The sequence below is a fragment of the Pan paniscus genome, chromosome 4 (assembly GCF_029289425.2).
Source record: "Pan paniscus chromosome 4, NHGRI_mPanPan1-v2.0_pri, whole genome shotgun sequence".
NCBI classification, from domain to species: domain Eukaryota; kingdom Metazoa; phylum Chordata; class Mammalia; order Primates; family Hominidae; genus Pan; species Pan paniscus.
In genome coordinates this window covers 131370684-131492579 of record NC_073253.2, presented here as the reverse complement: position 1 = coordinate 131492579, position 121896 = coordinate 131370684, and the positions used below count along the sequence as shown (strand labels likewise).

Here is a 121896-nt window from a genome sequence, read left to right as displayed (position 1 = left end):
CACGAAGTTTCGAGGTGGTATGTTACCCAGTAATAACTAAAATAAAGGGGCTGAGGAAGGATCCAGGAACTTTTCACACCATTTTTAGCTTATCTGCAGGAGAGTAATCAATCCCACCCATTCATCCCAAAAGAATGATTTACTTCTGAATCATAAGGCCTGGTGCCTCAAACAACAGAAGCCTATGAATGCAAATCAGCAGTTGTTTAAGAAGCCACAGTCAGGGTTTCCAACCTCCCCAGGTTGGCTTTGCTCCACTTAAAAAGAAACCCAGTGTCTGGACACCGATGGAACCGCCCCCACCCCCCAAAAGTAGTTCTGGCCATCTTACAGAAGGACGCACGTTTTGTTGTACAAGCTAAATACAGCCAGTCGACTCAGTCATCACCTCAGCTCATGTATCGTAATGTGCGATGAGCTGGAAGGATCCAGTGGACTCCAACTCAGGGGTTTGCAGTTTCACTGAAGAGAAAAGGGACAAGCCTGGGAACAGGTAAGCAGATTTGTGAGATTTTAACAAGAGTGGTGGGCAATACAGAGGCGATGTCACAAGGCAGTTGGTGAATCGTTGCCTGATGGACAATAACATCCCTTTCGATTTCTAATCTTACAGCTATATGATGAGCACTTCCACATCCCTTATTTCACTTATTTAAAACATCAGCCCAGTGATGTGGGTAGGGCAGGATTCAAGATCCCCTTTTCCTAGAAAGAGCTTAAGTAGAGCATGAACTGGAAGTTCAATTCCTGGGGTCCTGGGCCCATAAACTGGACTGAGCATAGAATGAGTGGCAATGAACAGAACTGAGTGGGAGGAATGCACTTAGGCTAGGCAGCAAGTGTAGAGGCACTGTCCCCAGCAGGCAGCCTGGGGAGGAGGGACATTCCCTGTGGGGTATTTCTCAACACAGTCCTGGGACCTCCTCCCTCAGAATCCCTTGACACAGATTGATAATGTAGATTCAACGGTTGAGGGTTGGGCCTAGGAGTCTCTATTTTAAGAGGCCCCCAGGCAACTCTGATGACCAACTATATTTGAACACTTGCCACAGAGTTCCCCTTTCCAGATGGCATGGTTATCAGATCACCTGACTGGTGGGCACTAGAGATGGGACTGGCCCCCAGGCCTGGGCCAGTGCTCTAGCTAGTTATCTGATCTTCCCTAAGGTGGGACTGATCCAGTTTTAGAAGGATATGTAAGATCTGGGGCCAGGTACGGTGGCTCATGCCTGTAGTCCTGGTACTTTGGAAGGCTGAGGCGGGAGGATCATTTGAGTCCAGGAGGATCACTTGAGTTCGAGGCTGCAGTAAGCTATGATCTCGCCTCTGTCCTCCAGCTTGGGTGACAGGGCGAGATCACATCTCTAAAAAAAAATGAATATGATTTGGGCATGCAGAAAGATAAAGGATAAAGCATTGAAGGCACCAAGGAAAAAAGAGGGGTGAATAGCTCAATTCCACCCTTTCCCGTGCTGCATCTCCGTGACTCAACAGCATTGTTATTACGTTAAAAACTAATAGTAAAGGGACAGCCAATGCTAACAAGGCTTTGGGGTAATAACCCCAACTCCAGGGATTGCCCAGTCTTGATTTTGTCTCCTGTTTCTTGGAGGTAAGGAAATGTCATTCTTGAACTGGGGCATGGGCAAGGTCCGCTCCCACTCTGTCCCCAGAACTGAGAACTCACCCGATGTCAGACAGCAGAGCGCTGAGGGGGAAAACCTGCCTAGGACAGCAGGCTTCCAGGGTGCGCTGCCATTAGAGCCCCAGAGTGGGGCGGACAGGGCCTCATCCCACGTCATGCCAGCAGGTTCTGTGGACGAAGGTGGCAGGAAGAAAAGCCCCAGCCAGGCTGAGCAAGTAGGGAGTGTGTGTGTGTGTGTGTGTGTGTGTGTGTGTGTGTGTGTAAAGAGAGAGAAAGACAGACCGTTTATTAATACAGATAATATTAATAGTATTAATATTAATATAGATATTATATATTAATATTTATTAATGTAGATAATAAACAGAGCCAGAGAGAATGAAAGAGGAGGTGGGGGTGGGGGGTCCACTCCTCTTCCCAACCAAACCAACCTGCGGTAAGGGCAGAGGGAGGAAAAGACACAGGGCACTGTGTGTGTGTGTGTTGAGGTGGGGGGTCCCTCACATCTGAGATTTATCTTTTATTTCTCTGTGACTGAAGCTGAGCCACTTCCGATTTGTATCAGGAGGAAATGTGCTGCTTATGCATTCGTAATTAGACCCAGGTAATTCACTCTTTAATAATCAGCAGGCTTCTCCCACCAGCCCACTAAACCTCCCCCTCCTGCCTGCTCGCTTCTATTTTCATCCCTGTCCCCTCCCAGGTGGGGATCCCTTAAAGAGGCCCGGCTGGTTTGTTATCCTTTTCCTTTCTTTCCAAATGGTCCTACTGGGGCCCTCGCGGGCCGGCCTTTCCCTTCGTTGTGATTCAGAGTGAGGTTCTGAACCAGAGCTCTAAGGAACCAGAGAAGCCGATTATGGGAAAGGGCATTGTTTGAGGAGCTCCGACGGCGAGCAAGCCCAGCCCACTCTCCCTCTGGCTCAGCAGAGCCCAGCCGGACCCTCCCACCGCAGGGAGGAGACCATCACCAAGAAGCCAAAAATGACGAGAGGGTTCTCTTCCTCCTGTCTCTCAAGTGGGCACAGGGAGGATAGAAAATTGTCCTTTGAGATGTTATTGCCGCTGTCATTGTGAATAAAGGCTTAGGGCTCCAGGACTCCCAACTGAGTACACTGCCTCGGTCCCCTCCAGCCCCCAGCCCACCTCTCAGCCAGTGCCCAGGCTTCTGCAGAGGGGACTGAAGGAAGCAAGATGGATGAGGCACTTAAGGAATGAGGGCCCAGGAGACAGGGGAGAAAAATTAAAATGCAAATTACTTTTGCTGTTTTGTTTTATACTGTTTCTTTAAAAATATTATTCTCATTACAAAAGTAAACCATGGTCACTGGAGAAATTTCCAAAAACCTCAGCAATCAGAAAAGAAGAAAATGAAAATCACTCTTAATCCAGCCACCTAGAGATAATTACTAGGAGGTATTTGCTTGTGGTTCTCTTTACATAGTTATATAAATCTTAATCCACAAACTCAAGTGGGTAAGAAATGAAAGATTACTAGTCAGTCTCTGTTAGGAGCCCCCTGTCCCTCATTCCTCAGAGGTGGTAGAAATCTCAGCTCAGTTCTGAGTCCCACAGTTCTGAGTCCCACACCCACTTTACTGACCCTGTGATAAATTCTGCAGGCTTAAAGCAGGCAATCATCCCACCCACAGCCCTCTCTGCCTTCACTGACGTCCACCAAACCTCTGTTGTCTATCTGCTTCCTAAACGTCAGTCCTGTGGGTCGCTGCTGCATGGAACCTCATTCCCATCAAAAAGACAGCCTCAGAATGCCTGCTTGCCTCTTTCATGCCCTTCTCAGAGCACTGACTCAGAAGCCCTTCTGTCTCCAAATCATTTTGGAGCTGGAGGCAGCTTGCTGTGGCCCCTCATCACTTCATGTACACTGAGGTGAACTTGCAGGCATGTATGAGGTGAGCTTGCAGGAATGATCTTAGGGCTTCTGCCTCCTTAGGGCTCCCGCCTCCTTAGGGCTCCCTAAGAAAGGTATTTACCATCTCCCTCTGCACCCCAATCCCCTGAACTATCTGGTCTTCTGTCATCTCTCTCAAGGCAGAACACTCCTCTACCCCCTCTCAGAGACCTACTCACATCTACGGTCTCCTTGTGTCCCCATGAACTCTCTTCTCCTCACCTCCTGCTCTACCCTGCCCCAAGATCAGGGATATTCTTTTCTAACTTCAGAGATGGGAAAATGTGCTCTTATGCAGGATTGCCATATAAAGTTGAGCAGTGTGTGCACTGCACAACAGGGAACTTTAACATGCCCAGGGAAATGGCACCTTTTTATAATTTGCCCAAAGGTACCATGTGTGTGAGCCACAATGCTGCCCTTACTCATCATGTCTTGTTCCAAACCTACACCTGGGCCAAGATTTTGAAACTCAAAAGCCAATAATTTGACTCTTTTGTTAGCCGAGTTCTGCAATGTCCTCCCTTTCCTGAAGCAATTAATATTGAGCAGTCTGGCTGCTGTCTGGCTGCAAGGAAGGACCACAGGAGTCAGGAAATGCAGGGGGATGCCTTGGTTAATACTTGACAATAGCATGCCCAAATGTATATGCCCATTTGCAGCTCCAAATGCTAGGTTCAAATCTTTGGGGTTGGTGGGCAAAACTTGAATTTTTAAAAGCATGCCAAGTAATTCTGAAGGGGTTGGGAGAGAATTCCCATGAAAAGAAATCAAGACCAGTCCCTGGAGGACTGCTGTCCCCAGCCCTTCAGCTCCCATTGGGGAGCTGTGGGTGAGGCTGCTTTTCTCGCCTGGATGGGTGAATTCAAGGATGGGAGGGCCAAGGCTGGATGGCGGCTTTTCATATCTTAAAATGCCCTGAGCAACCTCGAGTATCTTCTTGTTTTCCCTGTTTGGTTCCAGCTAAGATGATGAGACCATCCACTTACTAGTGAAGCCCAGCACCACTTCTGGGAGGAGTGTCATCTTAAAGGCTTTCTCCAAGAAGGGGCCAGATGACTCCAAGCCATCCAGTCTACTTCTCCCATCCACAGGCAGCCCAAAAGCAGCCTCCTAGTGGGAGGGGGTGGGAGAAGCCCCTTCCCCAGCAGAACTGGGGTACAGAGAACTCCATATGCCTCCCCAAAGGAAGGCTTCAGGATGGAGACAACCTCATGTCTGACCTGGGAGCCTGAGAGGAGCATGTTGAATTTCTATTGCCTCAGCATAAAATGGCAATGCTAATGTAGTTTCCAATTTAGGTTTTAAAATGCCACTTTAAAGGACAGCTTCAGTTCTCTCACTTAAAACTTTTTAAAAATAATCACATTTCCTCATGAATCAGGACATGTGCATATTCGTCCCTTCTTCCCCATCAAGGACTCACAGAGCATAAGGCATCCTCTTCCACAGACTTTAGATGACCACTGTGCGCCTCTTCTTTGGACAGGGGGCTTTCTCTGCCCCAACCCCACATCCATAGCCCCTTCTGCCTGGGTCCACTGAGCAACCAGTGACACTTCTGCCACACTGCGTGAGAGAAGACTTGCTGTCCAGTGACAGAGCGGGAGGGAGGACTGGGAAAGAAATAAGAGCTGCCCGGGCAGCAGCCAAGGGCAACGTTTGAAGCAGGGGGTGCTTGGTTGTAGCGAGGGACTTATCCAGACAAGAGAATGGAGATCCCTCGTAGTTTTATCAAAAAGAAACCAGGTAGTTGGGTTTTCTTTTAGAACTTTGGGAGGAAAAGAAAACGTAATTTCACACCCTGAAGAAATATGTGCCTGAATTTTGTAAACTTGGATTTTCTTCCTCTTTCTAATTAAGGGTAGAAGTCCTCCCTACCCTTTCAGTGCATGTGGGGGGCAGGGATGGGCATAAAGAGTGAACATTGTCCAAAGGATGTCTCTCCTATCCCAGGCTCCCATTAATCTGGGAAGCAACCTCAGGATTTGTGCCCAGGAAGACAGAGCCCCTCATAGGAAAGAGCTTTCTCTAGAGAACTGGATTTGTAGGGTTGACCTGGTGTTTGGGGAGGGATGGGGTGAGTAGGAGGGGGTGCCTGTCCTTGCAGGGCCAGGAGTAATCCCCTGAGAGGGAAGTCAGGCTTCTAGCTGCCCACCTAGGTCCCCAGCTCAGGAGCAGAATCTACAGGCAAAGAGCTCAAGCCTGCATGACCTGCTGCTGGCTCTCCTAGCCCCAGTCCTTCATGGGCTGGCCCAAACTGCTGACTCCTAAGGATGCAGAGAGCTAAAGCCTGCACCTCCTGCTGCCCGCTCTCCCAGCTTCAGCCCGCCGCAGGCTGGCCCAGACCGCTGACTCCTGAGGATGCAGAGAGAAGGCAGGTTCCCAGTCCTAGAGCTTATTGCTGACTCAGACCAAGTCTTTCTAGCTGGTCCTGCCCTCAGCCATGGGTAGGGGTTACAAGTCAACGGGGCCATTCCCTGACCTCCCAACCGGCCTGCTCCTGAACCCTAGGAAGGTAGATCCCAATGGCCCTTCCCTGTCCTTCCTTTGTGGCCAAAAGCCAATCTGGATAGTTTTGTTTTGTTTTGTTTCATATTTTGAATCTTTGTCAGATTTTTAAACTTTTCAATTCATTTTGATTCCATTTTTCATTCTAAATAAATATTCACTTTAAAACCTAATTATTTGCTCTTTCTCAGAGAGATCCCCCAAGATGTAAAAGTTCCAGATTCCAAAAAACCTAGAACCACCCTTAAGGATGGACCACGAGGTGAGTGAAAGGCAAGAGGCTGCTATAGTCTCAGTGTCCAGCAATGGGGCTCTGAGCCTGGGCAGTAGCCAGCCCTGTGGAAATATTGATGGCAAGGAGAGGGAGAAGGCCCAGCAGAGACGACAGCCCAGGACACACGTGGGCCTGACATTACTGACCACAGACATGAAGCTCTAGCCACAAGGCGGGGGTCTGCTTGACACCCTGGGCTCTGACCTCAGCCCAGACTCAGAGGCCTAACCCCAAGAATGAGGTTCACTCATTCACTCTCACCCTGGGAAGACTGAATATGAAGCACACAGTTAAGACCAACAGTAATCAGGTGGGGACTGCCTGGGTCTCTTCCACTAAAGAGAGGGCAAAAAGGCAGGGTTAGTTGGGACCAAAGGCTGGGAGAGGGGGCTTCCTCGGAGGGCTGAGTCTTGCTGGGACTTCAACCCTGGCACCCGCCCCTTCCTCTAGGATCTGACAGCCTTTTGCAAAGGCTCACCAGCCCCAACCGCAGCAGAGGAAAGACGACTCCATGCTTGGCTAGCAAGGGCAACAGTGCCACCAGCTTCATATGTCCCACCTGGCAGGGGGCTCCTAACAGGTGAGGTTTGCTTAGGAATTCCTTACGGCCTGACTGAGACACTTTCAGCTTGAGGCTCTTCTTACTGAATCCTTTCTTCCCTCTCTCCTCTCAGGGGTCAGAGCAGTACTGTGACCTGAAGCTCTCCCTGCTGCCTCTTCTTCGTGCCCCTTTTTTACCCATCACAGCTTTTTCCCCTAATACATCTTCTGCATGTGCTTCTTGGAGGACCTGAGATGACACTGAGCCAGACTGAATTTTTCTTCTTGCCATAATCAGAATAATTAAATAAGAGTAAAAGACAGAAACTTTGTCGTTGTGTGATTCATGATGTTTAATGCTGTACCCATGCACTACTTAAAGTAATATGGCATCCCACTTGAAGTATTCTTGCCAAATTTTAGAAAATGCAATCCTAGACAAAATCAAACTTTTTCTGAAGGAGTTCTTTTGCCCTGGCCTCACTACCAAGTCCCAGACCTTTTCATGAAGCAGTCCTGCATCAGTGCCACAGATGAGTCGGGGCCTCTGAAGTGACTAAACACACCTGCTCCCTGCCTTGCTACCTGTCTCCATTTCTGGGACTAAGGCACTCCTTCTGGCTCCCAGTCTCTCCATAAGTATAACCACAAAGGCCAGGCCCCCTATCCTGGAAGCCTAGGGACAGGGACGTGAGGATGCTAGCCAGACCACCAGGGGCCCCTGAGCCTGGCAACTGATCCCAAACAACAGTCCTGTTCCCAGTCTTTGACCATATACTGGCTCTATCCCAGCTTTAGCCTCCTTGCCAGTACTTGGCCAGAGTGATGGCTCATCCCTTAGCATGCAGTGACCCCACCGTGACCCCATCCAACACACCTAGTTGAGCCCAGGCAGCAGGAGGAATGTGGTTTCACCACCATGCAAACCTCTGCCTTTCCCAAAGAAAGCAAGATGATTGGGTCCAGGGGGTGACTATCAGTCTATCAATCCCAGGATCCTGCAAGCCTTGGGTCGCCATAACCTGCTTGGCTTGAGGTTATACCACTAAAGGGACCTGGAGAGGCAGATGAGGTCACATGTCATTGGGACCATAGAAAAAAATGTTGAGGTGCTAACCAATGAGTGGTGAGACCTGATTCAAAAATAAATGGCACAACATTCACCAGCCTGGTGAATCTTGAAACTGACTCCATCCCATCATCTGATCTGACCAGAGACCAGCAAGCTGACAGGACCACGGGACAGAACTGGAGACACCCTTTCTGGGATAGGAGACAAAGCCCTTTCAGAGCTCTCTCCTTGCAGAATCCTTTCTCCCTCACACCCCATCGTCTCTCCAGTTACCCTACTCCACTAACCAAACTGCAGCCATTTTGAAAGCTCTGGCAAGACCATTCTCCAAGCCTCCTACAGATTATTCTCATTAGGAAAGCTGCTTCATTCCAGAGTCTGGGCTTGGGCTACTTGCTATTTACTTCTTAAAATGGTTATTGTAGGCTGGGCATGGTGGCTCACACCTGTAATCCTAGCACTTATAGAGGCGGAGGCAGGCGAATCACCTGAGGTCAGGAGTTCAAGACCAGCCTGACAAATATGGTGAAACCCCATCTCTACTAAAAATACAAAAAAATTAGCTGGGTATGGTGGCTGGTGCCTGTAATCCCGGCTACTTGGGAGGCTGAGGCAGGAGAATTGCTTTGAACCCGGGAGGCGAAGGTTGCAGTGAGCCGAGATCGTGCCACTGCACTCTAGCCTGGGCGACAGAGAGGGACTCCATCTCCAAAAAACAAAAAATGGTCATTCTAAAATGTAACCTTAAAGTCACCAACCACTATGGTTGCCAAAGTCATCTAAAACGAACAAACAGAAAGCCACTAACAGGGGCAATGATTTAAAAAACAAACAAAACAGTTTTGCAAGCAAGGGCATCATCAGCATTCACAGAGGAAGTGGCCATTCCATTCTCCAGCAGACTAACACCCACACAGGGAAAACCCACACCAGCCAATCTTCAATTGTCTGAACTCCAATCTTCAGACAGCAATTTTTCACCTTTGATCTTCACCCCCAGCTTCTGCGTGACGCTGAGTAGTTTAATAATAATTCCCTTGGCGTGTGGAAGAAACAGAAATAGCTCCACCAGGCACCACAGGCCTGCGCAGCACAGTTTATGAAATCCTGGGGCTCTAATGCTCCCAGTCTCCTAAGTTTCCATTAAACAGCTGCCAAATGGCTCTCGCTGGCAGGAAAGGCACCCTTGCCTCGCCTCCCTTGGTTTCTCCGCAGACAGGTCAGGAGGGAAGAAACATGTGTCACTCAACAACTACGTAATGGGAAAGAGGTTGCCCTGAGGTCCCCCCCTGTGACCTCTGCCTGTCAAAGCCAACCTCTAAGCCCCTTTTTATAATCTTTTCCAAAGACTTAAATGTATGGGTACACAAAGCTCCCTTAATGGAAGGTCGCTCTGGCTTGTATAAAGAGCTGTGTAAACTTCATCTCTGCATTTACTCAGTACCAGCCTTGTTTAATTTCCTGCCCGGGGATGTGCAGGGAACGTGACTGCCCTCTCAGGGCCCTGAACATCTTTCAGAAAAGAAACAGTACCCTCCCTACTTCAGGGCCCCCCAAAAAGCAAGACACCTCCTCCAACTGTACTAAAAGGGAAGGCAGTTTGACCACATGCTCTCTGTTGAGTTTCTCTTTAGAAAAGGCAGCTTCAGACTGAGTGGACAAGCACAGACCACAGCTGGAGGGTCCCCTGCACCATAACCAACTATGTGATCTTGGCAAGTGACACCACTTCCTGGGGTTCTGGCTTTCTCCTTGAGAAAATGAGGGTGATAGATGTGCCTATCACAGGTTGCTGTGCAGAGAAAGATGAATGCTAAGCCCCCGCCTAGTGCTCAGCTTGTGGTAAGAGGGCCAGGAATGGTAGCTACTAGAATCATTCTGCCATGGCAGAAGGTTCATTATAATGGCTAAGTGCATGGACTCTGGAGCCCCACTTCCCACATCCGAGCTCCAGCTTCTTCATTCACAGGTGGGAGACCTTGCATGTGTCATTTCTATAAAATGCCACATGGGAACAGCAGCAGCTGTGGGGAAGGAATGAGCAGTGTTGGGGACATCAGGTTCAAAGATTTCCCTGCCCACCACCACTACCATCCCTGTTTCACCACCATCCCCGTCCTGCCACCATGACCAGCGAAGCTGCAGAGACCTTCCATCCACACCAAACCCTTTGCAGACACCCTGCTCCACACCATTTCCTGGATAATCACAGCCTGTTTCCAGAGGAGGACCAGAAAACACTTATTTACCATTGCCCCTCATTTTATAGCCCAAAGGGCTGAGGCCTGCCCCAGATTCCACTTAGAGCCTCCCAAATGAGCTGCCTTGTGTCAGTAAGCCCCCCTCCTGGGTTCATACCTGGGGTTATGGTGGACCTGAGAGAAAGTGGGGAAGGTAGGCCATGCCACTTCCCATATAGACCCCAGGAGGAAATTCCAGGCCAAATCCCAAACTGAGCTACCCAAGTCCCGCATTCATGCCTTCCCAGGACCCAGGAAGTTACTGACAGCAGGAACGTCACCTCCGTCCCAACCCCCTCCATCCAACTCATGAGCTGAGTCTCCCCCTGGCTGAAAGTCCTGGTGAGGAGGCCTGTTCTGGCTTCACATAATGTTCTCTAGCATGCTGCTGGCTGAGAAAAATGCTGTCTGAAACAGGTCAGGTCTTCAGAGAAAGGGACTCCCCCCATCTCCTGAGTGGCCCACTGCCACTGCTGCTATATCGCTGATACATGGTGGCTGTCCTGTGCTAACACGGATAAGCCCTGGCCCCTCTCAGAGCCAACTCTGCCATCTGGAAAATGAGGCATTGATGGCAGCCATGTGGAGGGGCTCAGCATCCTGCACCCTGGAAGCAGACCAGGCAGCCCTCTAGGACCAAGGGGGGCTCTGTCTGGGATGGTGATTGGTAGATGGGGCAGTGCTGAATCCTGTCAAGCCCTGCTAAAACCCCCACAGGTCCATCTATGGAACTAAGTGAAAAACACCAAAGAGGGCATTTTTGTACCTCATTTGGCAAACACTGTAGAGTCAGGACTTGGAACCACAGTTTCAACTTCGACAAAGAGCTCACGGAGGTGATTCTGCTGGGCTGAGCAGGGATTTGTGGGTATGAGCTCTGGCCAAGGTCTGCCTTGCATACCCTGATTGTTCTTGTTATGCTGGTGGCCAGGCATGAGGTGCAGTGGGAAGAGAGAATAACTAACTCATCTTTCTACTGGCTCTCTCAGCCAATGCCACCAAGCTCTCCCCATGTATTGCACCCCTGAATGGGAGATGAGGAAAAGAGGAGAAAGACACGGATGTGAACTTGGTTGACCCTTTGAGGGTCTCTGACAAATGAGCAGACAACAGGGCTGGGACTAGGGTGAGGGGTGAGGCATCTAGGGGCAAAACTGAAGGAGACACCTACTCCCAACCCTGCACTTGCAGACTCTGAGAGCGAGTGTCTCATTCAGTATTGTGCTCTAGGCTTCTCACCCACCTCCCCCTAATTCTGGCCCTGAAAGAAAATGACAGGCCAGAGGTGAGGTGTGGGTGCTTGTTGAGAAGTGCAGGGGCTGTGGTGGTCCAGGGTGGTTGTTCCCACTCTAGTCTGGGGGTCCTGGAAGACTTCGCAGAGGAAGTGAGCAGTTCAGACTCCTGGGAAAGGAGACACCTCCCCACTCAATCCAACTGATTGCACACCTCTGTCCTGGCCACCTCGCCTTTCCAGACCTGCCAAGGGCAGGGGGGCAACTGCCAGCGCCATGTCCTCCTTTTGCCCCTCTGTGCCCAGGCAGAATAGGCAAAAGGGAGCTGAACATTCTTGCACACGGTGCGGGATGCACACAGACCGGCAGGACGCAGCCGGAGAGGACACGGGGCCCACAGAATCAGTCCTGGCTTGAACATGCTTGTCTGGGAGCGCGTCTGCACACCCTTGGAGGTGGTGTGCCCGGCCTGCGCTACCCAGCAGCCAGTGGGCACTCGGAACAAACCAGGCCATGCCTGGAGGGAGCCTGTCAAGGAGGATAATGAACGCAGGTGTGCACGCTCGGCTGAGCTTTGTCTCTGAGTTGGTTTGCTTACCTCAACGGTTTGTCCCTGTTTGGCGTGTGGCTCTGTTCATAGGTCTGTAACTGTGTCTTTGCCCGTCAGTCTTCCTGTGACCCTGTGCTTTTCTCTCTTTCTCTCTCTCTCTGTCCCTGTCTCTGTCCCTCTGTCCCTGAGTGATGTGAGGCCGCGCTGGGGGCAGTCGCAGCCGCGTCCTCTCTTGCCCCTCATTGGTTCGCAGCCGCTCCCCCGGGCAGCCGCCGCCAGTCCCGCCCCTCCCCCGAACCCCCGCCCGGGACACGAGCGCGCTCAGAGCCGCCAGAAAGCTCAGTCTCCTGCTCAAAACAGGAGCGCAGCAGCCGGAGGGAGTGGGGACAAGCTCGCTGAACACTGGGCGTCTCGACAGGGACCCGAGGCTGCAGGACTGTTCCGAGACGCTGCGGTGGCGGCGGCGCCGGAGGACGCGGAGGACTCCCTGGCCACCCGCCCTCCGTGCGCTCTGCCACCGGGCGCTCAGCAGAGACCCCGGGCTGCGGCTGCACTTGCTGAGTGCCTCTCCCCGCCGCCGCAGCCCAGAGGCGCCCAGCACCTGGAGCTCACTGGAGCTGAGGGTCCGAGCTGAGCGGGCTGTTGTAAAGCCGAAAGGCGAGTCAGTGACTGGGACCTCTGTCCTGGTGGCGACGGAAACAGTGAGCCCGTGGGGCGCGGGCACAGAACTGTCCAGCTCCGAGAACTGGGGTCCGCCAGCCGGCGGGGAAGGCAGCTGAGCGCGGAGGCGAGTGAGCGGACGCGTCCCGGGGTCTTTGCAGTCCCCGCCGGCCCCAAGGCACCGACTCTCGGTCAGTTGCGCGCGGCAGGGCGGGAGGGGCGCGCCATGGAGGCGCCGGGTCGCGCCAGTATGCTCCAGGCCAAGTGAAGCGGTCCGGCTGGGGTCGGCGGGACCCGCGGGCCATGTACGGCGACATATTCAACGCCACGGGCGGCCCCGAGGCGGCGGTAGGCAGCGCGCTGGCCCCAGGAGCCACGGTCAAGGCAGAAGGCGCTTTGCCGCTGGAGTTGGCCACTGCGCGCGGTATGAGGGACGGCGCGGCCACAAAGCCCGACCTGCCCACCTACCTGCTGCTCTTCTTCCTGCTGCTGCTCTCGGTGGCGCTCGTCGTCCTCTTCATCGGTTGCCAGCTGCGCCATTCGGCCTTCGCCGCGCTGCCCCACGACCGCTCGCTGCGCGACGCCCGCGCGCCCTGGAAGACGCGGCCGGTGTAGCTTGGGACTGAGCCACGGCCGCCGGGCGCCCCGTCCCGACCTAGCCAAGAGCAGCCAGCTTGAGCCTGGTAGGGAGGGCACGACGCCGGGGATCGCTGGCCCCTGGGAACACTGTGCCCTGACCCAAAGACCCTTCCTGAACTAGAGTGGCAACCCGAGAGGAAAGGGAGACCGAGGCGTCGGGAGCCTGTGTAGGGTCTCGATCCCAGTACCTGTAGGTACTGTGATTCTGATACCCTGGCCAAATCTTTCTTCCTCTGGACAGAGGGTCCAGTCGGGAAACCTTCCCGAAAGACGGCGGTCGGGTCGGGAAACCTTCCTGAAGGACGGCGGTCCAGTCGGAAACCTTCCTGAAAGACGGCGCGCCAGCCCCGGGCGCAGGAGGCTTGCTCGCCGCCTGCCGACTTCCTTACTTTGCACACGGAAGGGGCAGGAACCGCGAGCGTGCAACTAGCCTGGAGCTACCTGTCTGGACTCGCAGGCCCTGTGGCTGTTTCCCACAGCTGCTACGGCCTCTCTTGCTCCTTGACACCGAGGAGGACCCCACTAGGATCCGAGCGTCGTGAACTCACCTGAACTTTGGAAGGTTGGCACTGGGGGGGCCGCATCCCCCTGGGAAATGACTGAACGCGGGGTTTCAGTGGGTCCCGCCTGGGTCTAAGGACCCAGTTTCTTCTGTGAGCACGGGCAGTGGGAGGCCGGTGGAAAGGCGCAGGGGCCCACCTACGCGTCTCACATCTTCAGGGGCGCATTTCTACAATAAAAACTCACCCAATTAGACCTAGTGCTGAGAACGTGCTGGTAATTGTTTGCGCCGCTTTGGAAAAGGGGATAAGGGTAGATCGATCCCGAGCAGGAGACCCAAGCGAGAACCACCTCCCCGCCCAGGACATTTTGATGATACTACCTCCTCTTCGGCTTTTTCCCAGGGTCGGTCAATTACTTCCTTGGGGAAGTTTTTTTTTCAGGATGGTCTCCAGGGAAAATTGCTGCCTGACCTGCTGAATAAATTCCCATTAACAGGGCTCCTGGGGACCCTTTCTGCAGGGCAGTTCCTTCCACCTGGCATCTTCCCTTTTGCTCTGAGCTTTCCTGGGCCTGAAACCCCTGAAGAGCCATATCTGGACCAGAACCGTCTGGTGAAGGAAGAGCCTGAAGGTCAGGTGGTGGGGCAGCTGCCCAGCACTTCCTCCCAAAGGAGATGGGGGCCTGCCCTGGAGAACCTGGCAGGAGGGAAATGGATGCATAAACCCAGTTAAGGGGAAATCAACTTCAAAGAACTTGAGAGGGACTAGGAAGGCTTGTAATAACCTTAACCAAAGTTAACCCAATTCTAGGGAGTCTTTTTACGGGGCTTTAAAATAGTTTCAGGAGTCACCTGGCTCAATGGAGCACTAGAGCTTAGAGAAGGTTTGACTGAAAAAGAATTTGACAGACTGTCTAATCCAGTCATTCTAACACATGCTAGGGTCACTTGGGCTTTTGGCAATCTTTAGAAAACTAAGGACTCTTGGCCCTGGCCAAATGCATACAGGCACAAAATTCTGCAACAATTCTATGAGTTCTGACACTGAAACTGGTTCCTGAGACCAGACTGAGGTTGAGGAAGAGAGACTGGCCAGGGCTCCTGAGGCCCGGCCCAGCCCAGCCCAGCCCACCACTTCTCCTCAGTCAGTATCCAAGATTCCCTCCTGGCTTCTATCCCAGGAAGCACTGGAGACGAAGCATAGAAACCAGAAAAGCCTCCCTGGGCTTGATTCTTCACGCCTTCCAGAACTAATACCCACCAGGTCCTAACGATGCCAATTCTATGATCACCTCACACAGCATTTCAGTTTAGTCTTCAGAAAGGTAGCCAAACCTCTGCAGCCTATAATAAAGGTAACCCAAGCTAATCTGCATGAACCTTGGACTAGACGGAAATAAATGTGAGAAATATGAGGGCCCCTGGCTAGCATACAAAATCACATGCTGCTGAAATGGGGGACCCTTCAGCCTTGGTCTGAGGGCTTCTGAGGGGGTAGGGGGACCCTTCAGCCTTGGTCTGAGGGCTTGTGACAGGTAGGAGACTAATGTAGAGGCAGAGTATCCCTCCACCACATGTCCTGATGGCCAGATCTGAAGGTAGTATGCAGAGTGGTCAAACGTACAAGCTCTGGAGTTCAAATGCCTGGCTTTAAATCCCAGCTCCACCTCTCACTAGCTGTATGGCCTTGTGCAAATAACCTATCTGAGCCTATTTCCTCATCTGCAAAATGGGCATTATATCAACTAGCTCTACAAGTTTGAATAATAGAGTATAACCAAAGTTATTATAACCAATAACAACATGCTAGCATAATGCTTGCAGAAAATGAGCGTCCAAACTATAGCTATTTGTAGAACTGAGCTATAGGCGTGAAGCAGCACTGCTGCTGGGAGGAGACCCCACCAACAGGATGTGCTCTCACTACGGCCCACTGTCTCCTGTGACCACAAACAAATGCAAGGACTGGTTCCTTCATGGGAGAACATGAGTAGATGACTGGCTTAGGATTCACCTGTAGTTCCTGGGCCAGAATCAGCTCAAGCCAGAGTAATCCAGGAGGCTTTTGGGCTCTCTCTGATGTCTCTACAGGGTTGCAGTGGCCTCAGCCACTTAAGCCAAAGGCTTGGCCACTTCAAATGAATAGACACTTTGGGAATAAGTTTCTGGGTAATTGAGCCTGCATAGACCTGGAATCTAGAAAGCACACAGGGTCAGTAAAGGTATTATCTGCCAGCACTGTGAACCCGAGTAACTTGGTTCTCTTTTCTAGGATAGTATTAGACTGAGGGGTAATGGGTTCTTCCTCATGTTGAACCCAGCCCCAGACTCTCTTCTGGGAAGCAGGGATGTGGCTGAATTTAGATCTGTCCTCTACAATATTTAGAATAAGTGGACTACAACATGGTGATTGGATATTTAGGTGGTGTTAAAATTGAATGCATATGTCTTCCCAAAATTCATATGTTGAAGCCCTAACCCCCAGAGTGGCTGTATTTAGAGTAAGAAAGTAAAGTTATATGAAATCATAAGGGTGAAGCCCTGTTCTGATAGGATTAGTGTCCTTGTGGGACCACAGATTGCTCTCAACTCTGGCCAGGCGCAGGCACGGAGAAAAGGCCATGTGAGGACACGGTGAGAAGACGGTTATCTGCAAACTAGGAGGAGGGCCCTCACTAGAAACCGACTCAGCCGGAACTCAAATCTTGGAGGACTTCTAGCTTACGGAACTGTGAGAAAATAAATTTCTGTTTAAGCCACCCAGTCTATGGAAGCAGCCCAAACTAAGAGAGATGACTGTCTGGGTGTAGACCTGTGCATACACATCCTCCTGCCCTTTTCCCTCCCACCAGTTCCAAGATGTCTTGAAACCACCTTTGGAGAGCAGGGCATGGCAGGCTAAAAATAGGAATAGGGCCCATGTCACAGGTGTTTGGGTTCCTCTGCTATAACCAGCCACAGTGAGCAGCCAGAAGGGTTGAGGTAAACGCATTTTTGTTGGTGGGGGTTGGGGGAGAGGCTGGAGATCACGGTGGGGAGGTAGCTGCAGATGCTAGGAGTCAAGGAGAGGTAGCATAGTGGTGACCAAGAGTCTGAGTTCTGGAACCAATGACCTGAGCTTGATCATCCACTCCATGCCTTCATCGTTATTTCTGTATTTCTGATAGCCTGTTTCATCATCTGTAGAATAGAGATGACAATACCTTCTTCAAAGGATTTTCAATATGGAGTGAAACATTATCAGTAAAGTGTTCAGCTCATGTTTGCTATGTAGTAAATGCCCTGAATGTGAGCTATCATTATTAACCAGGATGGCCATTTCAGAAGTGCATGCAGTGGTACAAACTACTTTTTGTCAGTGACCTGTCCTTTTTCAGCCATGTGCTATCAGGAAACAGTAAAGAGGTCTGTACTTCCCAACAGGTATGCCCAGAGTTGGAGGACAGCTATTCTGGGTCTTTTCTCACTTTGCACTTTCCCCCTAAACTATCTCATCTGCTCTCATGGCTTCAGTTGCTTTTCAGATGACTCTCTCCACACTATCCCTGAGCCCACTCAACACCTCCATTTGGGTATCTCATGGGAAACTTCGAACTCAACAAGCCTAAAACTCATCTGTCTAAATTAGATCCTCCTTCAGTCTTCATCTGAATAGACTGCACCAGCGTATGGCTGCCCAAAGTAAAAAATGCATGGTGGTCATTCTTGACCCTAAACTCTTCCTCATCCTTCAATATGTAACTCATCACCCCCTAGGCACCACTCTACTCCATCTACTCCTGTCTATGTCCACCATCACAACCCTAACTCAAAGCCCTACTTCCATTTTTGTCTCTCCTCACTCAATAAACACATCTGCCGCCAGCCCCAGCATATACACCAATGGCTTCTCTTTGCTCTCAGGATTAAACACAAAAGCCTAATAAGGACCAGAATCAACTGGTCCCACCAGCCTCGTCTTCTCTCACTCCTCTTACACTCCAGTGGCCTTTCAATCCCTACCTCTGCCTAAGCTGTTTGTTTCTCCTCCTTCCTCTGGCTGATGCCTTCTCATCCTTCAGGTCTCCAGTTAAATGTTTCTTCCTCAAAAAGGACTTGCCTAAATCCTCAGGTAAGATTATATCCTCTCATGACCCCATATTGCCTCCCCAATCATAGCTAATAAATAACTGCATAATTAGTAGCCCAATGCTTCTTCCCACTAGTAACATGTAAGTTGTATGAACAGAGAACAGGGACAACATGTGTCCTGTTCACTGCTGTTTCCCAATGCCTAGCACAGTTTTAAACAGAAAATAGGCAATAAATATTTATTGAATTAAATACAGAGGGAAAACAGAGCTAAAGTAAATTTAAAAGGTGTATTTACATTGGAGCACATATCCTTTGATTTTCCACCTTAAACTAACCTTGTATCAGGTGAAATATTGAGTTGAACACTCCTTTATTGATTGGTCTTCCAAGTGGCTGGTTTCCTAGCGGTGGTAATCCAAAGTTCTTAGCAACTAACGTTTCCCGTCTCCACCTGTGTAACACTTCAGTTATTACTATATCTCCTGCAGAGACTAAAGAACAAGCAATTTAATAAAAGTTTGTACCTTTAGCTATTTCTGCTTGAATTATTCATTTTCTGCAGAAAAGCACAGATCATTGCAGTAACATTCACATGCCTTCTGAATTGCCTTGAATAAGAACTGGTTAAATCACTGCTTCACATAACAACTTCCTCATCTTCCTGGACTTCGATCAAAGATTATTTACTCAGTGAAACCTTCCCTGGCTACTATATCTAAAATTATAATTCCACCTTGTTCCCCAACCCTGGTATATTCCTTTCCTGCTTTATTTTTTTCTCTTTGGAACTTACTAATAAACACACCATATATTTTATTTACCTTGTTTGGTGTCTTCATTAACCAGAATGAAGATCCTTAAGGGAAAGAATTTTTGTTTTAACCACTCTTATTCCTCAGCCTGACATCTAACAAGCCCTCAAATATTAGTCAAATGAATGAACAAGCTCATACGGCTCAGGGCCAGAAAAAATAAAAATATTCAGAAACACAGAAGTAGAGTCTATAGTTTAAAATAACCCTCATTTGTGGGTCCTGCTTCTCCACCCTCCAAAACTGATTAACCTAATGAACTCGGAACTACTCTGTTATAGCTTCACTTTCCATGAGGACAAGAACAATGATTCCAGCCCTACTGCCTACCATAAAGTTGGACCTGTGTTAATCACTCAATTGGCAAGTTAGTATTAATTAGGTTACAGTCCAAGCTGCTATAACAAAGCCATCCGCCACTCAAGTTTCTTTCTCACAGTACTCTTTCAGGGGTAGCACAGTACTCTTTCAGGGGTAGCACAACTGTCATCCTCATCCCTCGGCTTCCATGTCCACTTCAAGGCATCTGTGCTAGATCCTGCCTTCATATCTGCATTCCAGCCACTGAGAAGGGCAAAAGAGCAAGGGGTGCATTCCTCTTCCAGATATAATGCAGAAGTGGTGCCTATCACTTCTGCTAATATCCTACTGGCCAAGCTTAGTCACATGACCATACCTAGCTGAAAAAAAGCTAGGAAATGTGGTATCCAGCTGGACACAGGTGTTCTGCAATGAAAGGGCAAATGGGCATTGGTAAGCTTACAGCAGTTTATTAAACAGACAATAAAAGGAAAGGACCTTCTTTTCATATGAACATCATCTCTCCAGCCTTACTAGTTACACATTACTAGTTTGTGCCTGCATTCTTCACCTTCACTGAATTCACTAACTTGGTCTAAACAATTCTAAGTTAATGAAAACCACATTTCACAGAATTTTATGTAAACAAAAGGCAATTAGGGAAAGTTTACTGTTACACTTCTGAACTAATGTTGGCAAAACTATAAAGTGGACAAAATCTAAAAAACCCTCTAGACCCTGTTGTTTCTTCTTCCTGAACTTCTCCCCCTACATCACCCACACACACTCTTCAGCAAAATTAATCTTTTATTCTGAAGCACAAATATGGTTCATGTATTTGTTTTATCATACGTTCTCTCTCTCAAAGGTATTCCTTGTTCCCACTCCCACCTGAGTGCATGAAAGGCTTGCCCCTTATGTACAACAGTTAGGGAAGGATATTACGGGGTCTAAACCAGGGCACTAAAATCACACTACAAAATTTGTAACACCCCAGCTTCTGTAAGCTGTGTAATTAAAAGTACACTTTTTGGGGTTATTTTCTCTTGTCGAGCGTATCAAGGAAACTATGCCCTTCCTACTTTCTTTGGGAAAATATTAAATGTTAACAGGTTAAAGCTCTAACTTGACTATTAATTTTGCAGGTTCTACAAGCAACAATTCCAAGAATTTGATAACTTTGGAGCAAAAGTCCAAAAGTTCAAAGAGAAAGGATATGAGTGCTTTCTTAGCTGAATTTCCCCTTCTTCTCAATTATACTTTAGCCAGCTCCCACAATACCCCACCCCACATCAAACCACTTCTCAGGCATAAAGAGAGCTAATAAAACATTGAGCTAGAAGCAATTCAACTAAGAAGTAAATATTACATTATTTAAAAGGTAAATTCTAATACTTAAAAAATGCACTTCTTGCTTCAGTACTCTCATGCATTCAACAAATATTGGTATGCTTACTTATAACGTATCAAGAACTGTTCTAGCAGTGGCAACACAGGTCTGTCCTCACAGATCTTACATTCCCATGAGGTAAGACGGTCAATAAACAGGGTAAAGAAATATATATGTTGGATGGTGATAAACGCTATGCAGAATGAAAGGCTTTCTTAGGTACAAAGAACTCAAGAAACACTTTGGAACCAAACCAATTTCTCTGAGAACCCTTTCAAAAAGAGCTAGAGCTCCATCTATAATCAGCAAAGTATGTGTCAAAGAAAGCCAAGGATCAATGTACAGTGACTACCAGAACAGGTTAGAAGGGCACACTCATAAACCTTTGCTACTGGTTTGGGGGTTTCAGTTTTAACTTTTCTGTTAAAATTCTCAGCATTTATCTCAAATGAAAGTATTATTTAAAATGAAATAATGAAGGAGGTTTATTAGATGGGAAGGGGTAACTGATTAAGACAAAGTATAAGGATCTTTTCAAAATCCATCTCTAAACATCAATAAACTGCCTCAGAAAATCTCTCACTAGGAATTATACACACACCCATTTGATATAATATGGATAAGTCTTCACCACCAGTCTAAATCCCTCTTCCCACCTCCCATCCAACATACTTTAACATGGAGATGGTTAAGCAAGCTGCCCATAGCTCTTCTTTGAATTTTCCCTATAGCCCCATTACCCTTTTTTTAAACAGAAAAACTGATTTAGATAGAAAGAACAAGTTTTGTTTTTGCAAAGTTTATGACAGACTTACAAATTCAATGACAAAAATCAGTAATATTTAAAATGTTAAATGGGAAGGGTGTTTTAAAAATGCTTCCTTCTTTCAATCATAAATACTACAGAGCTCTAAATAAATCTTCCTTATAAGCATTGCTGCAGTCTACTGACAATCTTAAAAATGTTTATAAAACGATACCTGCATCAAAACTGCTGTAATACAAAATAGTATTAGCCACTGTCCCAACCCCTCATCACCTGAACTGTTTTGGCTACAGCAACCTGAAAACTAATTATCTTAAACCCAAGAGAAGCCAACATCCTCTTAGTGCTCACTGAACCTTCTTCTGCTAGGACAAGTGTGCTATACACTTCTAAAACAACCAGTGATGTTGCTACAAAATACCTTACAAAATGCCTTTTAAGTAAAAAGACATAGGAAGGAACTGATTCTCAGAAATTGGTAGGAATGTCCAATCTTTTGGCTTCCCAAGGCCACAGTGAAGTATAATTATCTTGGGCCACACATAAAACACACCAACACTAACGATAGCTGATGAGCTAAAAAAAAGAAAAAAAACTCGCAAAACAATCTCATAATGTTTTAAGAAAATTTACCAATTTGTGTTGGGCCGTATTCAAAGCTGTCCTGGACCACATGCAGCCCATGTGTGCAGGCTGGACAAGCTTGAATATAGAGTCTTTTTTATCTAAAAAAAAAAAAAAAAAAAAAAAAGAACAAGTGCTTTTATCTTTATCCTTTAGGGTTAATATGTAGTTTGGGTTTTTCTACATTTCTGGCAAGGGCACATGATTTTTCACCATTCCTTTTTTTTTTTTTTTTTTTTGAGACGCAGTATCGCTTGTTGCCCAGGCTGCAGTACAATGGCATGATCTTGGCTCAGTGCAACCTCCACCTCCTGGGTTCGAGAGATTCTCCTGTCTTCAGCCTCCCAAGTAGCTGGGATTACAGACACGCGCCACCACACCCGGCTAATTTTTGGATTTTTAGTAGAGACGGGGTTTCACCATGTTGGCCAGGCTTCTCTTGAACTCCTGACCTTAGGTGATCCACCTGCCTCAGCCTCCCAAAAAGCTGGGATTACAGGCCTGAGCCACTGTGCCTCGCTCACCATTCCTTTCTAATTAGAATGAGTTTGCATGTCTTGTATATGTAATTCAGAGGTTGGTAAAAGTGTGCAACACAGTGACAATGATGCAAAGTCAGTCTGTGATTTAAAATTTTTTCAAAAAAGAAGACAAAAGGACATAAAAAATTGTAAATTCACAAAGTGGATCATCAAAGGTTGATACACTGAGGTCAAGCAACATAAGAAGTAATTATTCTGAATCAAAGAACTAGTGGAAATGTAAAAGATAGTAACAATTTTAAGATTTGAGTTCTTATGTTCTAAGTACTGTTCTAAATACTGTATTTGTATTACACTTCAATTAATCTTCCCTCAAATCCTTCCTATGAAGTAGACTTTTCCTTTACAGGTCAGGAAAGTGAGGCATAGAGTGGTTAAGCAACTTGTCTAAGCTATGAGGCCCATGACTCAAACGCAGGCAGGCCAACTCCAGAGCCAAAACAAAAAAAGACACATTAAGCAGGTTTTGAGGTTTATTAAAGTAAAGAATTAGCAAACAATATGCAAAAACAAAGTTCTTAAGAGTTATGGCTTTGAAAAGCACAATATAGTAAAACCTAATACATTTTCATAAGTATCAAAATAACAGAATTGAAGCATGTTGCTAGAATTTCAGCTTCTACAACATAAACAGAAGCAAAACAAATACAAATAAGCAGCAGACCTACAGTGCAGCCACTAGCTTGGTCTTCATTATCTGTATATGAAATATCTTTTTAAGAAAATGTGGGCAGGTAGATACAAACATTCTATTTCCATGATTACAATCCTCTTCGATTTTAAAATAAGTGAATTTCAAAATACAACTTACGCCAACCATATTTTTAAAAAAAATCACCTGCCTAACCATTATCTTCTAGAGTTCCTATAGTTAAAATACTTTATGAATAAATCAATGCAACATCATCTTCAATGATATTAGAAGGGAAAATCTGACCCTAAAAGATTTTTTTTTTTTCCACAAAGAACTTGGGATTCTTTGGCCTTACTGGAGTTTTGTTATAGCTAACACCAGTCTGTATTAATTAAGAAGGCACTATTAATGAGGGACGGAAAAATCTACCTGTACACAAAATTCTGTACTTTAACACCATCTTCAAATAAACCTTTAAAGGATAATTGTTTACGATCATTTTAAGAATTTTAAGAACTGAGTTATTTGGACAAGAACCATACAAACCTTTTTCACTCTGCCATGAATGATCGAAGAATCCTGCTCTAGGACTGGATCTTTTCAGAGAAAATAACTTATCACCTGTTTTACTGCAATTGCTACTAGCAATTATTATGTAGCATGTGCTCTTCAAAACAGAAATAAAAATTGATGTGTGAAATCCCTTTCATTGGTTTTGGTAAACCATCCAATTTTGGGCTGTCATTTCAATTATAATACAGTTGTATTTTAAGAGATAAGATAATCCAATATAACAAAGGCTTGATAAATATTGTCACTCTGTAATCAGGACATACTAAACTGTAATTCAGCGAATTCCAAAGAACTTTCCAGGTTTCTGTCCAGCAGGTAGAATTCTTTGTTTATGCAGAAGAAATGCCTTCAATTCTCACATTTGATTCATGCATCTTGTGTGATAAGAAAAGCTCCTAAGAATCTTACTTATATCAATGAGAAAAATGCTGCTGCTCTGGGAGACCTGAGATTACTCCCCAAAAAGCTGCCCTAATAATATCTGATACCACCTATAAACCACCACTTAGGAAAACTCTCTCCATAAAAATCACCAAACACTTCTAAAACCACCAGGCTACCTACTACCCTAAGATACTTGCTCATCTAGCTGAACAATATAACGATGACACACATTTATATTCATACCCAAGAGATTAGGTGAGGATTTAACTAGTAAGACAAAGAAGGGATCTGACATTCTTTAAAGTTAAAATGTAAGTCCAAAATATAAGTCATCACAAAAGGCTGAACTCAGTAATTATCAAAAAATTCTTCCTTCCTCATGAAGTAAAAAGGATATTTATATATTTTAAGTGGCAAAGGTGATAATCATCCAAAGTACTATTAAGCAATTGATTAGAAAAAGTATAAAGAAATAGATCTAAATTGGTACATCAGATGTTCTCTATCACAGAAGTACAGCACTTTGATAGGTACTATCAAACTTTTTAGAGTTTCTCTGCTGTTGGAAGAATTTCATTTTTCGTATAAACTTTCTCTTCCAACAAAATACTACCACACAGGGGAAGAAACTGTTCCCCACAGGTACCCTCAGGTAATATGGAAGGTTTTTAACATGAACCCCAGTTCTAATCTTGACAACAGATTTCAGGTATGAGTACTTAATAATCACTTCACATCCTGAAGGATATCTTACTCTCAAATGTTATGAAAGGTATAAAATAGCTACATCCTCTATCTGTGCCATTAGATGTGGCTTGTTGAACTGTCTAGTACTCTTACTCTGGATTTCACCTCAGAAACCCAACCAATTCTATTATTTTTTTTATATAGCAACAATACAATGTGAAAAATTATTTATATTCTGACACACATATTTGACATTTTGATTGACGTCTTCCTTAAATTTCCTCTTAAAAAAAGGGTTAGTTTTAGCAGATCAATAACATGCCTACTAGTTTACATTTCACGTCAGCCAGGCAATACTGACCAGACCAATACTGACCAGACCATAAATATTATGTAGAGATGTTAAGCAAATTCATCTCTTCTATCTTGCTTTTTGCCAATCAATATCTTTTTGTTGCTTTAATTCATTACTGAGATTTCATTCTATTCTGCTGTTTGCATTACCAAACTGGTTGCAATTTTATTATTCCCAGATTCTGTCTTTTCAGCCAGCATAAATATATTGTACATGCTATGTGATTATTCTAGTGGTGCTAGAATTTTACTATAAAACATTCTGTAGATTAAATTAAAACATATAACCATAATTTGCTAAAATGGTTTCTTTCAGAGGTACTTTCCTTTCACTAGCCAGTTTTTAAAAATCTTACTAGCAAATTTTATCTCCTATACATAGATATATGAAAATCCTTAGGGACTGTAAGAATAGCTGGACTGAATAAAATTTTCATTTAAAGTCCAAGGGTGGGGAGTTGACAACTTTTAGGAGATACAACAGGCTTATAGTTCTCTGTCAAACTCTTAGTTGTTAATAGCTTTAGTACTGTCACTCATGAGACACAACTCCTAAGAGAAAACAAAGAAAAGGCCAATCACGTAAGATCTTAACTCAAGACTGTGGCATAATGACCCCAAATAAAAACAATTTTTAATTAACTCACAGTAGAAAACACCAATAAAACAACTCTCTAATTTCCACTAGTTTACTGCAGCCCAATGAAGTTGATTACATACATCAGTCATTCAATTGGAGTAATTTTTTTCCTACAAATTTGTTCCAGAGATCATGCCATAAGCCTGGTTAAGTAAAAGAATGATGAAAATGCCAAAGTTCTATCAAGTAAGCAAATATTCTCTTTCGTGTGGCAGACAGAACTCTGGAAGAAACAGAATGCATGTCATGTAATACTTACATTTAAGGCTCAGGTGACTGTCAGAAAGTATTTCTTTTACCCAGCAAAGAACTGTGAGCTGAAACACAAATGGCAGTTCATCTGAAAGAACTAAAACCATCCACTGGCTGCACATTGAAAAAGCAATAAATAATGACACAGAAAACAAAAGAAATTGCATAATTCTTTCCTCGAAAATGCTTTTTTTTTCTTCACAAGAGCAGAAAGGACAAAGTGGAAAGTCAAACCAAACTAACATTTTAAACAGAAGAATGATATGACTCCATATACTTTCAAAAGGCACCAGAAAATAAAGCTTTCACTGATAGGTAAATTAGGTCATTTTTTTTTCCAAAATAATTTCTTCATTCTCATGTCATAACTAAGTGTCCATTTGACAGCTCCTGAGAAAAAAACTGGTTCAAAGTTCTTTATCCAAAGCCAAAAACATGATTGATTAAATGGATATTTTGGAGTTCGTTCATGTCTTTTCTCTCTAAAGATTGTGTTTTGGGAGACTAGCTTCCACATAAGTACTTAAAAAATGGAAAAAGAGGATCATCGATAAATGAGAGAAGAGTCTATATTCGTTGATGGGTGAGTGTTTTGTTTTGTTTTGTTTTTTGAGGCAGAGTCTCGCTCTGTCGCCCAGGCTGGAGTGCAGTGGTGCGATCTCGGCTCACCACAACCTCCGCCTCCCAGGTTCAAGTGATTCTTCTGCCTCAGCCTCCCAAGTAGCTGGGACTTCAGGCACGCACCACCATGCCCAGCTAATTTTTGTATTTTTTGTAGAGACAGGGTTTCACCATATTGGCCAGGCTGGTCTCGAACTCCTGACATCATGATCTGCCTGCCTCAGCCTCCCAAAGTGCTGGGATTACAGGTGTGAGCCACTGTGCCCAGTCGAGTGTTTTAAAATCAGCTATCCCTACATCCACTGCTGATTCATTTAGTATCAAATCAGTAGCCTCATCCTTGGGGCCCAACTGAAGAGCCTCCTACGGCTCCAGTGCATAGGTCCTTGCGTAGGGAGGCTGATACAAGTAAGCTGATACTTGTAAGAGCAATGGGATTAACTACATGATTCTCCAGCACTGATAACACCCATAAAACTGTAGGGAATTAAAAAGGCACCTTAAGTTGGAGCTATAGAATAACAGTCTTACAACCTAGGTTGAAAGTAAAACAAAAACCAGAAAAAAGCATAACTTCCTACAAATGTAATCTATAAATTGCAGTGTTTGTTAATACAAAAAAGGTACCAAGGACGTAAGGATAAGCATCTAAGTCCAAGTCACTTGAGTGTATTTTATCAAAGGTTATGCTAAAAACTGTCACCCATAAAAGTGCAAAATAAAAGATTAATGCATGTCAAAAACAGAGTTCTTGCAACATTGTCCAAAAGCAGCAAACATAGTTGAACAAGGCTGTGCATGCACTGTCACTAGCTATAAAGTAATGCTTATGACAGATTTTGAGTAAATGACGTATACTTGAGATCAGTTATTTGCAAAAATTTTTTTAAAAAAGGAAATGTCTTACAAAAGATATATAGCATGAAGTCACATTACACTGAAGAACACTTATCTGTATTAAATGTAAATTTTATGTCATCTAGAAAACTATCATTTTGCTTTTACTGAACACTACCAGTTACAGCAGTGCATAGTGTTCATTCAAATAAAACTTTATAGTTTCTTTTAAGCCCCTACCATACACTTTTGCAAAACAATGAATTGTACTTTTTTTTTTAAGTTGGTGGGACAAAGAAACTGGTAAAAGTACAGCTTCTGGAAGATCGAGAGTAGGAGGGAAAACTTACTCTTCACTGTATATGCCCTCTTATAAGCTACTATAAATTTTTCATCATGTGATGCATTTTCAAATAAATTTAACAAAAAATTGTTAGGGCAATAAAGTAAAAGCATGTTCCAGTTTAAGATCAATGCCAAATTTCTGAACTGGGGCATAATACTTACTCTGCATCTTTTACAACACTTCTGAGAGTTAATCACATGAACATGAATACAAACAAATGTAGATTCATCACAAAATACAAATGTATTGGTCACAATTATGTAGAAAAAAATAAGCTGTAATATCTGTTTTCAATGTAAGCTCACAGTATCTGTACTCAAAGTTTCTCTAAAATTAAAACAAGTCCACTAACAATATAATTGAAAAGAATACTTCTGCATTATGAAACAGAAGATATGGGGTTCAGAGGGGAGCCCATCTGAGTAAGGACTTTATCCAGCCACTGAAGAGGCCCATGAAGATGAATCTCAATCCAACATGGGGTGCTGGTTACATCCTGCCGGTGATATTCTGCTCCCCAACCCTATGAAAATGAACAGATATCATCACAAATCCCTCTTTAAACTGTCAACCACTCTAAACCAATTTTACCATAAGAAAAAGATAGCTTTTAACAGTAGAGATATGTAGAATTTACATAAAGAGAATAACTATCACAAAACCAGTCTTAGTATTCACCATGAAATTAAAAGACAACAGCTACATTATTTAAAGATTCATGAATTCTAAAATAATATATAATTCCCTTAAAAGAAACCCTTAGAGCCAGTTATAGTTCATAATTTTTTTTAATCTTAGAAAGGTAACACAGTACAGTATCTCATAATTAAAACAAATATTTCTGATCTGAGATACATTCTCCCTTAATGGGATAAATGCAAAATAGAAAATCACCACTAGAACACCACAGTAATAATTACTGTAGACAAGATATATTGAAGAATGCAAAAATTGTGGGTAAAATATAAAGGAGAAACAGTGTATTTACATAGCCCCAAAGAATCTGCCTGCAAATATTTATAAATACCATTTTCTCTTAATTTCTTTGTAAGACTTAATGACTATTTAAAGGAAAAATTTTAACTGTATTATAAGATATATAATGTGCAGATGTAAAATTTATGAATAGCACAAAGAATAAAAGAAGGTAATTAAAACTCTTCAACAGCAAGGTTTTCATATTTTACATTCTAAAAATAGTACAATATTAACTCTAGGTAGATTGGGGTATGTTAAAGATAACATTTGGTAATTCCTGGAGAAACCACTAAAAAACGTAAAGAGATGTCACTTAAATACTAATAAAGGAATCATATATAAAAAATCAAAATCAAAATCATAAATAGCCTCATGTAAGATCATGTCACATGTCAGAGTTTCTTTTTTTCTTTTTTTTTTTTTTTTGAGACAGAGTTTCTCTCTTGTTTGCCCAGGCTGGAATGCAATGGCGCAATCTCGGCTAACTGCAACCTCCGCCTCCCAGGTTCAAACAATTCTCCTGTCTCAGCCTCCCTAGTAGCTGGGATTACAGGCACCCACCACCATGCCCGGCTAATTTTTGTATTTTTTAGTAGAGACAGGGTTTCACCATGTTGGCCGGGCTGGTCTCGAACTCCTGATCTCAGGTGATCCACCTGCCTTGGCCTCCCAAAGTGCTGGGATTACAGGTGTGAGCCACCTCACCCGGCCCAGGTTTTTTTTTTTTAATGAAAAATTTTTTATTTTCAAGTTGTTTGAATATCAGATAAGGCACTGTAGATATTGATCAATACATGCATGTATAATTTAATGTGGCAGTCACATAGTGATTATCCTTTAAGGGTGGAAATTACTGGGATGAACTGAGCTGAAATCTTTAGCCTAAAACTGCAGATAAAAATTAAAATAGAAATTTTTCACTTTTATTTTCCTGGATTTATCAGGTTCTCTGGTTTACTGCTTATGGTAGTCTTGGCCCAGGAAAACTGGGTTGGGGAGGGAGGGCGGTCAGGGGAGTGAAGAACATTGGGGAGTGGAGATTAAAATAAATATGCAAAAGTCACATTACTGTACAAGAAGGGAGAAATACCTTCAGGGTAACCAGTAAACTGATGTATACAATAGATCTACAGCAAAGTATCATGAAAACACTGGACTGGGGCTGAATACCAAAAAGAAAAAAACCCATGCACAGCGTGTGACAGGTGCTCTTCTTGTGCTAAATTCTTAAGAACCATGTAGATACAGTACAGATTGCTTAAATACATGACTAAAATTCTTTTCAGATTTTAAGCACAAATCTTTGGAATGTCAATATAGTCAGGTGAAGAGAGTAGATGAAAAACTTGAAAAGTTCCTTTGAACTTTGCAAATCCTTAATATTAAGGTTGGTGGAAAAGTAATTGTGGCTTCTGCCATTACTTTTAATAACAGTACTTAGCTAGAAATGAAATAATTTTAGTATTCTAAAGAATTCTGCCAAGTCACCCTAATGAAATCTAGTAATAATAATCAAAACTGTTGAAGTTAAGAGACTCAAATAGCAATTTTAATATTAAATGCTGATATGATTTGGCTGTGTCCTCACCCAAATCTCATCTTAAATTGTAGCTCCCATAATTCCCACATGTTGTGGAAAGGACCCAGTGGGACATAACTGAATCATGGGGGCAGTTTCCCCCATACTGTTCTCACAGTAGTGAATAAAGTCTCATAAGATCCGATAGTTTTATAAGGGGTTTCCCCTTTCATTTGGCTCTCATTCTCTCTTGCCTGCCGCCATGTAAGATATGACTTTGCTCCTCCTTCACCTTCCGCCATGATTGTGAGGCTTCCCCAGCCACGTGGAACTGTGAGTTCATTAAACCTCTTTTTCTTCATAAATTACCCAGTCTTGAGTATGTCTATTAGCAGCATGAAAATGGACTAATACAAATGCTTTCTAGAAATTTAGTCTTTTAACTAAAATTCCTTATAATCTCAGCCCCTATTCAATATCAAAATCAATATCAATCATGCATTTTATAATGTCTAAGATTACAAAATGAAATCTTAGATCTATTATGTAGTTAAAATTACAAATTCAATAACTTTATTTAAAAACCTGTTAAATCAGTCCAAAAGCAATTATCAACTTTCATTTAACAAATAATTTTTAAAAATTATAACCTAAAGTCATAATATACACATTTATAGTGACTCAAATTATGTTAGAGGTCACAACTCACCTTGACAAAACTCATCCGAATGGTACACATTTTGGTGAGCTCATATACTGCCTCAAACCCATGGTTGACAGATTGAGCCAGAAGCTGAGCAAACTCCTGATTGTTAAAAATTTTGAGGCTGCAGCTGCTGGGAATCTTACAGACAGTGGTGGGATGAAAGCCATGATGAAAGTTGCAGTTCCTACTCTGTACAAATATGCTGCTGTCACTGAGGCATTCCGCATACACCTCTCCACCAACATAGTACAGATGAACACCTTAAAAAGACAAACATCACAAGAGTCAGCTTAAAGAATCATTACAATGAAACCAAATAGACTGTATGGTGCAACAAAAGTACCCATTAATCCACAGCAAACTTCCAGCAGTCTTTAGACAGAAGTTACCACTAGATGGCCTTCTGCTGCCAAAGATAATCAAGAGGTTAATGTCTGCCTGCATCTACAAGAGAAGCCTCAAATAGGCAGCATATTAAGTTATCCATTTTTAGGTTGTTCTCTTTTTCCTTTCCCAACAATCATTTATCATCTCTATGAGAGAAAGAGAGGGCTAAAAAAAAAAAACCCCAAATCATCTTTTGATGAGTCCTTTCAAATAAATGCTCAGTGCTATCAACTATCATAAACAGTCATTTGACAGACTTTTGCACTCTTTGTGCTAACAAAGAGGACAGCAACACTAAAAAAAAACCAAAGTTACATATATAATTTCAGGTCACAAGAAGAGCTTTGAAATGGCAGATTTATCTTACTTAAAATTTTTTTATATTTAAAAATATATATGTTCCTTTGCAAGATGTGAGGGCAAAAAAAAGAAAAATTTTAAAAATATATAAATATGCGGAAATAGTTTTAACATTAAATATTCAAATTATATAACTAAAGCTAGTCACCTAGTATGTTCCCAACATATCCCTCCACCACCCCAAAACTAACCCATGAAAGAAAAGGTCCTAGAACTATATGCTGGGGAAAAAGAAAAAACTGATTCTAGAATTTAATAATTCACAAAATAGATTTCCCTTAAATTACTCCTACTGTGATGGAAGAAAAAAAAAAATCAATGCCTAGAAGTGAGGCACTTCACTGAAAAAACTAAGGCAAGTTGGCAGTAAACTCAAAAGACAATGAAAACTTTGTTTCGTAACTTATTTTTGGCCATAGGATTTTTTTGAATCACTTCTATAAGAAATCCTATCACAATTATATTTATTTACCTTTTATTCCTATTTTGGACCAAGATGCCCTCAAGTTAAAGAAGCAAAATGCAGCAAGGGGTAAAAACAAAACGTCTCAAGAAACAGGCAATACACTTTACCTGGGATGGGTTTCCTTCCTGATCACTTGATGCATGAGACTTTGACATTTTATTGCAGTATGAAAAGGGCCCGGTTTGTTATGGCAACTATCTTGCAGGATGAATTATTAATAAAACCTTATTGCCTAAATTTAAAAGATGGGAGCAGTGGTGGTGAAGCCACTGGGGTATCATTCACACTAGATTTCCCATTTCTAATTCCGCTCCTCTCACATCATGGTAACACTTACAAGTCATCTCAACCCAAAATACTCCACAAATACCTTAATTATAAAATTCTAATCCTTCACCAGCATTCATACACAATATTCCATAAATATGTGTTGTGTATTTACAATGAGGCACTCTTCTAGCTACTGGGGATACTGCTGTGAACAAAGCAAGTTTCTGTACAGCTTATGTTCCAGTCAGGGTAACACTCAAAAAACAAAGTGGTAGTATGATTTCAGATCCTTAGCACTGGGAAGAAACACTAAGCAGGACAAAAAAATGAGGGAACATCATGTCTTTATTTGATTAATACATTCTTCAATATCGGCAACTTAAGGCAGAGGCCACGTGTCAAACTTCTTTGTATGTTTCTAGCACCTTTCACAATGCATGGTTCATGACAAGTACAACAAATGATTGAATTCGATTAAATGTAGGAAAATGACAAGATTACCTTTTCCAATATGTCGCCTAGTGTTTTCAATTGTCGAATTACGATTAACATTTGACAACAAACCCAAGCAGAATCTACTTTTGTTATTTGAAGGATCTGTGAATCCATCTACTAACACACTAGTAGAAGATGCATGAAAAGCTTCTCCAACACGATTGTTTAATTCATAGTAGACTATTGAACACCAATGTTTAGGCTCTTCATAGGCAACAGGCTGAACATCTGTGAACAAACCAGACAGAGAAAGAGTTTAATAAATATCAGAAACTCAGATTGTCCATGTGTTTATCTTTTAACCCAACCCAAGTATTACATGAAAAAGAAAATTTTCAGATATTTCACAAGTCTCACTGTCCTTCCTAGCTGTGAATCTATATCCGAAAACAAGCACTAGAAATCAGCTTGAATATGACAATTTAAAAAGTTATAGAAATACCAGGATCGGCAATAGTCGTAGCTTGCTCAGGCTATAAAATACCGTAAGGCTGAGTGGCTTAAACAACAGAAATTTATTTCTCACAGGTCTGGGGGCTGGGAAGTCCAAGATCAAGGTGCCAGAAGATTTGGTAACTAGTGAGGACCTGCTTCCTGGCTTGCAGACAGCTGCTTTCTCACTGTGTGCTCATATGGCCCCTCCTCAGTGCATGCTCTTAGAGAAAGATCTGTTTCTTTTCCTCTTCTTATAAGGGAACTAATCTCATTATGACAATCCCACTCTCAAGCCTAATTATTTCCATCTTCAAATACCATCACACTGGTAGTTAGGACTTCAACATATGAATTTTAGGGAGATTCAATATGGTCCATTAGCATTCCACCCCAGCAACCCAAAATTCACATCCTTCTTACATGTAAAATACACACATATATTCTATCCCAACAGCCCCTGAAGTCTTAACTCATTTCCGCATCAACTCTAATGTTGTAAACCCAGTATCATCCAAATATCATCTACATATGACATGCGAGACTTGAGGCAAAATTCCTCTCCAGCTGTAAACCTATGAAACCAGGTAAGTTACGTGCTTATGGTGGGACAGACACAGGATAGATGTTCCCATTCCAAAATGGAAAAACAAAAAATAAGGGAGTGATGATGGGTCAAGGAAGCTGAAAACCTAGCAAAGCAAATTGCATTAGGCCTTAAGGCTGGAGAATAAACCTCTTTGGTTTGATGTTCTACCCTCCCAACCCTCTGGGTGGAGTGAGGAGGTGCCCAGGCCTTGGTTCAAAACATGAATTTTGGGAGGACACAATTCAGAACATAGCAGCAACAACACATTTTTAATTGTTTTTCTAACATAAACTAATTCAGGTTTAAATTTGAGACAAAAAATTCTTTTTCAGAGACCTGAAGGATTTAACTATAATCAGTATCTGTAAAATTATTTTAAACAAAAAAGTTAAACTAAAAAACTAAGTGAGACTCAGCAAATTAGGAATAGAGGGGAACTTCCTCAGCTTGATACGGAACATCTACAGCTAACATCATACTTAATGGTAGGAAACTAGAAGGTTTTCTGCTAAGATCAAAAACAAAGCAAAGATGCCTCCTCTCCCACTTTTCAACATCATACTGGAAGTCCTTGCTAATGCCATAAATAAATAAAAGGTACACAGATAGGAAAGGAGGAAATTGTCTTTGTTTGCAAATTACATGATTGTCTATGTAAAAATAAGAAAGAACTGACCAAAAAAATTCCTGGAACTAGTAAGCATTATAGCAAGGTTGCAGGATACAAGGTTAATAAGCAAAAGTTGATTGCTCTCCTATACAGCAACAATAAACAAATGAAATTTAAAATAAAAAATTATAATTTACATTAGTATCCCCAAAATTAAATACTTAGGCACAAATATAAAAAAATAGGAACATGCTCTATGAGGAAGACTACAAAACTCTGATGAAAGAAATCAAAGAACTAAATAAATGGAGAAATACTGCACATTCAAGAATAAGACTCAATATCGTCAAGATAGCAGTGTTTCCCAGCTTAATCTATAGAATAATAATACCAATCAAAATCCCTGCAAGCTATTTTTTGGATATAGACAAAATGATTCTGTACTTTACATGGGGAGGTAAAAGCCTCAAAATAGCCAACACAATATCAAAGGAGAAGAACGAAGTCAGAGGACTGACACTACTTCAAGACTTACTATAAAGATACAGTAATCAAGATCATGATAAAATAAAAGAACAGACAAACAGATCAAAGGAGCAGAATAGAGTTTAGAAATAGACCCAAGTAAATACAGTCAACTGGTCTTTGACAAAGGAGCAAAGACAATACAATGGAAGAAAAAAAAATCTTTTCAAAAAATGATACAGGAAACAACTGGACAGCTACATCAAAAAAGTAAATCTAGACTAGACCTTACACTCTTCACAAAATTGACCCAAGATGGATTACAGACCTGAATGTAAAATGCAAAACTATAAAACTCCTAGAAAATAATACAGGAGAAAATCTAGATGACTTCTGGTATGATGATGCCTTTTTTTAGGTACAATTCATGGAAGAAATAATTGATAAGCTGGCCTTCATTAAAATTTAAAACTTTTGCTCTGAGAAAGACATTGTCTGGAGAATGAGGAGACAAGCCACAGATTAGGAAAAAAAAAATCTGAAAAAGTTCTATCTGATAAAAGACTATAATTCAAAATATACAAAGAACTCAAAAACAATCTGATTAAAGTATGGCAAAAGATATGAGTAGGGAGCCCACCACAGACTCACAGATTGGTCAAGTAAGCATGTGAAAAGATGTTCAACATGTTATGTCATTAAGGAATTGCAAATTAAAACAACTATGAGATACTACTACACACCTATTAGAATGGCCAAAATCCAAAACAATGACAACATCAAATGTTGGTAAGGATGAGGAGCATCAGGAATTCTCATTTATAGTTGGGAATGCAAAATGATACAGCCATTTTAGAAGGCACTTTGGCCGTTTCTTACAAACCTAAACATACTCCTACCATAAAATTTGGCAATCATGCTTCTTATTCAAATGAGATGAAAACTATATCCACATAAAAAATCTGCACATGAATGTTTATACCAGCTTTACTCATAATTGCTCAAACTTAGAAGCAACCAAAAGGTTCTTCAGCAGGTGAACAGATAAACAAACTGTGGTACAACCAAGACAATGAAATAGTATTTGGTGCTGTGATGGTTAGTACTGAGTGTCAAACTGATTGGATTGAAGGATGCAAAGTATTGTTTCTTGGGTGTGTCTGTGGGTGTGTCGCCAAAGGAGATTAACATTTGAGTCAGTGGACTGGGAGAGGCAGGCCCACCCTCAATCTGGGTAGGCACCATCTAATCAGCTGCCAGCGTGGCTAGAATAAAGCAGGCAGGCAGAAGATGGAAGAGCAGACTTGCTGAGTCTTCCGGCCTTCATCTTTCTCCTGTGCTGGATGCTTCCTGTCCTCAAACATCAGACTCAAATTCTTCAGCTTCTGGACTCTTGGACTTAGACCAGTGGTTTGCCAGGGGCTCTTGAGCCTTTGGCCACAGACTGAAGGCTGCACTGTCAGCTTCCCTACTTTTGAGGTTTTGGGCTTGGACTGATCCACCCCTGGCTTCCTTGTTCCTCAACTTGCAGATGGCCTATTGTGGGACTTTACCTTGTGATCACATGAGTCAATTCTCCTTAATAAACTCCCTTTCATATATATTACATACATCCTATTAGTTCTGTCCCTCTAGAGAACCCTAATAGAGATGCTAAAAAGAAATGAGCTATCAAGCCATAAAAAGACATGGAGAAACTTAAATGCATATTACTAAGTGAAAGAAGCCAGTCTGAAAAAGCTACATACTGTATGATTCTAACCACGACATTTTGCAAAAGGCATAACTATAGAGACAGTAAAAAGATCAGTGGTTGCAAGGGGTTGTGGGGAAGGAGAGGTGAACAGGCAGAGCACAGAGAATTTTTAAGAGGTAAAAAATGATTCTGTATCATATCATAAGGGTGGATACATGTGTTAAAAACCCACAGAATGTACAAAACCAAGAATGAACCCCACTGGATAATAATCATGTGTCAATGGAAGCTCACTGACTATAACAAATGTACCACTCTGGTGAGAGATGCTGATAACGGAGGAGGCTGTGCCTGTGTGGGAGAAGAGAGTATGTGAGAACTTTCTGTACCTTCCACTTAATTTTGCTGTGAACCAAAAACTGAACTAAAAAATAAAGTCTATTTATAAAGAAAAACAAAAAAACAACTAAATGAACATTATCTTTGGGTAAATAGAGGTATATGTTTAAATTTTACATGCCAGAACTGCCTACAGAAAAAGGTTTATACACAATATAAAATACTGGCCAAACTCATTAATATAAAAGTCAGTAACTCATAATAGACACAAAGCATAGAAGAGATACATGGAAGCTCTACATCCCAGCACCCTTCCTGGAGCTGAAATCAAGCAAAGAAATCACAGACCCTCAATTCTCTTTCAAAAAAGGCAGGAATATGGCCGGGTGCGGTGGCTCACACCGGTAATCCCAGCACTTTGGGAGGCCAAGGTGGGCAGATCATGTGAGGTCAGGAGTTCAAGACCAACCTGGCCAACATGGTGAAACTCCGTCTCTATTAAAAATACAAAAATTAGCCGGGTGTGGTGGCACATGCGTATGATGATCCCAGCTAGTCGGGGGCTGAGGCAGGAGAACTGTGAGCCGAGATTGTGCCGCTGTATTCAATCCCGGGTGGCAGAGCAAGATTCCGTCTCAAAAAAAAAGGGGCAGGAATAAAATAACACCAAGGAAAATGTAAGAGTAATCACATGGTCTATGTAGGCAATTTAAAATAATTGGTTAACTTTTTTTTTTTTTTGAGATGGAATCTCGCTCTGTCATCCATGATTGAGCACAGTGGCATGATCTCGGCTCACTGCAACCTCCACCTCCCAGGTTCAAGTGATTCTCCAGCCTCAGCCTCCCCAGCAGGTGGGATTACAAGCACCCACCAGCAAGCCCGGCTAATTTTTGTATTTTAGTAGAGATGGGATTTCACTATGTTGGCCAGGCTGGTCTCAAACTCCTGAGCCTCAGGTGATCTGCCTGCCTCGGCCTCCCAAAGTGCTGGGATTACAGGAGTGAGCCACTGCGCCCAGCCAACTATTTTTTTAATAGAATAGTTTAACTTTTAAAACTCAATTCTGAGTTTTATATGGCAAAGAACTCAGATGAGAAGAAAGAGAGGAAAATAAATCAATTCTGAGTATTCAATGGCAAAGAATGCAGATGAGAAGGAAGAGAGGAAAATAAACCACTGTAAACCCAAAGAAGTCTTAAGAGCTCAGATTTTAAAGTTTATACAAAGTTTATACATGTAGAGGCCCATTCCTAAAGACAGGTACAAATGAGTCGCATGAAGTTATAAGAGTAACATCAAGAAGATTAGAGCTAAGAACGAGCAGAAGCTTATAGAAAAAAAAATGCTAGGCAAAACTAAAAAGGCAATTTTGGTTAAAAGGAAAAGAGGAACCAGAAAAGCACTGCCTCTGCTCAAGGCAGAAGACGTATTGTTGCTAACAGGTGGTTCCAGGCATTGCCGTTTAACTTTGATTTTCTTTTTGTCACTTTTTTGGCAAAAAGAAAGGAGAAAATACACATAATCTGACTGAAATGAGAAGAAATTCTAGTGAAAAAGGTATCTACAAAGGTGAGAAAATGTGAGTATCAAGTTCCTCTAAAGGGGCTCAGTTGTTTGGCTGAGACAAATTACATTCCAATGGACATCTAACATATAACACTATTAAATGGCACTATGATCTCTGGAAAATCAGGAGAAAAGAAAAGGAGGTTAAGTGGAGTAAATACAGTCCATATTTTCAAAAGGAGAATAAAGTGGAGTAAATACAGTCCATATTTTTAAAAGGAGAAAAATAATACTATTTATTGTGTACGGCCTAATGTTGTGTGCTAAAATCATTACATGTATTGACTAATTTAATCAACATATTAATAATTCCAGCATATCATCCCTATTTTGTAAATGGGGAATCTCAGGCTTAGAGATTTAAAAACTACCTACATTGCAAAGCAAATAAGTAGAGAAACAGGAATTCAAATCCAGAAATTCATGTTCCATTTTTATGGTAAATGAAGGTAGATTTTAAATTATAGGCAAATTAATATAGTGAGATTTCTTGATAAATTCTAGACATTATAGAAACATTAACAAAACTATTAGGGGTCTGGAAATTTAACTGCTCTTAGGAATACAGAGCACTCAATATAACACACATTCAGTATTATCACAAACATAGAAAACACATAAAAACACATTGTTTTAAGAAACGTATAAAATAGCAGTACATATTTCTAAACTTGGGACAAACTAAGGAGGTTAAGGTCTCAAACCAAAGTGGCATTAAAGCCACAATGACACCATAAAGATATACAATTTTTCATTTGTCAATTATCCAAAAAAAAAAAAAGATAGACAAAAAAATACAGAACAACCCACAGTGAGATATCTCTTCATACCCATTAAAATGGTCAATATCTAAAAAATAGAAAACAAGTGCTGGTGAGGATGTGAAGAATATGGAATCCGTGTGCACTGTTGCTGAGAATATAAAATGGTACATCCACTGTGGAAAACAGTATGGCTGTTCCTCAAAAAAGTATAAATATAATTACCATGTAATCCAGTAATTGTACTTCTGGTATATACTCAAAAGAAATGAAAGCAGGATCTCAAAGAGATATGTGTACGCCCATGTCCACAGTAGTATTATTCACAATAGCCAAAAAAGTGAAAGCAATCCAAGTGTCTATCAATGGATGAATAGATAAACAAAATTTGGTATATACATACAACGGAATATTACTCAACCTTAAAAAGAAATGAAATTCTGACATTGCTACAATATGGATGTGCCCTGAGGAAAAATAAGCCAGTCACAAAAAAAAAAAAAAAAAAAAAAAACAAATATTGTATGATTCCATTTATATGAAGTACTTAGAGTGGTCAAAATCATGATTAGAAAGCAGAGTGGTGGTTGCCAAGGGCTGGGGGAAAAGGAGAATAGGAAATTTTTATTTAACAGGTATAGTTTCAATATTACAAGGTGAAAAGAGCTATAGAAATGGATGGTGGTGATGGTCACACAACATTATAAATGGATTTAATGCCACTGAACTGTACACTTAAAAATAGTTAAGATGGTAAACTTTATGTTATATATAGTTTGCCATAAAAAAACAAAAACAAAACAACAACAACAAAAAAACAGGGCCAGCCTGGGCAACACTGTAAGACTCCATCTCAACAACAACAAAAAAATTGGCCAAGCATGGTGATGCATGCCTGTAGTCCCAGCTACTCAGGATGCTAAGGTGGAGGAGCACTTCAGCCCAGGAGTCTGAGGCTCCAGTGAGCTATGATCACGCCACTGCACTCCAGTCTGGACATGACAGAGCAAGACTCTGTCTCTAAAATAAATAAATAATTTAAAAATTAAAAATAAAACAAAACAACAAAAAAATAGGGGGAAAAACCTTTATAGGAAAGCTTTAGCAATCAAGACTATGAGGTATAGATATGTAAGCCAACAGAGTCCTGAAATAAACCCTGGCATTTACAGTCAATTGATTTCTGACAAAGATGTTAATTCAACAAAGAAATGATACTCTTTTCAACAAATGGCAAAGCCAACTGGATTTCTATATGCAAAAAACTTAATGTAGACATTTACCATATACCACATACAAACTTAACTCAAAAGGAACCACTGACCTAATATAAGAGCTAAAACTATAGAACTTCTAAAATAAAACATAAGATAATATTTTCATTACCTTGGGATAGACAAAAATTTCTTGAATTCAACACCAAAAGCATAATCTAGAAATGAAAAAACTGACAAAATGGATTTCATCAAAATTTAAAGCTATTACCCTCAAAAAGATGTCATTAAGAAAATGAAAAGAAATCCACAGACTGAGAGAAAATATTTGCAAATCATATATCTGATAAAGGATTCATATCCAGAATATACAAAAAATTCCTACAACTCAGTAAGACAACCCAATGGGCAAAAGATTTAAAATAAACACATCAAAGAAGATATATAAATGGCCAACAAGTACATTTAAAAAATGCTCATCATTACTCATTAGAGAAATGCAAATTAAAACCACAATAAGCACTTTACACCCACTAGAATGGCTATAATTAAAAAGCCAGACAATAACAGGTGTTAGGAGGATGCAGAGAAAATAGAACCCTCATACTTTGCTGGTGAGAATGTAAAATGGTACTGCCACTTCAGAGAAGTTTTATAGTTTTCTTAAGTAGTTAAACTTACCATGTTATTCAGCAATTGCACTCCTAGATATCTATCCAAGAGAAATAAAACAATATCCACAAAAAGACTTACATGCGATTTTTATTTGTTTGTTTTTTTGAGATGGAGCCTCGCTCTGTTGCTCACACTGGAGTGCAGTGGCACTCCACTCTCAGCTCACTGCAACCTCAGCCTCCTGGGTTCAAGTGATTCTCCTGTCTCAGCCTCCAGAGTAGCTGGGATTACAGGCATCTGCCACCACGCCCAGGTAATTTTTTATTTTTATTGTATTTTTAGTAGAGACGGGGTTTCACCATATTGGCCAGGCTGGGGTTTTGAACTCCGGATCTCAAGGGATCCACCCGCCTTGGCCTCCCAAAGTGCTAGGATTACAGGCGTGAGCCACTGAGCCCAGCGGCAAATGTTTATAATAATCAAAATACAGAAACAATTCAAATGCCCACTGACTGGTGAATAAATGTGATATATTTATATAAAGGAGTACTGTTAAGCAATAAAAAGGAACAAACTATTGATACATGCTACAACACGGATGAACCTTGAAAAAACATGCTAAGTGAAAGAAGGCTACATTATTACATGATTACAATTATATAAAATGTTCAGAAAAGATAAAATCTACAGGTACAGAAAACAGATTAGAGGGTATGTGGAGCTGAGGATAGGAGTGAGGATAGACTGCAAATACGCAGAGAAACCTTTTTAAAGAGTTATGGAAATATTCTAAACCTAGACTGTGGTGCAAAACTTGGGTATTTACCAAAATCTTTGAATCATACACTTAAAACAAAAAAATTTTATAGCATATAAATTATACCTCAATAAAGCTGTTTTTAAAAAAGTAGCCAATAAGTTAAAAACAACTACTACTACAAAATAAATGAAGTGAGTACTTCTCTTACCCCTGCTGGATATACTGGGCATAATCTGAGGAATCATATTATTGCTTGTATCCATAGGCTGGGAATTATCTTGACCCATCTGATCATCAGGTGGCATATAGGCAGGAGGAGGCGTATCAGCTAAGAGGAAAAAAATAATAATTAAAATCTTCATTCTGCTCAAAATTATTACTCTAAAAGCTTTAGAAAATTCTTAAGATTACCAGCAAGCTTCATTACTGAACATCACACACAAAAAAATGTAGGATACTATCCTAGGGCAAGGGAAAAGGAGAACAGACAGCACACCTAATGGCAATTGAAAACCTACTACAAATCCATATTTATTTAGCCCAGATCCCTGGTAATCCAGGATACAAGGATCAGTCCTAAAATTCACTAAAACAGAATTCAAGGTCAAGAATTTTGCCTTTATTTTTATGTGTTCAGAGAAACTGCAGCTATTACATATCAATCTGAAGTACAGATTTTCCTCATTTGGGTATATATCTACTACAGAGACACTTTTAAATTATTAAGATCAGCACATACTGTATACTGTCATTTAAAACTGGAAAGTAAAACTATGTCCCTTCAAAATTTGCCATCAACACTAACAGCAATTGTCTAACGCTTGTGCAACATCCAAACATGGCTGTTGTGTCCTATTAAATGGTTAGGTAATTCACTTAGGAAACTAAATGTTAACTAGAAAATCTTTGAGTTTCAACACTCATAGTTGAAAATTTTGCAAAAGCTACAGCTATACTTTTTTGTCTCAGTAACTATAAATAAGAACCGAATTTGTCTTTCATCCCAATGTTTTGTACAGGATGTATTTTGAGACAGAACTACAATCAGCACTGAATATAAGACAAACTATGAAAATTTGTTTTTGAGCAAATTCCTAATAGCAAGTTAAACAGCTGGCACTTAATTTCTCTTCAAAAGAAAAAACTATACCAATTGATATTTTGCTGCAGTAGAGAAATCACAAAGAATATACTGTAGGTCCTTGAATAATGTTTTGTTCAATGGTGTTTTGTTCAGCATCATTTTGTTATGATGCTGATGAGGAAAAAAACCCATTCCCAGCCAGGGCCACGTCTGTGTGAGTCTGAACATTCTCCCCATGTTTGTTTGAGTTTTCTCTGGTTACCCGAGTTTCCTCTCACATCCCAAAGATGTGCACATTAGATGAACTGGTATGCATGTCTAAACAGTCCCAGCGTGAGTGCCGGGGTGTGTGTGAGTGCACTCTGTGATTTAATCACGTCCCATTCAGGATTGGTTTCCACCTTGTGCCCTGAGTTGCTGGAATGGGCTCTGGCTACCCATGACCATGAATTAGAATAATTAAGTAAATAACAGTCTTGTTTTTATTGATCTTTCTTAAAGATATGCACAGCTCACATTTATTTCAATGTTTAATATTAGAAGAGTCTTGGGTCTTTATTGATAAATTTAGTGATATTTTTGTGACCAGAAATATACCACAAGAACTTAACTCTTGTTTATATCAACTAGCCTATGATAAAACTGGCTTTGTAATATGCTGTTTCAGTTAAAGTCAGTTTCCAAGACGTTATCAATGACATCAAGTGAGGACTTACTGTACTTATATATGACTCTGCCTGACAACAGCAGGTGTTCAAATATTTCTTGACAGTGACATACTGACATGTCCATATATGACATGCCATTAACAAAATTTAGAACTTTACAAAATCTACTTATCTTTCTCCAGTGAAATCAGTTCATCAGTTATCTAACTAAAGATAACCAGGATTCATTTTAACTTCTAAAGTCTTAAATAATTTGAAAAGCCACACAGTAAAGTTGAAAGAACACAGACTTTAGAGTTAGACAAACCTGGGTCTGAAGCTCTAGTTCTTAGCCCTACCCTAGGTAAGGTACTTAAAAGTTTAAAATTTACTTTAGAATTTCTTTTTCCATCTGTAAAACAGGAATATCTATCTCACATAGTCATTCTGAAGATTAAATTGAATGCCATAGCTTTCATCACAGTATCAGTTATATAAAAGACAATAAATGGTACTGAGTGTCATAAAATAGAAGAAAATCTTTAAGTCAAATAGGGCTACTTCCATTTTTTAAACATATGGTAATTGGCAAAATAAAATCTAAACTCTTCTGGAAATCAAACAATTACCTAAAGAATAAAGAGTCAGAAACAGCTATACCTTGGCATGTAACAGTTCACCCAGAGGGCCCACAGTAAGAACAACTGTGATTCTTAGGAATTTTTTTTTTTTTTGGTATCAATAAAATAAAGTCTTACCTGGGAGCTGAAATGGACTTCCTGGTCCAGAACTTGCTGGGGAGTTGGGATATGTGCTGCTAGCAGGAGAAGGGGGATAAGGGCTGTTTGGAGATAAGGGAAAAGGAGTGTTGTTGGGCTGGTGGAAAGAATCTGGAAACGTGGCATTTTGTGGCATGTGTGGTTCATTGTGGCTCAGGTTCCTAAACTGAACCAGAAGGCTGTGTTGTGGATTGAATTCATTATGACGAGGCACTAATACTGGAGGTAAGACTGAAAAACAAAAATCAAAAGTCATTTGTCAGGAATGACTAAACAAATGTCCCATCCACACTAAGGGGTTGGTAGAAAGGATTCATGTAAGACTGTAAACCTATTAAAACAACTTACTTTTAGAAAGGGCTGTTTTATAGAGCCCTGAATCTCTATTTACATAAAAACTGAATCCAAAACTCTGTAAGCATTTAGCCTGCATAAGGTACCCTGGAAGACAGAAAATCCAGAGAAAGATACCACTCCTGTTCTATGAGATAAAGGATATTAAAAAACAACCAAAAAACAGAGAATTTAACACAATAGGAGTTAAACAGAGGTGAGCGCTCCCAGCTAGCAGAGAATCAAACAAAATACTGTAAGAAAAAAACATACCTGACTGAACCTTAAAGATACAGGAGGATTTCACATGGGAGTACTAGGGCTGGGAAGAGGTAGAAGGGGAGGGTGGCAGAGGAGATGAGAAAATCAGTTGGCCTACGCACTGAACAAGGAGTTAAGACTACAGAGTGAAGTTGGAATCTGTTATGTGAATGCCCTAAAAACTTCCACATTTCCTATTATGAACACTTTGATCTTTCTTAGTTTGAAAGATGTTTTACGTTGTTCAGTATGGTTTTCCATATTGAATATGGTAATATTCTCTAGGTAAAAGCCTTCCAATCAAAATCAGTCTTCTAAATATGACCATAATGAAAATATACTCAACAAAGTCTAAACATTTTTAACAGATACATTTTTAAGAGATAAACTTTATTCAAATATTCGCTTTCTCTAAAGACCCAAGTGACCAATCACATTCAAATATCTGATTACCTTTCCATGCAGGAAACTGAAACAAACCTGATTCTTCAAACATTTACAACTCATCTCATTAACAATTGTCCTGTATCTGTCAATGTAGTTTCACTTAGAAAAATCTCAACTTAATTCTGATATCATTCAGCATCAACAAAATGAGTTTGTTTTTAAGCTACCTAAGTCACACTTCACCTCCCTGAAGTAGGGATGTACACAACAATCCAGTGTTTCTGTTAAGTCAGTATTTGTGCTATTTTTGTCTATTGTTTCATTTCATTCTACTGCATTAGTATACTAAATATGTGGTTAACATCTGACTACAATCGTTTTGTTCTACTGTGTGTTAACAACTGCTATTCCCCTCGCAGAACAATGAGGCAGCTGCCATTGGAGAGAAGGGCATTAGGCAGCAAGAATTTCTACATTTAGCAGGCTAGCAATCTGAGAGACTTAGTGAAATAACTACTCAGGAATTCAGTTCAGTAAGAACTTGTTTTTTTTTTCTTTAGAGGTATGCTAAAATCACTGGCTTCTCTTTCACTTGTACATTATCTATGCACGATTTTTAAAAAATTATTTTATATCATCCAAAATAATGTTAATATGTGGACAGTTTAAAAAAAGACATGCTATTAGAGATTATAACAAAAACTGCAATTCCTAGCCCCCTCCCATATACTGTTTCTATAGAAAACAAATTTAAACTCTTAGCCATCTCTTATAACATTTACTTTGTGTACTGCTAAATAATATGCTTATATTGCTATTATTAGTCAAGATATTATTTGTAGACTTGCTCTTAGGGCAAATGAGGCAGCATTCTTTTATTATTCTATCCCACTCCCATCCCCAAAATAGAGTTAAATATAACATTTTGCTTAAATCAATATCCAGTATTCATATATACATACATGTAATTCATTGCTGAATCAAGTGTACTATGAGTCTACTTTTTCTTGAACAATGTTTTTACTAAAGTTAACCATTGCCTTGTTTCTTCATTTGTTTAATTTTAAGTACATTCCACTAATATTTCCAGAATTCCAACAGATCTGTTAAACGCCTATCATTACTATTTCTTGGATACAACAAATAATCAAATAATTTATTCACTCTACGTTTTCCCTTGGATCTTCCATCTTTTTTTTTTTTTGAGATGGAGTCTCGCTCTGTCGCCTAGGCTGGAGTGCACTGGCGCCATCTCGGCTCACTGCAAGCTCCACCTCCCGGGTTCACACCATTCTCCTGCCTCAGCCTCCCGAGTAGCTGAGACTACAGGCGCCAACCACCACGCCCGTATTTTTTGTATTTTTAGTAGAGACGGGGTTTCACCGTATTAGCCAGGATTGTCTCGATCTCCTGACCTCGTGATCTGCCCACCTCGGCCTCCCAAAGTGCTGGGATTACAGGCGTGAGCCACCGTGCCAGGCCCAGACCTTCCATCTTTTTGTTCCAACCTATATTGGTTACTGCTCAAGTCTCCTACAAGTCTGAAGTCCTTGGACTTCCCTTCTCTACTGCTGGATCACATTTCCTGGACCTCATCCTCTATTAGTGTCCTAAGAGAAAGTAAAAAGTTGAATTTTCTTGACTTCCTGCATGTATAAAAATTTATTTTTTTGCTTGTCGGCAGGCAGATAACATTTCCTTCTGAATTTTGACGGCACTACTTTACTTTCTTCTAGAATCCAGAACTGCATTGAGAAATCCAGTATTCTGATTTCTAGTCCTTTATATGTTTCCTGTCTTTCTTTTCTGGAAGTTTTCAGAATCTTTTTTTAAATCTATGATATACAAAAATTTCATGTGGGGCTTTTTTTATCCTTTGTTCTGATTACTTGGTCACTGAGCCCTTTCAATTTTCAGTTTGGGGAATTGTTTGATATTATTTCTTGGAAAATTTTCTCTCTGCCATCTTCCTCAATGCTCTATTTCCAGAATATATTATTCTATTAGAATTGATATTTAATTTGAAACTGATTCCAGGCCACTTAATGTTTTAACAAGTACTTTTTAATGCACCAACTCATCTAATGCTCATAACAACCTATTAGGTAGGTAGTATTATTACCATTTTACAATGAGGAAACTAAATCTCAGAAAGGTTAAGGCTTGAGGTAGTATTTGGTAAAACCAGGATTCAAATCCAGAAAGCCTGGCTCCAGAACCCACAGTCTTAATCACTAGACAATACTGTCTATTAGATCAGGGGTCCCTAACCCCCCCAGTTCATGCTCTCTTATGAACCAGGCCATACAGCAGGAGGTGATGGTGACAGAGAGTGAGCGAAGCTTCATCTGTATTTCCAGCCACTCCCCATTGCTCTACCGCCTGAACTCCGCCTCCTGTCAGATCAGTAGCAGCATGAGATTCTCATAGGAAAGCAAATCCTATCGCCAACTGCACATATGAGGGATCTAGGTTGTGCGCTCCTTATGAGAATCTAATGCCTGATGATCTGTCACTGTCTCCCATCATGCCTGGATGAGACAACCTAGCTGCAGGTAAACAAGCTCAGGGCTCCCACTAATTTGACATTATGGTGAAATGTATAATTATTTCATTACATATTACAATGTAATAATAGAAATAAAGTGCACAATAAATATAATGTGCTTGAATAATCCCAAAACCATCCCCCAACCAATTCTATGGAAAGACTGTCTTCCATGAAACTAGACCCTGGTGCCAAAAAGCTTAGGGTGCACTGTATTCAACGAAACACCTAGGACCACCTAGGTTGGCCCTCTATTTTTCTTATGTTCATTATCTCTTTCTAACTATCCTCCATCTTTTTATCTTTTTGCAAAACTTACTCCACTATATTCTAACTGTGTGAGCGTGCCTAAGTTACTTCCCTTTTAAGTCTTTGTTTCCTTATCTATAAACCCATAAGTAAACTGAAAGGGTTGTAAAATGTCAGTACCCTTTTCTAACCCCATGAAGGAATCACTATTCCATCAGTGCTCAATAAATATTAATTGCTATCACTGTTACTACTACCACTACCACCACCTTCTACTTTATTAATACTGGTAATATGAAGTGATCCATTCTGCGTCATAGCTGCTTAATCATGGGGGGTCAGCAAGCTAATCTAGCTGGGTAATCTGCCCCTTCCCCCAAGAGTTTGGGCTCAGGGCGAAACATGAGGTCTCTATAGTCTCTTTCCAATAGTTGAACTAGTAAGACATGAAATTTTCCGTTATTTAAAAGTATCAGAGCTATGCCCCAGTCTTTTCTATAGAATGAATCATAGCTGAGAAAAATGTATACAAAAAATAAGACACTTCTATTGGCTGGCTGACTACTAGTCACACTTTGGCTATTGGGGAATACATAAAATTCCTAGACTCACTCCTAGCAAATAGCAAGCTTGGGAGTTTTTCAGCCTATACTTCTCTATTAAATCCTCTTATCTTCCTTTCTTCATCAGTTCCTTCAGCTATCAGCTTTCCTTGGACTCAGTAAGAAACTGAGAATCATATCATACCAACTGTCTAAAGACACTCTAAAGCTCTTAAGTTGAACTTTCACAGACAGCATAATCACTGCTATCTGCTATCCTTTCTACTAGTCTCCACATCCAATGTTATTTTCAGTCTTTTTACCACACATTTCCACGTGAAACCCAGATAGACTCTAAGGTAACCACTGTGATTCCCACCTCCAGGTATTCAAACCATTGGGTAATTCTCCCTGCTTGAGTATGAGTATGACCTATCACTTCCTTCTAACCAACAGAATATGGCAAAGGTGACAGGGTATGTATGATTACATTCCACAAGAATATAATGTCCTTCTTAACCAGAAGACCCTCTCTTCCTTACTGGCTTTGAAGAAGCTGTCATGAATGTGAACTACCTATAAAGAAGGCTATGTGAAAGCAACTAAATCTGTCAACAATCACATGGGCTTGGAAGCAGATCCTTCCCTAATTGAGCTTCTGATAAGACCTTGGCCCTAACCAACACCTTGATTACAGCGCCTTGCAAAGGACCCAGCTAAATGTGACTGGACTCCTCACCCAAAGAAACTGTGAGGTAATAAACATGCATTGTGCTAAGCCACTAAGTTTGTGGCAATCTGTCATGCAGCAATAGATGACTAATGCACTCAGCTAGCAGCTCAGCTTATACCATTCATTATAAAAAAAATTTACTGAGCATCACCTACCAAGTGCCAGACAACAATATACTATTCTAAGCACTAAGGATAGAGTAATGAATGAAATAGAGGAAGACTCTGCTCATGTCAGTTAATAAACAAAATAAATATCTAATATAGAGTCAATTAGTGATGCGGATATTTGAGCAAGGACTGAATGGAATGAGAAAATGTGCCATGGAAAGATCCTGGGGGAGAATACGTAGACAGCAAGAGTTAAAGCCTGGAAACAGGAGTATGGCAAGTCCAAGGAACAGAGAACTCTGAGGATAGGTCATACAGAGTCTTATAGAAATCTCTTTAAGTGTGACAGTCTTGAAAGTGTTTTCAGTAGGAACTGACATGATTTAGTATGTTTTTAAAAAATCATTCTGGCTGTTGTGTGGAAAACACAATGGGTTAAGGGGAAGAAGAGACGCAGAAAGACCAATTAGGACACTACTTAAGGTGAGTGATGATGATGATGTACTGTACTAAAGTAGTGATGTCACAAATGATGAGAGGTGACATATTTATTAAGACATATTTTGAAGGTGCAGCAAACAGCATTTGCTCATATTTTAAATATAGGATTTAAGTAAGAAGAATAAAAGATGACCTTGCAGTTTAGGGCATTAGCAATTACATGAATGCTGTTGCCATTCACTTCAATAGGGGAAACCAGAGAAAAAAAACTGCGCTTAGACATATTACATTTGGTATGTTTAATAAATAAATATTCAAGTGGAAATGTCAAGTAGGCAACTGGATACACAAGTCTAAAACTCAAGGGAGAAGTTGACTTGAGTTCAAAATGTGAGCATCAGCTTATAGACAATCTTAAGACATGTGACAGCATGAAAGCACATAAAGAAATAATATAAATGGAGAAAAGGTCCATGGACTGACTCCTGTGAAAACAGGAGAATACGCCAGCAAAGAGGGGCAAGAACAGTCAGTGAGGTAGGAGAACCAGGATAGCATACTGTCTTAGGGGCCAAACAGAGAAAAAGTTTTGAGTAGGATGGAAGGAGATCAACTGTATCAAATGCAGTTGAGCGGACAGTAAGATAAGACTCAAAAATGACCCCTTGACCTATAAAAAGGCAGTCACTAGTGATCTTGACAAGTTAAATGGTAGGAAAGAAAGACTAACTAGAGAAGTCACAAGAAAAAAATGAAACATAAAGATAATAAAAATGGAGAATCCTCTAAAAGGACCAGTGGAAACAGTGCAGTGATTGGGGTTGGGTTATGTGAATGAAGTGAAAAGCAGAATTTTTTTTTAAGTTTTATTTTAGGATGGGTAGTATCATGGCATGCTTGTATGCTATCAGAAATACTCTGGTAGAAAGGGAAAATATAATGCTGGAGAGAAGGATGATAACTGTAGGAACAAAGTTCTTCATTTGACAAAAAGGAATGGGATATAGTACACACTTGGAGCTTAGGCTTTAAATAAAACAGAGACAGGTCATCCACAGGAAAAGGCAGAGTAGATATATGGGTGCTTACAGTGAATAATGAATTAGAGTAAGCCACCTGAGAATTGTATCACCTACATATAAAAAGCTAAACTCAAAATCCAATAGCCCTTCCAAGATTAGAATATTTAAGATGGAAACACAAAGCTAATACAACCTTTTCATTACTAAATCTAGTTACATGCATATCAGGAAGAGAGGTTTTTTGTTTTTGTTTTTCCAAATTCTTCTCAGGAATAAGACCTACCTGGACTCTCCACTCTCTTATAGTGGTATGGGTTGATACAAACTTCTTTTTGCTTAGATCCAAAAGGAAATTCACAAATATCCAACGGCTTCAGCTCATGATGACTCTGCAAATCCGGCCAGCGCCAAACACGACAATATATAACATGGGGTAAGCCTTTTCTGTGAGAAACCTGCAGGCGTCCATCTAAAGATCTGGGAATAGTGACACATTTACTCGGCTGTCCTGGACTGCTCAAGGCTTTCTCCAGTTCCTCCATGGCACCCTTTTTCTTTTTTAGTTTCTTCACCAAAGCATCAACTGCCTTTTCTGCCCATTTCTCCTCCTCATCACCTTGTTTCCAGCCCAACAATCGCTTTACTGCTGGACTAGTAAAAGAAAACAAGCTGGCCATTGACGTCATTTGACACAAATCTTCGGAGACCTTCCTGTAACTCAAAGTCAGTGGCTACTGAAAGAACAGATCACAGGTGAAACGTCATACACAGGTCCTAGGCGGAAGTTCCAATTAAAAAGGGAGGAGTAACATTTATCTTCACAAGTGCCATATGCTTCTTTCATTGGGTCAAGTCCTGAAAGAGAAAGGGGGAAAGGATCCTAGTTTAAATCAATTCAATATATACAAATTTAAATTAATATAATCGAAAGGTATATTTTATTAAATAAGAACAGAAAAGCATTACAAAGTAAACAAAAAATTGATAAATTTTCTCCAAAAGTTCTGTGACCACTCGATTCCTTCCCCATAATATGAACAAGTAAGACACTGGCAATGTCAAATGATAACCAGAGGCAAAACCAGGTTGCTCTACCTCCTATGTATTATCCAAAAATAGCTTCTGGACTCCCTTTGATTAGGCCACTAAACCCTAAAACACTCTTCTAAAATTTGAATCTGAAGTACTTTTCTTCACTGAAATCCATGTTACATGCTATGTCAGTTTTGAACGTGATTATGTCCTGATCTGAATAGAAGTCTTAAGAGAAATCCAGCTCTTCTCTAAGGTCATTATTCTCTTTAAACGTTTCCCAGACTGAGAAGGTTTGGACAAAAATCATGATACTACTGAAGTCACATTATTAGATGCAAATTGTATTCATGGTTGTATAAGATGTACCAAACCCTCAAATAAATCATTATAACTGCCAGTAAAATGGCAAGTATCTATTTGTAAAACTAAGTATGTTGAATAAATTTAAAGAGAATAAATTCATTTTAAAAGGGTCAGTTTCTAATTTTATAATTCCTATTGGCTTATTTTAAGTGATATTTTATATTGGTTAATGAGCCTGCTCCAGGTAAACCACTGTTCTGCACCATTAAGAAGCTCCTGATGATGACAGGTGGAAGTGACAGGCACTCCACCGATAGGAGCTGGTAAAAACCAGGCTCAGTGGCACACACCTGTAATCCCAGTTATTTGGGAGACTCACTTGAGCCCAGGAGTTCAATCACGTCCAGTCTGAGCAACATAGTGAGATCCCATTTCTAAATAAAGAATAAAAAGAATGTGTAAGATCTCCTGCAGATCGCTGCACAGCCAACCACAGACGATAAATACCTACTAAAGTAACAAGAATAACGTTTGGAAAAATGGTGTAACAAAAGATGCTTCCTTTCTTGTGCCTACAATTGCCAAAAGATATAGCTTTGTCTTTGAAAAATTCTAGCATCAATATTATTCTGGACTGGGTTGCATCTTTCCAGAAAAGAATGTATGTGCTTAGCTAAAGCCCAGACAATAACATAGAGTAAATAAAGATAATGTAAACACAGAGTAAAGTAAAACTGACATACACTCAACAAATAATTATTGATTCTTTGTTACATCCCATGTATTGTGAATAGCCATGATGGGGCTTTTTAAAAAAAGTTATGCCAAGTAGGGTTTAATCTCAACAGTCAATAAACTGATTCATTCAAAATATACTTACTGAGAGCCTACTAAAGTACCAGATACAGTTCTGGATGCCAATCAACTACTGGCAGCTATCCAGCCTGCTATGCTGGAACCATGGTGGGGAAGGGTACAGGGAAGTAAAGATATCCTCCTTATGTATGGATATGCCTTGTGCCTTGTCTTGCCCAGCCCTATGTAGGATGATTTTTCCTAGGCAAACAAAACTGGCCACATTAAAATAGAGAGATATAACAAAGAGAATGAAAGCATAATTGTCACTAACAGGTCACAGAGTATAAAGTGTTATGTACTAAATGAACTGTAAGAAGGGCTGACCTCAGTTGCATCTACATCAAGGATGTATGATAAAATCCATGTGGGTCAGGAAGTAAAACCATGGTTTGGTTGTCTGAGATGAGATGGGAAATGTCAAAGGCAAAGGGACACAAACAAAAAAATATATATATAGGCAGACATGAACACAGCATTTCCTAGGCTAGATAAGAGACAGGCCTGGCTGACTGATACCTTATTCATGAACACTAGAATACAATGGGGGGCTAGATAGGGTAGTGTACATATGTGTGAGAGAGTATGTGTATGAGCAACAGAGAGACAGTTAAGGAAGAGGGAGGCAAAAAGAAAGGAGCTTCAAGACCAGAATTCTGAATACAATATCATACATGATCAGGCCCTTGGCTTCTCCTTATTCATTTCTTAACCATTATCCTACCTAATTGCATTTAACCACACTTGACTTCTTTCCATTTCTCAAGTATTCTAAGGTTATTTCTATGTGAGGCCTTTGCATCTGATGTTCTCTCCCCTAACTTCTCTTCTCCCGTAACTTAACGCAGCATACTCACTCAAATTAATTCAGTTGTTCAAAGGTCACCTCCTCAAAGAGGAATTCCCTGACCACTTGATTGAAAATAGCATGACAGCCCATTCTCACAACATTCTCTATCCCCTGACCCTGTTCATTTTTTATAGCATTTACCCTAATCTGATATTACATTATCAACTTTGTTTATTTACTTTGTTTTCCCCAATGCAATGTTAGTATGCAGGTAGTCTCGTCTGCCCTCAAAACCACTGGATGCCCTGGACCTAGAATAGTGTCCATTTATCAAATAAATTAGTAAGAAAAACAATTTGTAAAAATATATATACCTTTCTAAGGATGTCTATATCAAACTTAAAACAAAAAAAAATGTTATTTATAGATATCTATGATATCAGAGAATAAAAATATGCCTGGAAATGAAACACACCAGACTCAGTCTCCCAAGTTGATGGCATTATAGGCTTGAGCCACCGTGCCCACCAGATTCTGTTCTTTACTAGTATCACTTTTTCAAAGCCTATTAACTTTTCTGTAAAATAGAGATGATGGTTCCTAAGTCACAGAAATGTTAAAGTAATAATGTCTATCTAACACAAGCTTTACAAACTCAACAGTACTATTCAAACATGAATTCTAATCATTAGCATTCAGAAAGAAGACGAACCAAGACTTAAGAGACTGGCTAGATCTAGTCCTAATCTAATCTTGCCCATTACTCTTCCACTATACACACCTTCTGATCCAATCCAAATCCCTGTCCCTCTGCCCATCTGTGTCTTCCAAGAGAAATCTTAGTCATTCTTAATGATGAGCTCCAATCTATCCCCTTTTGTGAAGACTTCCTTTACCACCCAATGCTGAAGAGGCTATGGTCACTGAATATTTATAATAAAAACTAATTAATAAGTCATAAATAATATCGTAACTTCCCAAATACAGTACAAAATCCTTCTAAGAAGTAGTCTTCAGCACCTGGACCATTCCATGTGCCATACCACACACTATGATACTTAATGAATGGTCACTGATTTTTCTATTAACTGTACCTTGAAATTAGAGATAATTTCAAATTTTAAACCCACGTTGACTAAGATAATGATAAAATGAGAATTCTACCCACAGAATTAAAAACATTCAGAAGGCAGCTTTGTCAGTAGAAATGGTGGTAAACTCCACTGGGAAAAGGTCATGACTGGAGATACAGGTTTAGCCAGGTAAAGATGAGAAACAGATTTAAGATTTTGCACAAAGAGCTAAAAAAAAAAAAAAAAAAAAAAAGTTTTCAACAGAGTGAAAAGAACAGTAAGTAAACACCTAAATATTATGAAACATTCACTGTTAGGAAAGAGTTTCCTGATAGTGAGTTACTGATAATGCACTATTAAAAAGACAGGACTAGATACAATGGTACTGTAGAAGATTAAACATATGGGAGAGTTTAAAGAGAATGTAAACAAAGAAAAGGCCAGTGACTTTGGTGAATGGGTATGCCACTAAACTTCAAGAGATTAGTTTCAAAAAGAACAATAGGTGTCAGTTTTAAAAACCTAGAACTCTTACTAGTAAAACTAGCACAGGGAGAGGAGCAAATCTCACACTCAACTCTTTAAATATGGAATGACTAAAAAATTTAGCACTTTTGATGAAATTATTTCTAAAAATGTTTTCTATACTTCCCAAACTGGTAAAGTGGTATGTGCAAGCTACCCGAGTACTTGTTATCCACGTCTCAACTTACATTACAAAAGGAGAAAAATTCATCATAAAAATTAGTGAATAGTCAAAAGATCTGAACAGATCCTTCACAAAAGAGGACATTAAAATAGCCACTGGATGAGAAAATGGGCTCAATATCATTAGTTATCACATGAATGCAAAAAGAAAACAAAAACTACCACAGTAAAATCTCACTCGGTACCTACCAGAATGGCTACACTTAAAAAAAAAAAAAGATTAACTGTTCATGATAATACAGAACTGGAACTCTCATATATTGATAGTAGGAATATACATTAGTCCAGTCACTTTAGAAAACTGTTTAACAGTATCCACTAACGCTAAACATAGATCCCTATGACCCAGAAATTCCATTCCTAGGTATATATCCAACAGAAATGAGTGCTGTGTTCACCAAAAGACAAGTACATGTTCCTAACAACTTTATTTATAATAGTCCCAAACTGGAACCCAAATATTCATCAGCAGTAGAGTGGGTAAATACTGGTAATAAATTCATAAAAAGGAATACTTCACAGCTACAGAAAGAACTAGTATGTGTAAAACATGGAGAATTCTCATATATTCTGAGGGAAAGATTACACATTATTCCATCTATACAACATTCAAAAACAGGCAAAACTAACCTATGCCATCAAGGCCAGAAGAGCACTAAGAAGGGTCATGAGACAGCCTTCTAGGGAGCTAGAAATTTTCCATATTTTGATCTGGGTGATGACGACATGGATGTATACCATATGCAGAAGTTCATTAAGCTATACACTTTAAGTTTGTGTGCTTTACTAGATGATTATTTCAATTTTTAAAAATATCTTTAAAACATACTTGTGACTGATCACTTATAAAATCAGTCCCTATTCACAAGTGTCTCCCTCACCATAATGGCTTATGAACCATGAGTGAGACTACAGATTTTGCAAAAATTCCAAGATTTCCAAAGTTTATAAAAATGATGGCAAACAATGTAGGATCTAGGATTTGATTTTACCCCACTTACAAGTTAGTCTGTTACTGTCTTCTGGATGTTGCCAAAGGACATAAGACTCCTGGGTTAGAGACTCTGCTACTCGGGGCACAGCAAGCAGCATAAGCATTGACATTATTTGAGGTTTTGTTTGTCCCCAAGACCCATGGGGATAATGTGATGTATTTTATAGTTTTGCCTTTTTGTGAATGTTGTATAGAAGGAATAACACGTAATCTTTCCTTCAGTATTATAAGATTCTCCATGTTTTATATGTATTAGTTTGTGCTTTTTTGTAGTCTTGATGCATGGATGAGGAATACTGAGCTCAGGGAATCTACCACTTTTACAGTAATCAGTAAGCAAGACATTCTTTGTTCGGGGGGAGGGTAAGAATAACTTGACTATCAAAGAATTTAACAGAGGTCCTTGAAAAAATGTATATATATTTTTATCAATATTTTTGCAAAAAAAAAAACAACTTAAAGCTAATGCCACAAATGTCAAATTGAAGGCTGTCATATAATGATACTGAATTATTTTGTGGGAAAAATTGTTTATCCATTCACACTTGATCCATTATTTGTTCATTATAACAATTCATGCATGTTTACAGTTACTATAAGCTAATGTTTTCCCAGAATTTTAGTTTCATTCTTCAAGATAAAATCAGACCTTTCACTCACCATTTAGTATTAAATGGTGGTCTACATTTTTCAGTGGTTTCATTTTAAATGAAATTCTCTATAGAAGGCATAGAACATGGGCTGCATTATTACTGACTAAAGAAACAGAGTGGCATGAATGATCTTAAAAGGTTACTTACAGAGGCAGATTTTTGGACATTTTAATTTCTTAGAATATAGCAACAGGTACTTCAATAACTTCAACAGCTTCCTTTCTAAAAAAAAAAATCAATTGCTTAAGCAAAGGAATCATAATACTCCTTTGATAATGGTAATAATAATAAACCACTAACATTTATTGAGCACTCACTATGCCAAGTACTGTTAAGGACTTTACATTTAGAAATCAAAAATCATTAAATTTCAAAACAGCCTTATAAAGTAAATTCCATTATTCTCATTTTACAGATGAGAAAACAGGCAAAGGGAAATTAAATGTAACTTGCTTAATTATACAGATAGCAAGAAACAGAGCTGAGAATTGAACCCTGGCAGTCCAGCTGCAGAATCCATATTCCAAACCACTGTAGTACACACTGCCTCCTAGAAAGAAACCCTCCTGCCAAGGAATTTTCTTCCCTTACAGGTCTGTAATTGTTCTTCATATTCCTGACTTCTCCAAAACATTCAAATTGTTAAATATTATCATAAGATTGTATAGTTTAAGAGATCAAGAATAATCCAGCTTAATTTGCTCATTTTCAAACTTATTTTTATACCACTTAACGTATGTCATCAACCTATCAACTTTAACCCAACCTTCTCACATTTGTGCTAGGTCAATCAGCAGGAATGAAAGGTTTAGCTTTATGCTTACCACCACTGCATAAAAATATATTTTTTTGTGGTGATCTTACTCCAAAGCTTTTCTAATTATCATTAGGACATTTTTAGCACACTTATCACTGGAACACAATGATCTCAGAAATGATGAGACAATGTACCACTTTTTAAAAAATATTTTTCCTTAAAAAATATTTTTCCTAAGTATACTCACCTATAATCATACCATTAACATAGAGTATGCTTATATTTGTTTCCTCTGCATATATATAGTCTTGCCCACAACTGCCCGTAACAGGATATACCATGATATTACTTGGTATTCTGCATTTTCTATTTAACACCACAAGCATTTGCTCTTCCCTCACCCCAATATACAGATTTTTTTAAATGCCTTTAATGGTGCGATCATATTTTACTCATCTATTTTCTTAATATTTAACAGCTAGGTTTCTAAAGGAACTAAACCACCTATAGTAAAAGTAAAATTGTTAAACTGAGATTAAAACTTCTTTATGGTACTCATATAATGGATGCATTTTGTCCTAGTCTTTTCTGCAGACTATACTATATTCAAAATAACACCTTGGTCCAAAATTTGAAATAAAATGATCAGAGAGCTTGGGTTACAGCAATAGATTTACTTTAGTATCCTCACATAAGTACTCGGTTATGAAAAAATTTCTCATTATGTATACAAAAAATAAAATACGTTCTGATTTGCATATATGGCTCATATGCTACATGAGCCACAAGTGAACCTGCAATACCTCTGAACATTTTATGAGTCTCTTTCCTGAAAAGTTGATTCAATTTTTCATGCCCCCTTTGCCTTTCACTAAATAAAACGAATTTAGAAACACTGAGAACACCTATCTTCAATTTAAATCAGCTGTGTATCTAACACCCCATAATACTCTTCTACATCACCTCTACACTTATTCCAGTAATAGAGAAAATCCCAAAAGACTGTACTTAGCAACTGCAACAGTCTTTACACATTACAGATTACTGGACAGCTAAATTTTGGTCCTCTATACTCCTTTTCTAAATGCTTTCAGAGTCTACTGCGACACAAATATACATAATAACCAGTGCTAAACTTAAGCTCACACTTACAGCCTTATTTATACAACACATATTTACTGAGTGCCTATAAAAGGCAAGGCACTAAGCTAGATAATAAAGAGTTGAAATATAAATCAGATCCAGACTAACTCTAAATAGTTACAAATTAACAGAACAACTGAAATGTGCCCATAACTATCTACGATACACAGTGGAGAATGGAGTTGCCCTAAAGATATAAAGGTCGCTAAAAGAAGTCAGGATATGACCCTTCGGGGAGAGGGATGAAGGGAGACAATTTTATCTTAAGCATAAAAGCTTCTATGTCTTTCACAAAGTAATACTTTATATAACAGGATGAGGAACTACAGCACCGGATTTGAAGCCTAATAAACTTGGGTTCAAATTCTGGATCTAACACTTACACCCAAAATCTCCATTTTTTCCTATTTTGTATCGTGAATACTATGGCCCTAAAAGGTTCTGAGAATTAAGTGAGAAACACTTAACTCAGTACACAGTGCATACTCAATAAAGGGCAACTGTAGTTATTATTGTTGTAATAATCATGAACATTGTTGCTATCAGGCTGAGGATTTTAAATAAATGGTCGGGATCCTTTATTTCAATAAGCATACAGTCATGTACTTTAAGAGTCTGCATTATTTTATGAACCCTGAAGGAAGAAAAAGCTGCAAAGTAAATGGCATAATGCTTTCTTATAACTTAAAATTTTTCTTCACAGTATCATCCTTCTGCCATCAAGAATGTAAGTATGAAGAATGTTCCGACACTGCTCCACGACTGTCTTTCAAGCCACTGACAACCATCCTGCAAATTTTGATACTGGTGCCTGTTTGGTGTTCCTAGAGGATCTAAATGAAGATGTGAAAACAACAACTAAGAAAATATTTTAAATGGCAATTACTCAACACGAGAAGTTAAAACAATGTCCACACTGAGACTGAAATGACAGCAACAGAAACAGCAAGTCAGAGCCATGCCTGTACAATGACAACTAGATCAAAACTGCCACCTGGCCAAAAGCAATACTCAGATGCTATTAACTGTAAGACAGTTAATGTTATGTTATGAGGTGAAAAAAAAAATTACATCTTAGAAGAAATACGGCAGCTTTTTCTTTTGTCCTCTCTCAAAGTCCTTTCTGATGCTCCCCATCACTTGCCACCAGTATCTGTCATTCTAACCCCTCCTTTGTTCTCATTCTTTTAACTCTTTTTTTTTTCTTTTCTCTTTCTGCATTTCTCATAGCTTCTCCTATATTCCTCAGTGTTGCTTTTGGAGAAACTTGATAAACTACCTAATGAAAATGAACTTTCCTTCTGTCTCAAAAAGAACCCAATTAGCATGGAATACATGATTTGTATCCTTGGTACTTTCAGGTGCTCCAGGGCTTGCTTACCTCTGAGTTCTCTAGTAAGTCAAGGGAAGATGCATTTGACAGTCCACATAGGTGAAATAATGCCCTAGACAATCTGGCTTCTGAGCAGATTCTATTTGCACCTCTGTAATCCTCATCCTGAGCCACCTAACATACCTATCCTAAAGTACACCAGTGGGAATAATATATATTAATATATACCAATATAATAAGATATATTTATATATATCTAAACATATTAAGAGGTAATATATTTAGTTCCTAAGAAAACCAAAAAGTCAATAGGCTTCAAGGAACTTAAATCGTCAAGCTATTTTCTTTTGCAATAAACCTCCATAGAAACCTATTGTAAAACAGTTGTTTATAAATGTTAATCTTATTTCAATAACATAATCAGGGATAGAAGACAAATTCTGCCTTCTCTTTTTTGCTCTTACTAGGGCCGTATTAAACCAAACTTTCAGAAGGCTAAGTGTCAAACAGCCTTTTCTTTAAAAGCCAAGTCTTGTTACAATAATTCAGAACAGGCTAACCATGAGCATCATAAAAGAAAAACACAAACTACACTGAACAGTGTCCATGAAACCTTTCAGGGAATTTCTACTTCTAGCTTGAAAACCAGAGAATCCCCAAAATCTAAATCTAAAATCTCATTAGGAAACCCATGGGACAATTCGTGTTAGGTGAGACAGTCAATTTTCATCAAAACTGCCGTATGAATGAATGGAATTAAATCTGAGTGATCAAACACTTTCAGACTCAGATAATGAACCCATTATCTGCTATTATCTTGGCCTTTCATAGTATACCTCTGGTTTATGAGGTATTTAGAGTACATACATGGAACAGAAAGAACAGTATAACTGGTAAGTGGAAGAAGAAAAAAGTGAAAAGATTATATACTGGTGAATATGACTGATTAAGAAGGAATTAACTGTGTTGCAAATGGCCAGTAACAGACAAGAAGTTGGTTGAGGGGGTTTAGCAACTGTGCAAAAAAAACACCTGGTTTGGACAGATTCTACCCCTCCCCTGCAAACTCAAACACACTGCACCTAAGTGAATAGAAGCTTAAGGATGAGGCAAGAATAACTGCTTGTCATGTAAGCACAAATTTTGAGAGTGACTACCAAAATACTGAATACGAGACAGAAATATAACAATCTATCTTTCACAGTCCACTTGGCAAGAAAGGACAAGGACGAGGAAAACCAAATCACTCAGCCAAATGAGGAAGGGAGGCTAGGAGGTGACAATCAGCTAGTCTGACTGTGAAGCAAAAGGGAAAGGCACAACCACAGAATGAAGGTCAAACAGGGAAAGACTGTGAATACAAGGCTAAGGAGTCAGACTGCTAGAAGTAATTCTATGTGCAGTGTAGAGTTCTATCTAAGCCGAAAGACATGTTCGAAGAGGTATTTCAAGAAGACAAAAATTCCAACAACAAAGGACCAAGTAAGAGACTAACTAGGGGGACAAAGCGTAGATGAAAACCATGGTAGTAACCTAACTGAGAGGAACACACACACACCGTGATTAAATAAAAAAAAAAAAAGAGATACGAGGGATGTCACAAATAAACAGAAGCCTAACTAGAAAAGTTAAGGTTTAAACCCTGAATAATGAAAACATCACTTACCAAAGGGTAACTCTAGTTATGGCCAAAACAAGGCAAGAAGGTGACAGTGGAGGGACATAAGGAAACAAATACTGGCATGCATCCAGGAAGATATAAAATTAAAGCTCAAGGAGAAAAGGAATAAATATGTAGATATTGAGGATCATATGAATTGGAGAGATGAATTGTGATATTAGACAGAGGAGACATTTGATTTATTCAAAATTTACCGGGTGCCCACTAGTGTTATGTCAGGAATACTCCATGCTAGGAACTCAGGCTTAAAAGACACTAACCGTAATCTCTGTAAGATCTTAAACAGGGGCTATAAAGAGTTTCATATGCCATTTAGCCTATCACTTAGTTTTATCCTATATTTATTTCCATATGATAGCCAACAGAAATAGGGCATTAAAATTGAGTTTAAAAAAATGTACACCAAGCACAGAGAGCCAATAATTGAACAGACAGGAATGTATGCTCCTTCTTACACTAGAAACTGGAGGGACTTAACAGCTATGAACCCATTATCTGCTATTATCTTGGCCTTTCATAGTATACCTTTGGTTTATGAAGACTTGACTTGATAATACCCTTTTATTGATGTATTTTGTCATTTCTTAGAGAAATGACCTCAAAGCTAGAAAGAAAACCAAGGTAATAATAATATTTAGAAATTCCTGTGTACGTGAGGTTCCCTGATTCTTCTGAAAAACTGCAACCACTGACTGAACACAGAACGTCACTAGTGTATCAAAAGAGATGCAGTGGTACCTCAGCCATAAATGAAAACCTTATAAAATTACGGTATATCATGAATTACAAATGAATCTATCACATTACAAAACACACACACACCTTACCTCTCTTTCAGCTCAAGCATCCCTTCTTCGGGGAAGTCTTCCCAAACCGTCCTGGCTAGAAGTCCCCCTATTATATGCTTACCACATCACATACTCCTACTTTGTAGCACTTACCACACCTATGTTTTTACATTTACCTTTCAAATCTGTCCCCACAAGAATGTAAATTCCACGAGAAGAGCTGTATCTGTTTTCACTCATCACTGTAAGCCTAGTGATACATATGCTCAATAAATATTTGTTTAATGAAAGAAAGGGTTTGTGATATTAGCTCTGGTGGTGGGGTTAGGTGTACTTTTCACTTTCTGCTTCATCTAATTCTATATTTTTTAAAATAAACATATTTCTTGAAGAGTCAGAGGAAAAACAGGCTTCAAAATTAAAGTGCAGCTATACCTCAGCCATATTATGAACCCTTACTAAGGAGAGGATTTACATTATCATGAGTCATTCCTGCTTCAAAACAATTCTCTCTAATATACTTGGGGTTATACAAATTTGGAGGTTGAAACTAAGAAAAATCAAATCAGAAACTAGGTACAAATACTTCCATAACTATAGTACTCTAGGTTAATCAACAGAAATACAGAAATGATTATCATAAAGTACACCTACTTCTTTAAGTATATGTGCATTAACTGACTCAGCAGCTATAACAGCCATGAATCATTAAACACTTATTGAGCACCTACTATCTAGCAGACATTGTAGGACATGCAGGGGTTTATCAGCACTAGCCAAGGGTGAAGGAATAAATGAGAAGGCCTTTTTCTAAGTCCCATACAAAGGTACTATATGAGTGAAGAGTGGGAATAGCAAAAATGCAAACGGGACAGAATCTCCCTTCACAGAATAACGTAGCACGACAGACACCAAACTATACCCCTATATGTAAGTACAATGAGATAAACTCAAGTTATTAGAGGAACACAGAGAGACAGAGAAAGGGCATGTAATCCAGGTATCTAGCACTTTTCACAGTGTGTCCTGTTACTACAAATGAGCTGTTGCTCCTCAAAACAATGAAATAAAACTCCAGAAGCATTATTCCTGCTCCCAATAAATATTAGTAAGAATTCATTCTTCAAAAGCATTTATCTTCCTATACTGGAATGTCTTTTGAACCTCAGATATTACAAATGCCATTTTCTGCTTATACCACTTTTCTTAATCCCTGGCCACTAATTTTTAGCTCTATCGTTATTTAAGTCTCAGCTTTAGCTCTCATCCCAGATACCTTCCCTGATCGCCCCATAATCCTATACAGAGTTTCCCTAATCTCTAATCCAATACTATGTTCATTTTCTTCACTGTATTAACTGATTCATAATAATTTGTTCATTTACTTTATTTCTGTCTCTCGCACTAGAATATAATCTTTAAAAAACAGTACCACATACATTACAATAACTTGTCAAATTCATTCAAGTCATTCATCCAAAAGAATATTTATTAAGATAGCATTTTAGGAGCTGGGAATATAGAAGTGAATAAAAGGAACCAAAACACTTGTCTTCATTTAGCTTATATTCCAGCAGAAGGAGGCCAACGAGATATAGTAAATGATATGTTTGTTAGGTGAAAAGTGCTACAGAGAAAAATTAAAACAGGGGAAGGTGGACAAGAAGTCCTGGAAGAGAGGTGTAATTTTAAACAGGGTGGCTGGGCTGGGTCTCACCAAGAAGGTGCCAACTGAGTTAAAATGTTAAGGAAATAAAAGAGTGAGCCAACAGGCATATATCTAGGGGAAAACCATTACAGGTAAAGGCAACAGGCAATGCAAAGATCCTAAGGTAGGAGCATGTCTGGCATGCTTCTGGCATGAAGAGCATATACTGACTAGAAGACCAGTATAGCCTGAGAACACAGTGTACAAGGGGGAAAAGGTAAGGAGTGGGGTCAAAGAGATACCAGAGAGCCAGAATGGCCATGCTGGATATAAAGGCTTTAGCTTTTACAGTACTCTAAGGAAACTGTGAACTCAGTGGAGAGCTCTGAGCACAGACATGATAGTTCTCGACTTACACTATTAAAGAATTATCCTGGGCCGAGGTGGGCAAATTACCTGAGGTCAGGAGTTCAAGACCAGCCTGGCGAACATGGTGAAACCCCGTCTCTACGAAAAATACAAAAATTAGCTGGGTGTGGTGGCACGTGCCTGTAATTCCAGCTACTTGGGAGGCTGAGGAAGGAGAATTGCTTGAGCCCGGGAGGCAGAAGTTGCAGTGAGCCGAGATCATACCACTGCACTCTAGCCTGGCCAACAAAGCTAGACTTCATCTCAAAAAAAAAAAAAAAAAAAAAAGAGTTATCCTGGGCCAGGCGTGGTGGCTCATGCCTGTAATCCCAGTACTTTGGAAGGCCAAGGCAGGAGAATCACTTGAGCTCAGCGGTTCAAGCCTAGCCTGGGCAACATAGTTTTTAAAACTCCATCTCTACAAAAAAAAATTGTTTTTAATTAAAAAATTAGCCAGGTGCAGTGGCACATGCCTGTGATCCCACCTACTTAGGAGGCTGAGGTGGGAGGATCACTTGAGCCCAAGAGGTCAAGGTAGCAGTGAGCCAAGATCATGCCACTGCACTCCAGCCTGGGTGACAGCACAAGACTCCGTCTCAAAATAAATAAATAAATAAATCCTGGCTGGTATGTTGAGAATAAGCAGGAGGAGGGGTGGACAGCAATGATAAAAGCAGGGAGACCAGTTCAGAGATGCAGTAATCTAAGGGAGGGGAGAAGATGACGATGGCTTACAACCAGGGTGATAGCAGTGGGGTGGTGAGCAGCAGACATATGAAAGACAGTAAGCTTCCTGATGAAGGAGATCATGGGGTGTATGAGAACAAAGGAGTTAACAATGATTCCAAGGTATCAGCCTGGACAACTGGAGAATGGGGTTTGACATCAACTGATTTGGCAAATGCAGATAAAAAAGCTAAAGGAAGATTCAGGGTTAAGTTTTATACACATTAACCATATGAATAAAATGTTGCTAAGCTTCACAAAGCTTCTATTTCAAATGAATTCATGTTGAATCAATAACCCAAAGGTCCTGTTCTTACCTAAGGTTATGGAAGTACTACATCCTGACCAACTTTCATAATAAACACACACACAAACTGACTTCAATACCCACCCCGAGACACACATACATACAGAAAAACATACAGAAAGACACACACACACACACACACACACACACACACACACACACACACACAGAGAGAGCTCACAGCTAGATTTCTAAAGTGAATTCACAGAAACAACTCTTTCACTTTGTGCTCCAACATCTCTATGACTGCTGCAATCTGAAATAAAAAGGCAAGCAAACCAATCCCCCACATTTTCCTCAACACTATTGGCCAAAACAAAATCTCCTGAGCACATCATCCCATGAAAATAAATGCCCATAATGGGTCACAACCCATTGTATTCTAATTCAAACCTGTACAAAATAATTGGACATGGGGTTTTTAAATCAACAAATTCCTTAGAACCATCCCTCAAAATTCAGATTCACTAAGCTTGGCAGAAGGGCCTTACCGCCCACATTTTTAACAAGAATCTCGGACCATGCAGGAGGCTTGGGAACCAAGGTGCTCAGGATCCCCTGCAATGGAAGAAAGACACTTGCATACATACAACCTAAGGGTAACTTTTGGGGGCAGGGGGGATGTGGGGGTAAAGCTTTAAAAATCTCTTGCCCTTGTGGTTCTCATTATCAATAGTAGTCACCAAGTGTCAGCAAGTAGACAACCACCACCACCGTCAAACCATCCCTAGATCCAGGTATACAACTGCTATCAACTTTGTAAGCCACATTCACAACTGCACGCAGAGAGGAGAAGGAAACCAAAAGCATGTTTGCTCACAGCTCTTCTAGATTCAGAAATCCTATTCTTTATAAGAACATCTACAAGAAAGACAGGATACAATTACATGGGCGCCAAAATTATTTTCACAGAGAAACATTTAAATCACCACTTTCCTCAACTGTGGCTCCCAATTTCCAAAGACATAAGAAGTTCTCATAGCAGATTTCAAAGCCCTTCAGGAGCTGAACTCATGATTCCCAACACTTCTCACTGCATAATCTTCTTGCCTATTCTGTGCCCACAGAATTCTCTACTTTATTATCTCCCACAGCCAGACTTTTGTTTCCCAGTTTTTAATCACTCTTTAAGCTTCACCTGCTCCTCTAAGTCCCCTAATTAAACAGAGCCTGATCTAAATGTATCACTCACCCCTACAGAGCCTGCAAGATTTCCTACATTGCTACCAGATGTGTTTGAGTATGCTTGTACAGGCGTGTAGGCACAGGAACAGACACAGAGCTGGTCAATCTTTGTAGTGATTCCTTTAAATTATAAAATCATCAAGTGCAGATACCAAATCATGACCGTAAAATGTGTCTCTGGAGCACAGAGAGCTAACCTGTGTACACGACATATATTACAGTGCATTATGAAGATGTTCTCCAGAGAACTCATGTGCACCCAGAGTTCAAGTTCCCTGCTTAGTAGAAAAGGGAATAAACATGACTCTGGGTAACTTTTCAGCTCTAGTGTCATCATTCACTTAATTTACACTTTCATCTCCAAAGAATGAGAAATGGTCAATGAGTAAAGTAGACAGAAGATGTGACTAAGAAGAAAACAGAAGAAGACTGGCTTTTAAATATTTTTGCAGAACCCCCCTCTTCCTGGGAACACACAAACCAGAATAACTAGAACTCAAGTTGTACAGCCTACCAGATAGGATACTAGGCAGATCCTAACACATCATGAAAACAAACCTGAACAAAACAAAACTTGCCTTGAAAGCACCAGCCATATTCTGAGATCATAGTTAAATCTGAAAGATGTAAGCCTCCTCCCAAGACTCTAGTTGCTATGCTCAGAGAAAAAGTGGGAATGGGACACTAGTTTTTTTCTATTATTTTCGGTATAACAAAACAACATATATGGATATCAAAAGAAAAAACCCTGCTAAAATCTTAACAGGTCAAATCACTTTCAAACTTCTATATTGTACCAGTCTATAAAGTACATATACGCTATAGGAAGAGATGCGGGGGGGGTCCCAAAAAATTCGAGAGCAAAACCTAGTTACAAAATGTTATGTTAATAACTAGCTTCCAAAAGTGAATTACAATTATAGTATTGCACACACAGAACTGACTTAATAAAGAACTCTTTCTTGCAAAATATCATCTCAACCAAGTTAGGATACAGTAAAAGGAGGAAGAAAAGTCACTGAAAACACCACTCTACTAGAACTGGGCCAAAAACTTCCCCCCTAGCTGCCCAAGGCAAAAAAAAAAAAAAAAAAAAAAAAAAATCAAAACTAAATAAAGAGCCCAGCCAGGCACGGTGGCTCACACCTGTAATCCCAGCACTTTGGGAGGCCATGGCGGGCAGATCACTTGAGGTCAGAAGTTCGAGACCAGCCTGGCCAACAAGGTGAAACTCCATCTCTACTAAAAATTCAAAAAATGAGCTGGACGTGGTGGTGGGTGCCTGTAATCCCAGGTACTCGGGAGGCTGAGGCAGGAGAATCGCTTGAAGCCGGGAGGCAGAATTGCAGTGAGTCAAGATCGCGTCACTGAACCCCAGCCTGGGCGACAGAGAGAGACACTCTCAAATAAACAGCCCAGAACTAGCTGATTATTTATGAAAAACCTAAGAACTCTGTAATTACCCCATCTTTCCAGGTTGGAAAACAACAAAGGCTGTCAGAAGATTAAGGTGGCCTATGAGATTAGTCCTAACAACAATCTAGTTTTTAACAATTCTTCCAAAAGAGTTCTAAATCTTTACCTCCCATTTAGTAAACAAACTTCTCAGATTCAGAGTTCTGATTAGAGATAAAGGGTATGTGACAACACCAATGAACTGCAAATTCCAATGACTATTATTCTATTAACTTCAGAAGTGGAAAAACAAGGTATGTTAAGAGTTCAAGACCAGCCTGGCGAACATGGTGAAACACCGTCTCTACTAAAAATACAAAAATTAGCCGGGTATGGTGGTGGGTGCCTGTAATCCCAGCTACTTGGGAGGCTGAGGCAGGAGAATTGCTTCAACCCGGGAGGCGGAGGTTGCAGTGAGCCAAGATTGCGCCACTGGACTCCAGATTGGGCGACAGAGCTAGACCCCAGTGGCGGGGGGATGCCATGGGTCAGCTTCCAAGGGTCCTTCATCATCTGTTTTGATGGGAAAGCACCCTATATTGCACCCCAGCTTCCTTGGGCCTTTTCTTTTCTCTAGAATATTCTTTTCTCTAGAATATCCAGGTATTCTTTTCTCTAGAATATCCAGACTGGTGGAGACAAGAATCGTTCCTCAGGCTACTAGTATCCCTTATAAAAGGGAATCTTACTCAATGTCTTTGACCTTATGAGTAGACTGGCAAACCATAGGCTATAAGCTGCTTGTAACATTTGAAGAAATAAACTATTTGCCTTCTTTGTGGTTAGTGTACAGAGAGACAGAGAGAGAGAGACAGACAGATACAAGGAATATAGATCGTCTAGAAATAAAAATAGGGAAGACTGATAAACCAAGAGAATAGACACCTATATCCTCAAGCGTACTCAAGTCAGCTCTGAAATTCACCCAGATGTGTGGCTCATTGCCTAGACCAACATATACATCTGGTAATAATAAACACTGATATGTCATAAACAAAAAGAGTTTCCTTAATTCTACAAAGTACTAGTAATATTAAAATTTACATAAAGACAAAGAATATATATGAAATAGATTTTTTAGATGGTATTTCAACTCAAGTAACTGTATTAAGAAATGAAAAACTGGTATTTTACTGCCTAGTTTTGAAAACACTAAAATCTTTAATTTGACCAAGTTACAAATCTGTTTTCAGTAGAGGGAGAAAACACACTGCCTCCGTTCAATGCAAAGGACAAAAAAGATCATCACTGCAAATCATAATGTTTGGGTTCATGATGAAAACAGGAAACAGGCTGCCCAGGTATAATTATGGTTGTAGTCTAATGTGCCTTCAGGTTCAGCCAAGAATTAAAACCCAGTGAAGAGGGTAAGCAGAATTTACTTGCCTCTACTTTGCTGCAGAATGCAACTTTTAATAATACTCCCAGCAACATGTTACATAACCAACAGTAAACAATAATCTGATTCAAACCTCATTAGTAACAACATTCTGCCACTGTCTCCCACTGAAATTAATAGCTGACTTTGCCAGAGGGGAAAGAAATCCAACACATTATCAATCTACCCATTTCTGTGGCGCCTACCATAGTGAACCAGACACGCAGATAATACTACCAGATCTGTACAGAACCTACGAAAATATTTTATTCTTTTTTTCCAGTTTGCTGCTCTCTTCCTCCTTTTAACTAGACCATATCATGTGGATGCCTTTAAAACCTGAGAGTAAAGTCAGTTGAGAAGGTTCATCTAACTTTTCTTGCTTATTTCAGCTATGATCTGAAAGGAATGGAAGCACAAAATGATGAATGAGGTATTTTTAACAAAGATACATGGGTAAATTAACAGCAGTAATGTAAAAAAGACTGAGGGAGCAGCAATGTGGAAAGGGAAGGAAAGGAAGATGTATAGGAACAATCACACAAATAATCATCAAAATTAAACTTTATAAATCTAAACATAGTATCTACAACCTTTATGAAGGTTAAGTTTTGTTAAATTGTCTAAGTTTTGCATTTTTACAATTTTCACTGTAGAGAAAAAAATATTAATAGTTACCAAAGGAATAAAAGACTAAAATAATTTGCTATACATCTGCAAATAGCTCCTTAAATTTGGAACACTAATTTCATAATGATATTTGGATCCATAAATGTGAAACTGTCACACTGAGTGTAGGTACTGTTTTCCCCACAACGGACACTACTGCATTGGCATCTAGCAGAAATTGTAAGCTATTTGGAATGTTACTAAACCTACTGGGACTAAGGTTTTCAATCTTTTGTCTTTCAAATTAAAATCAAAAACTAATTCACTCTGGGCAATTCAGGTACTCTAAGGAAATTCAAGTACTCTAGTTTTAAATCCGAATTTTCAAAAACGCAACCCAAGTACCCTTTCCTCTCAACTTCTGTGAGACCAAGCCACGACCTCCACCTATTCAATCTTTGCTGCTAGATAAGAACCCTTTTGGTAGTGCTAGGCAACAGGCATGATGTGACAAACCTAGACATCAAAACTTTTCCACAGAAAGATAAGGTAAACAAGATATACTTAGCGCCACACCCATTTAAATGCACAAGCAGCCAAAATTGCTCCCTCCCCCCGCAACACCCCCCCCCCCCAAAGCTCCAGCTGGTCAGGAAACATTGTCTTTACAATCAAGATAAAGATCTGGCTCAGGGTGTTCAGCCATTCCTCACCTACAGGCTTGCCTAAGCTCCATTCTCCAATGCCATCACCACCAGAATCGGAACATTCTGTTAGGAAGCCGGCAAACGTCCAAATACCCCAAGTATCCTCGCCCGAGTTCTGCAACCAAAAATCTGTTTTGGCTACTGAGCATGCTCAGACTTAAGACGGGCGCGCCACATGGGAGTTTTCAAAGCTTAGGCTCCAAACTCCACGTAGTAACAGCAGCTGAAAGGGGGAGAGGGGAAAAGGGGAGGGGAAGAGACTGGAATATTAATTTGAGCCCTGACATTGAAGTATAGGACCCGGCCAGCGGCTGAATATGGTGAAGGCAAAAAGACGCTGCTTTGGCATTCTCTTTGCAGCACAGAGAAGTTTACATGAAGTAGAAGAAATCCTTGCAGTGGTGAAAACTGACATGGCAAGTGGCAGAAACCAGGTCTAACTACCAGCTGATTGCAGTAGCCGGTCACAACTGCCCAGAGTGTAATTCCCACCGATAAGCGCGGATCCTTATCTTTGAAACACAAAGCGACGGCGGCACGGATTCATCAAGCCATTGGACAGCTTCGCAGTGCAGCAGCCCAGGCTGCCCAGCCGAGCACCGCAGTCCTATCAAGGGTGTGTATCCAGGGTGGTACATCCGATGAGTTAGGAAAGCAAACCGCTCCCCAGGACAGCGCGGGGTCAGGGGGTCCCCCTCCAGGGCGTCCCAGACGCCTCCCTCCAAAGTCTGGGCGGTAACGGCGGGGCTGGGACGAGGGCCAGCCCCGGCCCCGCCTCAGGACGCCCCGGGCAGCCGGCGAGGCCTCCGCAGCCGCTGGGCCGCAACCGTGTCCGCCAGCCGGGACCCCGGCAGGCCAGGACTCGGCCTACCTCCCGCCTGACAGGCCCCGGGTCGTTTCCGCTCCGTCCGCGGCCGAACGCCCCCGCCTCGGCCCGAGTCCGCCGGGGCAGAGCCTGCAGCCCCCGCTTCCCCTCGCCCGCGCGCGCCGGGGACCCTCACTCACTCGCGAGCCGGCTGGGCGCGCTCTCCCGACGCCGTCGCTGCGCTTCTCCTCGCTGCAACTTTATTAGCAGCTCGGCCGCGGGACACGCGCACGGCGCCCGCTCGCCCAGGACCCGGATGAGGGAGGGAGGGAGAGGGAGCCCGGGAGGACGCCCGCTGGGGTCGGCGCATGCGCGCCAGAGGCGGAGTGACCGCCGCGGGACCGAGGGAGGGGTGTCTTGCCCGGGCGGCTGAAAGAAGCCTCCGCGCCGGGCTCCGCGCCGGCCAACGCCGACTTCCGATCAGCTGGAGGCCTTCGCGTCGATGGCCAGGCCTGGGAATGGGAATCAGATAGCTCCCACCACCACCACAGTAGGCGCTAGAAGCTTCCACTAACCAAATCAGTATACATTGTAATAAAATTAAGTAATTGTCCTTGACACAGACAACTGGAGGTTTTCTGTCACATACAAAGTGTAAACAAAAACATCTTCGGATACGACTTAGCTACTTTTATTGATTTGTAATACAAATCTGAATGAAGAGTCTTCTTTCTGTGCAAAGTAGCTTCAAAACATGTTTCTGAGCATCTTACAGCTTCTTACTAGATGCAGCACTAAAACCCCTCCCACGGGGCAATCCTGGAACCCTTGAGGGCCTGTGGAAATGGAGCGAGTGCCCACCCTGGAGTTCCAGGAGTGGGACTGCCCATACACTGGATCGCAACCCCAGTTGTTCAAGACACATAGCCTCTCCACCTCCTTGTGGGGAGGGAGATCCCGTGGGGACCCAGCCCCTGGACAGGCGGGGCCACTGAGGTGCTGAGACGCCATCCATAGGCTTATATACACCACCCCATCTCCTGGAGTCTCTTTTCTAAGTAATTGGAGCTCTTGTCGATGCTTTTTCCTCCAAATTTCCAAAACCGTCAGTATTTCCCAGAATATAATATTGGTACCACATAGGGTACCCGATTTGAAGAGTACTAGTATGAAAAAGCTTTTGAATAATTTTGTTTTTATTTTAAAAGGTCAATACTGGCTCTCCAATGTTCTATTATAGGTTTTCTTTTTAAAATAAGTAAAAATCAAAATCGGGGTCATTTTGGAATGCTCTTTCACAACCTAATCCAATCTATCAGAAATTCTACTGACTCTTTCTTCAAAATTTATCCTAAATCTGACCATTTCTCACACCTCAATTGCCACCTCCATGGCCTGAGCCAGGGTCATCTCATCTGACACACAAATGGCGCAGCCACTATTTTGCTCCAGGCTCTAGAAGTTTATTTCTGTGGAGAAGAAACTAAATAAATGTTCCAGAAGTCTCTGCATTAGGGGTGGCCATCTCAAATGGTGACAGAGGCCTAGTAAAGGAGTGAAGGGGAAGTGGGGGAAGAGACCAGAGAGTGAGTGTCTAGTTCCAGAGACCAAAGGGGTCACTGCTATTTCATTCCAGCCAACTGTTACCATAGGGAAATGTGGAAATAAGGACCCAGTGTTGGCAGATATTCTGATTTTTCAAGCAAAGCTGGAAATTTAGATTTTTATGTGAAAATCTCAATTATATCTGTTTAGCAACTTCTTTCTATTTTTCTCTCTCTTTGCCTGTCTCCTTCCCGCCCCCCACCCCGCTCCCTTCCTCTCACTCTGTTAGACATTCTGGAGGCCAACTACATGCAAGCCAAACAAAACAAATCCATGGTCCCGATTTAGCCTACTGGCCACCAGTTTGCAATTTCAGGTCTCCATCTTAAACTTCTTTACTACATCATAAACTTTGAGAAAGTAAAGTCTGTGTACTTTAACTCTTTGTCACACTCACTGATTATTTGTTGTTAGTTCAGAAGTTTCCAGCCCTTGGAAGGCAAATATTTCTGGAGCCTGCATGGGTTTACAACTCCCAGAAGTGCATATAATCCTGCCTTGGAGGATACGTTTTTTTTTCCAGAACTGATGTTTGCAGAGTGCTTTGTTGAACATTATAGGACATAACAATTTGGTTTAAATATTTTGTATAGTAGAGATACTCCTCACTTCAAACAGCCAATAAAATCCTTCCCAAAACAAATTATTTGCTGTTTTGCAGTCACTGTACATACGTCAGAAGAATTTGTGATTACAAGATTCCTTTTCATAATCACATATGTAATCTCATAGCCAACAGTTTTGCTTCCTAAGTTATGTGTCCACATACTGATCAAATCAGCCAGCGACTCCAGCCTCTCCAACTTGCTATTTGAGCTCAGTTTAGGTCTAAAGTTGGAAGAGATAACATAGAAGAGAGGAATGGAGATTTTAGTACCACACCAGCAGCCTTCCAAAGGTCTAAGAAATTACCTAGACCTCAAAGGCTATGGAAGATCAGAGGGATCACTAAATATCTATACAGTCAAAAACATTATAAAACAGCAAATGAACAGGCATCCCAGAACCATAAGAACGAAGTAAGGAAGTCCCTGTTTTTGGCAATCAAATGGGATCTAAGAACAAATGTAGAACAGGATGATCTGAACAGATAGACATAGTCAGTGGGGCATCAAAATAGACAAACTGCTTTTTTCATTTAGCCATTCACCTGATCAAGAAGACCAGATAAAAGCAACTCCAATACTCAATTTTACTTTACTTGTAGAGAAACCTATTTCTGGACAATTTAGTCCTATAATTCTCAACCAGGGGTGACTGCACCCCCAGGAAACATTTGGCAATGTTTGAAGATGTTCTCGGTTGTCACAACTAGGAGGGCGGTGCTACTAGCATCTAGGCGTTGCAGGTCAGAGACACTGCTGAACATGCTACAATGCACAGAACAGCCTCCTTCTACCAAAAATTAGTCAACCCAAAATATCAGTTGTGCTGTGGTTGAGAAACCCTGATTTAAATCCCAAATAATTTTTCTTGGGTTGGGTTGATGTTTACAGAAGAAATGATCCTTTCCTTTGAATTTTTTCAATAATCATTTATATTATCAATTTCATGTAGAGAATTAGCCTAAATGTTTAGCCCATGACCTACTCCCTCCTTGAGTTTTTCAGGTCTAAGAAGGAGGCAACTTTCAGGAAAGGTGAGACAATATATGGAAGATGAAGAACTGGAATAATTTAGAAACATTTCTGTATTTTTTAATTTTAAAATGTCTGGTAATTGAGGCAAATTGTTTTTGGTTTGAAAATCATTAATAAATATCTTAATTTTGTAGTTTGCTGTAGCTCAGAAGGCTCTGCCTACATGACTACTGCATACCCTACTGGGAGAATTGGAAGAATGTGATGATGGTAGGAGTCACCCAGCATAGAAGCATGAGTGAATGACATCCCAGAGATCTGCAAAGGATCCTGGTAGCCACTTCAAAGACTTTTTCTCCCTTCCTCAGACAATCATGGCACATGGACATCAGAGGAAGAAATGGCGAAGTTTGTATGACTCCTCCAGCAGAGTCCTTGGAAACAATAAAGCTTCCTTTCCAAATTCTGAGAATTCTGTGTTATTCTTTAATTGGCAGACTGCCCACTGCACCCAATTCTTAATATTGGAAACAGTGCAGAAGCCAGAACTCAACTGAGGAGTTCTGAGATGAGTGAGGTTCCAAGGAAATGATGTGCAGAGGCACACCCCACAATCCAGTAAGAAAAAGCTCATCATGTTTGTCAGAAGAGATTTCATGTCAGTCTTTAACAGAAAGAGCGAACCTTCCATGCTGACCAGAGAATATGCAAAAGTAATTTTATCCAATATTTGAAAGGAGTTTTTTCCAGTAAAATTTTGGTGTTCTGGTGTGAAATGCTTCCCTTATAATCCACAGACCCTTTATTTTCATAGCTCAGAAGTTGAGATCATAATGTATTGAAAAATGAAAAAGTAAAAGAATGACAGCTGCCTCCACTCAAAGCACAGGAATCTGGCAGCCACAGACTCCTTGAAGCTTCAGGGACGGATATCAGAGAATCCGTGACCCCACCCCCGGGAATTAATGTGCACATTTTTGTGTATATACCTACATACAAATTTTCTGCAGAAAAAGCCTATAGCTTTCATCAGATTCTCAAAGGTTTCCTGACCTCCACATGTTTGCAGATGCTTAAGACAGTGGTTACTTTACACGTGGTATAAGTTTAATGTGTCCATTTTAAGGTATCTTTTCTTCTCTTTTTCAGAGCAACATAATTAGGAGACTCCTCTCTAGGGAAGGCAGCTTAATGTAGAGTCTAGAAACCTGGCTTGCCTGTCTCCAGCCATCTGCCACATTAAAGAAGGCCTCCTATGGCTGGAATCCAAGACACAAAATTAAAAGGGTTGCTTGCACCCAGAGTCATAAAACAAAGAGGCTTTCTGAAGCAGGCCTTGGAGCGAACACTCATTTCTTCCTGACTTAAACAGCATCTGTTTCTCCTGATGGCGAACACCCCCCAAGTTAACTTGAATAACCTCCGGGGTTCTACCTTCTCAATTTTCATCCTCAGAGACAGTCTCAGATGAGCCAAACCACGTGTGTACCCCACCACAAATCCAGAGCAGCAGGTGAAAATCTGAAAGTGTTAGGGAATTGAGGAGAGGGGAAAGAGATGAAAATTTCGTGTTCTCTAGGAAGCTCTTTAACTACATGAAGTCTTAATCATGAGAACTCTGATGCCAGACTTCTTTGTTTGAACACAGACTATCTCACTACCTGTATGACTATGCACAAGTTTCTTAACCCAATCTCTGCCTCAGATTCCTCATCTGTAAAATGGGGATAACTGTAGTATCAGCTTAATAGAATTATGAGGATTACATGCATAGAGACTTGCAAAGTTCTTAGAACAGTTCCTGACACAAAGTAAGTGCCATACAGGTGTTTATTTTAAAAACACATGTATTCTCCTGATACGCCAGCAATTTCTAAGAATGAATTAGCAAATCTATTTGTCACATAAAATGTGTATTCATTTTACAGTACAATAGACCCTCTTCTCTTCTTACTCCAATAGGTAATCTCATTCACTCCCAGGCCTCTAGTACCATCTGTTATAGACAATTCCCAAATTTCTGGTCCCATATTGAACTTGGCTAATGGACACCAGACCCGTAAGTTCAACTACCCTCTTACCATCTCTACCAGACTGCAGTAGTTTGGATTTTGTCTGCCCCAATACCTTCCAATCATCTTTTTCCTGCTTCCTTTGTGATATCATTTCCTTACTGTATTAACTACAGTACCAGACACCTTACCCCAGAGATGGGCACATGACCAAGGAGGGTTATCATAGTGACCCAGCTACCCAGGCCAGTGTGATTGGTTGATAAATAGACATATGACCTAAGCAAAATAACAACATCATCTTTTAGACTGACGTATGGATGTTGAGAAAGAAAAGTCCTTCTTTTTACTATCATTGCTAAGCTAAGGGTGACTCTGAGGCTGCCTGAAGCCATCTCACCACCATGTGGAGGGAGCTTGCTTGGAAATGAAGCCAGAAGAGAGAAACAGATCAGATAAATGGACATATGACCTAAGCAAAATTAACAATATCATCTCTTAGACTGATGTATGGATAAGAGAGAAAAGTCCTTCTTTTTACTGTCATTGCTAAGCTAAGGGTGACTCTGAGGCTTCCAGGATCCATCTCACCACCAGGTGGAGGGAGTTTGCTTGGAAGTGAAGCCAAAAAAGAGAAACAGATCAAAGAAACAGAAGCTAAGTCAAATCCCTGACAAAATTTTTTGAGTTCCTGGATCCAGCTGTACCTGAAGCTCTGAAGATCCTCCTTAGACTTCCCAATTACATTCACCAGTATATTCTGCTTTTGCTTAAGCCAGTTACATTTCTACCACTTGTGATTCCCATCATTGGCAGTCTCACTGGATTTATCAGGTCAAAATTTGAACTCCTAATTTTTATCCTCTCTCCCCAACTTGTTCCTGCTCCAGTCTTCCCCATATCAGTAAATGGCAGTTCCATCCATGTAGTTGTTCAAGCCATACCTAGCTGTCATATTGGAAGATTGGATTATAGGTCTTTAATCCTCAATCTCCCCCTGTTGCGGAATTATACATTCATACCCTTTGCCATGCAGTATCTTCCACCAGAGAAGGTGAAATATTCTTCCTTGCTCCTTTGAAATTGAATTTGGTCTTTTGTGTTTTTGCCATCTACCATTTAGAAGAACAGACTCCAGGTAGCCATTGAGCCAAGGAAGATGAAAATGCACATGGAGCAGAGTGGATCCCAACCCACAGTCCACAGCCTAGCTCAACAGACCTGCAAGCCTGAAGCACAGCTACCCAAGCCGATTCACAGATCCAAGAGTGAGAAAAAGTAATGTCTGTTGTTGTATACCACTGAGATTCTAGGTTTGTTTGTTATGAAGGAATAGCCAACTAAAAACATTCTTCACTTACCTTGTCTCTCACCCTCATTTACTTATTCATTTATTAAATTAATGCCCTTATTCAATAAGGCAATAAATATTTATTGAATACCTAATATGTGCCAAGAATGTTTGGGGCATAAGGAATAGGACATTAAACAAAACAGACAAAAGTTAAAGCTGTAATAAACAGATAATTATTAATAGTGAGAAAACAAATAAAACTTAATATGTCCCATGGTAACAAGTACCTGTAGAAAAATAAAACCATGAATGGAAGTTGGGGGAGAGAGTGCTGGGATGAAAAAGGATGGCTGCTGTTAGACAGAGCAGCCAGAGTTAAATAGGGCTGCCCTTCAACTTTCCATTTGCCAAGTCTTATCAGTTTTACCTTCAAACCATAGCTCAAATCCATCCACTTCTCTCCATGTCTACTGTCTACAGATAGACCCAGGTCATAGTCCGGGTCACCCTTATTTCTTGCCTGGACTATCTTCTGCCTCCACTCAGCCTCACTCTACCCCCTCTATCACCCAACAGCTATTCCATGTTGAAAATATAAATAAGATTATGGTTACTGTCACAGTAAAGCTCTTCAAGATCTTCCCATTACACATCATATCAAATCCCAACTTCCTCCCACGGCCCTGACCCGAGTGATGTGATCCCTGCCATGGCCCACTTCTCGCAGGTGCCTTGCTCACACTGACCTTCTTTTTGTTCCTCACATATCACAAACTCTTCCCCAGATTAGGATCTTTGTACCTGTGATCCCCTAGCTTGTTCTATGTCTCCACCTTGGAAGCTTCTGAAATGTTTTGCCTGCCACTCTTGACTTTTCTTGCTCCTTCTCATCAACCTTGGGTCTCAACTTCAATGCCAATTTCTTACAAAGGCCTTCCCTGGCCATGTCTGCTTTCCCCACTGCACCCTACCTAGACTGGGTGCCCCCATCATATGCTGCCAAAGCATCCAGCTCTTTCCCTGCTGGGACTCACCTCCCACATGTCATGGCTTGATCAAAGTCTGTATTCCCCAATGTAATTAAGCTCCTCTTCACAACTGTCCTCAACATGTAGATCAGGGCCCGGTGTGCTGTAGGCCTTTAATAAAGGGGCATTGAATTTTCTGCTTCAATTTTGGTCTTATGTGTGCTCCTAGTTAAAATCACTTTGCTCCCATTTAATTTTTTTTAATTTCCTATTCAAATATTAGTATGTAAGAGGGTGTGACTCTCTCCATCTCCCAAGCAGAAACTCAGCCCTTAAACTTACCATTCATTCATCCGATTATTCATTCAACATAAAAATGTTTATATAGTACCTACTCCGTGCCTGGCACTGTGTCAAGCCCTGGGAATACAAAGGTGAATTATACTTTCCCTGAGCTAGTTAAGCTAACAGTCTTCTGGGGGATGTTTGGTTGTCTTCTGTCTTCAAAATCCATAAACGCTAGATGGAAGACTCTCAGACTAAAAATCAAAAATCTATCCTTTCAAAGCTGGAAGCCTACATATTCTCAGTGGAGGAGACTCTTCTTACCTTTAAGGAACTCCTTGTTTTGTAAAAAGCTTCCACCTGTAATAGACCATTTAATTATGAAAATGTAAAACAAGGACCTTTTTCTGAAATAGAGTTTTTAGCACTGAAGGGTTAACTATTCAGTCTGATCATTGGAAAGGCTGTTACAAGCAAAGCTGTATCCCACTCAGCTACATTATCTGAAATGTTTCATTGCTAAGTATGGATTTTTAAAAAATCGCATTATAGTTTTTACACAAATAATGCATGTTTATTGGGAAAATTCAAATTATAGCAAAAAGGTCCAAAAAAGTAAAAATTACTTAAAATCCCATGAATCAGAAATGACCATGGTCAATACATTGATGGAACATCTTACAAGACATCTCTTTATGCACACACACACACACACATGCACACACACATAAATAGCTGATATTGATTAAGCACTTATTTATGCAAAGTACAGAGTGACACGCCTTTTATATTTGATGAAATGCTACGATAACCTACAATGTAGTCATGGTTACCAACATTATCATTCTCCTTTTTATAAAGGAAGAAACTAAGGCACAAGCCATTAAAGAACTAGCTGTTGTGAATGCACATATTCCTATAGCCTGTGAGGGTTTACAACTCTCAGAAGTGTTTGTAACCTGCCTTGGAAGCTTCATTTTTTTAGAAACTGGTATTTGCAAAATGCTTTGTTAATCATTAAAGGATATAAGAGAATTTGTTTGAAATATTTTGTACATGAAGCCCATTTCTTACTTTGCTATATTCTGTAAAATCTTGCATTCTCTGCTTTCTACAGCTCAGTCCCTTCCAACCTCTCCTAGCGTCTCCTATACCTCCTTCCTTTTCCTTGTCATTAAACTGGTGTTTTTGCTGTCCTTACTGTTCCCACCTCCCACCTGGCCATCACATTGCCATCAGCACACCTTTGCTTTTATAGTAATCACTAAAGGAGATGTCCCTTCCTGTAACCAGTGCTACCTTTCCTTCCCAGGCCACCTTACATATCTCCTCCTCCTTCATGACCTGGCTGATCCTCAAGGATCTTTTATTGATGCTTGACATTCTGGAAGGTGCATAAAAAGGAAAAGAGATACACAATGCTGAAATGGAGAGAGGTGAGGGGTTTCACAACCATTTTACAGATAAGAAAATGGAGGTTCAGAAAAGTGAAGTCATTTCCTGAGTTTATACACATAGCGATGAAACTAGAATTCAAATCCAAGTGAAACTAACTCTCAAGCTCTTGCTCTAACCATGACACAATACTGCCTGCTTTCTTGACTCACTCTTTTTGAGATGCAGAACCATTCTAAACTTTTGCACTCTAACAAAAATGGTACTTATGAATCCTGTGATCAATGTCAGGGAACCATAATACTCTGTAAACCAAGCTGAGAAAACAATAGGTTACTAAGTAAGAGAATGAATAAATAAATGTGTCAATGTGCACAACTGCAATTTCTAGCCTGAATTTGTATTGGGTGATGGTGAAGTCATACAGAGAAAGTAAGCCATAAAACTTTGTATTTATTCTAACAGCCAGGTAAGGGCCCTGAGCAAGCTCAAAAGGCCCTGAGTGAATGGAGTTAGTGTTTCGACATGTTTATCTTGAAGTGTAGTGAAACCTATTCATTCTATTTGTATAATGACTAATGCTTCTGTGGATGTATCATTTACAATATGGTGGCATTACTAATGTGCCACATTAGAGGTGATTTAAAGTGTTTAATTAAATCAGTTAAGCTCTTCTAAGTCAACTCTAGCTACCCACCTCATGTGGTGTAAGGTTTCCACTGCAGAGAGAGACCATGCTAAGCAGTCCAGGGATGTTGATCTCATCTGTGTTGCCTCCACAGACCTGCTTTTATAGAGCACTGTTGCATTGTGTACTGAAAACTAAATTTCAAACGTTTTAAAAAGAGGGTAGAAAGTCAACAAAGTCCTCTGCTTCAAATGTGTCACAGATGGAGCAGAAGGAGCCCCCTGCCAGGTCATTCTGTCAGAAATGAGAATTTGTACGACTTCTGAGCTCCAAAGTGGTCTTGGGTATAATGTCTCTGAGATCAGAGCAAAAACCATCTGGGGACTGCTTCTGGCTTCCATGACCATTGGAAGGAAGTCTGTTCTCATATGAGAGTAAATATTTACTTTACCTGCTTATGATTGCTAGATGAGTTTCCATTATATGCTAGGAACTATAAGGTAAGAAATTATTCTATACATTTCTCTATTTATTCATGAAAAATAAGGATATTCAAAGACAAATATATCAGTGGAAAAGAATACACACCGGCCAGGCGTGGTGGCTCAAGCCTGTAATCCCAGCACTTTGGGAGGCTGAGGCGGGCGGACCACGAGGTCAGGAGATCGAGACCATCCTGGCTAACATGGTGAAACCCCGCCTCTACTAAAAATACAAAAAATTAGCTGGGTGTGGTGGCGGGTGCCTGTAGTCCCAGTAACTCAGGAGGCTGAGGCAGGAGAATGGCGTGAACCTGGGAGGCTGAGCTTGCAGTGAGCTGAGATTGTGCCACTGCATTCCAGCCTGGGTGACAGAGCAAGACTCCATCTCAAAAAAAAAAAAAAAGAATACGCACCTCTCCCAGTAAACCTCTTTCCCTATCTCTTCCTTCAGTCAGTTCTCTGTCTTGATCTCTAGTATCATGATTACAACTCTCTTTTTGATTCATTTATTCACTCAACAAACATTTGCTGAGTGCTTGTTATGTGCCCAGCCCTGGGGAATGCCCTATAGAGTAAAAACAGGCAAAGGCTCTGCTCTCAGGGAATAAAATCAAGTCAGGGAGACAGACATAAATCGCTTAATCTCTAGTTTGCCTGAATAAGATGATCCAAAAACACCCTCTTTATTTTTCTGATCATCGTTGGCTGAGCTAATTTTTAAACTGTATTTTTTTTCTCTCTTTCTACTCATCTCATCATCAATACCTGGAGTTCATTTTTTGAGGCCTACAACCAGCCTCAGAGAAACAGATATTCTCATGGTTTGCTTGTTGTCTTTGTAACATTGACATAGCCACAGACAAATTGGAGTAATGAGGCAGCCAGATACCCAAACACCTACATCTACATTGACTCTTGAAGGATTTAGCACCTGGGGTGCTGATGATTACCATGATTCATAAGCAAGTCATGTCATCATTGAGCAGTGATATTTCACTTTGAAGAACCCAACAGTTCTAGAACTACTAGGATGCGATAAACAATTTAGTCAGCAGGCTAATGCCCTGTAGCTAAACTGCATAGGAAAACCGACACTAGACACGGGTTGTATGCTGAGCGGTTTGTGGCTGCTACCTTTATTTTATTTTAATTTTTTTGAGAGACAGGGTCTTGCTGCGTCACCCAGGCTGGAGTGCAGTGGCACAATCACAGCTCACTGCAACCTCAACCTCCCAGGCTGGAGCGATCCTCCCACCTCAACCTCCCAAATTGCTGGGATTACAGGCGTGAGCCATTGTGCCTGGCCTGGCTGCTACCTTCAAAGACTCTTAGCACCCTTAAGTAGGAAGCCTTAAAAAGTACTTTAATGAAGTCCTTTTCTCCACAGCACACATGAAGACAAACATACCAAAAGAAACTCATTCCTTATCCTTACACTTGTTTTCTTCTTACTCCTTATAATGGAAAGGAAGGGGTGAACACAAGTTAGCAGTGGTAGAAGAGGCATTTTGCAAGGACATATGAGAGTTTGAGGTGACAAGGAATATGGTTTCCTTGACCATAAAGACATACTTTATGGTATCAGTCTACTGAGGCTGGGTTGTCCAGCAGTTGGGGATCCAGCCAGCCCTAGAGTGGCCCTTCTTCTCTTTTTTGAACTTTTACAGAGTTCTTTGTAGTTAGTTGTCTCAAAAGAAACTCCTAAGTTTGCCATTACCCAAAATGAAACACCCCTATTGGTTAGAAGTTCATGCCAAGCCTCCTTAGAAAGCATTGGTTTATCTCACGCCCAGCCCTTTTACAGTTTGGTAGGGACATCAGTCCTCATCTAGGCCATTATGGACAGAGCTACAGGGGTGCTACCACTTGAACCACATGACATAAGCCAAAACCACTGATCCAGGAACAAAGTGGCTCAGGTCACTTTCCTGATAAGATGACTATGGGCATGGTAGACACCATGGACTTCCTGGACTCCAACACTGCCAGCCCAGCACACAAAGTGAGGGCTGGGCATCTGCTCGGCATGGCTATCTTTCCCCATACAAGACATTCCATGATTCATGTATCCACCCAAACACTCATACTTTTACAGACAGTCTACTATGTGGCAGACTTTGTGACAGGTGCCAGAAACAGTGGTGAGCAGCAGGCCTGTCCCTGCTCACACAGATCACATAACCTAGTGGGAGGAATGGGTAATAACTGGATAACCACACAGTATGAAAAGGAGCATGGGCTGCCAGCGCACAGAACCAAAGGACGACGAGGGCTGCTCTGACACGTAGGTGATTGAGGTGAGACCTAGTGGGTGAACAGGAATTCATGAAGTAATGGAAAAGTCTGGGTGGGGATTAGAGTGGAGGAAGCCTTGTAGGCAGAGGGAATAGTGTAAATGGAGATCCCAGCAACATGGGGAACATGGTGGTGACGATGAGAACTGAGGAAAAACTGATATGTTGGATAGAGAAAGCCAGGGTGAGATGGGCCTGGAGAGGTGGGCAGGATAACCCATGTAGGCCATGGGTGGCGTTTTGGAATTATCCTAATGGTGTCTTACATGTCAGGGCTGTTTGCTGGATTCTTCTGGGCCTCAGGCAGTTGCCTTCATAGTAAGGAGGAAGGCTGGAGGTATCAGGGAAGAGCTGGAGGTGCAGGGGGGAAGTAGATAGAAAAATGGAGTTGCTCAAAGGACAAGCTCTCCCCCAGCATTTCAGCAGCATCAGCCCTATCTCACTTGTGACTCCGACCCCAGGCTAGCCTGGGACCATTCTGCCACCCCAGATTTACCACAGCTGATACTCCCAAAACCTTGCACAGCTCCCTGTTGTGCCACAGGCTAATAACTGTAGGGACCAAGGTCCCAGTCCACATGCATGCCTGCTGCCAGGAAGGGCAAGAGTGAGAAGGAAGGTCAGAGGCACTGAGAAGCCATGTCTGGGGCACACAGACCCCACAGGAGGATGGAGACCCACACGCTACTTTTACCTTCCAGCAGGTGTTAGATGTCACTCTCCCTCAGGGGGCCCTTCCATGACTCCTGGATGAGAAGACAGCCGAAACACCTGTGGGAAGACTCACTGCACCTGGAATTATTTCTGTAATGTGGGGTAGGGGTTGGGACATGTCTGTCCGATTGTTTGCTGTGGTGCCTGGCACGTACTAGCACATAGTCTACCCACAGTAAATGTTTGTTAATTGAATTATAAATGCAAAACATATAAAAGACCCTTTTATTTTCTCTTATTACCTTGAGAGAAAAACCTGGGAAGAACACTCCAAATTAACAGTGAAAACCATCCTACTTCTTGTGCCCCGAGTTAAGTAGATGAGTCCATTATAAATGCTTTAAATGGGTAGAGAAGTTCTGGACTAAACTGGGGCTCCTACAGACTTTGCTTTCATTGGCCTATAAGACATTGATTTTTGTTTTGGTTTGGGTTTTTTGTTGTTGTTTTAACTATGGAGACTTCATTTATTTTGCCCTGGCCAGTGCTTCAGTAAAGGTTAGAGTCCAGAGAAGTTTTCACTGTGCAGATGCATCTCTTGGCTCTTTGTGTTTATACATTTGTGTGTATGTGTGTGTATACGTGTGTGTCTGTACACGTATGTGTCTGTGCACCAGTGTGTATGTCTAGGGGGTCTTCTCCTCTCTAGTAACCTAGGAAGGCCCCCAGGTCTGGCTCACCAGTCAGGAGTAACAGATTTGGTCCAAGGCCATAGGGAGAGTTATGTAGATGTTCCCTTATGAAACACTGTGAAGAGCATTTTACTCACCTCTGGACCTGGAGGAAAATCCTGGCTCTGGAGCCCCAATTCAAATAACAGTAGGGATGAAGGGCCCCTGTTTAATTGGGCTGTCCCCCAAAAAGAAAAGTAAGAAATGTGCTCATTCGCCTGCTCTTTTCCTGTGACCAGGACCTGGAGACTGAATCTAGGATGGGGCCAGGTTTCCCTCACCTTCTCTGCATGGGGAAGGGGGCCTTGGTGCTCTGCCTACCTGCCAACTGCTCTCTCCTGGTTCTTGAGAGGGTGGGGCCCTGTTGCTGTGTGCAGAGCCTTGGGTGCTTTTGCACATGTACATTTTTCTGGTGAGAGAGCCCTTTGTCCGTCATAAGGGATTATGATCCCCAAGAAGCTAAGAACCTCTTATCTTTATAAAGGGTATTCTTTACATTTTATCTCATCTTCCAGAACTCCAGCTGAGCATGGCCTCATTTCTCTTTGATCATCTCAGTACCCCGACAAAGACAGCTGTCACACAGTGGCCCACCAAATCTGTGAATAGAGGTGACAAAGTAGGAAACTCCCTGTAGGGATAAAAGGTGGCTCTGCCTGGGAGAATACCTGTCCCTCTTTGAAGCAGAACTTGCAACTAGTTCTGCTAGGCCCTTTCCACATCCAAGCCGAAGCTCTGCACTGCTAGGCCAAAAAGCTGCAGGATTCTAGTACCAGGAGAGCATCTTCAGATATCCACGGCATCCTTCCTTGTCCCAGGCAGCACAACGGATCCTGGTTCTGCTGGGAGATTGGCAATTGAGGAAGAAGTGGAGAGGAAAGGGGGCAGGGCGTGAGGTGGGGTGTTGAGGGTCTGCTGCTCCTCTTCCAGGGCTGGGGAAATTGAGAGAGTCCTTCCCATTTCTTTCCCACGTACTCACAGCCTCCAGCTTGGGGAGTCTGATCAGAGGGGCCTTTGAATTTGATGCCAGACAAAGAAAATAAAATGGCGACGTGAAGCACTGAGCCAAGAAGGAGGACCATGTGAGGAAAGGAAAAGTTAGGGATTCATGCGATGAGTGTGAGGAGGGCCCTGCCTGGTAAACAGGAGGCTGCATGTTGGGAGGGAGTGGGATCAGAAAGGGGTGTTCAGAGTCAACAAGCAGGAAGGAGTTGGGGTCTGTGAGAGCGGCAGGAAGGCTGGTTACCTGGCAGAGAGAGAGAGAAATCTCCAGACTGTGAGCTTAGAGCTCTTTGGGTTGAAAAGGGAAAGGGTCTGGGTGTCTGAGCCCATGGGCAATGACCTAGATTTCCTGAGGAAGGAAGAGGGCCCAGGAGTCCGGATGAAGAGTATGCAGTATTGAACCAGACGCTGGCATTTTAGATTCCCGTCCAGTAAAAATGACAAAGATTAAACCAGATGACCCAGTGTGCACTTCTGTCATGTTCATTTCAAATCCTTAATTTCTCATCATTTTTTAATGAGCAGGCATTTGAGTCACTCCAACTCTTAGTTTCTCCCTCAGTAAAGAACTGAAGAGTTTAGTAAAGGAAAGGTTCCAGCCCTCTGAGGAATCCTTTGGTCTTGATAAGTTCACCCTCCATCTGTTTCCAAGTAAGATATACAGAGGCTGTGTGTGTGTGTGTGTGTGTGTGTGTGTGTGTGCAGGGGGTAGTGGTCATGGTAGTCATACCTATTTTCTTTTTTTGAGATGGAGTCTCACTCTGTCGCCCAGGCTGGAGTGCAGTGGTGCGATCTCGGCTCACTGCAACCTCTGCCTCCTAGGTTCAAGTGATTCTCCTGCCTCAGCCTCCCGAGTAGCTTACAGGTTCCCAGGATTACAGGCACCTGCAACCCCACCCATCTAATTTTTGTATTTTTAGTAGAGATGGGGTTTCACCACGTTTGCCAGGCTGGTCTTAAACTCCTGACCTCAAGGGATCTTTCTGCCTTGGCCTCCCAAAGCGCTAGGATTACAGGCATGAGCCACCGCACCCGGCCCTGGTAGTCATACCTATTTTCATAAAAATAATTCATTCTCTTTCTCATTATCCCCTTCCCACCTCTTCTCTCCATTCTTCCTGTTGCCCCTAACTCACAGTACCATCCTCTCTGGCTGGAGGGTCTACAAGAGTCTCCTCCATCTCTTCCTGACCCTTTCCATTCATCTTCCACACAGTAGGCAGAATGAAATTTTCTTTTCTTTTTTTTTCTTTTGAGATGGAGTCTCACTTTGTCTCCCAGGCTGAAGTGTAGTGGCCTGATCTTGGCTGCAACCTCCACCTCCCAGGTTCAAGTAATTCGTCTGTCTCAGCCTCCCAAGTAGCTGGGATTACAGTTGCATGCCACCACACCCAGCTAATTTTTGTATTTTTGGTAGAGATGGGGTTTCAGCATATTGGTCAGGCTGGTCTCAAACGCCTGACCTCAGGTGGTCCACCCACCGTGGCCTCCCAAAGTGCTGGGATTGCAGGCGTGAGCCACCACAACCGGCCCAGAGTGATGTTTTCAAACTGCTAATATAATCCTGTCAAATCCCCAACCCCTCCCAGATTCAAACCCTTCAAAAGCCTTCACTTGGCTTTTAGGACAAAAGACATCCTTTGCTGCTCCCCAGCTTTCAAGCCTCAATTCTTCCTCCCTCCTCCATGCTCTGCATCCCTCCACACTGGCCTTCTTTTGGCTCCTTGCAGGGCACATTCTCCCTCCCTCACCTTGGACTATATACTTCCCCCACCATCCACTCCTACTCACCTTTCAGATCTCCGCATAGCTTCCTTAAGAAAAAGCCTTTCAGGATTTCTCAGTCTCGAGTGGCTCCTTCCTTCTAGGTTCCCAGATAACTATTTTTTTCAGACCGCATCTCTCCCTTCACTATTATACATTCTACGTGGGGATTATGTGATCACAGGTTGCCTCCCTTGGTAAATTGTAAGCTTTATGAAGTTGGATATTCCTGCTGATGCTCATCAGTGTACTTCTGGAAGCTAGCACGGGGCTTGGTCTCCAGCAGGTACTCGAGAAATATATATCAAGCCAATAAGTGAATGAGGGCATTCAGCAACTACTTATTTATTCATTTATTTATGCAACAAAAATTTTATTGAGGGCCTACTATGTGTCAGACTCTGGGCTAGGTGCTGTGTATTCCATAGTGCACATAACAGACAAGATCCCTCTCTTCAAGGAATATACAGTCTAGTCAGAAAAATATGTATGTCTTCTTTAAAGAAGTAGTATTTGAGGTGACAACCAAAGCAAGAGTAAAATTAGCCAGGCTGAGAAAGGAGGGGAAAGAATTTCAGGAAAAGGGACAGCATATAGGCAGGCTGAAAGTCTTGAAAAGTTTGAAGAGTTCAAAGAAATGAAAGAAGGCTGACATGGCTGAAAAGAAAGGGTGAGCAAAGGGGAACACAGTGGGAGATGAGTGCAGAGAGTTAGAACCACACTCTTGCAGGTCTCAGAGAATGTGGAGAGGAGTTTGAACTTGCTCCTACATGCAATGGGAAAAAACTGGAAGGTGCAAGTGAGCTGGGGGTGGGGTGACATGATCTGTTCACACTGGCTGTTAGGCTGAGAATGGATTGCAAAGGGCAAGAATGGAAGTGGTTGACTAGTTAGGAGGCTATTGGAGTTGTCCAGGCAAGAGAATCATCACTTGCTTTGAACCAGGATGGTGACAGTGGAGATAGACAGGAAGGCAAATTAAAGAAGAATTTTCAGTGTAGGGTTGGTTGAAAGTACTAAGTGACAAACTAGATGTGGGGTGGTGGTGAAGAATAATGAGGTGTCAAGAATGACTCCCAGTTTCCTAGTTTGAGTAACTATGTGGTTAAAGTGCCATGTACAGATGATAGTAACCAGAGGAAGGGCAGATTCCTTCTGAGAAAAGATCAAGAGCTCTCTTTTGGATATGTTAAATTAGAAATGCCTATGAGATATTCACATGGTTGTAAGTAGATAGTATACATCTTGAGCTCAGGCTGTAGTCTGGAATAGAGATGCAAATTTTAGAAATTCTCAGTATAAAGATATTGTTTAAAGCCATAAGTATCAAGTAGCCTTTGGTGTATAACAAACTACCCAAAAGTTTAGTGACACAAAACAACAGTTATTTACTAGCTCACAATTCCGTAAGTTGGCAGTTTCATCTGGGATTAGCTGGGTGGTTCATCTGCTGATCTCTCTTGGGTGAGAATGCTCTGCAACAGCCTCACTCACAAGTTTGTTAGGCTGTTGGCTAGAGCATCTTGGCTATCCTCCACATGGCCACTCCTATGGGCTAGCTTAGGTTCATTTACAAGACAGTTTTAGCGTCCAAAAGCACAGCAAGAGAGGGCGATCACCAACGTACAAATGTTTTTTAAGTCTTTGTTTTCATCACTTTTAAAAATTACCCATTGACCAAAGCAAGCCCAGTTCTAAAGACTGAGAAATAGATTCTACCTTATGATAAGAGGAATGGCAGTTACATTTCAAAGAGGCATGTGTGCAGGGAAGAGAGGGAGGGATTGCAGCTGCCTTGTAAGCCACTACACTACAATAGTATGACAAGCTCACTCAGGGAAGAGCGTAAACATGTAAGGGCAGAGCTCTGAGGAGTTTCTATCATTAAACAACAACTTGAGGAAGAGGGGTGGCTGAGTAGGTGAGGAGCAGAGAGTAGGATTGAGGGAAATCCAGGAGTGATGGCTTGTGCACACTGAATGAAGACAGTATTTCAAGGAGGGAATAGTCAACAGAATGGCAGGAGGTAAAGTTGGGTCAAGTTGGATGAGGACAGCAAACCCTGGGCATGGCTGATGGGATAGGATTTCTGAGGAGGAAGGCAAATCAAAGACAACAGGCTATGTTCACAGAATAAGTGACTCAAGCTGCTTCTAGCTCCCCTAAGCCCCATTTTCCTGTCCCTCAGATTCCTAAAATAGCTAGGGAGACAGAGATTGGCAGCACCCTGTTATGCTCTCTTTTCCTCCTGCTCCTGCATCTTCCCCTACAGTGGCCTTGTGGGAAGGACTTTGGGGATGGTTTTTGGCATCAATGAGTTACTTCCCACACATCCATGGAGCTCCTGCTGGGGCCCAGACACTATGCCAGGTGCTAAGGGTGAGGGCAGGGATGGAGGGATCATGTCCTGTTAGGGAAAAAGGGATCTCAGAATCTAATCCCTATTACTCCCCCAAATCCAGCACAGGCCTTGATTCTCTCACCTGGATAGCAGCTGCTACCGTCTGACATATTTGCCTCTCTGCTTCATCCTTTATGGTCTACAACCCACACAACAGCAGGAGGCCCCTTATAAACATCCAGTCTCAGTCTGTTGCTTCCTGAGTTAAAATCACTCAACAGCTCTTCCCTGGCTAAGGATCAGCTTTAACACCCTAGCAAGGCCCCCACAATCAGGCATCAAATCATCTTTGTAGCCCCATCTCCTGCCACCACCTCCCCAGGCCCCTCAAACTGGATCACCATCCCCGCCTGCAACATCCCTGTAACATGCCATGGCCTTCTCTGCCTAGCCAAGGTGACCACCAACTTCGCCTTGGATCTCTCTCTTTGGAGAACCTCTCTCCCTCCATGCCTCCATACTGGCTTTGTTTACACACTGCTGCATTTGTGTGTCTGTCTGCCCCGACACTGTGAGCTCCCTGAGGGCAGAATATAGGCTCAGGTTTATCTTTGTTTCCAGCATCATGCAACATGCATTCAATGTGTACTTACAGGAGGAACGAAGTCACTTGTCTTTGTGTCCTCAAACCCAGCACAGCACATAGTACAGAGCCCATCAGTCCCACTCACAATTCGCTGACCAAGTGAATATATGAGTGTCTTTGCTCTCCTTTTTATCCCCCAGATTTACCACCAGGCCTGGAACAGAGTGAATGACAGTAAATATTTCCAGAATCAAATGAATAAGCCCCCATCACCACAGGACCTCAGAGCTTTCCAGGTGTCCCCTGGGAGGGCAGAAATTAAAGGGAACAGACAGTGCCCAGAAATCAGCTAACCTGGGTGCTGGTCTTGGCTCTAGTTCATGGTGATGGTAACACTGAAGACATTTGAGCCTTCCTAATCCCAGTGCTGGGATTATGGACTGAACCCTAGCTGGCAGAAGGCAGCAGATTCCAAGGACTATTTCCCCCAGAGCTGCTTCCTTCCTGGTACTCTCCATACCCCCAGCAGGCCCCTCAACTCCCACTAGACCACACTGCTCCTCTAGGGGCTTCCCTTGCCTGCTGGTTCACAAACGCTGCTGCCCCCCTCCACTCCCTCTTTCCCTTAGCTGTGAGTTAAGAGTCCTGGGGCACTTCCCCATACTGACAATCTCTTTGGCCCCACCTCTCATAGAAAAACATGCTCCTTTTGCAAGGGCCCATGTGAAATTCTGAGCATGACAGCTTTCCCTCCCAACTCTCTGATGTATAAAGGAATCTGAAGACAAGAAGGCACTTTGTTTTCTGTCCCTAGTGAGCTTCCTAAAATGTTTACAGGTGTGTATTAAACCATTCTTGCATTGCTATAAAGAAATACCTGAGACTGGGTAATTTATAAAGAAAAGAGGTCACGAAATGACCTCATGGTTCCACAAACAGTACAGGAGACATGATGCTGGCATCTGGTCAGCTTCTGGAGAGGCCTCAGGAAACTTACAGTCATGGCAAAAGGTGAAGTGGGAGCAGGTATGTCACATAGCCAGAGCAAGAGCAAGAGAGGGAAGGTGTCACACACTTTTAAATAACCAGATCTTATGAGAACTCACAATCATGAGGACAGCACCAAGAGGATGGTGCTAAACCATTAATAAGAAATTCACCCCCTTGGCCGGGTGTGGTGGCTCACACCTGTAATCCTAGCACTTTGGGAGTTCGAGGCAGGCAGATCACCTGAGCTCAGGAGTTCAAGACCAGCCTGGGCAATGTGGTAAAATCCCATCTCTACCAAAAACACAAAAAATTAGCTGGGCATTGTGGTGCATGCCTGTAATCCCAGCTACTTAGAAGGCTAAGACAGGAAAATTGCTTGAACCCAGGAGGCGGAGGTTTCATTGAGTTGACATCATGCCACTGCACCCCAGCCTGGGTGACAGAATGAGACTCTGTCTCAAAAAAGAAAGAAAGAAAGAAAGAAATTCACTCCCATGATCGAATCACTTCCCACCAGCACCCCCCCACCCACCCCCCAACACTGGGGATTACATATGGACATGAGACTTGGGCAAGGACACACATCCAAACTATATCAAGGTGGGTGACAATCTTGTTCTCTACTCGATGATCTTCACTGCCTGACAACTGCCTGATGAGCCCTGAGTCTCTTCCCAAACTGTTTTTCTAGGTCTGCAATTTGAGCTGCCACCAAGCTCTGAGCCTGGGACTAACAGCTTAGGGGTGATTAGCAGCTTAAAATGGAGATCCTTCCCTCATGTGGCTGTGAGACAGGCATATGAAATAGTAATTTTGACAGTAACTTGAGTGTACTGTTAAGTGTATTGTTATTGCCCCTATTTCACAGGTGAGAAAACTGAGGTTGAAAGCAACATGAGAAGGCCATTTGCTCAAAATCATATTATTATTATTATTTATTATTTGAGACAGAGTCTCACTCTGATGCCCAGGCTAAAGCGCAGTGGCTCAATCATATAGCTCACTGCAGCCTCGACCACCCAGACACAAGTGATCCTCCAACCTCAGCCTCCCCAGTAGCCGGGACCACAGGCAGATGCTACCAAGCCTGGGTTATTTGTTTTTATTTTTTGTAGGGATGGGGTCTCCCTACATTGCCCAGGATGGTCTCAAACTCCTGGGCTCAAGTGATTCTCCTGCCTTAGGCTCCCAAAGTGCTGGGATTACAGGTGTGAACCACCATACCCAGCCAAAGTCACACTTTTAAGTGATAGAGTCAAGTCTGTATGAATCCAAAGCCCAAAACTTTGATGCCTTGCTATGCTGCTATGTGTTCTGAGAACAGCCCAAATCTGAATGTTTTAAAGCCTAATTCATCCATAATGTTGAGTAGTCATTTCTGAAACTCAGACAGATTTGAATGATGCTGAAGATCATAGAGCATCCAGGTTTCCAGATGATAGGACTATTAACTTGGATTTGGGGAAAAAAAAGAGAATTCTAAGGATCCACATAGACACCCTGAGAGGCAAGTTTCTGTTGCTATGCAGCAAGCTGTGTGCTAGGTAAAGATGACATGGAGCTTCAGTTTCCTCCCTTCAATCATTATTTTACTTCCCTGTTCAAAAATACACACCAAACATCCTCCACACAAGCATTGCTCATGTAACTGGTGTACAACCATGGACAAGCAGATGCAGTCCCTATTCTCATAAATCTCATATTCGAATGAAATTCTGGAAAGGAACAACATTCCCTCCTTGTTAGAGCATCCTAGTCATCCTCTAAGAAGCCTGACAATGGCCATCAGCTCTCTGCTTACACTCTTCCTGTGACAGGGAACTCACTGCTGCTGTAGGAAATGGTTCATTCCTTTCTATACTCAGTTTCTTAGGTAATTCCTTACAATGAGTTAAAAATGCCCCACTTCCCCTATAACCCATCCCCATTTTATTATCATTACTATTCTTTTTGAGATAGGGTGTTGCCCTGCCACCCAGGCTGGAGTGCAGTGGCACAATCATAACTCACTTGCAGCCTCAAACTCCTGGGCTCAAAAGATCCTCCTGCCTCAGCCGCCCAAATGACTGGGACTACAGGCACATACCACTGTGCCCAGCTAATTTTTACATTTTTTTGTAGACATGGGACCTTGCTTTGTTGCCCAGGTTGGTCATTCCCACTATTGACAAGGATACATATCCTCTGGAAACCCACAGAATAGGTCTAAGGTCTTCCATCATGAGTTAGCTTTTAAATATTTCAGGGTAGTTCACATGACTTGTATAAATCTTCTCACTGTTAAAAAGGCTCAGAGACAGTTCTGGGCCTCTCCCCAGAAACAACATTAAAATTGGAAGCAGATCTCAGATGAGGTGGGATTAAGGGAAGCAAAGACTTCTCACCCCATGCCACCTTTCCTACAGGTCCAGCTGACTTTACTGAGTCAAAAGAGGCACACGTGCTGTTCCTCAGACTCAGGTTCTAGAGCAGTTGATAATGTCTTGCTAGGGAGGAGGACTCTGTCCTGGCCTGCTTATCTGCAAGAAATGATTCTATGGTCTGAATGTTTGTGTTCTTTGTAAATTCATATGTTGAAACCTAGCTCCCAGGGTAATGCGTAGGTAGGGCCTTTGGGAGTGAATAAGTCACGAGGGCAGAGCCCTCATGAAGGGGATTAGTGCCCTTATCAAAGAAGCCTGGGGCAGCTTGTTTGTCCTTCCATCACAGAAGGACACAGAAGATACCATCTGTGAGGCACCTCACCCGACACTGAATCTGCTGGCACATTGATCTTGAACTTGCCCAGCCTCTAGAACTGTGAGCAATAAATTCCTGTTGTTTATAACTTACCCAGTCCAGGTTATTTTGTTACAGCAGCTGAATAGACTAAGACAGCAACACAGCATAAGAAGCTGTGAGCAGAGTCTGCTCAGCCATCTGGATCCCAGAATTGACCGTCCCCCAGTGTGTAATCCAATCTTTCTCATCCAGCTCACCCTGAATCAAAACTTGAAGAATTAGGGAGCCATAAAGGGAAACATGAAAGTTTTTTTGGGGTCTCTTGGAGGAAGGAAAGAATGGAAAATCATCTGTTCAGAGTTTCCAGCCTGGGTGATGGATGGAGCTATAAGGAAACCCTTCCCTGTTGGCTCAGACCCAGGTCTGCTCTCAAGGGGCAACCAAGCTTTGACCACTTCCTCTGCACCCCAGCTCCATGGGAAGAAAAAGAAGGGGACTGCCCCTGCATTCAGGTGGCCAGACAACCACCCCTCTGCTCTGATGCTCAGAACTCCCCTATCAGTGAGCGACTCACAAGGTGCTGGTTGGTTGGTGTTTGCTGCCTTCAGTGGAAAACAGGCCCTTGAGCTGCCTATGTCCCAGGTTCTAGCAAAACTTGACCACTGCCTGCTAAAGATCCCACAAAAGAGCCCAAATCAAACTGCCTCTCTGCATCTTTGAAACTGCGCTCTAACTCAGCTGTTGCACATATGCTGTTATAACCTCTGCTCTGGGATTGATTTATCCTCAGTTTTGCTTATGTATAGTTCCTTAATCATTCTGACTGTTTTAAAATTCAAAATTAATGTATCCTCATCATGAAGAAGTCAAGCCCTATAGAAATAAATAATGTAGAAAGTTTCCTGTAACCTCCCTACCCTCCCCCACCAAGATAACAACTGTTAATACTTTTCCATACATTCATTCAGATCTTGTTGCCATATGTATGCTATCAAAAAGGATTTTAGTGCATTTAATGCTTTGCAATCTACTTTTTCCACTTAATATATATTTGGAGCCTTTCCATGCCACCGTAGACTACATACTAAATCACCTCCATTTTATAAAAGCTCCTACAAAAGAGTTTGCACCACCTTGCTTTTTTTGTTGCTGTTATAAACCTGATGTAGCAAGCATCCTTGCATCTTTGTGCAGTTGGATGAGTACCTGGGTTGTTTCCAGTTGTCTCCTATTACTGGCATGCTGTAATAAACAGGCTTGTGCCTATGCCTCTGTGCATGCATGGGCATGTTTCTTCTGAAGAACTGAGGTTTTGAAGTAAAACCTGAGTTAAAGAGTAGGTAAATCTTTAGTTTTGAAAAATACTGCCAAATTGTGCTCTAAAAAAGTCGTGCCAGTTTTCACTCCTACTGGCAGTGTGTGAATTAAGCAGTTGTGCTTTAATATTGCCTTTGGCTTTTACTGAAGGACATGCCAAGACACAGCCCCGCAGACTCATTCCTGCACTTGCTGTGGGACTTATGCTCAGCACAGTATGGTTGACATCCCTTAGGACCTGCCAGAAAGTCCCACTTGAGGTTTCTTATGAACAATGGCATGATCTAAGGGGACTTTCTCAGAAGGACATTCTGAGATACTCTAAGAGACAAGCAGAGGCAGGAGTAGTGGGCAGATAGATACCCAGGAAGACCCTTGTGTGAAGTATCCTCTGTCTTATCCAAGGAGCATATTATTTTTTTCTTGGTGGCTGTTCCACATCTCTCATCCAACAAACACACACATGCACAATCACACTTCCCAGGTTCTTGTGCTCTGGATTCCATCAGTGGTTCAAATAAAAGGCTCCCTGGAGATTCCATGACACTGCTCCATGGCCCAGCAGGTGGACAAGACTGCAATGAGTTCACAGTGTAGTGTAATTTTCTGGTCTTGGAAAGACATGGCATCTCAATTGGTTAGATCTCAGCTGTGTTGTGAATCATTTTGTCTTTAAAACCATCTACTGCTCTGTCTACTCAGCCTAGCCCTCTTTGTATGATGCAGGACTACTGTGGGCAGAGTGGATATTTGACCCATGTAGCCAGAAATGATTAGAAAATGAAGCAAAGTGCATAGAAACCCAAACTGGGCATCTGACATAAGCTTGGCTTAGTCACTACAAGCTGAGGCTGTCCTGAAAATAATAACCCATAATCAATATTAGTTAACATTTATTCAGGGCTTACCATATGTGCTAAACATCAGTGTTTACCTTTCCAAATGCTTTGTTTGTATGTTTATACACACACACACACACACAACTATTTTATCAAATTCCCTCATCAATCTCGTGAGGTATGCATTAGTTTCTGAGTCTTATCTGAGTTAACCAGGTAGTCTGACCCCTCAGTTCACTCTGTTGGGATTTTCTATTTTCACAACACATCTCTTATTTTACAGAGCATTCCAAATATGTCATCTCATTTGATGTTCAGATAAAGAAATGCTGGGAGGCTGGGAGGACAGGTATTGTGACAGGTGGGGAAACTAAGGTATGGTGGCATGCCTTGCCTCAGGCCCCACCCCACAGGAGTGATAGAGCTGGAATGTGAAGCAAGTCCTTTGACTTTGGGGCTTCTCACATGACTCTCCAGTTGGGTGTCCATCGTGGGTGTGTGTCCTTAGTCTCAGGTAAGTCCTTAAAGCACAGTTTTCTCAAGACTTGAAGGTCTGGGTGCTGGGGCCATCACAGGTGGCCCCCAGCCAGGTGACAGGACCTGTAGACAGGCTCAGTCCTTGCTGGTGGCTTGATATTCCTTGGGCAATTATTTTCAGAAGCAAATTGACATTTTGGTTGTCTAGAAAGCCTGGCTCTCACCTGCTGCCCAGGAATTGAACTGCTCATTGGCCCATGGGTTTATGAATGCCAGCTGCTTTTTCTCATTACCGCTTTCAATTAACTCATTGTTCTGAGCCCAAAGGTAACAGACTCCCCTTGGGATTCATTTGCATTAAGTCTGGGCCCTGGTTTCTTTTCCTTTTTTTCCTTCCTTTTTTTTAGAATAAAAATTCAAGTGTTGCGAAGTAAACAATTAGAAACATCAGGGCTGGAGCCCCTGGTTGTGGGCCTGGGACAGAAAAGGCAAATGTTTTCCACCATGACCCTGCCAGGATGAGGTGCCCATGCTACCCAGGAGAATTGAACACATCCTTTAAGCATCAGATTGGTCTTTCTTGTTGGTGGCCGAGGCTGCAGGACAAAGATTCAGGTGTGTAGGAAGGCAAGATGTCATAAGACTTGCTGAAGAGGGCACCCTCCTGTTCTGTTGGGACCCACTGCTTAAGGAACATGTGTATAGTCTCCCATTACAGAAGGAAGAGAACTAAAGCTTATTGAACTTCTACTATATGCTAAGTGTGATAGCCCTCATTTCACATCACCCCCAGGGCAATTGTATCCCTAAGAACTATTATTCCCCCATGCCTTTTTTCTTTTTTGTAGAGACAGGGCCTCACTCTGTCACCCAGGCTGGAGTGCAGTGGTATGATCATAACTCACTGTAACCTCAAACTCCTGGGCTCAAGTGATCCTCCCACCTCAGCCTCCTGAGTATCTGTGATTACAGGCACATCCCACCACACCTGGTTAATTTAAAAAAAATTTTTTTTGTAGAAATGGGGTCTCACTCTGTCGCCCAGGCTGGTCTCAAACTCCTAGGCTCAAGTGATCCTCGCACCTCAGCCTCTCAAAATATTGGGCTTACAGGACTGAGCTACTGTACCTGGCCCTATTATTCTCACTTCATAGGTGAGGAAACTGGGGCACAGAGAGGGGCAGAAACTTGCCCCAAGCTACACATCTGGGATTAGTGGAATGATGATTTACACCAGTGAAGACAGAGGTAAGCAGGGAAAGTCAGCCCGGGCAAGGAAGGGAATAAGGTAATACAGGACTTTGTGCGATTGAGTGATAATTCCTTAAAATTTCAAGGCTTCCACTGACTCCCCACCTGTTTTTCATTCATTTCTTTGAGAAACACTTCCTCTGTACTGCCTATAGATGATCAACAAGTGTTGACTTTACAACGGAGATGTTTATTGGTAGGTTTCTTATGTTAAAAAAAAAAAGGCTCATGCTTCTCCCCTTTGGGGTGTGTATCAGATGGCTGGTGGACGCAGGAAAAAAGCCCCATCACTGCTGCTGCTTCATGGCCGAGAGCCGCAGATTAGAGTGGATTCCTGAGATGGGGGACCAGCCAACCATCCCAAGAGCAGGAAGACAGGAGGCACAGAGAGTCGGCAGATCAAGCCCAGGTCCGTGACCACCGTCCTTCTCCAGAAATGTCTCAGGGTAGATATAAGCAGTGCCAGGGGCAGGCCCTTGAGCTGGGACACCCCACTCTGCCATCAAGCAAGGGACCTGGGGCAAGTCCTTCCCACTCAGGTAGGACCTCAGTTTCTACACCTGGAAAGTGAAGAAACTGAATGAGGTCTAAGGTCTGCCCCAGTCCCAAAGTTCTCTGCTGTGTCAAAGAAGATCTGGGTCTCTCATTATTCCTGAAGTTGAGAAAGCTACTTTACCTATTATTTTATCATACTCAAACACTTTGATGGTAACAGAATCTGTGTTTGTTTCCCTCGGTGTGTTATTTTAAGTTGTTAACTTCTTTTCATTATCTTTATCTTTGATCAAAGCCACCTATTCTTCATTGGATCTGAATTTACTGATAGACCAAATGAATCTAAAAGCTGAATTGCTACCCTCTCACCCCCATCCCCTCCGACATCCACCGACAACCAATTTGCTGGGTAGAGCATATAAATACTATGCACGTTTGCGGCACTTTGCAGGCTACCTTTTGTTTCTCTTCTGGAGGGTTTTCATGCATCTGAGCTAAAGGAGACAGAGCGTGAAGAAGCTGAAAGATCTAACAGAGAGGAAAGGCCGGAAGTTTACAGGGAAGATGGCTGATCCTTGCCAATGGGGTGAAAAAGTCAGACATCTGGTTGCTAGTTGTGTTTCCTGCTGAAATTCAGGGCAAAAGGTCCCCTACAAGTTTGGGTCTGGGACGGAGGAAAAGAAAGGGAGTAGGAGGGTAGTTGTGAGACAGGAATCCTGCAGCCGGGGAAGGGGGAAGTGACAGGCAAAGACAACTGTTCTATGTGCTTTCAACTCAAATCTTCTTCTAAGAGTGGGAAGGAGATTTGGCAAAATATTCAAAGCAATCCAGCTTCCGGGGGGTGAGCAGTATCTGAGAGGCCCTTACAGGTTTGCTCTTGGCTCAAGTATGCATTTTCAGGAGGAGCTACGAGGCTGCAATCCAAAGTTCTGCCTGATAACAGAAGCTAGGAGTTAACCTGGAATTCCTTATTACCACTGCAGATTAGCAAGAAGGGAACAAACAGATACCCAGATGTTTTGTGTGTGCGTGCCTTATTGCTATAATCCTTAACAGCACTTTGTGTTTTATGCTTTTACAAAGGACAAGGCCCTACATCCGATTCCAACCATCCCATGTTGATGAAGGATGAGTTAATCTGAAGTTAAACTAGGCAGGTTGGGACTATTAACCCCCATTTCGCAGGAGAAGAAACATGCTCAGAAAAAAGAAGCAAGTCGACCCACATTGCAGAGCCTTATCAGGCCTTGATTAGGTCTCCAGGCCCAGACTTGTCCCCTAATATCTCATGTCACCAGGAACTGTAAAGAAGCCTGAGCTTTGTGTGTGGCCCCTGTAGCATTCAGTCCAAAGTGCTGCTTTTGAGCCACATGGTATAGAACTAATTCTTTGACCTTGTTGACTCCTGTAGCATTTTGGAGTAATTTCTGATCCAATGAATATTTGTGTCACAACCAACCAACCTAACATTAAATTCAGTTTTCCTTGAAATGAACTCCAATTACTAGCTCTTACTTTATATTAACAATTGTTACATCGACACTACACAACTATTTCAACATTCTAATGTTTAAGCATTATCGTATTAATACAATATCCAGGAAAACAGTTTATGTTTTATATTTAAACCTTCAAATAAAAGTGATGCATTGGCCTTCCGTTCTTCTCTCCTTTCATTCATTATTCCACAGATATTTATGAAGCACTGAGCCTGGTGCTGGGGACACAGCAGTGAACCAAACAGGCAAGAACTTTGACTTCATGATGATGAAGACTGACAATACACAAATAGACACATCTGAAAATACAATAAGTCTTCATAAGTGCCTAGAAGAAAAGAAGTGTGCTATGGCAGAAAAAAAATTAACCGAAGAGCCTATATTCAAGATGAAGAGGGAGGCAAAGAGGCCATGAAAGAGGAATAAACAAAAGGAGGATACCAGCAAAGGCCAAGACAGGCTGGTTTCAGGAACTAGAGCTGAGGAACACCAGTGTGGCCTGAGTTCCTAAGAGGCTTCACAGGGGGTAGCTAAACCAACAAGTGCATTCAGCAAGACATTGTGGAGTCTGTTTGCACTATGAACCTCTGTTTTCTCATCTGTAAAGTTAGGAGAGTGATACTAACCACACCAGATGTTTGAGAGAATGATTAGCCTCCAGCCCAGTAAAATGGAAATCCCAAGTCAAGATATGCAAGTGTGCCTTTGTAATACCAGCTTTGCTTCATTGTAATGTTTTCCTGATCTTCATCAGTGGTGACTGGAGCACTTTGCTTTGGGTTATTCCTGCCCCTAAACTATTAAATGATCTATACACAAATCTTGCAGGGTTGCACCATGCAGGGATGCTGTAGAGCTTTGGTCCTGGGCACTGCGTCACCCTCTAATTTATGACTCAAAAGCATTCCAGTACTAATGGTAGGGGTCTAGCATTATTAATATATAAGGCTGCTGTTTGTGTGTGGAAGAAAACATTCTTGGCCCAGTGCAGTGGCTCACGCCTGTAATCCTAACACTTTGCAAGGCCAAGGCAGGAGAATTGCTTGAGGCCAGGAGTTTGAGACCAGCCTGGGCAACAAAGCAAGACCCTCTCTCTAAAAAAAATTTTTTTAAAAATTAATCGGGTGTGATGGTGCACACCCGCAGGCCCAGCTACTCGGAAGGTGGGTAGGATGGCTTGAGGTGGAAGGATTGCTTGAGCCTGGAAGGTTGAGGCTGCAGTGAGCTGTGATTGCGCCACTGTACTCCAGCCTGGGTGACAGAGAGACTCTGTCTCAAAAAAACAAGTTCTTTCTTTTCTCATATCACTCCTTGCCTCTGTGTTCGGGAGACATTTTGAAAGTTTAGAAGGCACACTGAGATAAATATGAGCAAAAGTGTTTTACCAACTGTAAAGCAGCGTTTCTCCACCCTGTGCCATCTGGGTGTCATTTCCCCTCTGATACACCACTCCTCCTTAGAGAATCACAGAATCTTGGGTCACTGGTATTACAAATGTATGGGTACGTTATTGTTTTCTAAGAATTAAAGTATATTCTATTTAACATATCATGTTTCACAGTCTTAAAAACTCTTCGATGAAACTTATTTAAAGGCCTAACAACCCTGCCTGTTTGTTTTTATAGCACTTATCTGATTGCACCATTGGATATTAACTCATGGATATATTTTGTTGATCACCTCTTTTCCTAATTCTAGAATGTAAACTTGAGGAGACCTGTCTGTCTTGGTCACTGTTGTGTGCACAGCATCTAGAAATATGCCAGGCCTATAGTAAGCAATCAGTAACTATGAGTTTAAGGAAGTAATGAATCCCATTTTACAGATGGGACAACTGAGGTTTCACAGGGTTCAGTAACTTTTCCAAGTTCTTACAGGAATTAAATGGTAGGGCTAGGCTAGAAATCAGATCCCTAGATTTCTCCTCTAGAACTCTCTCCGGGATATTACCTCTCTTTCTGTGGCATAATCATAAGCTCAGAAATATCATATATAAGAAATATCTGAAATGGCTATCCACATAGCCCATGCTTATAATCAACGTGATTTTTAATTTCTCAAATAAAGGAGATTAGAAATTATAATGAATATGGGAAGCAGCACTGGGAAAAAGCTGACCCATCTGCCACAAACCTGATGTCAAGGGTCAGGCAAGAAGATAGAGAAGCAGGCCCGGGGCTTGCAGGGATTGGCTGGCCAGGCCATGCTGTGTAAGGGTGAATGGCCCCATGTATTGTTATAGCTCTAGATGAGAGCCTCTCTGCATCACAGCACTTGATGGAGCTTGTGGGAAAATTCAAAGTCAGGAAGGACTTTGCCATAACTGTTAAGGGTGGTTTCCTGGAGGATAGGAGCAGCCTGGGCAGACTTTCAGTCCTGACTGCATGGACTCTTGCATTGTTTATGTTTGTACAGCAAGGTATATTAACCATAACAAAAGCTGGACAAAAAATCATTCAGTGTGTTCTATTTAATGAGTCTGAAAAATATCCACTTCAGCTTAGAATGTTTCCATTAAAAATAATTAAGATATAAAGGAAAGGGTCCTTTTCATTGGCAGGTCAAGTTTCCTCTATGAAATATGCTTAATGCCTATTGAAAACTTATACCAGGCTCTAGGCAAAGCACTTTTCTTACCTATCTCATGTACCTCTCATGACAATCATATGAAGTGGTCTTTTTTATTATCCTAATTTTATGGGAGAGTTGGGCTCAATAGGGCTAAGAAACTTGCTCACAGGCACACAGGAAAGCTACAGAGCTGACTCAAATTCAGACCTTTCCAGCAATGAAGGTCTGCTTCTTAAACAATTGCCCTAGCTGCTTTGTTTTTTGTATGAATCTTGCATTAAAGAAGTTGTGGCGGATTAGAGGTGCATAGAAGGATTTCCATCCTATAAAATAGTGTGCCTTCCTCTGCTCCTGTCAGTTACAGATGTTCATTGGACAACCCCTCTCTCTTTTCCAACTGCCCACTCACCCCTCTCCTCCAAAATCGAAGCCCCTTGCACTAGCCCATACCATGGTGGAGGCTTATGTCTATCTCCTTGTGAACAAAGGGACATAACCGTGTCTTCACTTGACTTTACCTTGAGTCATTCTTATGTGTCCTGTATCCTACAAAAATGTTGCTTCTCCTGTATTGATCTGGCATTTACAAAGCAGCCTATGAAAGTGGCAAGGTATTTTCCTTTGGAGACCTGAGGAAGGATCTGGACACTTGAATCATGCAGTGGCCCCAGTTTTGCTTTGTATCTTTATGGCAGAATGTGACACCTTGGAATATGGAGATGATTGCCAGGAGCAAAAGTTTTGCTTCCTGAAATAAACAAACACATGAAGGTAAATCGATTGTGAGTATTTCCTAGTTTAGCTACTTGCTTTACATCTTTGAGAAGTAACCTTGGTCTGCTAGTGCAGCCTCAGAAGAAGGTGTTATGGAGCTGTCTGAAGCTCAGGAAAGGAAAGATCCAGTGTCTTCCTGGAGGCAGGGAGCTTTGCTTCTGTGTGATCAACTTACACGGAGTAGGTATCAGACCTGTTACCTAGAACAAGGTACTGAACCTCTCTAAGCTTCAGGTGAGTCCTTTTAGCATAAGGTTATTGAGAGCATTAAATGAAATTAAAGCTTTTAAAATTGCCTAGCACGAAGCAAATTCTCAGTATAAGCATTATTACAGTCTCATTGGGATGCCAAACATTGAATAAATAAATCATACACATTATCACAATACGATTGAGATAAATGCCACGTAGTATAAAGTACAGTGAAAAATCTCAATAAGAGGACAGAATCTAGCCTGGGTGGTCAGAGAAAACTCCCAGGAGGAAGTGAAGGTAATACTGAAATCTAAATGGTGAGAGGAGTCTGTCAAATGGGAGGGGGGCAGTACTACTCAAATTATGCTTTTCAAAAACCAACTGTATCAGAATCACCTTGAATGCTCAAGTATTGTAACTTTAGAAAAATCCACAAACGTAAAAAGCAAAAATGTATACGTCAGTACTGTTTTGTATTTGCATGTCTTCTTTGATTATTAATGAGGTTAAATCTGTTTTCAGAGATATAAATATTTGTGATGGTCATTTGAGTCTTTAATTATTATTTTTTGAGATGGAGCCTCATTCTGTTGCCCAGGCTGGAGTGCAGTGGCACGATCTCGGCTCACTGCAACCTCCGCCTCCCGGGTTCAAGTGATTCTCCTGCCTCAGCCTCCCAAGTAGCTGGAATTACAGGCCCATGTCACCATGCCTGGCTAATTTTTTGTGTGTGTTTTTAGTAGAGACGGGGTTTCGCCATGTTGGCTAGGCTGGTTTCGAACTCCTGACCTCGAGTGATCCACCTTCCTTGGCCTCCCAAAGTTCTTAAGTTTTTTATTGCTAGTATCTTTCCTGTTTATTTTTAAAAAGTTCTTTATATATTCAGTATATTAATTCTCTCACATTTATCATAGGCATTTTTCCAAATTTGTTATTTAGCTCAATTTTGGGATGCTCTTTAAACTTCAAAAAATATGTATATCTAAGCCTCCCCCATATGAAAACAATTAATTAGTATATATAATATACTGTTGTTGATGTTGTTTATCTGTTTAGAGAGTTAGTGCCCTTCTGACATCAGATAAATCCTCACCTGTATTTTCTTCTTTTTTTTTATGGTTTTGGTTTTGATTCACATACTTATAAATTTTAAAAACATCTTTGCAAGGTTTTATTCAATGTTGCTTTATTGGTTCTACACCCACATATTTTGATTCTTACTTAGGATAACCTACACTTCTTGGAATTTGTCTCCATTATTTGCCCTCCAAGTAAATAATTTCCTTTCTCATAATCTTTATTACTTTTCCCATTTCCTTTGCATTTTGTAAAGGCTGTTGAAATTTATCCTCCATGTGAATGATTTAATTTTCTGACATTAATTATAGTTTTTATTGCCTCTAATTTGATGATTTTAATCTTATCATTAATATATGAGTTTCCTTGCCCTTCTTACAGCCCTTTTCATCTCATCTAGCTTTCTTCTCATGGCTTTCTACTTCCATTTTATAAAAGCTATGTTTATTGAAAGTGTCGAACAGTTTTCTAAAATTTTCTTCTGGGATTTGCCATAAGTTATTTTTACTGTGATGCTCTTCTTGGGAATTTTCAAGATGTTGTTTCCTGTGGTGTTCCTGTCATCTTTACTAGGGTTTTTGTTGTTCCTTGTCAGGATTCCCCTGCTCCACTTGGCTCTGCACAAAGAAGAAACTGTGGGGACAGATGAGTGGATGTGTGTCCAGCCCCACTTCCCATTAATTCAGCAGTAGAGCAGGTGGCTGGAATAGCTCATGACCCAATTTCCAATGTCCAGGAGGAAGAACTATCGTGGCTTTCAGTAAAACCATTTTTTTTTTTTTCAGAAAAATACCTTACTTAGAACCTCAAGATAAGAATCTATGCAATCATAAAAACTTGAGTGAAGTGAGAGATAAGAGCTCAGAATAGCATTCCTGTCCTGTGCCTTTCTTGCCCTAAGGCACGTTTTCTCCTGCTTCCCAGTTCTTGGCTCTCCGAAAGGTTGAAAGGATGGAATACCTGAGAGTTGTGAACCTTTATCAGGTGCTGCTATGAAGATTTCCTCTCTCTTTTTTAAGGCTTTGACCTTGGGACTCTGCCACTCTAAAATGCTCCATCCCCCCTCTTTCTCTCTTGCCTACCCCCAATCTCCCTGCTCCCTCCTTTCTGGGATTTGCACTCTGAATGGAGGTAGAAACTGGTGTCCGCAGGGAGTGGGAAATGATAGTTTTCAGAGCACCTCAAAAGGCAGCCTCCTGCTGTTCTGAAATGCCTGTCTGATTGTATGGCTGTTGCAGAAACTTCCAGAGGGTAAAAATGGAAATTGCTGAAGATTCTTTCTGCCTTCTTTTGGGGAAGCAGGAATGCCCTGCTTCATGGGTGAGCACAGTTGGCATTGTTTTTTCCCTTAGTCCTACTCCATTTGCCCTATATTTGGTAGAAATTCTCCCCAGATTCAATTTATAGGCTATTTGCTAGGCATTGTGAGCCTTGGGACCTTTTCTGTATCTTCAGGGGTATTTTGGTGGGAAATTTGGGATAGGAGTTAGTATGAAGCTGCTTGCTCGTTTTTAAAAGTTCAAGTTCCAAGGATTATTTCATGACTGAGTAGACATCACGGGGACCATGGGCACTGCTCCTGCCTCATCTATAGAAGTGGTCTTTATATTTAAATTGTATCCTTTAAATTTTTGACAGTATTTGGTTTATAAGATATTCAATATATCATTACACTATACATTAGAAGTATATGCTCAGACATTTTTAGCAATAGAGGTAGTTGTGATCAAAACAGCCTGGGGAAAAAAAAAACAGTGTGAAGACCACCAGTCTGGAAGATCCTCTGGCACTTCTGGCTCAGGAGGTACAGGTGCCACTCTCCCTCCCTCCATCAGTGCTCCCTCTGGGCCCAGGCTTTTTGGGGCCTCACCATAGAGAAGAGGAGGAGAATACCTGGGCAGCATCCCTCCTGCCCTAGACCAGTCAGCCTGGCTCCTTCCCTACCAGGGCTCAGACACAGGTGTCATGGTCCCCTTTCTTCCCAAGTTGCTACAGTCATGACCTTGCTTTAGGATATTTTGTTCTATTCCAGAGCCCAACAAAGTCAGCATTTAACTAATGAACACCATACTACTGGGAATATAAAAGACCCCATTGTTTCCCGCCATTTATGGAGGAACATGGCTTCCTGAGGTAAATTAATTTGCGGAAGGAGTTAGAATAACCAATAGCTTTACAATGAGCAATTCCTTACGCCAGTCATGCACAGGGTGGGGCTTAGGAAATTATTTCAGCGCATGTTTTTCTTCAACTCAAGGCTTTTATGAAGAAAAACATTTCTTAAAGCTGTTATTAAGGTATTCAAGCTAGGAACTCAGACGATTCTAAAACGCTCCTCTATATTCTTCCTCATCTTCTTGGAATGTCTTTGGAAGAGAGAATTGTTAGGGTCCTGGAAAAAGAAAACCAACAGATCAGGTGGTTGAATATGGCTCCCTGGTGGGGCAGACAGTTCAAAGGATACCTTGAGGCATCTGGCAGTGCACAAGAAAGGGCAAAGCTTCCAGAGAGTAGCAAGTCACTGAAGACAGAATTCTGTTATAGAGAAAAACTGTGTGTGTGTGTGTGTGTGTGTGTGTGTGTGTGTGTGTGTGTGTGTGTGTTTGTGAAGCTTTTTTAATGAACTAGTTTGTTTTTGTTTTTGAGACAGTCTCACTCTGCCACCCAGGCTGGAGTGCAGTGGCGCGATCTCAGCTCACTGCAGCCTTGGCCTCCTGGGTTCAAGCCATTCTCCTGCTGCAGCCTCCTGAGCAGCTGAGATTACAGACACACACCAGCATGCGCAGCTAATTTTTGTGCTTTTGGTAGAGACAGGGTTTCGCAATGATGGCCAGGCTGGTCTAAAACTCCTGACCTCGAGTGATCCACCTGCCTTGGCCTCCCAAAGTGCTGGGATTACAGGGGTGAGCCACTGCACCTGGCCTGAACTAGTATGTTTTTTGTATTATGAAAGTGATTCATCCTCAGGGTAAAATTCAAATAGTGCGGAAGGCACAAGGTGATTTAAGTTTTATTACAGTCAGAAAATCTATCTCTCCACCACTGCCCCCCAACTACACACACACACACACACAGACACACACACACATACACACACATATTCAATGTTTATCTTCAAATTAGGTCATTTATGAAAAAATGGAGAAAAATGCTTCTATAAGATATTCACACTGTTAACTGTAAGCAGTTTTCAAAAGTTACCATCAAGCTTACTCTCCTTTTCTTTGAATACTTTTGGAAGAGACACAATTTTCCAAACTGTGTTTGCCAAAACACAGTTCAGGCAATAGAATAGATGAAATTTTTACAAACAGGACAGTGAAAGCCTGGCACATAGTAGACACTCAGGAAATATGTATTGAAATATCTGTTGGCGAAATAAAACTATAATGCTCCTTTGCGATATGGTTTTCTCTCTTAACAATATATTTTGGGCCTCATTCCCTATTAGTTACTAGAAATCGGTAGCATCATTGTTAATCGCTGCTTTGTATTACCTTGTAGGGATGCACCATAATTTATTTAACTTCATTGATGGGCATTTAGGTGCATCCAATTTATTTTCTGTCACGACCAAAGCCACAAAGAACATCATTTTGTGTTACTTTTGCACATGAGTGTAAGTCCTTTTGTAGGATAAACAACTAGGAGGGAAAAGACTGGGTCAAAGGGCTTACGCAGGGTAGAATTTCAGGATAATCCACTTCTTCAAAAACTTTAAGTGGGAAGTGAGAATAAGATCAGGAACTCTTCTGCCTTGTCCTTTTATTCCAAGTACTCTTGACTACTCAACAGGGCTTCACCAACTGTGTTAGTTTGAGCAAATCTAAGAGCAGATCCTAAGGCAAGTATTCAAGTGCCAGTAGCTTAGTTGGCAGGAGATCTCCAGGCCTACAAGTAGGGGTGTGCAGAAGTGAGACAGGTAAGAAAGGGTGTCTTATCATGCCACTTCTCACTGTGGACAGCTGGGACTAATCTTGCTGGGAAACAGTGTAGTACACACCCCAGAGTTACCCCAGCTGTGGGACACGGAAGCTATGGTATTCATTCATCATGGCCATATCGAATTGTTGGATGAGAACTGAATCAAGGGGCATCAGGTATCTGGCTCTTCCTGCTTGTCCCAGGGAGAGGTCAAGTGTGCTTCTGCAGCTGGCAGAGAGCTGCAGGTGTTGGAAAGAATCACCTCTGCTGGTAGGGGTGAGTGCAGAGAGGATGAGCAGGGCAGCGACAACCTCTGCCTCGTCATCTTTTGGGAAGTATCACAATCTCCAGCAGAACCGAAAGCTGCTACTTAGTGATAGAAATCAGAAGTCTACTGACGTTTGCCTAGATAACACATGCCAATTTTTAGCTGCCCAGAATATAAAACCCCCTTCTTTGGGGGAGACTTCTTTATTCTGCATGTCTTTGAGAGAGACTGAGCCCCCTTGCCACTGAGAAAGCCCAAATGGGGAATAATTATACTCTGCCTGCTGCATATGAGGCCAGGCAGTGGCACAAAGATTCAGGTACAGTCAGTGACTATTTATGGTGGCAGTAGCCAAGTTCAAAGTCCAGCAGCAGCACGGTGAGTGTCTGGGAACAGCAGAACAGGCAACATGTCATAATCAGACTGTTTTCATAGTGGAGTTCCCTACCATCCCACCTCCATTGGTTCCTACCCATTTTCCAAGCCTGCTTCTCTAATTTGTCCAGCCCTTCTTGGAGCTTCCCAATAACTATCAAATAAAATAACAGAGTTTATATTGTTTGCAATTAAGCAGTTTAACTATTATACTGAATCATTTCTCCACCCCCAAAACCATTTTCTCACAGACATATCCATGCAAACATATAATGAAATATGACATTTCATTAGAACATTAGACACCAGACTGTTGGGCAATGATTCCGGACATCAGGGGGACTCTCCATCTGTGACAGCCTGGATAAAGTCCAAAGGCTGATTGTTTGGGCTTCAGGGAGAAAATGGGGACATAAATGAGATAATGGGGAGTTTCCAACTGATCTCAGTGGAGGCAACCACTTGTAAGATATCTCTTTTTCTAATAAAGAGGAGAAGCTGCCCCATGAGCCACCCCATCGTAGGCACTGCTTTCTGAGTGCTTACTAGGCACTGGGGAAAAAACTGGATCCCCAAAAAAGAACAAAAATCAGGCCTGTATTAGACTTTTCCTCAACGATACTAAATAGCAGGAGATAATTTAACAGGAGACAAAACTCTCAATGTTTTGGAGAAAAAAAGTTCACAGGCTATTTTAAGGAGGGAGGCCATGTCCCCAACAGGCACTGATTACACCTATGGAGGCAGTTCTAATGGAAGAACAATGAGAGGTCTCTAAAATGGAATATTTTAAGGAAGTTATGATGTAAAAACTGCAATTTTGTTTAATTAGCCAAGGAACAGGAAATGAACGATTACTGATTAAAATGGAATTTGTGTTCTGGAAAATCAAATAAAGGAAACATCTCTCACCCACACACTTACAAAAGGCAAAAAATATTCATAACAACCAAAAGCAAATACACAAATAAATGCAAATAATGAGTACAAGATAAGATTCATAATAAGTAGGTCTGGGAGGTCTAATAAATAAATAACAGGAGATCCTTAAGGCAAAAGGCACAGAAGAAGAAAAATATTAAAGAAACAATGCAAGATAACTTTAAATGTAGAAAAATTTACATTTTAAGAACTAAATGGCTGCAAATCAAATTCCAAACTGCACAAAAAGCCCCAAACTCATCATCTCCTGGTGAAATTTCTTAAATCTGAGATTAAAGAGAAAGTTCAACACTTTTCCAGGAGAAGAGAAAGTTTACTTATGAAGGAAAATGAATCGGATTGGTACGAAACTTCTCATCAACAACAGTGAAAATTAGAAGACAGTGAAACAATGATACCAGACATCCAGAAAAGAGAACTATATTCCAAGAATTGTATGTCCAGCCAAGTTATCATTCATATGTAAAAACCATGTTTCTCGCTGTACCAGGACTTAGAAAGTACACTAGTGTTTTCTAGGTAAAAAGTACTAAGTACTCTAGGTGGGTTAAATTTAAATTACAAAATGAAGCATGCAAATTAAAGTAAGATGAGGAGTTAAAAAACATTTGGGAACATGGACACTGTAAGGTGTATGATTAAATCTCAAACCAATGATGATAATGTGACTGGGGATAGTGGTAATAGTCATTAAGTATTAAGAAAGATAGGAGGGAGTGAAAGCTTTTGAATGATGTTTACATAGAGGAGTGCCAACAAAAGTTTCATTTAGGACATTACTGATTACAGTAATATAGGTTTAAGCTTCTTTGGAAAAATTAAATATTAATACTATTGGAATTAAATTCTCCTACCAAATGACTACTTTAAAAAAAGGAACTATTTGAGACCAGCCTGGCCAACATGGTGAAACCCTGTCTCTACTAAAAATACAAAAATTAGCCCAGGCATGGTTGTGCACACCTGTAATCCCAGCTACTCAGGAGGGTGAGGCAGGAAAATTGCTTGAACTTGGGAGGTGGAGGTTGTAGTGAGCCAAGATTGTGCCACTGCACTCCAGCCTGGGCACCAGAGTGAGACTCCATCTCAAAAAAGAAAAAAAAAAAGGAATAAACCAATAAAATATGTGTATGTCTGTGTGTATGTGTGTGTGTGTATGTGCGTGTGTATAACTGATAGGATGTACAGAAAAATATTAACAAGAAATGGTAGAATTATGGGTAATTTATTTCTTCTTTTTTACTTATAAAAATAATAGAACAGGCCGGGCGCGGTGGCTCAAGCCTGTAATCCCAGCACTTTGGGAGGCTGAGGCGGGTGGATCACTTGAGATCACGAGTTTGAGACCAGCCTGGCCAACATGGTGAAACCCTGTCTCTACTAAAAATACAAAAATTAGCCCAGGCATGGTGGTACATGCCTGTAATCCAAGCTACTTGGGAGGCTGAGGCAGGAGGATTGCTTGAACCTGGGAGGTGGAGGTTGTAGTGAGCTGAGATTGCACCACTGCACTCCAACCTGGGCACCAGAGGGAGACTCCATCTCAGAAAAAAACAAAAGGAACAAACCAATAAAATATGTGTATGTCTGTGTGTGTGTGTGTGTGTGTAACTGATAGGATGTAGAGAAAAATATTAACAAGAAATGGTAGAATTATGGGTAATTTCTTTCTTTTTTTAACTTATAAAAATAAAAGAACAGGCCGGGCACAGTGGCTCAAGCCTGTAATCCCAGCACTTTGGGAGGCTGAGGCGGGTGGATCACTTGAGGTCACGAGTTTGAGACCAGCCTGGCCAACATGGTGAAACCCCATCTCTACTAAAAATACAAAAATTAGCCAGGCACGATGGCAGGTGCTTGTAATCCCAGCTACTCAGGAGGCTGAGGCACGAGAATCGCTTGAACCCAGGAGGCAGAGGTTTCAGTGAGCTGAGATCGTGCCACTGCACTCCAGCCTGGGTGATACAGTGAGACTCAGTCTCTCTCTCTCTCTCTCCATATATATACATATATATATATACACACACACACAAACACACACACACATACATACACACACATATACATATGAAGAATATACATAGACCTATATATGTTCTATATATATAGAACAATATAATATATATAGAACCCAGGAGGTGGAGGTTGCAGTGAGCTGAGATTGCACCACTGCACTCCAGCCTGGGCAACAGAGCAAGACTCAGTCTCAGAAAAAAAAAATGTGTATATATATATACACACACACACACACATATATATATATGAACAATATATATAGAACTATATATGTTCTATATATAGAATATATAGAGAACAATATAATATATATCAAGTAAGACTCAGTCTCTCTATATATACATAATAGAACAATATATATATAGAACTCTCTCTCTCTCTATATATATATATATAATAGAACAATAAAATTCTACGTGTGGAAGCAAGGACAAATTTTGTTTTCTTTGATACTAGGTGGTCTATTTTTGTCTGCCAGTATGTCTTTGGGGAATGACCCCTCTCATATTTCATACTCCTGGCATTCCAGTCTGATCCACTTGGTTTGGGTAGGACTGATCCAGAGCCACCAGACTTCTCTGTTCTCCTGGCAATTGGCTCAAGGACGGGCATAGGATCCAAGCCAGACACTCAGAATTCAGATGACAATCCAGCTCTTTTATCTGAAGTAGCATGACGTTCATCTTTACCTGTGCAGGAATGAAGCCATGTCAGGGTAAATTGGCAAGGAGAGAGAAGGGAAGGGAGAGGGAAAACACAGAGAAAGACAACTAAGAACAAGGTGAACCTTCCTACTCTGCTAATTTACTCCTTGGACTCCTCTGTTGTCATAGCCAATACATTTATCTTTTCACTTAAGCTAATTGAGTTGGTTTCCATCACTTAACTAAAGGAATCCTGACTCAGGCAATGTCCCAGCCCCTAAAAGTCAGGAACACATCATGGCTTCTTTGGGTTTACTTTAATCAAGAATGCTTTCCCTTGCCAATATGTTATGATTTTAGCCTGAGATAAGTTTTTCTATGAAATCAACTGCCCATTCTCACTCTACTTGTGGGCAGAGAGAGCCTTTTTTGGCTCCTCCCCTTACCATTATCAAGTGGGTTATCTGTTCCCACAAGTGTTGCTTTGGGATGGTTCCCCCCTCTCCACAGGTCTTAAATCCTCAACTGCGCCTCCTAAGAGATCCCCATCCATAGGAGATCTGCCCCACCCCATTCCGGCCTCATTCTCTTTCACTTTCGCCCCTGCTCATTAAACTCCAGACACCATGGTTTCTTTTCTTGACTTCAAAAATGCCAAACTTTTACCTCAGCCCGGGGCCTTCACCATGCTGTTCCTACTGCCTAGAACTTACTTTCTTCTGAGATCCTCTCTTTCTTTCCCTTGGCTGACTTTTCATATGTCAGCCTGAATATTATTTGTAATCTTCCTTCTTCCTACTTTCTTACACTCCAATCTAAGATCTGACATCAGCTCTCATTTTACTCTTCACTGTTCTTTCATAGCACTTACCCCAAAACACAATTACACAGTTACCTGTATTTCCGTAATCATGTGCCTAATATGTACTTCCTTCCCTTGACTATAAGCCCCATGAGCTCATGAACAGGGTCTATTTGGCCCATGGCCCAATCCCCAGTGCCGACACATGGTTGACCTTCTCTAGATGGTTGAGGAATGGATGAGTGCATGCTTATGGCTAGCCATTAATACTCTGGACAGTTCCTGGAACACAGTCAGCAAGAGGGCTGCTTTCAGGAACAGGGCATCTTTTATGAGGCTTGCCAAGGAGACACTGCAGAGATGAATGGCCTTTGCGTTGACTTCAGCACAACAATAAAAAAAAGAATCCGGAAACAGAGTTTCCAGGAAAGCTCTAGCACCTAAAGAGCAAATAAATGGCATGGAACTAGGGAAGGCTCAGTGTTCCTATCAGTCCCTTGCAGACAGTGGCCAGGACTCACATACATCTTCTATATAGAGTGTTACAGGCCACTGTTAAATCAGATTAACTGGGAAACTCTTGGTACAATCAAATTTATTTTCACAGCATGCAAACGGTGTCCACCAAATTCAGAAAATGTATTAGGAACGTTAAGCAGTAAAGTTGGGGGAACGGCCTAATGAAGGTGCTAAACTCTCAGATCAGAAGAGAAGGGAGTGCTTTTAATATTAGAACTATGGTTTTCAAGACAATTTTATGAGCATTTGCGGATTATTTCTTGCAGCATAGAGTAATTGCAGAACAAGGGCTTTGGAGTCAGCAAGGCCTGGATTTGGATCAGGCCCTGCCGCTTACTATCTATGTGCAAGTTACTTAACCTTTTCAGGCTTTGAGCATTTTTTTCTTCTGAAAATGGTGGATAATATCAGAACCTACCATTTAAGGTTATAGTGAATGAGTGGGCATTAATGATCATAATCAATGCCAAACACAGAACAGCACCTGACATCTAATGAGCACCCCAATACTTGTTAGCTATTGTTGTTGTCTTATTGTTATTGCTGTTGTTGTTAATGTAGGTAAACCTCCTGGAATGGTACCTGGCACATAGCGAGTATAAATGACTGCTGTTACTCTTTGGGGTCCAGCGAAAGTGATATTGAAGTATTTAGCAACCCTGGCACTGGCCAATCAGAGGGAGGCTAGGCATTAACCTTCTGGTGGTTGGATTTTGTGGGAAGTGAAGAGGAGGATCCCATGGGATGAAGGGGGAGGACAAGGTTGGCCATCATGGTGGAGGGTCATTTTGGGGGATATGGGAAGTGGCTAGTCACCACTCAGTTATTTCTACATTTAACTACCAGAATGGCTGTACCAGTGCAAACCAACTCACCACCAACTACTAAGTTGGATCCTACAGAGGATCTAAACCCAAGGGTGCTGCTGGTGCTCACCCAGTTAGAAAATCACCTCTGAATGCTCGCTCACACCGTAAGGGTCATTATCCAGCCTCTGCTTCCTTATCCAGACCCTTCTTTAGTCACTTCCTGCACAGGAACCATCGATTCCTCCACACCCAGCCACTGGCAGCCTCAACACCACCTCCACTCTCACACTTTTGCAGGGACTAGTGTCTCCCTGGAAATTCTTCCCTGCGAGCCAGCTTGACTCAAGCCTCAAGGCTCACTCCATGCTCCCTTCCTCTTCTCCCCACCCAAACCAGAGGTGGGAGCCACATCCGGCACCTTCTGCAATATAGCAACTATCCCATTGGCCTTGTGTGTCATCCCCCAACCCCAGCCCCAGAGTCTCAGGGCCCTGAGTATTCAAGTCATTTCCCACTCCCCACCAGGGCTGTAGGGATGGGGCTGCCGCCCCACACTCAGCTGACTCCCACTCAGGAAATGGCCAGTCTCTATTTTGAGCAGAGGAACGTGTCACACCTCCTGGGCCAGGACACCTCCCCCCTGCCAAGAAACCACACTCCAACTGTGCTTAGACAATGACCTTTCGGTTCTGTCCCGCAAAGGCCTTCAAGTTGCCCAAATCCTCTGAGCCTCCAAAAAGTAAATCTTATTTTCTCTTTCCTCCCAACAACCAGCTATATATAGCTCTGCACGCAATATCTAACCTTGGAGAGCTGAGCACTTGGACAGGCTTGGCCCATTGTCTCAGCACCCGCCCACGTGCAGTGGCTTGGAGCCACCCAACTGGGAGCTATCTGCAGGGAGGGGCCGGAGAAAGGGAGAGGAAACAAGTCCACCCTGTCAGTCCAGAAGGTCCTGGCCCTGTCATTTCCTTGAGGTTCAACTTTGGACAGCTGATTCGAGGTTTCTGAGCCTCAGTTTTCTAAACTGCCAAAATAGTGTAAATTTGTTGAGAGTATCAAAAGGATTAGTGTACAAGTTTGTCAAGAATCTGACACAAGCCTGGAGATGTGGTGGTAGCTAAATAAATACTTGCTGTTAATTATATTATCTGGTGACTTTTTGAAACCTCTGGGTATTTGGGTGATTGAGAAAAACATCCTTTCTCTGTCTCTCACAAACACAGCACACTCACACAGACACACTCACAAAAGGCTCTTTGCTCCTCATCTTTCTGAATGTTTAACTCTTTTCCACTGATGTCCTATCACCAAGCTGGTTCCTAACATTTGTGCAGCCCCAGACTAGAGTACATAAGGAGACTCATATACTATATAGTCTTTTAATAGCGTTAGTGAAGTGAAACTGATTACAAAATAAACTGTCCGTGATTGATTTTGATATTGTATATACCCATGTATACCTCCATGAAAACATTGTCACAATCAAGATTGGGAACATATCAAATACACTCCAAAGATCCCCCTCTGCCCCTTTGTGAGTCTACCCTCCCACCTTCCAACTGTACCCACCCCCCAACTGTACCCACCCCCCAGCCCCAGGCAACCTTTGCTCTGCATCTACTTTTGTCAAAATAGATTAGCTTGCATTTTTTAGAGTTTTATATAAATGGAGCAATACAGTATGTACTGTTTTCATTTGGTTTCTTTCTTTCAGAAAAATTGTTATGAAATTCATCCACATTGATGCATATATCACTATTTCATTCCCTTTTGTTGCTGGGTAGTATCCCATCATATGAATATAACACAGATTGTTTATCCGTTGATCTGTTTAGGAACATTTGAGTCGTTTCCAGTTTGGGGCTATAATAAATGAAGGTACGAGGAATATTCATGTACAAGATTCTGTTTCTATATATGCTTTCTTTTCCCTTGGGTAAATATCTTATAGAATGGTTGGACCATGTGATAGGTGTATGTTTAGCTTTTTAAGAAACTGCCAAACTCTTTCTCTTCCAAAGTGATGATATCATTCTACATCCCCATCAGCAGCATATGTGTTCACATCCTTGCCAACACTTAAATGGCCTTTTGTTCCAAACATTGTAATAAATGTGGAGTAGTATCTTACTATGGTTTTAACTTGCATTTCCCTAAAGACTAACAATGCTGAGTTTTTTTTTTTTCATGTGCTTATTTGCTATCATATATCTTCTTTGGTGAAATGTCTATTCACATCTTTGGCCCATGGAAAAAAATGAGCTGTTTGTTTTCTCACTATTGAGTTATTTTTTATTCTGTACACAAGCCGTTTATCAGGTATACCATTTACAAAGATTTTCTCTCAGTCTGTGGTTTGTCTTTTTATTCTCTTAACAGCATCTTTTAGAGAGCAGAGTTTTAAATTTTGATGTAATTCAGTTGATCAATTTTTTTCTTTTGTGATTCTTTTGATTTTTGATCTTTTATCTAATAAATCTTTGTCTAACTGAAGGTCAAAAAGATTTTCTCCTAGAAGTTGTACGGTTTTTACTTTTGAAATATTTTTTAATTAATTAATTTTTTCTTATAAGTAAGGTCTCACTATGTTTCCCAGGCTAGTATGGAACTCCTAGCCTCAAGCAATCCTCCCACCCTGGACTCTCAAAGTGTTGGGATTACAGGTGTGAGCCACCATGGCCAGCCAAAGCTTTATGCTTTTTAAGTTATATGTTTAAATCTATGATCCAGCATTACTTTTTATTTTTATTTAATGGTTTTATTTTGTGTATGGGAGGAAGTGTGTTTCAAACTTTATTTTTCTGCATATGGATAACCAGTTGATTCAGCCCCATTTGTTAAAAAGACTACACCTTCTCCATCTAATTACCTTTGCAACTTTGTCAAGAATCAGTTATCTATATATGTGTGAGCCTATTTTTGGAGTCTGTTCTGTTCCATTGAACTGTTTGTCCATCTTTATGCCAATACTACACTGTCTTGATTTCTGTAGTCTTAAAATTGAGTGGTGATAGCCTTCCGTATTTATTCTTCTTTTTCAAAGTTGTTTGGCTAACATAGGTCCTTTACTTTGTACATAAATTTTAGAATCAACTCGTCAACTTCTTACAAAAAAGCCTGCTGGGATTTGATCAGGAGTGTACTGAATCTGCAGAACAATTGGGACAGAATTGACAACTTAACAATATTGAGTCTTCTGGCCCATGAGCAAGATATGTTTCTCCGTTTATTTAGGTTTTAATTTCTCTCAGAAGTGTTTTGTAGTTTTCAGTTATGGATCTTGCACATATTTTGTCATATCCATTCCTAAGTATTTCATAACTTTTTTGTGCTTTTATAAATGGTACTTAAAAAAATTTCAATGTCTAATTGCTTGTTGCTAATAAATGAGGATACAATTTATTTTTGTATGCTGATCTTGTATCTTGCAACTTTGCTAAACTCACTCACTAGTTCTAGCAGCTTTTTCTAGATTCCCTCAGATTTTCTATATTCTGCCAACAATTCTACTTCTTCCTTTCTCAATTGGATACCCTTTATTTCTTTTACTTGATTTATTACACTGGCTAAAACCTTCAATATGATGTTAAAAAAATGGTAAGAGCAGGCTTTCCTGTTTGGTTTGTGATCATAGGAGGAAAACAGTCTTTTCTATTTAAGCATGCTATTAGTGGTATCCCTTTGGTAGAGGCCATTATTACATTAAGGAAGTTTCCTATCATTCCAAGTTTGCTGGGAGGTTTTTTTTTTTAAAAAAAATCAGGCATTCCTGATGTTAAAATGTTCAAATGCCTTTTCTGTATCTATCATTATGATAATGTGAGTTTTCTTTTTTAGTCTGTTAATATAGTAAACTATGTTGATTGATTTTCAAATGTTTAACCAATCTTCCATTTCTGGGATAAACCCCACTTGGTCATGTTGTATTATCCTTTGTATAGATTGTTGGATTGTATTTGCTAAATTATTATTTAGAATTTTTGCATCTATGTTCATGAGGGACATTTTCTGCTGTTTTCTTATAAAGAGTTTGTCTGGCTCATAAAATGAGCTGGCTTCCCTGTTGGCATGCTCTGTCTTTGGAAGGATGCCCTGAGAAAAAGGCCTACATAGATGCTGAAAGCAGGTGGGCACAGTGCCATTCTGGCAGGTGATTTGAGTGTTCTGGTAATGTAGAGCATGATCTAAAAGAGTTCTGGGTTAGGTTATACACTTAAATCTATGCTTTATCATTACCTAAATTTAACTTTTTTAAATGGTTGCGTTTTGTATATGGCAGGAGATAGAGTTCAAACCTTTCCCTTGGTTCCTTCACAGTTCGTTATCACACTGTGGAGAGGTTTCCAGGGAGGGCTCTTTAAAGCATTAGGCTTAGGGCAGGGGCCCCTTTTGCCCAGGACTAAGGCATGCCACCTCCATGAAGCCTTCTGGAATCCTGACTAGCTATCATTTGGAATCCTTGCCTACTATGAATCCCACTTCTTCTGCAACCTTCCTATATGAATTATGCTAGTGAAAACATTCTCTAATGTATTTTCAACTTTTTTTTTTTTTTTTGCCACTGCTTCTTCTCAACAATGTTTAGACATGCTCCAGGCTCCCATCTGAAAAACCTACAACAAGACAAAGCTCTCCCTAGTCCTGAATATCCTTACAACCCTTGCTCCCTCTCTCCTTTCACAGCCCAACTTCCAGAAAGATTTGAACATGCACACTGTGTCCCATGTCCCATTCATTACTCAGCCATCAAAAAGCTGACTCTCAGTCTCACCACTCCTGCCAAGGTGAACAACAAACTCCTTGTTGCCACAGTCATTTGGGAGATTGACTGTGTGCAGCCTCTGGCACTGCTGGCCTCACCTCCATCTTGGTCCCTGTTCTGTTGACTTCTCTAATGCCTTGGTTCTAAGCTTTTTCTTCTCTCATAGAACGCTACATACTGATGCTCCTCTGAGATCTCTTTTCTATTCTCTTCTCACTTGTCAGATTGTGCACCTAAATCCAGATGACTTATCCCATTCCCACTGGCAGCCACGTATGCTTGCTCAGGTTGTACACTGCATAACTCCGGCGAGTACCATTGACATCACAGTCATTCTGAAGGGCAACACCCAGATTTGAGTTATGCACAATTTGGCCATATGTGATAGCCTTGCCTGTACATACTCCAAATATATCACTTGACATCCTACAGAACAACGATCTGTTACATGTCCTGGTTGTAAGGCTTTTGAAGGCTGAAATTACTCCCTTAATCAACCCTGAAGGGCTTGGCACAAAGTAGATGATCTTTAAAGGTATGCTGAATAGATGAGCCTGCCACTGAATTTTAGCCAGTATACATTTCTCCACTGAGAAGTACCACCATTGCACAAGCATGAGGTTGAACTTCCTTTCAGACTATATGTCCTTTTGGACTAGAGGAAGAGACTGTTTTCTAACCTTCCCC

At 41.5% G+C, this 121896-nt stretch overlaps 2 protein-coding genes and 1 long non-coding RNA gene across 10 annotated transcripts; 2 read left to right on the top strand and 1 right to left on the bottom strand.

The window, feature by feature from the left end:
• Nucleotides 1-12799: 12799 nt before the first annotated feature.
• SMIM32 (small integral membrane protein 32) lies at nucleotides 12800-13396 on the top strand. Its single transcript, XM_024928724.4, has one exon. The coding sequence runs from the start codon at nucleotides 12937-12939 to the stop codon at nucleotides 13246-13248; it is 312 nt and encodes a 103-aa protein (XP_024784492.1). The 5' UTR covers nucleotides 12800-12936; the 3' UTR covers nucleotides 13249-13396.
• Nucleotides 13397-22742: 9346 nt separating this feature from the next.
• Nucleotides 22743-72754, bottom strand: SMAD5 (SMAD family member 5). 8 transcript variants are annotated; one of them, XM_055112712.2, is made up of 9 exons: nucleotides 72519-72636; nucleotides 57536-57610; nucleotides 55129-55261; nucleotides 51261-51832; nucleotides 44331-44582; nucleotides 42050-42169; nucleotides 32798-33019; nucleotides 30817-31073; nucleotides 22743-28133 (listed from the first exon to the last, which is right to left on the bottom strand). In XM_055112712.2, the coding sequence occupies exons 4-9, from the start codon at nucleotides 51661-51663 to the stop codon at nucleotides 27990-27992; spliced, it is 1398 nt and encodes a 465-aa protein (XP_054968687.1). In that variant the 5' UTR covers nucleotides 51664-51832; nucleotides 55129-55261; nucleotides 57536-57610; nucleotides 72519-72636; the 3' UTR covers nucleotides 22743-27989. The 8 variants fall into 8 exon arrangements, with proteins under 8 accessions (XP_054968687.1, XP_054968689.1, XP_003829297.1 ...); XM_055112714.2 differs by lacking the exon at nucleotides 72519-72636 and adding an exon at nucleotides 72385-72482; XM_003829249.6 differs by lacking the exon at nucleotides 55129-55261 and having other exon boundaries at nucleotides 72519-72754.
• Nucleotides 71894-75975, top strand: LOC130541546 (uncharacterized). Its single transcript, XR_008955616.2, has 2 exons — nucleotides 71894-72129; nucleotides 75698-75975. It is a non-coding gene; the product is annotated as an uncharacterized LOC130541546 (long non-coding RNA).
• Nucleotides 75976-121896: the final 45921 nt, after the last annotated feature.

Bases quoted from the DNA above. Each gene is read 5' to 3' on its own strand.
- SMAD5 (XM_003829249.6), bottom strand. From the start codon at position 51,663: ATGACGTCAATGGCCAGCTTGTTTTCTTTTACTAGTCCAGCAGTAAAG. The intron at 31,074-32,797 runs GTAATCTTGTCA...TGTCTTTTTAAG, and splicing joins TAGGCGACATATTGGAAAAG to GTGTTCATCTGTACTATGTT. The intron at 28,134-30,816 runs GTGAGTTGTGAC...TCATTTTCATAG, and splicing joins TTCGGATGAGTTTTGTCAAG to GGTTGGGGAGCAGAATATCA.
- SMIM32 (XM_024928724.4), top strand. From the start codon at position 12,937: ATGTACGGCGACATATTCAACGCCACGGGCGGCCCCGAGGCGGCGGTA.